This window comes from Parus major, chromosome 1A (genome assembly GCF_001522545.3).
Source record: "Parus major isolate Abel chromosome 1A, Parus_major1.1, whole genome shotgun sequence".
Taxonomy (NCBI): domain Eukaryota; kingdom Metazoa; phylum Chordata; class Aves; order Passeriformes; family Paridae; genus Parus; species Parus major.
In genome coordinates, this window is record NC_031773.1 from 22,766,311 (window position 1) to 22,906,429 (window position 140,119).

The 140,119-nt window shown below is 37.3% G+C and overlaps 2 protein-coding genes across 3 annotated transcripts in view; one reads left to right on the forward strand and one right to left on the reverse strand.

Moving 5' to 3' along the window:
• Positions 1 to 42,879: 42,879 nt before the first annotated feature.
• On the forward strand, positions 42,880 to 121,319 carry CTTNBP2 (cortactin binding protein 2). The gene is given in 24 exon segments (XM_015628450.2): positions 42,880 to 43,037; positions 54,277 to 54,384; positions 71,664 to 71,888; positions 76,651 to 78,301; positions 84,662 to 84,865; positions 90,212 to 90,311; positions 93,315 to 93,465; positions 94,576 to 94,830; positions 98,059 to 98,176; positions 100,511 to 100,777; positions 102,154 to 102,249; positions 102,670 to 102,749; positions 103,839 to 103,925; positions 104,009 to 104,108; positions 105,850 to 106,002; positions 106,279 to 106,466; positions 108,844 to 109,022; positions 112,411 to 112,616; positions 112,843 to 113,028; positions 114,780 to 114,840; positions 115,735 to 115,867; positions 117,946 to 118,047; positions 119,733 to 119,869; positions 119,871 to 121,319. Coding segments are annotated over 24 exon segments (4,959 nt in total). The 5' UTR covers positions 42,880 to 42,968; the 3' UTR covers positions 119,974 to 121,319.
• A 5,403-nt stretch (positions 121,320 to 126,722) lies between these two features.
• The window catches only part of CFTR (CF transmembrane conductance regulator), an 88,185-nt gene continuing 74,788 nt past the window's right edge, over positions 126,723 to 140,119 (reverse strand). For both annotated transcript variants that reach the window (XM_015629191.3, XM_015629190.3), the window contains 5 exons: positions 138,750 to 138,905; positions 132,367 to 132,456; positions 130,024 to 130,196; positions 129,589 to 129,694; positions 126,723 to 128,131 (listed from right to left, as the gene is read on the reverse strand). In XM_015629191.3, coding sequence (XP_015484677.1) covers positions 127,925 to 128,131; positions 129,589 to 129,694; positions 130,024 to 130,196; positions 132,367 to 132,456; positions 138,750 to 138,905 — 732 coding nt within the window. In that variant the 3' untranslated portion in view covers positions 126,723 to 127,924. The remainder of the gene's footprint in view (positions 128,132 to 129,588; positions 129,695 to 130,023; positions 130,197 to 132,366; positions 132,457 to 138,749; positions 138,906 to 140,119) is intronic.

The window sequence follows — 140,119 nt, forward strand, 5'->3', positions numbered from 1 at the left end:
TTATTTGGGTATCTTATATATGAGATATTTATCACTGCTGTGATATAATTTGAAAAAGAAATATTATCGAAAGGAAAGTGTTGTTTTCTGTCTCTGAGCCCTTCTCTTTTTTTTTCTTCTTTTTTTCTTTAATCTTGCAATCATCAATTAATTTAGTTCCTAGCATTTTTTGCATCAAGAGATGAAATGACTGTTCTGTCTTCAAAGAGGACAAAAGCAAATCTTCATGCACTTGGGCAAGTACCAAGATGTTAGTGGAGATCTTGGAACAGGGCTTGTGTGTAGGATATGTGTCGATGGGAGATGCTTAATGCAGTATAGAGGAATTTCTGTATTGCTTTTGGTAGAGGGTATGAATCAAGTTTGTATTAGAAATGGCTAAGACATTTCTGCATAAATGGCAATTTTTCAAATGCAAATGTTTCAAACAGATGTATCAGTGTTAAACAGAGTTTTTTACTGGGGCCAGGGGACATCAGGATAGTGGAGAGAACTGCCAGGAGCAAGCAGTGCCAGCAATGCTCTCACGGGACAGTATAGTTTAATGTATTTATCACTTACATAGATGAAGGGATTGAGTGCACCTTTAGCAAGTTTACAGACCACACCAAGCTAAGTAACACAGTTGACACACCTGAAGGAAGGGATGCTATCCAGAGGGACATGGACAAGCTCAAGAAGTTGTCCCATTGGATTCTCATTAGGTTTAATAACACCAGGTGCAAGTTGCTGCATCTGTATTAACACAAGTTTGGGGAGGAACAGATCCAGAGTGGCCCTACCAAGAAGGACTTGGGGTGCACGAGAGGCTGGATATGAGTAGGCAAAGTGCCCTCCCAGCCCAGAAAGCCAATTGTATCCTGGGCTGCATCAAGAGCAGTGGGGCCATGTGGTCAGGGGAGGGGATTCTGCCCCACTGGTCCATTCTGGTGAGACCCCACCTGGAGTGCTGCATCCAGCTCTGGGGCCCCATCACAGGAAGGACAGGGACCTTGGAGCAAGTCCAGGGGAGGCCACCACAATGATTAGAGGGATGACATGTCTCCGCTACAAGCTAAAACTAAGAGAGTTGGGATTGGTCATCCTGGAGAACAGAAAGCTCTGGGGAGACCATATTGCAGCCTTCTAGTACCAGAAGGGCACCTATAAGAAATATACAGGGACAAATTGTTAGCAGGGCCTGTTGTGATAGGGCGAGGGTAATGGTTTTATACTGAAATGGTATCAATACTAAATGGTTTTATCTTGGATATAAAGAAGTTTTTTTAGAAAGGTAGTGAAGTACTGGACCATGTTGCCCAAAGAGGTGGTGGATATCCCATCCCTGGAAACATTCAAGGTCAGGCTGGACGGGGCCCTGAGCAACTGATCTTGTTGAAGATGTCTCTGTTCATTGCAAGGAGGTTGGTCTTGATGACCTTTAGAGGTCCTTTCCAACCCAAGCTATGCCAAGATTCTATGATGTCCTGGGACAGGTCCAGACCATTTAGACATCTTTTGGATGGAGTTGTCAATATTTTTCACTGAATTATGCTTTAATGAATCTCTCAGAAAGATTTTCATTTAATTCTACTCCGTAGTGGGACTAAGTTACAAACTCCTAGTAGGTGCCACAAAACAGATTCATCTTGTTTGAGTTGGTTTTGTTTAGAGTGGATGTATAGATCATTTTAAAAATCTTTCAAGGTGTCAATCCAAAGATGCACACCTGTAAAAGTAAATTACATCAGCTTACATTGCACTTTAGCGCATATAACAATCATATACTCATATATATTTTAGTTTGTTTGTGGTATTAGCCAACAGCATCTCTTCCTAGAACAAATGTGTTTCTGTGCAAATATATGGAAAAAAAGATATTTAGCAAACTTAATAATCTTGCTGGCAGATTTTTTATACATAAAATCATAAAAAGCTTTCCATGAATTATTATATCATGACATTATAAGCCCAGAAATAACAACTTCAGGCTTTTGAGTACAAGAAAGCTGCAGGTCACCAATGGAACCTATAGCTAGTTGTCTCCCTATGTCTCATGATAATCTGATCAGAAGGCAGAATGTAGGTTATTTTCAGGTATTTTATGGAGTACTCTTACAGACAATATCAATTTATAAGGAGAAGAATATGGAAAGTAGCTCCAGTAGAATTTCTAAAAATCCTGTTAAATATTGTGCTTTCCCCATCCTATAATATATGTGAAATCTCTCAGCAACATATGTGCTCCTGGGGGTGTGAGAAATTTTGCATACAGAAGTTTTCTCTCAATTATTTAACTGATTCATGGTTTGCCGCCTACATGTAGATAACTATCCAAAATCCTGATGATATTACTTTTACATGTCATCAGATAATTTTATATTTAATTACAAAGTCCTTAATAACTTTAAAAAAAAACCAAACACAACTATGATGTATAAATCTATATATGCATGTGTTTCCTCTTGTTTTAGGCTTTAATTTTGGCCCTTGATAGTCACTGCATGAACATCTGTCAGTAAAAGTTCTGCTCCAGATCACGTGGAACACCTGAAAAACTTCCACAATGCAACTGAACAATTTGTATGAGAATTAGTACTCATCTAAATCTTAATCGTAATCTTAATCACATTTTGAACAAAACTATCCATAGGATGAGAGAAAGGGTTAATGACAAACTTCACTAAAAACTGCATGGACAAACATGGTTCATGATATAATTTCATTTTTAAAAGTTAGATTTATGGATTACGACCAACTTAATCAATTATTCCTGTAAATACATAGAAAATTACTTTATTTCCAACTAGAAGCATCTGTTTTTCCAGTACTATTAAAATTTGAATTATTACTAAAAGAAACAAAAAATGAAGGGAGCAAGTGGATTATAGGCATTACTTGTTCCAAATGACATAATTCCACCACAGACTCCACACTAAGTATTTTTGGTAAAATGATACTTCAGCTTTAACTATGATTTCTAAGACCTTAGTCATATTTACTGTAAACTCTTCTCTGTGGAACTCTATAATCACTCTCATGAACAAAATAAAGAGGTAAAACTCAATATGAATAAAAAGCTTTTAGTTTAAAATATGATTAATTAAATCTCAGCTCTGTCCTTCACAAATTCCTTTGATGAGGTCATGGGCAGTAGGGACCACTATAATCAGTTGGTCTGACCTCTGTCTGCAGACATTTGTTCAGGAACTGGATTAAAGCACATTTTATAGGAAGACATGTAATCGTTTCTTGCAGACCTAAATTTGTGATGAATTTACAGCCTCCTGATTTAAGCTGATCCAGTTTTTACCTACCTTCACAGCTAAGAAAAATCACATGTCGTTTTAAGGCTCAGAGTTGTTTTTTCTCCCCTTTATCTTCAGTCACAGCTACTGGATTGTTCCAATGCCCTTGCCTGCAAGACATTATGTGAACAAAAGCTTTGTTTGTGAATCAGATCTTAAAAAAAATCCAGTAGTACTCCTCAGTGTCCACGCTGTAAATTGTGTCTTTTGTGACCTGAATTATTTGTGATCCCCTTTGTACGCTATGCACTTTCCACATCTTGATTAAACAGGACTGTCAAGAGTCAGAAACAGGATTCTAGCAATGGTTTTAGTGCTGCTGTGTTGAGAGACAAAGTGCCTTCCAGCTTATTCTTGCATTTCCCTTGGAGCATATGCAAGCATCTTACTAAGGGCTATGGCCAGAGCATTGAAACAGGTCAGTGAAAGACACTCGGGTTCTTCTAGTGAATGCTTCAACGGGTTGCTCAACTGTGAGAACAGCTGGCCTTCTTTGTATCCAAACACTGCACAGCACTGCCTTGAATTAGAGTACATTTTGCTGGACAGTAGTTTTGTCCCTAATCTCATAATTTACTGCCTCACCCATTTTGGTGGCATTTTTGTTCTACAGTTGAACTACATATTCAATGGGTTCTTGATAAAAACATCCAATAAAATTGGAATAAACTCTCCTAGGAGATTTCAGAACACACTGTGGATGATGGATCTAGGAGTAAGTATGAGGTGAAGCCCATTAATATCATAATTTCATTAAGATCTTAATGTGCATTCCTGAGTGGAGATTAGCTTTTCATCTCTCCATTGGCTTTCATCGTAGCTTGTTTTCATTCCTGTCAGAATTTGTAGAAGTTTTTGAAACAATATAAGAGAAACCCCTTAAAATCAGTGGCAGTTAAACTTCTCCAGAACCTGGAAGAGCCCATTAGTGGCCAAACAATGTGATTAAAATGCAGATGAGTGTACTTTGTCTGTGATACCATGACAAAATGTAAGAATCAGGCAGGGCATTTTCACAAACCATCATACACAATGATGGAGGAAGAGGATGAAACTGTTAGAGAGCTCAAAGTTCAAAGAATGGAGAACTCAGTTTATTGGGATATTTTGTAAAATCTGCATGAAAAAGCAGTGAATGGGGTAAGGACAGTCACTGAATACCAACAGCGATACCAACTGCTGTGAGGATGGGCAGAGCACTGAGACTGCCTATTTAACACAGTAGTTATCCCACAGTACTGTGGGCAAGTCCAAAAGACACAAAGATCATTACAATTTTTTGGAGCACACCACTATTGAGCTTCAGATCCTTGCTATGTCAACACGCATGTTTTGCAAATAGCTGCATAACAATCAGTCAGATTTAGATTAATGTTATTTCCTGTGGATGTTGGTTCTTCATGTTGTAGGTCTTACCAGCAATCAGGCAAAATCTCTCACAAGATGAAGGCTGCAAAATACTGCTGTGAGAAAGGGTACTTCACCAGCCAGAGGAAACAGGTGCATGGTGAATGGTGCAAGAAAAAAAAAAGTGAGCAAAGATCTAACCTAACTTGAATGGAATGGTTGGTGGAATACCTTTTCAATCTGTTTTGTAACATGTGGCTTTAGCAATTCTTGGTATGCACTACACAGGCTAAATCCCTCCTCTCTTTCTAATACTTTGTGCTACATCAATTGACCTAAGGGCAGGATTTAAACATAATGTTATCCTTGAGGCAGGGACTTTGCACCTTTCCAACAGAAACTTACCACCAACTCAGAAGCAGTGACGCAGTTTCCTCCTCTATCTCTAATAAGGTAGATGCCTAAAGTTCTTAGCCTGAAAACCTGAATTTACCTCTGCTTCTTTCTCCGTGTAGGATGAATGATTCATTTTGTTCCATGACGCTGCTTCCAACTGCAAAACTATTACATAAAGACATTCAGGCCTCCTGCTTTTCATTCAGCTTTGGGAATTTCCTGTGCTTCATCACCAAGACCTAGGTAGCGTGAAGTTCAGGATGATTTTGGATCAGGTGCCAGCAATACACACAGAGTATTTTCTTATATTTGTGCTATTTTTCCATTGTAGTATACTTGCTGGTATTTAACATTTATCCCACTTCAAAATTCAGTATTTTTAAGCTAAATACTGCTTTATCTTGTCCATGATCATTTTATGATATGACATTTACCCAGTCCCAGTTCAAGAAGACTGTCCTCTTCAGAAGGGAACTCAGGAATATGTGTATATCATAGAAGAGTATACACAGATTTAACTTTTCCTTTGAATAGGAATGTACTGCACTGGGAATAGTATATTCCCCAAAATAACTCAATTAATTCTATTTAATCTTGTCTATTTTTTAAAACCAAAAATGTATATATCTCTTTTTATTGTGAAGGTGTTTTTAATCCTAGTTTTTCTCCTGGTTCTCAATATTTTTCATATCTGTTTGTAAGTTTTATGCTTTTCTATAGATTCAAAGGTAATTAAATATGCATTATCTGACCAGGCAGGCCCCACACATGGGCAGCATCTGTTCAACACAGTGAGTCTTCAGTGAGATGTGGGCTGACCTATATAGAGATGGGTAATGAAGAGATGAGGACTTCTCCTACTTCCTCACCCAGGTTTCCTTTCTGTATGATAGACTAGGATGCTGCTTTGCTCCTAACATAATGATTAACCATTCATAACAAGGAGATTTTCAGAAGGTGAAACTTTCCAGTTTATTAGCATTATTTTGACTTTGAAAAACTGATAATTAGTATATGCTAAAAAGGTATACCTGAGGCTTTCTACTGTTAGCTCTGAAACAGGAGAGAAAGAGCCAGGAGTAATGGAACACTTTTAAATTTAGTTTGGGTAGTATTATTAATATGCTTTATATAAAACTACTATTTCAGTTCACTGTAAGCTATTATTGAAACATATTAAAGGCAATCATCACAGTATTCTAGACATCATACTATTCTCTGTCAGTATCTTATTAAATAGCATCGTATATATGACAAATGTGTTCTCTAAGCATTTAAATGCTTTGTTTTGTTTGGGGAGGAGGGGAAATGCAGCAAAACAGCACTATTGGGCCGTATTTTTAGCTGCTGCAAATTAACATAGCTCCACTGGGAGTAGTGCCAGGAATTTAAAATTGTTGTTCAACTTTACAGTAGAATCAGCTACTGTGGCACTTCAATTATATGGAGGGCTGGGGTGTAGGAAACATTTGAAAGAAAGCATAATAGATTATCTGTGGATAAGCTCTGCTTCCATGCCAGGTGAGCTGAATAAAATATTTCAAGCTGCAAAATATTGAATGTATGTAACACGTTTCATTACTGGCATTATAAATATTCTGTCAAGGAAAAACTGATGCATACAAACCCCATAACTTTCTAATACAGTAGAACTCTCTGCATGCAGACTCTGAAGTAATAGCTAAAAACCCTGTTTTTATAATCAGCATGGGGATTCATAAATTCTCTAATGAAATCCCTGCTAAATAAGCCATATGGTCATAACACTGGTTTGAAGCAAAAGAGTATTATTCTGAATCAAAAATCAGATAAGAGGCAGAAGATGAAACAATTAACATTTATTTTTTTTTTCAGATGGCAAAATGAGATAGCAAAACTTGTGTTCTAAAGTTAGGTAATATTAGGAAAAAGCCCCCACAGTTAAGAGCCATAATATTTTTTAAATGCTAAGAAGTGAAATGCTATATAAGTGTAAAGAAAGGTACTTAACTATTCTCACAGTGTGGCTCAATGTTTAATTAATTGTATCAGCACTGAAAAAAGCATTTGGCACCATGGAGGACAGGTGAGTGGAGTCACTGTAATCCAATGTGAGATCCTAATACTGGTGGAACAGAGTAACTGAAAGTAATCTATTGTGTAAATCAATCCTTCCTGGAATGCTGTGTTCAGTTCTGCTCAGTTTGTCCTATTAGAGTTATAACAGGAGGCAGAAGGGCTCAAACTGGGTCATTGACACCACAAGCACTAGTGGAACTCATCACTACCAGTCATCATTAAAGTCAAGAAAAAAAAAAAGAAAAAAAAAAAAGTATTAATCTTACAGAAAATGAATGATGAAAACATCAACAGTTAGAACAATCAAAGCATATCACACATAGACAGGAAGACCAAGCAAGGAATTAGCAGGACCAAGGGTTCTTTTTAAAAGTTACAAGTAATTTCACCCAGCTGCTGTTCATTGACTGCCTCACCAGCTGGCTGGACAAGCCCCATCCATGTAAATCAGGAATGGGAATTGGGTCCTTGGTAACAATATCCAGTTCTGTCTGTGAATCTCAAAATGAAGAAAGTTATTAAGGAAAGTGAAACTGAGATGCCAAAGTAGCTCTTTTATTTGTAAAGGGGAGGATTCAGGAAGAAATATGTGAAGGGTGATACCCATCAAATAAGCCTAGAATTAAACTACAGGGACCTTAGCAGTACAAGATTAATGGTTGGACTCAATGACTTTTGAGATCTTTTCCAACCTAAACCATTCTATCATTCTATGAAAATCATAATCCTGAAATAAAAAATAAACCCTACAGCCCGTTACCTGTTTCAACTGCTGCTAGCCTAGTGAACAAAATTCACTTCTTTGAGAAACTCATCTCAGACACTGTTGGAAGTAGAAGTCCAGTAACAAAACACAAATGTTTTATGTTAATTTCCACCCCAAAGTATGGCCTTAAGGTTCTGGTTTTAGCCCTTTGGAGAATAGAAGTGAAATGAAGCATTTCTTCATTTAAGATGTAACATAATGTGCAGCCTCTGCTAGTTTCTCTTAACATGCAATTATTTCTTCCTTGATAAGAGTCAATTAATTGGTGAGATAATGAAATAGCTATTCCCCAAGAGTTGTTATGTAACTTACATTAACTTGTCTTAATACAATTGGAGATACAAATGTTGGAAATATTTAATTTTATTGCTGTTTCCAGCTCTTTTGCACATTCATTTTACACACTAAATGTTCAGTATTGTAAAAAACTTACAACCTCATGCATTTAATGTTTTAGCAGCACATAACTTTGCTGATTTGTTCATGTTTGTGAATGCTTGTTTTGTTCTTATTAATTACAAATGTGTATGTAATGATACACTGGTTTGATGTCGTTATTACACAGGCCATCTAAAGCTTTTGCCTAAGGACTGTAATACAATCTGCTGAACCCTGGGCATATTTACCAAGAGCTCTACATTATCCTGTAGTTCATGCATCACTGAGTGTTTTCCTCTCCTAATTAGAGACCAGCTTATTGCACTATTTATAATTACTTAATATGCTGAGCATTTATGTAAAGAGAGGTTAAATAAAGAGAGATTTAGTAAAAAGCACAGACAACAGATTTAATATTTAATTAGCAAAGCAATAAGCTTCGGGATACTAGGATCTTCAAAACTTGTTTTCTATTAGTTTGTTCTTTTGAGACCACTTTATCCAAGTGGAAAGCACACTGACATAGTCATAAAACCCCCTTTAAGTCTTACATAGAAAACACTGACTTAAAATCTTGATCTGAATAAATGTGTTGATGCAGGTAATGTTATTTCAAGGCACATATTATGTGCCTCTTAAGAAACAGGAGTGATTTTTCCATATCAAAACCTAAATTCTGTTAAAATACAGGACTATTAGGGGGTGTTTTGGTGGCATATATACTTTTCAGATTTCTTTACATCAATTTTTGTGAAGGTAATTCAGTTATTTATTCATACTGAAATTTGAAGGAAAAAAACCTGCAAAAAACACTTTTAGCACTATGAGATCAGATGTGCTTGTGCTGCTTTCCTGTGGAGCAAAACTGCTTCTAACCCAGTCCAGGTTAAGAGCTGAGCACTTCAGCTTTCTCTGCTTTGTATCTTCTTCTTTCGTCCAACAGATTTCATATTGCAGGGACTAGAGCAACTCACATTGTCTCAAAAAGCCCAGTTGCTTGCATGATTTCTTCTCTAGAAAATTTGGACTAAACTGTTACTGTTAGGATTATGCAGGTAGTGCCTTCCTGCAGTCTTATCTGTATGATGCGGGTTAAAAAAAAAAAGTGCTTCAATGTAGTGTATCCCCTAACCCAAGTCATACTGACAACCAGGTTATGGTGCAACTGTCTGTGACTTTATGCCAACAGATTACAGCTGAGAATCTGTGAGTATGTTAGAGAAGGGATCCTCTGAAGTCCTTAAGTCAGCTCAACACATCTTACCACAGTCCTGGCAAAGGAAAAGGCTTCTGTTCTGTTTTCATAATATTTCTAACTTTTCTGGGCTCATCATGTCTGTGAAGTAAATCAGAGGATGAAAACTGTTTTGCATAAAATCTAATCTGGTAGTATCTTGGGAGGGACAGAATAAGATTTACATTCAAAAGTGGAAATACAGTATATAAACAAAGATATTAAATTTAAAATTCTAGCAAAAGTAAGATGAAGGTGTTTTGGAAAAGCCAAGGCAACAGACATAAAGCACTTCAAAACAGATAAGCAATAGAAAGCATATCTCATCATTTGTCAGCACCTTTTTGGAGTGCTTTCAAATACCCCTCTTTAACATTTCCCAACCTATACCATTTACACAAACTTAAATGTATAGAAAGTACAACCATGAAACTAGAGGCTGCTCTGTCCTATGTGTCATGGCTAATCTGTGCTACAGCTTTCCAGAGATGAGAGAGATGGGACTTACAGGAAGTGCCTCTAGGCAAAAGAACATAGGGTTTTTGTAGTCTCTGTGTTGATCCAGTATAGTCCCATTTGCTTCCCAAGAGGATACTATACACTGAGACATAAACTGCTTACATATCAGTTGTGTATCAATGGTGTAAAAGAGCAGCAGAGGAGGAAACCTGTATTCAGCAAAGGCACGAATACTCTAGAAGCAGAAATGCAGCTATAGCAGCATACGCAGTGTATTTACTTTGAAAAATGGATAGATAGGTCTCTAAAGACAAGAGATGAAGCTTTAAGTAGTAGTGGGCATACTGTGACTTCATGTATTTAACTTCAAAGACAAAATTACACTTCCATTTAATCAACATATTTCCTAGTACGATCCAGTCCAATCTCTGTTAAATATATTTAGACTACCAACGCATACCGCTGTGGAAAACATTCTTATACTCTGGCCTAATTCAGTGTACTGGAACAGTGGATTTCTTTCAAACTTTTTAATGTGCATTAAGTTAAACAAGTATACAAAATCTTCAATTACTTGCTACCAACACAGTTCTGTTGCAAAATAAAATTAGGGGACAAAGCCAAAACTGGTTGTATTATGGCAGTTCTGTGGACTGGTGGGGGCTGTTGGAAGGATGTACAGCAGGGAGGACACAAGGGAGTCTCACACTCAGGCTGCAAGTTTCCATATGTCTCAATAGCTGGGCTTTTTAGCAGTATGCATGGCCTGAAAGAAAGTTCCAGCACACACTGGCTGGGACAGACAGCACTTCTGGAATTCTGAAATGGAAGTATGCTTTCAAAATAAAGGTTTTTATTTGTGAGATTAGGAATGATGTTGGAGTGACAAATGATTGAGGGAAGGGACAGAGGCTCTGTAGTGCTTTATGTTACTCTTCTCAATAAGGTGATTTCTTACTGACGCTTTAATTTGTATTTGCCATTCTGTAGTACATGTATTGTACAGATGCTATAAAAGACTGATGAAGGTTGTTGTATAAAGGAAAACTATTGTACAAGATATGCCAATGTCTTTGGGCTAATCACTGCTCCTATTTTTATACCATACAAAACTGTAATGTTTCACAAGGGTAACCTAGATCAATGTACAGTTTCTTTGCTTCATGCTGCAGGAAATACTCATGTTAGAAAACTAATGGTTTATTTCATATATTGTAAATATCACAGTGATCGTAGGAATACTTCCTTTGACACAAAGGATTTTCCTTAATGAAGGATGATGTGTTTAGTGTGTTAGTTTTGTCATCCAAATCAATCTCCTGTGAAACATTATGTACCATCCTGAACATGCTGAGAAATGTTCTGCCAGGCTATTATTTTAAAAACCTGGTGTCCTTCCTGAAAAGCACATTTCTTTCTTAGAAGATAAACAATGGAAGGTTGAAGTTAGCCTAAAGGTAAAATAAGGTCAAAGTTGTTCAGTTTATTCAGTTGTTCAGTTGTTCCAATTTATCCTGGAAAAAGAATACTGACAGGCTGAGGTAATCAAAGAGTTTGGCTGACTGATCATTGGCTGTCATGCTATGGGACTCTATTGACTGTCCAGAACTGATCCCTTCTGCCTCCCCTGCATTACTGTAGCCATCAAAGAACACACATCAGGAGCACTGCTACAGTTCTAACTGGAAACAGGACAAATATTTCTGAAATACTGATTAGTATCTTTAAATCTAAGCCCTTCCTCAAGCTGACAAAAAAAATTCTAAGCCTAGTAAACTGCTTGGAAAAAGGTCTCTTTGGTTTGCCAAAAAACTGCTGGAAAGTCATGTAGTCTTGATGTGCCTGTGAAATAACAACAGTTGTAAAAAATCTTCCTTTTGTGTTTTTGTTTATTTGTTTGTTTGGTTTTTTAATTTTCTTGTTGGGTTGGTTTTTTTTGTTTGTTTTGTTTTCCTGCTAATCCTGCCAGCTGTGCAGTCTTGGTTATATATTTGTACTAAATGGAATAGCATTTGTAACTTAGGCTGTATGTGATGTATACAGCTATATTTTCCCTAAAAGGGAGCATCTATTATCAGAAATTATTGTCATACTGTGTTGCACCCCTGGTGGTTTACAATCAAGAATTTGTCAATCAATCAATGTCAGCTTGTGTTTTGCCTCTACTTCCAAAGACCTTCATTTGATTGCAGCCCCTGACTGGCACAAATCTTTCTCCTGTCCTGCTATATGAAGATCTTACAGCTTTGCTTCTTTTTCTTCACATGATCTGCAATCAGTTCACCTTTTATGTAGTCTCTTCAATTTATTGAAGTAGAAACCAGTCAAGTACTGTGCAAGTCATGAAGTAATTAAAATTTGTATCACTGTAAAAGGTGTAATTGTGGTCAATGGCAGGAGTGGATAAAGAAATAACTAATCATATTCAATTAGATCCAAAAAGAACTCCCTAAAAAGCTCCTGCACTCTTGGAGAAACCAGATGGTTCAGGATTTACATGGTATATAGATGTGTTGCTATCTGAATGTTAGAGAATTTATAGAGCTGCTAGAACAAATCCTGCACTCACCAGAGTATAAATATGCAATAATTGCACATAAATATGCAATAGCCTTTGTGGGTATATGTCACTAACAGGGAAATCAGAATGACTCTTTGTTTTCCAAGCTTTATGTAATGAATAACATGATCATCATAAATACAGATTGTCAGAAAACCCCAAGTGTTCCATCACAGGGATGAGAATAGATTTTCTTTAATGTTGCTGGGCAGAAATTCAGACAAATAGATGCTTCTGATGAACACACACTCTAGTGTCCAGCTCCTGCTCTTAATACAGTGAATGAAACATTTTCTTTCAAACTTGACTTTAATCAGAATAAAAAGAAACCCTGGTCATTTGCTGCCTGCTTTTCTTAGGTTTTCCCTAGGCAGTTTTTAAATGACATCTTAGAAAGTGTGGAGAGAGACAAAGAATTTAGGTTGAGGTTTTTAATTTCCTTTAGCTAGATTTTAGATTTTTGTGGGACTAAACTGTTGCAACCTGAAGATTTATCTTCAGATGTCTTAAGTTTAAACAAAAGCAAAATCATAATAAAAAGTTGAACAGTATACTAACTCTTGTTCATCTTTGTCCCTATTCTGGATAGAAAGTGATTTTTTTTAGGGGGAAAAAAAAATTAATACTTTATATATGTGAACCCTGGATGCCCTGGTAGTAAATACAAATTAGCCTTGTACTAGACAGTGTTTACAGTGGAAAACCATATTTATTCACCTATGGTTTGTTCACTGGAAGGCTGAACTCAGGTATGAAGGTCACAAGGATAGTCTCCAAGCAGGGAGCAGCTTGATATATCCATTCCTGGAAAAGGAGCTGTGAAAGGATTCAGCAAGAGAGGGGGTGGGCAGCATCAGGCCCAAGTTCCTCTCTGTACTACCTAGGCTCATGGGTCTCCAGTTTCTGAACAATCCTGGCCTAGGAGCAAAGCAGGTCATTGGAGACTGAGTGTGCTGAAAACTTCGGTTTCAGTACACTTTGGTTTACAGCCTGAAGCAGGTCACAGACCTATTTGGTACTCAGTCTCACTGGGCTGCTTTTGGAGCTCCAGGACTTGGTTCAGGGGGAAGCAAGGAAGTAAGGAGTAGTTCACCTACTGGCTATTTTTTGTCCTCAATTAAATTAGAACATCACAAAATGTGTAAAAGTTGTTACTACAAAATTATTCTGATCTCTGTCTTTGTGTCTGAATGTGCAGGAGCTGTGAATTGTTAGAAATCAGTTCATAAGCTAATGTAAACTCTTGTTTACCTAACAGGGAGTTATTCCAATTGATCCCTTCTAAGAAATGCCTTTAGGGTTAATGACATATTTCCATAAATAATATTCCTAGCAGCCATTATGAAGCCAGAAACTAGTCATGGTAACAGGCATCCTAAAATACTGTGGATGATATCTACCATCAGCCAGGCATGGATTTACAGGGAAAATACAGATTTATAGTACCCTATTAGCACAGTCTGAAGCACCAATAACTGTTACACGCTGAGGAAGAGGCAGTTCCATGGTTGCTATCCATTTCAGAGAAATCAGGAACTGGGAAGGGGAAGCATTGCAGGCACTGACAGTTTACTGGAAGATGACAGGCAGTGGCAATGGTGTTCTGAAAGGCAGACTTCTGCCATGGCAGAGCTGGGGATGTGAATGTCACAGTACCTAAAGGAGAAAAAATTTCTCCAGATCTCACACTGCACTGATCTTATGAGAAAGGGGGTAGAGGTTCCAGTTGTCTGCCAGGGCAACCTACTGGTTGTTGCCATAGATGACAGGCTCCAATGGAAATCTTCTGTGGTTTCGAATCTAAAGCATATTTATAACTGCACGGCTCATTGCAGTAAATGCCAACCATTTCTTTTGATGTCAAGCAAGGCACTGGAGTCAAAGGTCCAGCTCCCTGATCTAACATGACTTTCTGCACTGTAGCACTAAGAGACAAAGTGACTGTTTTATATCCCCTATCATGGCTGACACAAAACTAAGATAGTGCTATTTGTGGCACACATAATTTTTTCATAATAAGAGATTCATACCTTTATTTTTGAAATACAGAGGAACCTCGTATTTTTACAGTATTCATAAACAGATTAGAATAAAAGCCGTTGAAATCTGGATGGTACAAAATTCATACCTTCTTGAAGTTCAGAATTGCCATGCACTTCTAGCTTTTACTTAACATGGCTGCCTACTTAATGTACTGATTTATGTTTGATATAATCTGCAACTCCAATAACATAACATGAAATTTGTATTTTGAAGTGTAAGATCCTAATTATTTTAATCCTCTTAAAAAGTCTTTTAAAATACAACACCTTTATCCAGTCCCAGGAGTTTGTATGTGCCTTAGCAGCAGAAAATGGACACAATGACAGGTGTGCCAGCCAGAGTCTGCATGGAATTGTTATTAGCAGAAATCTAACTGTTTGAAATAACAGTTACTCCCTTGTCTAGCTGAATTCATTTCCAGACCTGACAAAAATTCAGAATAATATTGTGAAGGAAAAATAGATATGTTTATGAAGCAGAAATGTAACAGATCTTATTTTCAGGCTGAGTCTAGTAGTTATTTTATGTATTCAAAATTGGAGTCTTCTCATGTCAAATATCTATACATACTGAACACATTTTGAGCACTTCTGTTGTACTGAATTTCCAAGAGGGAAACCTTCCTTAAGGTGAAAAAACACAGTACAGAGCTATAAGTGTATGCAGAAGAGGATTAAAAAACAGAGAAGCTGATTTTTGAATAGGACAAGGATCTCACATTTCCCACACTTTTTGTCTCTTGGCAAATCATTGAAGTCTGTTCTATTTGCTAGACAAATCTTGCAAAATTCAGAAAGCACATTTTAGAAGAATTGCCTGGATTAAATGTAAGATTTCAACAAACCTGAACATGCCTTCAAATATTTCTTTCTTATTCTGCTTGAATGCATTATCTGACATACTGCTTTGGAATTATTGTTTAGAGAAATGTTCTTCAGTAACTCTAAGTAATAAGGTGACAGAAATGTGATCAGCTATTGGAGTTGGATTTGCATGCCTTGAAAAACTGTTTCCCATTTTGCATCTCTCTATGAAGAGCCCAGATTCTGCTCTGTTGTGCACTTCTGCAACAAATTGATCTAAGATGAATCGTGATGATGGTGCCGCAAAAAGGATTCAACTCCTATATGAACATCAGTCTGAAATGGCAACCCAGATCAGCAAATCCTTTTCCCTGTACTAAAAGGCATCTGCAGAGTCTTGAACAGCCTAAAACCCCTGTTTCCTGCTATAATAGTCCCCAAATTTTTCTTGGTACAAAAAACTACATCAAATAATTTATAAAAAAAAATCTTTAATGATCTACAGAAAGAAAGCATGATGAATAAAAGACATTGCTAATACTGTATATTCCAGTACAGCAGGATTTTTTAAAAAAAAATAATTTGCATAAGGTACCTAGGACAAAGACTGTGATCTTCAATATAGAGGAACACAACAAAACAAGCAAAAAACCCTCTAACAGTTCCATTACTACTGGGGGAAAAGTTCTTCCTTGTCCTAAACCTGGCTATCAGTTTAACTATAAGCTTAGTTGAAATGGGATCAGGAGCACTTCAGCACTGTGCCTTTGCATCCTGTCTAGACATGTGGCCTATTTCCAGTTGGCTGGTCATTAGAGGAACAGAACAAAAGTCAAACAAAAAACCTCCAATGAGGCAATTTATACATCAAGAGAGAAAAAGAAAAAAATATTCCCCCTTGGCCCAAAGGCAGCCAGTGAATGTCCTGAAGCAGAGAATTAATATATGTCACAAGCAAGCAGTGATCCTATTTCCTTTCAAAACTTCTTGGAGACTTGGACCCAAAGATTAACATCTGTCCAACTTTGTGTTTGGTATTTGAAGGCATAGCCATCAAAACAGGCTTTTTGCAAGTATAACTTCTCACTCTGGAAAAAAAAAAGAGAAGCTTTTATATCAGTAGAATAAATATATAAATACTGATCTAAAGCAACATTTCAAAGCCTGAAGTCAGCAAAATAAGTACCCCATGCCCAGAACCTGCTGGTAGCTGGTCATCTTGGAAATGCAGTTAAAGAGCAGTTGTGCAGGCAAAGCAACTGGGAGCAAAGGTTTCACAACAGCGTAGAGTGCCATGTGAAAGCCTTGAACAAAAGGTCCATGCCATTCTGTTTCCATATCACATATTAAGGTTCATTGCTTGGACATGCTATTACTCAGAAGACCAGAGCACAAGAACCTGTATTAGTAAGACTGGGTACTTGACTAGATTTCTGGGAAGGCTCTTTTCGTGTTCTAGGCACAGCACTTAAATTCTGTCACAAGAGGCCTATTACATCAGTAGAAAGAAATAAAGTTGTGAAGGCAGTGAGGATCATAGGAATATAAATATTTGGGGACATAAGAGTTCTAGTTTATTTCTGTAGCATCCTATGCTCTTTTTATCTCATGTATCTACTTTGTTTTTATTAAATTATCCATTCCTATCTGATTACATAGGCTAATCAAATATAGAATCAATGGAAGATGAACAAACATATCACCCTCATCTATACTATTATATTTATCTATGTGTGTGTCTCTGTGTGTGCATTTCTGAACAGAAAAAAAAGAACTAATTGTTTTTATTTCTTCTAACTTGGGAAGAAAATATCCATTATTTTTATTAGAGGTAAATTTGTTTCAAACAAATTGTGTTGCAGTAGTGCTAAAATTTCAGATGGAGACGTATTCCACATCTATTTGGCATGCTCTGTACACAAGTGTGCCTGATCCCAAAACCTTACCATCTGCACAGTGGATACAATAGGCTGCAGCAGGATGAAGAATAGAGACATAGTTTAATCAGCCATACCAGGCATCAACCTGAAATGAGCCAGACTGTTCGTACAGTGCTTGCTCAAAGCAGAGTGTTCTCTTATTTACAGGCAACTTGGTTTTACACTGCGTAGAAGGAGAACTCTTCAGAAAGGTTATTCCCCTTTCTGGCCATGATTTGTTGCCAGTGATTTCAATGACAAAAGGAAGACTATTACTGATTTAGTATATACATATTACAGAGAAGGGTTTACATTGATCCACATGATCATGATCACTAAAAGGAAATAAAACTGAGCCTTCTTGTACAAATAATATTTTAGATTTCAAAAGATGGTAATGAAAATGGCAATAGAAAACTGAAGGTATTCTAAAAGAAAGAGGATGTACAGTCAGATTTACAAACAAATTAATACAAGTTCACTCCCACTAGATAGGATTAGATAATACAAGAAAATGGTAATTTTCTTTATATACATTTAATACCATCAACTTCAATACTACTCAGATTGTTTATAGCTAAAAGTCCCATTCAGTGCATAAGATGTCTGAGAGACTTTATGCTACATTTTTATTTAATTCCTTTTAATGGCAGATATTGTTGCATCAAATCAATTTCTAGCAGATGATTTTCACACTAGCAAAATCAAAATGACTGAGCAGAAGTCATCCATCAGGTTGCATTTTTAGGCAGTTTGGCAGTTGCCAACCCATAGAAAGCTACATAAATGAATATATCTTGTGATAGAAATTCTTTCTTTATAGGAAAAAATAATTTGTCATAATTTACAAGCTAACACACACTTTTAATTTTGAATATATTGCATTATTGGAAAACTAGAAAGAATAAAATTGTAACTTCTAAAAAAATACATCTTCTTCAATATTGTAAATCAAAAAAATCTTTAAATACATAAAAATGAGATTTTTCCTGTACATTTGATACATAGCTAGTGACTCATGAATTTTAGCTCTTAAGTACCAAATTGGATAGCTGACATCCCACAGAGTGAGAAAATGCCTTCCCTCTCCTCTGAACAACCAGGCTTCCTGATTAAAGAAAAGAAAAAGGTTTCATAAATGGCATTTACCCCACCAGGGACTGGGGGGAGATTTGCATTGAATTCTTGATTTCCTGGTTCCATACACTACAATGAACCTCAGATTTCTCTAGCATTAGTACCACAGGAGCTGAGGGTGGGTACCTGATGCTCCCCTTGTCCTCTTTAGGCTGTCTTGCTGCTCAGCCTGCTTCTTCTGATAGTCCCAACCCATTGAATCCCACCAGGAATGGATGTCATGGAAATACACTTGGATGAAGATATAGCAGAATGAGCATACTGACAAACTGGGTGTATCTTTTACATATTAATTGTAGGAAAATATAGCTACATATTGCAGCTATATAGTAAAATAGTATATCATCCAGACCTCAGCTTATATGGGTATGTAGCAAATTCAGAACATCACGTAACCAGAAATCCAATGATTGGATTGCATAATACCCCGGAGTGATGCAGGGGATAGTCTAGGTCCATATGTGGGTGAGGTTTGTTTGAGGACATACATGTGATTACAGAAAGACAATGCTTTCTGGCTATTTTTTGAAGTTGTAAACAAGATTTACAAAATATATAGTTTTGCATATGTATTTGGGAAAGGAAGACATGTGCCATTCATTCGATAAAAAGATGGACTAATTATCAGGCAGCCAGATGGCAAAATACAAACTATAATTCACAGGCAATCATTCAGCACAGATCAACACCTCCCGTATGGCTCCCACACCCCAATACCAGTTAAAAACACAGAGCTGCAGAAATTAAATGCTGCAAGGATCTCAAGAAACCATCTAATCCATCTTCTTGCATCCAGCAGGGAAATTTTTGGTCAGTGTAATATAGAATTTGTCTCTAGGGACAAAAGGTTTCAGTAGTTAAAAAGTCCTTCATGTGCAAAATAGACAACAAATCCTCCTAAACCCTAAAGCAAAACCTCGAGGAATTCACTGAAACATAAACCACAAAAACCTCAGAAGACAGAATAACCACAACACATCCTGACTGCTGCAGACATGTGTTTCTTTAATGTGGTTACAAGTAGAGCATGCACTAGGAATCTTTTACTACACATGGGATCATTCACATACAAACTGAGCAAACCAAAAAATATGTTTCTAGAACATGTACAAAAAACCCAGCACCTGACAGACTGTAATATGTTTTGCTGTGATGGGCTCACACAAAGCAATATGATGGACAAGTTATAAGAACCTGAATAGAATATGAACAACATTCACCACATCTCAGAGCCAAGAAAGCACTGATGAATCTGTGCAGGCAGGGATGCAGCTGCTGTTGGCTGTGTGTGTAACAATGCAGGTGCTCCTGTTTTGCCACAAAGCACAAACCATGAGCTGTCCTGGGCACTGGCAGCAAGGAAGGGGACCCAAAACATATCAACACTTGTGAATTTATCTTTATAAAAATATATTTTAAGGGACTGTAATTCCTATACTCACTCTGGACTCAGACACACGTAAATCAGGGGTCTTCCTTGTGCAACTCTTGATTTGCACCTGAGAAATGTTGCTGTGGCATCCTATGGTATGGAGACCAGTTTTGGATTTGTCTCTGTGCCATAGTGCTGGGTGTACAGCACACCACCTGCAGACTGCTGAGGACAAACGGCAGAGAATGGCATCTTACTGTGGTTTTTCATTAACTCCAGATTTCTGTGCTAGGTTCTCTAAGAAAAAAGAGATGATAAAAGCCTTCTTAAACATTCACAATTCTCAGCAGAGAATATATTTGGGGTTGGCTTCTCTGTTCTCAGAAGAGAAAATAAGAAGTCAGAATGTATGTACTTAATTAGTGCCATTTCTGCACAAAACTCCTAATTAACATTCATCGTAGTCTGCTTTAAAGAACTGCTGTTTTTTCTATTTCTACATTGGTTGGTTGGGTTGAGTTTTTTCCCTTTCTGAATAAGGGGAAGCAGGACAGGAATGCTGAGTTTCTTCCCCTTGAAGATGTTACTGGTGAACACTGACCAGAGTGACTTCTGCACTGGCGCTGGTGGTGCGCAGCTTTCAAATAGTGCTGGCTTTTTGGTGCTCTCACACATGAACTGTGGGTGACAAAGTCCGCTCTAAAGTTGCCACAGCTCAGCTTTCTGAAACCTCAACAATCATGGGAGATGTGAAGCCAGAAGGAGAGTGGTGAGCACTGGGAGGTATCCTGGACTGCAGACACCATCTGCCTGGTTTTGCAAGCTAGTGAGTTTTGCCTGTCACCTTCAGGACCAAATCCAGTGTAGTTGCCTGGTCAAATGCCAGGATGCCTGGTCAAAAGCTCAGTCAAATACTACATACAAAATATAGAAAAATGCAAATAGATCTTTACCTGGAAAAGTTTATAAGGGAAGGGAAAGCTTTTTATTTTTGAGATTTAATCTTCACATATTTGCACAACTCCTGTGGCTACCAGTGTGTGTGCTAGGGATTTTTCTCCTTTTTGGTGCTTTAAAATTAACTTTCCATATGCACTGCAAATGTAATAGGCATATACCTTTTATTTATATTTACATTTACAAACTGACATGTTTGAAATATTTTGGGATGCAAGAACATAACGGAAAAGTGAAGTACATCAAAGAACCAAACACATAAAATGTAAGAAATGCATTTTGTGTGCATATATAGTGTATAGTATATAGCGTAAACAAATTTAACTATATTTTCTACAAGAACTACTGAATGGCTGGTAGCAGATTTTTTTAACCTGGCTACCTGAAATTTAACATTGTAAAACAATAAGGGTAGAAATGTCATTTATTCAGCTGATATACAGCTATCTTTCATATTCAGATTTTTCTGGAATGCTAATTGGAAATTTGAATGTCAAGCTCTTGTTAATAGACTAGTCCCTGAGGGGTACCAGCATAACAATACATTCCCTCCTCCTGTGTTCCTCCAGTTGGAGATGACCTCTGCCTGAATTCTGCTCTTCCCATAATGCTTTAGATGCTTAGAGAAAGGCTGCTGTAAGTCAAGAACCCTGGGAGAAACAAAAGTGTCTTTGTTGAATGTGAAAACACTCAGGAAGCCTGTGAAGTGGGTGCTGTGTACTTAAGTTTCCCTGGAGTTTCATTTTCACAAGATTACAAAACAGTGCATTTCAAATAACAGACCAGACGGGCTGTGTTTCACTGACTGCACAGATTCCCTGCTCAGATGTTCCCAATAGCTCTACTTTCTAAATGGGAAGGATATAACTGTTCCCACCATGAACCATCACTGCCTACTTCTACACGTGCACAATCTTTCTGGGGATTCACATTTTTTGTTGCAATACACTTGCTTGACATCTGCATGGTAATTTCATAATCTTAAGAAATTTATTCAGACAGCCATACATTTCTAGGCACTCTTCTCCTCAAGAATCCCTGTAGCAGGTCAGAGGGTGTTGTTGGTTTTGATCTTTTTCAGAATAAAGTGTGCCACTCCACATAGCAACTGCATCAGAATCATGTAGTCAAATGACATAAATACTCCAGGATGAAGGCGGTTGCTCCTGGAATTCAGTAACTACCTCAGAAGTCTTTGATTTATATCTGACGCCAACACTATATTTGGAGTAAAAATTAAAAATGGCTGCAGCCTTTGTAAATTACAGTGGTAACTACTGTAACTATGGAAGATATTTTTAAGTATTGAAAAAAAAGGCTTCTCCTTCTTTTGAGCAAGATTCTGTTTTAACTGGAAAAGAAAACCAGAACACAAAGGAAAATATCCCCTCTTGGAGCTGACCACTTTGCTAAGAGTAAAATAGAAAATGTATTCCATAGCAGTCCTCTGTAGGGCCATTAGCAAGAACTGATTTTGCAAAATCTTTTCTATGTATTTACCTCACATTAAATCCGATCTGCAGTGTGACGTTATCATGATAAAAGCAAAGTATCCTAAAAGTTGAAGACAAACATGACTTGAAGACAGAATTTGTCCAGAACTCCCATATTCACATGAATTGTAATCTACAAGCACATCAATCAGAGTCATGGCCACAGTACAGCAAGAGAGGCACCAGATGGTGACAGATGTGAGGGCCACCACCTCAGGGTGCTCCGCAGGTCCAGGGCAGGCTCTGGAAGAAGCATCTGGCAGCTGAGATGAACAAAGAGGGCAGTGAGACTGGGAGCAAAGAACTCCAGAGAAAAGAGCACTGGGGGGAATAAAGCAAACATGTCTGGCCTACCTAAATATCCTGCTCCTTTCTGAATACAATAAACAGCTTTGTGCATGGCCCTGCAAGGCCTATATATAACCAGTGCTTGGTTAATTTATCTTATTAAAATAATTTTATCTGGGGAGAAAGAAAAATCTAGGAACATTTCCTGCATCTGAAATTCACTTGTACGAACAAAACCTCTAGTATTGCTTTTCATACAATTTCACTTACCTCTGTTTCATGCTACCCTAATCCGTTATTTCAGCCAATGTTTTGCAACATGACACCTGAGGTCAGAGTGGGTCCCTTACAAGAAACTTTAAGTATCATGATCTCGGAAGGGATTTTTCATCTTGTGGGATAAAATTTTTTTACTGGGTATATTCAGAGCATAGTTTTTGTACACCTTTTAAATGTGTATAAGGGGCCATAAACAGCCTTTGTGGAAATGAAAGTTTGAAATCACTATGCTGAGAGTTTGAAATATTTGTGAGATTCACTATCTGTAGACTGATTAGATGTACAATTCTACTAGCAAAAAGGATAGTTCTCTGCATATTATGTGTTCCTATTTATGCTTCCCCTGCATTGCGTTTAGCTTTTTGTCTAACATGTAGGACTTCTCTACAGTTTTGGGGTTTCTCTTTCAATTTCTCAGCCAGCAGTATTTGAAATTCAACGAATATAGATTTTGCATATTTGAGTTGGGTGATTTTATTGGAATCTTGACTAAGGGGCTCTAAGATAAAACTCTAACCTCTGTAACACTCATAGACAAACACAGTGTATAGCTTGCATCTCTGTTAGGGAACTTATTTTCTTTAACTTTTTGCATTAACAATATGGCCCCCTGTATAAATAAAGTCTGCCCAGAAAAGGTGAATAGTGTGACTCTACTGGAATCACCCCTCCCTCTATCAGAATTGGGTCCTGCTGCTCTTCATTGCCCATCCTAAGCTCTGTGCCGCAGGGCTGTGGTCATTCTTCTGCTAAACAAATGGCTTCTGTGATGCTCAAATGATGTTAAAATGTGGGGAGCTTGTATAAATCCACCACAGCCAGCTATAAGGAAGCGAAGACCATTACAAACAGCATGCTCCTCCCAGCTGCATATACATTTATAAGACTCCCCCAGGCACTTCCTGACATTGTGAGGATACAGTGACTGAAATAATGAGTAGCAGTAACATGTCATTTTATAGCAGGGAACCTGTGTATGGTAGGCATGGTGCCCCACAAAGATTGATTAGAATCAGATGGTAAAAAATGCATTGCAGTTTGTACCCTGGTGAAATTGCTGGAGTGATCATTAAAATGGTAGTCTGGTCCTCCTGAAGCAAACACACCTTCCCTAAGGCACTTTTCCAAGTTCTAGATATCAGTTCTGGGATGGAAGCAGTTGTATACACTGATGTGTAAATGTAATTTTGTGGTGTAGAGTACAGAGCTCATGTGCCTACCAAACTCCAAGCAGAACAAGTGTTCCCACACTCCCTTTGCTGTTCCAGAATTCAGCAAACCTGCACTCAGTTCCTGTCTCTACTGCACCACTGCAGTATCATCCATATGGGTAAAAGCTTAATCCAGTTGCTGTTACTGGCAAAATTCTCACTGACCTGCACAGAAAGAGATCTTAATTCTTAATCTTCATGTTCCTCATCTGGAAAATTAAAGAGATATTTAATTTCTTCAACTATATCTGTTTATTTAGACTATACAACCCCTTTGGACAAAAACTCTTGTTAATTTGTGCTGTTCTTTAAAATTAATGTCAGTAATAATCTGTGTCATCCCAAATCAAGTAACATCAATGTATGAGAGCCCAAACATCAATATTGTGTTCACCAATAGGTAGAAAAGTACAGCTGACAATTTGCTGGTCAGTGCTACACCAGCTGCCTGCCCACAATGAATAAAGACATTTTCCTGGAGTTCACTGGAAACTTAGAGCATCTCATCTGCCCCTAGCACATTGAACAATTAGACCTTTTCCTATACTCTTACAAAAAGTCTAATTGTGGCAGCATAGCATAAGCTTCATAAAGTAGCCCATTCTCTGTTGAGCTATATTAATATGGTTTAGAATATTAAACTTAGTCTTAGATAATATCTGGCACAATATCTACCTCAGTCTCATCTGAGATCTCTCTGGGCTGCAGTGATATAAATAATACTTTAATAATTTCTGAGGGAATTAACTGATATTTAGTAATTTCAATTTTTTACAGCACTTGCTCTTTGAAAGCCAAAGATGAAGTGATAAGATTCTATAGGAACATTTGACACTTTGAAAACTCAACTGTAGTTAATGATAACAGAAAGATTTATTGAGACAAAAATGTAGTGAAATTTCATAGCAAGTTTACAATAAAAAAATATTTGTAATTATAGAACAAACTGAAAGAATTTGTTTTACTTGTTCTATGTGTTCAGCAAAAGTTTTAAATACATAAATACTGAAAGCATTCTGGTTTTGTCCAAAACTGCTGAAGTTTAAATTTTATTTGTAGCTCTCTTCAGTGAGACAGTCCATTCTACTGGGGAGACCATGTATTTTTGCAGTCTAGTAATTTCTTCTTCCAGTGTGGTAGATTTTGTCTTACACTGCAGTACAGAGTGAATAATTTTCCATTATAAGCAGGACTATTTCCTGACTTTAAAAAAAAAAAAAAAAAGCTTCATTTTCATCCCAACAGCATTTAATTCACTTTGGAATCTATTTTTCATTCTAGTTAGTTGTGTAATTCATGCCCATCTGGTTCTCTGCAAGCCAAGTGTTAGTTTTTATTTTTGAAACATTTTCTTCCCTTTGTATATGGCAATAAATCTTAGAGTAATATTTTCATGACCATTTGAATATTTCCACTTGTTACAGAAGTAATTTTTTAAAAAGAACATTTTAAAATGTTCTTTAAATGCGTTTTTAAAAGAGCTCACTTAACATCCCTGAGGTTCACAGTAAGTGCAGAAATTTTCTTCAGTCACAGTAGAAATGGAAGCAGGAGTGCCAGGTTTATGCTATGCATTCACAGTCAAAGGGATGTTCTAGTTTCTAAATGCAAATCCTTTAATATGGTCTCTCAGCTCTAGAAGAAGATAGAAGAATAAGGAACAGAAAAATCATCCCTTAAATTCACATCAGAGTTCTGCTCAGGTCATGAATAGACAGCAGGAAGTAAAATACACAAAGGAGAAAAAGAAATACTATAGAAAAAGGGACATGCAGTTAGTCAGCAGTAAAAATAGTGAAATTATCCTTGTTAACTTATAATGGAAAATTAGATTCTTTAGTTTCAGGTGAAAATATGAATGTGACTTGAAATGTTGTAGAACATCTTTATTAGCATATATTATACTGTTTTGTCATAACTTGTCCTAGCTCTCACCCACACCACAGGAAAAGACTTCTTCCCAACCTTTAAAGCACTTCTTAGCTGGGGCTCCAGCTGTCTTGCAACAGCAAGGTCTCCTTATTTCATTCCCATGTGTGTAAGACTAGAACAGCTACCAGATTCAGATGTTTATGATATTTTTTCCTGTACTGTATTCAAGGGGAAGAAGAGCACAGTGTGTGAGACCAACCACCTCCAAGGGATGGTCCTGGAAGGAGAAGATTATTCAGTAAAATTTACACTGAGCCACCCCTGAAGACACAACCTAGTCTTTGGCTTTTATGGCTCCTGTGGCATATAATCTTTCTCTTTTCAAGCTTACAGAAAAAAAATCAGTTGCTTTAATGAGACATTTCAAATAATATCACACAGTGGTGAATAGCAGTCTTGACAGCAGGTTCACTTTACTATCCTTCCATAAATATAAAAAAATGTAGAATAGATCTGCTCTCGGCCCTCATTTTCATTTGCAAATAAGCTATTGGCTCCATAATTTTTTGTTCTCTGTTGTAGGGCTCCTGTAGCAAATCCAAAGAATCATTCCTAAACAATTGTGAAGATACAGCAGAGTTAGTTTTGTCATTTTGAGGCATACTCACTTTATTTTCTAGCCTATCTTTCCAAGGATAGAGGATGTGAAGCTTACAAAATTACACCCTTTGTTTCTTCTTTTAGCAGTCTGACAGGCATTTCTCCCCCACCCCATCCCAGTAATTTCTCATTATTTTTGGTACTCCCTGACCATAAAGCAGATGGTTAAATATCTCAAATACAACAAATGTCTACACTGAAATATAGATGCTGATTAAAGAAGAGAAACCTTACTGGTGCTTCCTCTGAGGTAAAGGCAGAGAGAATTCAACATGATCCTTTTAGCAGCATGCAGGCAATCAGCAGGCATGTCCTGACTGGCCAGTTAGCATCCACATTTTACCAGGCTAAATGCAGCTATTTTGTACAGCTAAAAGCAGAAAAAATTGCTTGGACTTATGTGAAGTGGTGATGTGGGAAGGGCTATGTTAGCACCAGTAGGCTGGGGAACTGCTGTGGTGTGAGGAGAGGACGCAGGGCTGAGGGAGGAAGCGGCATGTAGCGCAGGGGAAGAGAGGAGGACAACAGGTAGCCCAGCAGTGAGGCAAAGGGACATAAGGCTGTGCTGTATTGTGGTGAGAGTATTCTATAAATAGAATAAAGGATATTCTTAATTCACATATACTACACAGACCCTTAAGAAAGCCAGCTTCACCAGTTGCACTGGCTGTGGATCATCAGCATTACTGTACTTACCAGAACTTCAGAAGTTAGAAAATAGTCCATGGTTTGGAAATCCTGACAGAACTCAGACAACTGAGCTTGCAGTATGGGCCTTCCTGCTGTTAAGCAGGCAGGACTGAGAAAGCCCAGTAACAAATTCAGGAACAACTCCAACGATGTTGACTCAAAGGGATCCCAGAAATGTCAAATGAAACAATCACTTTTTATTTTCCCTGTTCAGACAAGTTGATCTGGGACTACATTAAAAACCTTTTATGTTGTGTGACTAAATTTTACCTGCCTCATTGCATTTCCATTTTGATGTCATGGGTTGATTCTCTGTTGTCTTAATTTGTGTAACTACATTGCTTCCTAATTTCCATGCATCTGAATCAAGAGTATGTATGGAAGAGCAAAACAGGAAATGATTTTCCAGTCTTGCAGAATTCTCAGCCTTCCCCCACACCTTATCTGACCGAAATTTAATTTTTTCAAAAACATTAGAGGAAACAAGACAAAATACATCTCTTCATGACTGAATAGCCCTTTAATGTGGTCATTCACACAGAATCTGCATCACCACCTGAATATCCAGAGTGAATTTAGAGGGATTCATATCCAAGCCTATAGCAGTTTATGAATGTTTGATCTTTAATATATAGTGTGTTTATATCAACATACAAAATACACAAAGATATATGCCTGGATCGCTTGTCTCTATAATGTGTGATACAGAAAAATCAGCAAAAACTGTCTTCCCAGCCCTGTCATCAAGAGCAAGCTTTTTCAATTTTCAGATTTTTGAGGTATACATGTAGAACCTGAAAGTTTGCATGTAGATGGATAAATACAGATATGTGTTCATACAAGAATTTGATATTAGGCTTGCAAGCATGATTACAGAACAGCTAGGTCAAACTCGGTGCTTCTTCATGCCACTCTCAGTGCAGTGAGGTTAGACACCTGGTCAACTCAGCCATCAGTGAAGCCACAGAACTGGGACAAGTCTAGCCACCTGCAGTTGAGGGGCTTTACTTTTTGGGTACTCTTTTGTTTTGCCAGTGAAAGTAATCTGCAAGGGCAGATGAATTACAGAACGTGATTGTGATTACTTCTCTGAAGAGGTCCAGTGTCCTAGCAGGCTGTAACAGCCCTTGCTTGGATTCATAAGCCAAAAGAGAAAGCAGAACAGAATTAGAACAATTACTCCTGCTGAGTTGTACTGATGGGCAGATAAGCTGCTGCATTATGCACATGTCCTTTAAAAGATTAAATAATTAAGCAATAGGTGGACGTCCCTTCCATAGAGTTTAAGATCATTAAGCAAAATTACTTGGAAGCATTCCTAGACTTCCAATTATTCTTATTAGATTTAATAGTATCACAGGATGATGTAGGCAACATCTTTTCTGATTCAGTTCGAGTGATGAGCTTCATGCTGTGTAATTGGAAGTCAAGTCTTAGTACCACTAGCCATTACTGTTTTGAAATATTTTCCTCAGCACTGTGCATAAATGGCATCTTAGCACTGGGAAGCCCTTGTGCTACCTGCCTTTCAAGAAGCCCTCCCAACAATTAATTTAAAAAGTAAATAGATCAATAAAGTGATAAAGCGGTGGAGTGGACATTGCTCACTTCCTTGGTGATGTCATCAAGGCAACTACACTGTTAGGGCTTTTCTACACAAGGAATAAAAAGACATCTAATTATACAGACTACCTATATAAAAGATTACTCCATCACTTTTTTGAAGACAACTCAGACCATAATGAAATAATCACACTTTATCAGCAAAATGATAATTTTCTATGCAGTGCCCTAGAAATAATACTGTTATTATATCAATTAGATGATACAAAGAGAAGCTTTTTTCCTACCTGTATTCTCTTCACATTTGGCCAGAACTTGGCTGAGATCCACCTTTATTGCAGAGTGAAGGAAGAGCAGTTGTGCCTCCAGTTGTTTGCTCAAACCTCTGTGAACTCCTTCTGGCCACCTGGAAAGCTCAGCCACATGTGAATGATAGAGGCACATCAGCATTCTCTCTCTTTGAAAAGATCTGTCATTAAATTTGGAACCCATACAAGCATAGGAGAGGATGGAAGAGTAAGATGAAAGCATGAACAACATTCTACTTCACATACCAGCCTGTGTACTGACAGGCTGTGTAGCAGCTGATCATGGTCCCTTCACTGTCTCCAGTGCATCTAACTAACAAAGGGACTTTGCTCTTCTTTTTATTTAAATATGTAATTTTACTCATCATTGAAAATTGTTATTATTAGGGGATGGTGAACATGTGTCCCTCAACATATTGAAAAAATTTATTTCAATGGAAATTAAAAATGGTTTTCTAGAATTCTAGCAATTCTTAATTTCATAGTGTTCCATTACTGAAGAAATCAAGGTGCTTACTCTACAAATTTAAGTGGAAAATACCCAGGTTAACTCAGAGCAAGCATGGTCCAGCACTGTGTCTGTTTTTAACTTCCCTGAAACCATTCCTTTGTGTCTGCTAAACCTTCTTCTAAAGACATTTTAGTACACATGCCCTAGGGCTCCAATGCTATTGGTGGCTATCTCTGACTTTCCAGTTGCTCCCCCTTTCTAGGAGTTCATTCTGATTGGAACCCTGTTTTTCAAATAACCTTTACTTGAAACAACTAAATAGTAGCAGATACTTCTGTTCTTCAGTTTTTCCTCAGAGTAAGGACTTCCTAAGCTTAGATACCTCTTCATTTTCTAAAAGGTGGCTTGACCTCTATTCAGTCCATTCACTTTCTTCTACATTGTTCTGACTGAGCTTCCTCTGAAGCAACCTCTTGAACATCTACCTTGTATTTATGGTGATTTTATGATCACCAGATGAAATTACCAAAACTCTTGGGAAAACTATCCATTTTCCTTTTCAGATTTGAAAAATCTGTCTTGATAAGTGACCATTTCTTTCACTCAATTATATCATATTTGAATGGATCACCACAGAAGTTCAGAGCACAGATCTTTTAATTTCCATACAAATTGCAGGACTTTTCCCATTATGTCGTGTGACAGGGAAGCACAGGAGGCTGAGTAGTCCCACATTCGAAGTGGATTTAGGGTTTAACACAGATACGTACAGAGGAACCACACAAACGTCTCCAGAGAATCATATGAGGTTAACAATACTTGCTTTGTGACAATAGAGCTGAAACAAATATAGAAGGGTGAGTGACTGCTGTAATTCCAACATAAAAAGCTTTCTGTTCTTCAGTTCCACCCATGTGTAGTTACAATGTGTAAACTTTGGTATGGTGTTCTAGGTGTTGGGATTCCTTACTGCCTTATTAGCAGGAGCATTGGTAGCTGCTTTCCTTCTCTGTTGCGCTTATGGACTTTGTGCCTCTCTTCAGTTGATTAGCATTTTGAATTTTGCCACAAGATTATTCTGTTTCTATAGTGATTTGGGCACTACTAGTGTAGGTTCATTTCCTATCAGTCATGGTTTACTTACGTCAGTGAGCGCATTATTTTCAACTGCATTACTTTCATTCCTGCACCATGTAGGTCATTATATTTATACGCACCCAATGAGACCAAAAAGTTTCTAAAATGGCCAGAATATTTAGAACAGTCTTACAAACTGTACTGTGTTCCTGCTTATTAATGTGCCATTATGTTGGGAAAACAGAGCATAAGTAAACACTAATTAGGAAAATAGGTGGAAAAGCAAGACAATTTCAGTACAACACTCAGCAACAAAAGTCTAGGAGATACAGAAGTTAAAAAGTCAGAGCTTGCTAGTTTTACAGAAACACAAGTACAGGATCCTAAAAACTAAACCAGAAAAAGAAGGGGGAAAAAATAAGGCTAAGAAGTCTTCAGAAAGTCCATTATTGCTATTTCTCTTTATTTGAGGTCCTAGCTATTATTTACCCTAACACATGTATAGCACAGGGCAGATCTCATGCTCTGATCTACCTTTTAGGTAGGCAGCTGTAAATCAGACAAATGAGTTTTTCTAGTTCTATGTACTGCAAACACTTCACAATTGTCTACACTAATCTGTCTTTTTAGCCTTCAAGTAGGCACTGTAACGATTATTTTGTTCTCTTGGATCTCAGATTATGACTGTATATAATGAAGGAGGTCTCTGTTTCCAAACAAGGAGTGAATTCAAGAAGAATTTGTCACTGAATGGGACAACTAGTAAATTAAAACAAAACTCCCCACAAATTATTTACAGTTCTTACAGAACAAATAATACAAAATGCACAGATGTAGCTTAGCTATGACTGAGTATCAAAACACGGATGTTGTTCAGACAGTATATTTAATTATGTGTGACTTCCTCTGATTTTGAATCATGTTCTCAATAAAGCATTGGAATTCTAGATCACCTTGAGTTAAGCCCTTGCAAAGAAAATTAAAGCAAGTAGAAAATGCTTCCATGTCAGTGGAAGACAGCTAGAAAAATGTAAAGTTTTGTAATGATGGTGGGTAAATATGAATGTGAGTGAATCCTTTAATGGTCACTGTGCTCTATTTTTCAGTAACGTGAATGGGGGGGGGGAGGCTAATGAATTTGCAGGAACAGAAATTGAGGTAGAGCTACTGAAAGTCTTGATTCCATCACTTCAGTTAATTTAAAAATTAACGGAAATATACTTGAAATCTCATAGAAGGTGATTTGATTTTGAACCCAAGCCTGTCTCTACCCCTGCCACCAATGTTTCTGGCTATTTCATTAAAGGTAAATCAATTAGAAACACACTTAAGGACTTCACAAGACCTCATCTCAAAGCAACACTTCTGATGAGAAGAAAAATAATTTTTTCAGGATTTTAAGGGCAGGTAAGAGTTATCATTTGCATTTTCATTCCTCTCAGCTCTTGGAACAAATGATACCTTTCCTGTTATAATATTGCTGCTAAGCTGTGCAATAATGTTTCTTTTTCTTAAATAACAGTTTAACCTCCAGTAAAACGGTAAGAAATAGTGAACTAGAGGGGACAAGTGGTTTAAGCTCTTATTTCCCAGTATCATGGAACACTGAATTGAAATGTTTGACAGTTTTTTTGTCAGGTTGATTTTGTTTTGTTTTGTTTTCTAATAGGTCACTGAAAAATGCTATTCTGGGTTTAAGGAATTGAAGGTCAGGGTCAGCAGGCATGCAGCTGGCATGCATTGGCAGTTCATTCTTTTAGTTGTTTATTTTGTACAACACCCAAGAATCTGGTCTCCACTAAACACAAAATTTTATTACATTAACTCTGACACGTTTGAAGGATACAAAAGAAGGTGATAACTCTCTACACGTACAATAGTATGTGTTCAGGTTCTCTGAAACTTCATATCAACAAAATGGGTCTGAGGCTTCAAATCTTAAAAAGCCCTGCCCATGCTCTCTCTTTCACAAAATAACCAAGTTTTTAAGTGTAAATTCCTAACCTAAGTTGATTTTGCTGCTGGATTTGGGCACCTCCAAAGACAACTTCTAGATTGCTGGGCAATCAGGCAACAAATTTCTTTACAAATCTGGGTCTGAGAGAAAACATCGCTGAAGACAAATGAACTAAGCATAATGCTACCACAGACAGACACTGAAGTGGAAATGAAATGACGATTTTAGTTAGAGTATGTAAAAAAATACAATATCTGACTAATGAAAAGTTCTGATCAAAGAATCATAAAACAAATACAAGCTATTTCTAACAAAAAATAAGGGGAATAAACAAGATATACTACAGGAAATAAATAACCTCAGGCCCATTCCACTGTATCAAATGACTAGAAATGGTGCAAAGTAATTCAATGTAGCACCCCAAAATGTAAGAAAAATAGAGAAAATCAGTACACATAAAGACCATGTTCATTTATCTAATATTTCAAATCAGAAGAGCCAGAGAAAAGACAAACGCACTGATCAAACACATATCAAGAAAGAGGAGGAGGTTTTTATGAAGGTTTATAAGATTGCAACTTGTAGTCAAAAATCAGTATTACAAATAAGGCAGGATGTGAGTCACACTTTTTTGTAGGTTGCTGTATGAATTCTGTCATATAACCAAATTGCATTTGTCGGGCTCCAGTACAGACGCATATCCTGAGCCCACCTGAAATTTGTGGTTGCTATCATGCAGTACATCTTGGCTCCTCAGAACTCGGTAGTGACAGCAAATCCACCTGCTTTGGAAGGGTCATCAAAGGAAAATCTCTGCTGAAAAAAGATATTCCTAAAGCTGTTTGAACAATAGGATGTTAGCAACATATAAATTCACATTCATTATAAAATTACAGTATGTTAGTTTTAATTTTTAGGAATGCTAATTTAATTTCTTCATTTCTCTGCCTTCAGTATGCCTTTGTGGAAGAATCTTTTAATTTTAAAAATAACTGAATTCCCTAGCATAGCACTTCATTAAAAAGTACGCATACTATTAGTAATATGAAATGCATGAAAAACAGGGCTCAGAAAATGTTAGTCAAACTTTCAAAGAAGAACATTTATCACTGTGAATGGCCAAAGTATAGTAATTTTGTCTCAGCTGTGTATCTATCAACATTGTGAATGAAATTACTGCTCCTCATACCTTCCCAGTTGGAAGCTGTGGAAAGAAAAACAGTGGCCTCAACAAGTGGGCAGTAATGTTTTGGAGCTGAGAATGGTTATGGAGGTAGCTGTGAAATTCTTGCCCTCATTTGGTTGAAACTGAATGTCCAGACTTCTTCACTGGAAAAAGACAGGTTCAGTCATTTTCCAATTTTATAATTTTTGTTGCCTACCTAATAAGTTTGCTGGCTAACATGCTCTATGGGTATTTTAAGCAGCACATTACCAGTCTGACTAGTGTTGCAATTTCTGAAGCATCCCATGGCAAATTTTCCAATGTCAATATTCATGGCAGTTTTCTGCCACATATCCGTCTAGAAGAGCACAGCTCAGGAAACAGAGTGGGAGGTTTTATCCTCCAAGGTGCTGCATCTACAGGTCACATAAGCCAGTGTTTCTGTTCCCCTTTGCTACATTTCATGCTCTTTCTGCACAAATATCAGTGTATCCAAGATGAGGGAGAAGGTATCCTTGTCCGTACAAAGATTTTCAATCACACAACCTCTTATTAGTGTCTCTTTGAGCCTCTCCACCCACAGTCTATTTTCTTTCTTTAACTGGAAAATAACTAGCACTCTTTTTACTTGCACTAATTGATAGAAGTTCAGTAATTTTTTTCTCTAATTTTCTTAATACTCAGTTCATGTCCTGAGACAGTAATTTATTTTCTTGGACATTGGTTACAGTTTGTCACTGAGACTTCAGAGGAATTTCCGATATGCTGCTGTTCATGTTTTCACCTTCTGTAATGACTTGCCTTAGTGTGACTTCCATTTTCCTTTGCAGTAACAGGAGTAACTTCTAGGCTACCTTATTGAATTTCATGGGGGATAGCCATTCTCATTATTCATCCCCTTAAAAGTGGAATGTACCATGAATACATCCCATTATGCTTGCAATGACTAGCTAGATAGGCAATGCTAGAGAAGGAAGAGCAGCTCTCCTTTCCCATAAATACAAGCCAGTGTCATCAGTGATATGCAGAAACCTGGTAGACACCATCAGACTAAAACTGTTTGGTTGTTTGTTTCTATTTCTCTGTTGCCACATGCAGCTGCTATTAAATATTTTATTTTACTGCTCTCATGTTCTAAGGCTTTCTTTTTTTGTTCAACTACTGACCTGAAATACTTAAGAGCTAGGCACTTTAATTAGGAAAACAAATGAATTAATATTATATTCTAGTTCAGAACCTTTAAACAGTTTGCTGTAACCATATTGCTGCAATTACAAAACAGCATCACAATGAAAAGCAAATATTAGACTTGGCACAGTCAGTCACCTTTGAACAATTTATCAAATTCTGAATTTTCTGCAGATTAATAATGCTTGTCCATCAGAATGAAAAATTACTTATCCTGTGATGTGTCTAATTGCATATTTTCAGGATCTTCCATGGAAAAGGCCCATGGCAATAATTAATACCTAATGCTATATACACCACAGCTTTGGGTGTTGCCTAGCAACCAGCATCCTGTAGGCTTCCTAAGCCTCAAATAAGACAGAGGAACCATCCTTTCACACTGCCATGAGTGAGAAGCAGCTTTGTTCTAGGCTGCTGCTCTGTTCTGGTTGTTTCTAGAGTCATCTTTGCAAAACAACACTCCCTTAAGAGGTCACATTTCTGAAAAGCCTTTTCAAATGATAAACAAAAGCTAAATGCACATGCTCATTTATTTTTATACTCTGGGATACCTTTTACCTTCAGAAATACTACCAATACCTTCTTGTTATCTGCCATAACAATTTGTTTTCAAAGTAAGTGTTTCTGTGGGTTCATTTCTACTTAGAATAGTTTTCATCTGTGACAGGATGTTGAGCTGATGTTTTTCACAATCAAATGGTTTTTGGACAAATTATCCATTAAATTTAAAAAATAATGTGTGTTTTTTACACAAATACTGTTGTATCTCAAGGGTATCTACATTACAAAGTAGCACAAACTTCACTGAAATAAAGTCTTTCTTTTTTTGACAGTGCAATTTTTTAAAGTACCAGTTCATTTCCAGTTCAATCTCTTTATCTTGGCACAAGGATGTCTAAATCTCATTTAATTAAATGTATATATTTACTCAGATATTCACTTCAATAAGAGAAGGAGGCTGGAAACCAGTATTCCAAGCTTTTCCTTCTCAGCTAGAGTTTCCAAACTCTTCTGTAGTCTTTACCAAGTCACTGGTCTTCCCTTTATATTTGCTTTTGCATTAAAATAACAGCTCAAATATAATCAGACTCAGAAAGATATTCTGGTTATTTGGCAGTCCTTAAGGAAAAAGTCACCAGCATCAGGACATATTTAATTTTTTCATAAATTTTGCAGATTTGGTATAGTTTAATACACATTCAGCATTATTTGAATAGGAAAAAAATGCAACAAAATTCTGATGGTGAAGCGATCATTTTATTTACAGGACTGTGTAAAATGTGTTCTGGAATCTGGAAGATGTTAGACTAACTGATTGGCAATCCAGTCCTAGGTTTCTATGAATCATATTTTGTAGCTGTTTTAAAATAACAAAGATCAAATATTATGTAAACATTGCTCACTCCAAATCCAATGACTTATTTTTTTTTCTGCTTTAGACCTGCAGCAAGATTATTCAGCTTCCCAAGATATTTTGTAAAGTCATATTAATACAGATTTCTGGCTGCAATAGATCTTCTGTAGAGCTTTGGCTTTGAATTCATGCTCAGTCTTGAAATCTCAGAGGAAATTGTCAAGGGACAGAAGGCAAGAGAGTCCCCATCATCTATTGATGAAACTTGGGAGATAATGAAACTAAGGAGTCCAAGAACTCTTCTTATTCTTGCAACAAAGCTGGTTCATAATAATTTTTTAATTTCATTCCTGCTTAATTCCCAGTAAGGTAGGTAAATGACACTCTGGGGATCAATCCCATACCATCTGAGTGACATTTCAATCTTGAGGGACATGCTGAGCAAAATTCTAATGAAAGATAATCTTATGGATATTCAGAATTTAAACATTAGAGCAAAGGCAGAATCCCTAATCCCTGACTTAAAGATTTCAGTGCAGTTGCACATTGAAAGATGCTTGTGCTTGACAGGAAAGACTAGTCAGGGTTATCTCTCACCTGTTCATTGCTTTTCCTCTGTCTGCCTCATTTACATGCAAATAAGTGAATTTTGCACACATTCAGGGAACCACATGAATTTTAATTTTTCCTTTTTACTTACAATTTCACGATCTGTCATACTGAATTTCTTCCCCCCGATTAAAATATTCATCAGATCTTCTGTTACCCATAAGCTTGAACCACAGACTTACATGAGTTGCCTACCTTTTAGTTCAGGCCACTCTGAGTCTTGGCAATATGATCACATTAGTTCAGTTTTTGGAACACACACACACACACACAGACACACACACACACACACAGGTATCTTGTCTTTTCATAAGACTTTTTTTCAATTTGGCAGCATAAGTAAAGTTACATTGCAAAGGTTGAGCTACATCAGTGAGTAAGTGCATCGCTTTCCTACAGACAAGCAAATTTGTTCCTTTATTCTAGCAAATGCTTGTTTTCCAGGTGGGAGTTAACTCCTCAGTACAATAATTTCTGTTCTGTCTCATCAGCTCAGGAGCCAGTTCTCCTGGGCTGTTGTTCTACAGTTTAGTGATGGAGGTAACAACCTATTGAAGCACTTTTGTTTCATTAGCAAGGGAGTTTTTCCCCTAGTGGAGTGCTTCATTAGCAAGGGAATTTTTCCCTGGTGGAGCATTTCAATGCAAAAAACATTTTATTACCAAGCCCCTATATAGATGTTCTAAGTGCTAAGGTAGTTACCACCTTCCTGAGACTCATCCTTCTTGGCAGTGAGTCGATTAACCTCTCTTGGGGTTTTATTTCTACAATTACAGAGTAAAGGTCCTCTTAAAGGTGTTTCATGTGCTGAAATCCCATACACAGTGATGCACTCGCAGTAAGATCTCAGAACAATAGCAGGGTTTGGCAGGAGGACAGCCTCCACTATGTGCACTATCATTCCAATTCCAGGTGAGTTTTTTTGAGGATACAGTGGTCCATTTTGCAGTGGTACAGCTTCATCTCTACAGGGGGGCATTCAGTGATCCAATTATGTTCACTGGATGTCAGCAGAATAATGCAATTTCAAAATTAACTTTTTGTATAATGAAAATGAGCAAAAGCTAAAACAGTAGGCTTAGCAATCAATGGATTATTTAAAAAAAAAGAGAAGGAAAATTAAAAAATGAAAGTGAGAGAATCTGCAGTAAAGTGATTTAATAGTCACTGAAAACAATTAATTTCATGGTGTGGTGATTCGTGGGCAAAGAGTTAAATTCCAAAATGAGGTAGTACACTTCCCAGCACTGCAGATCACTGCATAAATCCTGCCAGTAAAGGAACAGGCTCTTCCATGTCTGGCAGTTGCAGCATGAATTCTCCTGCCTCCTGCCACTAAAGCCAATATGATCACAGCAGCAAGCATTTCTCCAATGTCCAGAAAAAAAAGAGTGAGGTTTTCACTTGGAAGTGCTGATGCCTGTAGAAGTACATTAGTCATCATGCCTGCTTAGGGAAACTGGTTCTGAGAATTCCTGATTCCTGCACCTTTATAGCTTCAGTTAAAAAACTTTTCTGGATCTATTTCACATTCCTTATTGGTACCCACCAGTAAGAGAAGATGAATGAAAGAGAAAAATAGGATACAGATTTTACCTTTTCTGAACATTTTGATACATTTTCAGTTTGATAATTTTAACTGTTCTATACCTTTCTGGTATTTAGAAAGCTGTACACACTCCATTTTGGTCTTGACAGCAAATGAGTTATCATTTTTTTTCTTCCTCATAGGAAAGCTAATGTATTTCAACTCCAAGATCGGTGTGTGATCTTTTTGCATAACACAGACTTCAAGACTTCTCTAAAATAAATGTTTCAAATTCATAAGCTGTACCCATTTTTAGTTTCCAGATTCCATTCTGGGCTCAGATTTCTAAAACTTAGGCACAGCAAACATTCAAATTTTAGATTCCAGTTGGAGCGAGCTTCTCCTCTTCTTGTGTTAAAAGGATTTCTCATTTAGAATCCTCCTGCTCAAGGTTAACTTTTTGAATTGTCACCTGTAATTTTTAGACATTTACAGGATGTTACAGTATTGGCAAAATGATGTCATTCAAAGCAAAGCCTCAGTGATAGCAGTTGTCTCTTCTTTTGTAAAAGATACTTGAGGATGTTGTTCTTTAGTATGATGTGGGGCTTGCAGTAGGCACTAAATCCTTCATTTTATGTTTTAAACACTAAAAAATAGCACATAAACATTCAAATAACCTTTCCTGAGATGTCAGTAATGCTGACACACGGAACATTCTATTTTGATATTTTTTTCCTTTTTTTGTGCATTTGTTCCTTTCTAAGCAGATTATAGACAGTTTTCAACACTCCAGTCATGTGAATCACATCCCTAGCTTATAGTAATATTCAACAGTGTTGAATTTATGCTCACAAATCAACAACTCCAACACTTTCTTTATTAATTGTGTTCCTCCTGCATAGTCAATTAAAGCATCTCTTCTTTGAATGCCTACTGGAGATTCTATTTTGTTCTCAATGCTTTGACTGTGCCTCCTTTTCACCCTTCTTTTTAATGTTACTTTAAGATCCCCAGAAGCAGCCAACATGCCCTCTAGAATATTGTCTCTTTTGCTGTTTCACCTGGACAGTGGTGTGCTCTCTTCCAGAGAAAGCAACCCCTTCTTTACAAAACCCAAGTCAATGGTTCAGAGTTATCAGTGTGCTCTGTACTGAATATAGGTCTTTGAACCCAAAGTTCCCTGAGGAAGTAATTACTGCAGTACTTGAATTATGTTGTTTGGCTTGGCTTGATGGGGGTGATGGAAGAAATGTCTAAAGTTTTCAGTGGGATGACCTTTGGGAAGATTTTGATGATAGAGTGATTCATTACTTTTTGTTGAGATACACAATTTACTTCCCTGTCAATATAAAACCAAGGGAGGCATTTCCTGTCACTGCAGTTGTGTGCTAACAGAGGGAATAAGCACCATTCAGTTCAGAGGCTGCAACCTGAAAGGTGTGGACACATTCCACTGCTTGGTGCCAGCTCTCTACTCATAGGAAAGAAATATGCTTAAGGCCTGCTCCTAGGCTTGGGCTTTTCTTTATGTTACTCAGGCCAAATAAAACTAGAATAGCAGAAAAACAGTTAATTGCATTCAGTTTGCCAGCTACATGCTAATAGTAAAACAGCAAGCACCTTGCTCTGAGAGAAACCATTCCTTTGCCTTGCTGTAGTGACAGCTGTCTGTAAAAGCAAAGGCAATTTCTTCTCCTAGAAGGGCTCTGACTTAGACATGTATTAAAGAGCAGTTTTGCTCTGAATAATGAAGGCATAGAAATGACCATGCACTATGACAGCAGTCATGAAGTCATGCTGTCCCTCACTTTGAAGTAATTCATATGTATAGATGCTGTATTACTGTGACTTTAGAGCCAGTTCTGAGAGAGGATGTCAGTAGCATAAGACAAATAACCAGAGAATAACTAAGACCTTGTCCAGTGATGCAGTAGTAACAATCAAGGAAAAAAACATCTCTTTTGAAGATGATCACCAGTGTGAAGGTGTTCTTCATGCAGCAAAATCTCCAAGACATTTGGACCATACCACCATATCTGATGATGTGGTGGTTGCTGTGCAGCACGAGAATCTACTCCCAGTAGCAACTGGCAATATCTAATATGGATTTTAGTGCTCTCATGCCAACCATAAGCCTTGTTGCTGCTGCTAGGGGAAAGAGTGAAGAAACACAAACATGCAGTATGGTCTCATACAATTACAAACATCAGTAATATTTTAAAAATGTTGTGATGATTAATTTCATGACATAAAGAAGTATAGATCACTCCTTCAAAAGCATATCTGTCATCTTTTTGACCATAACAGCAGATCAAACTAATTCCAGCACTTGAATGATGTGCTGTATATTAGTTGTCTGGAGATAGGCTTTTAACTGAAGTGTTGCTGGTCCATCTATTCTATTAATTTTTGCTGGCTGAGATTGAGCACTCCCATATCTCTCAGAAATCATTCTAAATTTATTTTCAGATGAGGAAAGAGAGATCAGTTCTCAAGTCTAAAATGGCAAGCTATGACTAATATAATATTCATTGTTATTTTGATAAATGTACACTTGGTAATTGATAAAATATCAGCTAAACCAGTTTATGATCTCAGCAGAGCAAGAGATAAATGGTGCAGTCTTTGCTACATCATTACTCTGACATATATGGTGTTAAAAGCAGTAGTTACACAATATGTTGTGTTCATGCTTTGCACCAGCTCAGAGAGACACATAACTAACTGTGAGGGACAGAAGATTATTCTAACACAATAGGGAGGTACTGGCAATAATAATGGTAGATGGGAATCAGTAAGAGAAAAGATATCCTCAAGCAATTTAAAAAACTTCAGTATTTTAATCCCTTTCAGAGAGGAGTATGACAGAGTTCATAGGAAACAAATTATTTTTGTTGCATTTTTTGGAGGCAAAGCACCAAATACTATTCCAAATTTATATAAATAATAATTATGAGTAATGTTATTTGATGTCTTGAGCATGTTACTTTGCTGTCAATAAAGAAGGCAAGCAACAATTTGTCCTAAACAAGTAAAATGGTATTAGAGTGCTGAAAACTGAGAAAAACAAGTTGTTTTATGCTATGTGTCATCAATGTAGTTTCTTAGCTTCAGTGGTAGAAGGGATGTGAGCACACACTATAGTTATAAAAAATGTAAAACCTGAGTAGGAGGAGAGCTCATTTTTAAGGAGAGAGAAAAAACAAACCCTAAACCGCAAAACATCTGTTCAACTGGATTTCATGTGCCCTGTAATAGATCCTATATACTGCCTTCTTCTTGCTCTGTTCAGTGTGTGTTTACCTTACAACTGGAGTTCATTCTACATTTGCATTACCCCTTCTGGTAATGTAAAATGGAAAAAGTTAATTTATGGATTTACTTCCATCCTTAGGTACATCATGCTTAGAAGAACATTTGCTGTCTTTGATCAAGGCATTGGCCCATTTCTGGCCCTGATGTCAAGAGACTTAGTTCAGCAGACTTGGGGCAGCCCTGTGAAACCAGAAGCCTGGCAAGGCTCAAAGGAGCCTGCTGTTGGTGGAAGTTCCATGTGGGTGCAGAGTAAACAGAGTTGCAAATTCAGCTTATAATAGGTAAGTTGGTTCCACTGGGCAGTACATTTAGATTTGTGATGTAGGTGCCCATTGCTGGGGCAAAGCAGTACAGCAAGACCGTGAGGAACATCCGCTGGAGAGGGGCAGTGCGGGGTACTCCTGGGTGAGGAACATTGAGCCTTTGTGGTATTTGGCTCAGCTCAACTGCCAAAACCTTCCTCTGGAAGGAATCCTGAGCAGGATGTGGTTTCAGTAGCCACCTGGAATGGCAAAGGGCAGCCACAGGTCAGGATAGGCTCCAGAACCGGGTCTGAGAGGTGCCAAAATACTGGGCCTGGACCCTCAGACAGTCTCTGAAAACATGTCTTGAAAATATGCCAGTCAAGCAATGGCAAATAGCAGAATGTTTCCCCAAGCTTCTCCACAGGGGAAGGGGAGGGAGAGGTGACTCCTCCAGTCAGCACCCCCAGAAAGGGAGAGGCACAGTTGCCCTCCTCTCAAAAACTTCAGTTGGTTTAAAGGTCTCACGGATCAGGTAAGCCAACCCACTACAACTATTTTTTCGTCCCATCCACAACCTTTCTTTTCCTTCTGCTGCTGCTAAGGCACGGGGGTGGGTAGGGAGGAGAGCGATGCGTGCGTGGGGCCCGAGTAGCGCGGTAGCGGGGACACTCCCCTCCGCCACCATTGCGCGCCGGCCGCCGGCGGCGAGGTCCCGCTCCCCCTCCGCCTGTCTCCGGGCCGCCGTATGGAGGACGGGGAGCGGGTGGGTGGGGAAGCCCGAGGGCCCGGCGGCGGGAGTCGCTCGCCTCTGCCGGCGCAGGGGGCGGCTCAGCTCGGCTCGGCTCGGCAGCCCCGCCTGCGCGGCGCCGCAGGGGTTAAGCGCCCCCGCTGCCGGCGGGCTCGCTGCCGGCGGGGAGCGGGTTAAGCGCCTGGCGGCCGCGGCTCCACCACTCGGCTCCGCACCGCGCTCCGCGCCGGAGCCGATACAGCGGGAAGATGGCGACGGAGGGAGCGAGCGGCGAGCCCGGCTCTGGCGGGCGGGAGGACTCGGCGGCCACGGCAGCGGTAATCGGCCTGGCGGGAGAGGGGGTGCGACCCAGCCGCGGCGAGGAGGGTTCCCCCATGGGGCTGGGACGAAGCGGTGCCTGGAGACCTGCCTCCACCGCTCCGTCCCTCCGCCCTCCTTCTCCCCCGGGGCGGGACGGGGTTCGCTGTGGGACCCGCTGCCGCCGAGCCCCGTCCCGCCCCGGGTAAGGACAGGGAGAGGCGCGGGGTCTCCCTCCCTGCGGCTCTCCCTTCAGCGGGGGCGGTAGGTTTTCTACCCCATTGTTCCTTCCCGCTGCTCCGGAGCGGGGAACGGCGTGCGGCGCCCGTGAGGGGCATGCAGGGGGCTCCGCTCCCCGTCTCGCTTCTCCCGCGCCCACCGCCCCTTTTCCGCTGCTTCGCACAGCCAGGGGGCTGCGCCCCGGCTCTCCGGCAGGGCTGAGGTGCTGACAGCGGCTGGGGCGGCGGGACCTGTCAGACCGGGGCGGAGGAAATGTTGCTCTTTAACCCTTTGCCGGGCCCGCAAGGCGCTTGGCTTTCGCCTGCTTCTCGTGAGGCATTTTCGATGCAGAGGCACCGTCCTTTTCCCCCGCCCCGAGTCCCCGTCCCGAGCGCTGGGTGTGTAGAGACGTCTCGGCTCTCATGGCCCGCGCCCCAGGGGCAGGATCTGGTTTCCCATTTAAAATATCCTCAAAAGCCGAGCAAAACCCGCTCCCTGCCGGCGTGTCCTCTCTGCGGGTGGGTGAGGCGGCTGGGAGGGAGGCGGAGGGATGCGGTGCGGTGCCAGCCGATGGGTAAAGCGGTGTCGGGGGAGGCTGCGATCCCCCGGGCCAGCGCTGGGCTCTCTCTCCTGCAAGGCTGCGAGGCTCGTGTTCTCGGGCAGTCTGCGCCTCTGCTGGGCCGCGGCTCCTCGGCCGTGCTCTGGCAGACCGCTGTCAGCCCGGCAGCTCTCCCGATGCACCCCAGACCTGGCGTGGTCCAGCCTGTCGGGGGACTTCTCGGGGCGAACCAGCCCTAGGAGCTCGCCTGGCCGGCAGCCGCGGGTCCAGAGTCAGGCTGCAGATGCTCAGTCGCAGAACATGCGAAGTTCGGGGCAGTAAAACCGTGGTGGTGCCCGTTCTGATTGGGATCGTTCCTGAAGGCGATGACTCCCGAAGGGAGGGGCACTGTTTTCTCTGAAATTTAGGTTATTGCTAGCATTTTATTTTTTATTATCTTGTTTACTTCCATACTGGCACTAGTTCTTATCTGAAACCTTGTTCCAACTGTGTACGTAATTGTCCTTGTGTGTCTTAAAATCTGCAGTGCTGTGGAAATTCAGTTTTCCTTTAAAAAAGCAACCTTACGCAGTGCATATTTATAACATCACTGTCTTTTAAAACAACGATATAACCATGGCTTAAATGAATATTAAAGCAAGAATTAATAAAAGAAAGCTTAAATGCATTAAAGCCCAAGTTTTGTACAAAGTTATTTATACTAAATTCTTTAGTGTATTCATATTAATACTGCCTTAATTTTCATTTTTTAAATATCAAACAAGTAGCCTGTAATCAAGTTGGACTTCAATATCACACTCTTAGGCAGTGGAGTATAAGCCACACATGCAATTTAGTGTTCTCATTGTGAAAGGTAGGAGGACTAGCTCTCCACTGCACACTTATTTTAAAATATGTTTTTAAAAGGGAAGACATACTAGGATATAAACTGTCTGTTTCTCCCCAACAAAATAGCTATACTTGAGCAGTAACAAAATATTTTAAAATTATTTGTATTAGTAATGGGTTAATGTGCAAATTTTATGCTGTAAGCAGAAGGTGTGTGACACTGGACAGCACAGTAGAGTTTCTTGATACCAAGTACTGTTCTTGTGTCTTGATACACTGTCAAAGACATCACAGAAAAATAAAGACTTTTTCTGGTCTTTTTAGAAGCACTGTAGCAAAGGAAGTGCTTCCCTCCCCTTTTTACATTCACCAGGGAATTTGACTCAAAAAGCCTAGACTGTTCTATAGTTCGTTACATTTAGGAACAAAGCCAATAATCTTGTTATTCTGAGTTTCCTTGGATAAAGCACAGCATTTGGTGAACATATCACTTCTTTCCCACAAAATACTGGTATTTTTATGGTGGTAAGAATGACAGGGAAAAATGGCAGGGGAGTGGTTCTGGTCCTTTTTCATACCTGCTAAGCATGATTTCACTGAAGTCACTGAAATTGTGTTGGTGCAACTTGGACTAGAATTGAGAGAAAACATATGTGTGTGTTTTAAAACATCTCTGAATTATTTCCATCTGCCTAATATCTACCAATAATAATTATATAATAGCAAGAAATAATCCAATTTGATAGTCCTTTTGTTGAAACATTGAACATCAGTGTGCTGTGCAGAGAGGGTTGGCTTGTCACATACTTCAGCTTCAGTGTAGATTTAACAAAGCCTATGAGAAGCCTGTTATATCAAACATGAAATCTGTTGAAATTATTCAGTGAAATTTTTGGGGTTGATTTTGCTTGACCAGTGATCAAAAGCATAGATGTTATTTTCCCCTCAAAGACAGTAGCTTCTACTGTCTGTAAAGCTGTACATATAGTGGATAGTCATAGAGTGAAATCTTTACTCCACTAAAGTGAGTAGGAATGTTGCTACAAAACTGCATTGAGAATGTGTGAACACCCCAGAAGATCACTGTGGGTTGCTGTGGGTCATGTAACAGTACAAAAAGTTACCCTACATGAAAAGTTATCAATACTAAGAAAAAATATATAAACTGAGAGAAATTTCATGAAGTGTCATGGAATTGTGGTGACATTGTGAGGGGTATTTTATTCCTAGCTTGGTGTATTCACTATCTATCAATCTGTAAGAATATTTGTAGTAGGACTGCCATTCTCGTCAGTATAGTGAAATGCTAGATTATGGCTTGATCATATAAATTATATAGGCTGATTTAGATGAGTTGGATTCTTATCTGAAAACTACTGCAAGTAGCAGAAAATGAGATCATAGCCTTGAAAAGCAAAGATTGTATCTCTTACAAGAGATTACATCCTAGAAAATGATCACTTACAAAAGGACCATTAGCAACCCTGTTTTCGTCTGAATAAAAGTTTTCATTATGTAGCATTATCATTCAGAGAAGTTATTTTCTCCTAGTCAGATGTGCCATGCTGTTGTGTTTCAGCATGTAGGTGACATGCAGAGACCGAACAGTTCTATCTGTTCTAGTTCTCCTGTTTCTCTGTGGTGAGAGGTTGGTGTCAATCCATCTTGCAGTGACGCTTCAAACCTCCTTTCTTCCTCTCCTCCCCCTTCTCCAAACTACAGCACTGCCTTTTTCTATTCCTTCTACTTCACAACCTGCAGCACATCCTCTGTTCCTGTGCTGTGAACAACTCTGGGGATGAGAAAAGAAAGCCACTGAATGCAGTCCACTTTGTAAAGGTTCCTTCCTCTTCCAAATGTGGACTGTCACACTGTGTCACTAGAGGTGAAGTGCACAGGTGAAAATCTGAGCCAGATATATGAAAGTGGCATGGGAGGTGTAAAGCTGATGGATGCGGTAAGTTCAGTTGTTTTCCCAACTGCTTTGACTTCATTTGTGTAAGCATTGCCTTGGTCTCAGAGGGGATATACCAAGATAGGAATAGAGATGGAAATTGGGACAGGAAGGAAAGATCTCAGGATGACAGCAGTTTGTGGTCTGGTTGCGCACCTACTCTTATCCAAAAAAAGGAACAATTTATTTAAAACACCTGTATAATCCTTGAACACGTAAACCAGAAGCTGTCAAGTAGGCTTAGGGAAGATGTACTGGTATGTACAAATTACATACGAGTTAAAGCTTTCTTTGGCATTGTGTTTTGGTTCTCCTGTAGCACAGAGTAAGATGTAAAATTCTGGAAAACAGATAGCTTCAACAGTGTGTATCTGTATCTATATCTAATCATATACTATTTGCCTTAGAAGTGACTTATTTGAAAGCAACTTGCTGAACAGAAATTGCCCATTAAATCTAAGAATTTAAACACGATTTTAGAAGATTTGTGGGCCTCAATCTGTACAGAAGCCTAACTTGTTCTGAACTAAAAAATGATAAAGTATCTTTGTGGCTTTTTTGTGCACAAATGTTTTAACAGCTGTGATAATATCTGGGTGTGTATAAAGGTCAGTGTCTTAGTAATTTTGGAGGGGTTTGATGCTGGTTGTTTGGGGTTTTTTTGTCGTTGTTTCCAAAATAAATTCCCCAGCTCTAAGGCATATTTATGGTTAATGTTGAAACTGTTAAAAGTTTTGCTGTTAGCTGAAGCCAAGAAAGCCCACAATAGCTAAGAAGACCTCCCCCACACCATTTAAAGAAAACCTTCTGAAAAACCCAGAAAGCTGGGGAGGTGTGCTTGAGGGGGGCAGAATAAGTGGGTAACTTCTAGTGGTGAACAATCCAATAAAAGTCATTGAGCTAATGGGTGCTATAATTTAATGCATATATAGTATCCTCATGATCCCTTGGGTATGACTATGAAATTTTATGAGTCTTGAATGCTAACATCAGATGATATTCTCTTCAGAAAAAAAAATCCATATTAGTTGGGGAGCAAACCACATTGCTTTTCCTTGAAAGATATTTCTCTGCTTCATACCTGTTTCTGTTACTAGAACATTCCTAAAGGTTATATCTTCTTAAGTTCATCTTGGATGTGGTGGGAAATGGACATGTATTTTTGCATCAGGTAATTTCTGGTGAAGCATCAGATCACAGATTCTTACCCTAGTTTCAGACTAAAGAACATGCCTTCCACAGGCAAAGCAATAAACTGTGGTTTTCCCTGAAGTATTCATGAATACTATGTGGATATTATAACCACTTTTAGCAGTCTCTCTGCAGTTTTCTTTATTAGAAAAGGGCTATGATTCATTTGACCACATACCCACTTCCTTTTATAGCTGGTGGGGTGAAGTAAGTGGCTAGAAGGAATAACCTGTTTTAGAAACAGGTTTATGAACTTCACTGGTTTTGAGTGAAGTGACTTAGGTAGCTGACTCTTGAAGGTGTGGGTAAAGGTATGAGTGGGGTTCAAGACACTTAAATTTAGGTGTCTATGTGTATGCACATTATTTAATATCCTGTTACACTCAGTGGAGCCATGAGGAAGTAGTTCTGGTGGTGGTTAGCCGAATAGCTTTTTTGTTTATTTGGCTGAGCTGATTAGTTCTCCATTGAAAATAAAGGGACATTGGATACCTGACTTGCCTATCTGGTACCATTAAGTACCTCACTTACATACATGCATACAAGACACACACCTTTAGGTTTTCACCTTTAGTGGCCCATATGTGATACTCTGGGGTATCCCAGCTGGACTTCTGCTGCTAGTCCAGTTGACATGGATGATTCTCCTAAGTTCTGTATCAAATCTGCCTGTCCCAGAAAAGCTGTCTCTAATTCCTGGGACATTTCAAACAATACTAAATAATTCTCTATAGGAAACTAAAGAGAATTAGTGAAAATAGATATTTATGCTTGATCAGATGAGTTGTACCTGGGAAACATACTTGGTGTTGTAAAACATACAAATCATGGTTGTGCTTTTCTGGTGCAGTTATTTCATGGGTCTTGAAGATGTGAGGCCATCAGTATATTAGAAGTTTATTTTGTATAGCCTAATAAGTAATAGCACACCTTTTTGATTTTTAGAACCTTATCTGGGAAGTCTGCTTTGTAAATCCTCAAGAGGATTCTGCTATGTATTGATGAGAACTCAAGTTAAAATACGTGATAAATGTACCTTTATGTACTAATATGTACCTTTCTCTTCCTGAAAATACTTTTTTTTTTCTTTTGACGGCTTTTCCCTATGTGTCTTCTTGTGCAATGTTTTTATATTTCCTGCCCTTCCAGCCCTCAATTTTGCTCCACAGGTTTCTTCCTCAAGTCCTGGATTATTACCTGGCTCCGTCTTTTAAAAAGCTTTCTGAAAAAGGAGTTGTTTCTTATGGTCATTTATGATTAATTCATAACATAAACAGCTAACTTGGTTTTTTCCTGTGATACGTTTAGGGAAAGTACAAAGTTGTGGCTTTTAAACTTTACCTGTCTCTTCCAGCTTCTGCTGAAGGCAGCAGAGTTTTTAGCAGTTGTTGCGATGGCACAATGAACAGCACTTTTAGTTCCTGAGGTTGCCAGTACTATCCACACTATTGGCACTACCAATCTCTCAATCTCTTCCTTTTTAAATTTTTTTTATTTTTTTGAGAGTGGTGTGATGTGTTTAAGTGTAAAGACTTTTACCATTTCTACTCTAAATTGCTTGGCATGTGAGAAGGACTCCATTCTGTTCCAATGCCTCATGGTGACCTTCCAATTTCATCTTCTTTCTGTCTTTTCCAAAGGCTATGGAGGCTGGAAAACACCTCTCCAGTTCGATCACTGCTGTTCTGAGTAGTCCTTCTCTTGTTCAGAACTGATGGATTTTTCTTCCTTTTGGCTTGGCAGAACTTACATTTTAGTCTTTAGCACTGCTGGCATAATTTTCCCTGTATGGTTTTTGTGATGCACATGCAGGTAGTTGGATGAGTTTTAGCTAATTAGCAGTTTGTTCTATTGTCAGTGCACTTGCTGCCAGGCAACATACACTCCTTAAAAAACTGATCTGGAAAAATAACATGGAGTTTTAGAGACAGAGAGAACCAAAGTAATGTTTTTCAGGTACTTTATTCTTATAAACAAACATTTTAAAATCTGAAAGAGGTAGAGGAAAAAGTCCTCTTGTGTTTTGGTTGTGTACATGAAATATCTTCTAGGGCAACATATTCCCATATCTCCATTATAAAACCAGTATAATGGCTGGCTTGGTTACAAAGTTGGTACGTTGATAGTTGAATTTTTACAACTTGGCACTCTGCCACAGGTATTCTAGCAAAACCCCAGATGGCACATAAGCTATGAGCTACTAAGGCCATCTTTATTTTCTGGAGGTCTAAGACTTAGTGCTCCACTGGAAGATGTTAGGAGGATCTAACATCTTTTCTAGAACTAAACAGCAGTTTTTTCTATGACTTGGCCAAACAGTGCTCCATCTGGGGCAAGCCTGCCGTGACTGGACATCTTGATCCCCAGAAGATAGCATGGAGTGTTTAAGAGCAAGGATAATTTTATTTCATCATATGCTTTATCTATTCAAGTCTTAAAGAGATTTTTACAATGGTGCTTGAGAATATTTCAGATGTTTAAAATCTGTATTTTGGTCCAGTTAGGGAAAGCTATGTTGCAGTGCCATGAGTGCTGATTCAGAGATTTGCATGGCGAGAAGATGTGGTAGTGTCTTCAGTGACTGCCATGCGCCCTCTTATCCTGTGTGAATGGATTCGATGTTGCTTATTCATAGTGAACAAGTTGAAGATGACATTAAAGTCCTGGAAAAAAGTAGACATTCAAATTTCAGAATTTGTCAAATAAAGTTGGGGGAAAAAAGCCTCAGTGGGTGTAAAATTATTCATAAACAAACCAGAAAAATGATGGCATTCTCTTTCATCCTAAAAAGCATTTTTTCTGTTTGTGTGTCTCTTCTGGTTGATTGTGGACAGTTTCATATTTTAAAATGAGAAGGCATCAGACAAAAGTGCCTGACAGCAAAGGTGGTGGATTCTACAAAATGTGTAATTGTGCTGTGGATGCTAAAATTACATAGAGGTTCAAAAAGAAAGGGGGCAGGTTCACAGCAGATATGTCAGCTGAGGACTGCTACATAGAAAATGACAATATCTGGCTCAGAAGGTGAATAAGCTGAAAATTGATGGAGGTTGGGAGAGTATTTCTGGGAAGTATCATTATGGACTTGCTTTGTTCTAGTCCTGATTTCAAGGCATCCCTTATTGGCTGCTTTTGGAGACAGGATGCTTGGGTAAGTGGGGTTTTTTAGCCTCGTATGCTAGAATTGTTTAGATATGAAGTGGTTTTGCTAGTTACTATTTAATTTTTTTTAAATTAAAAATATAAAGACCAATTTGAATGTCTTGTTAGAATGTCTTCCTGTTGAAGTTTCTTTGTGTTTATTTATTTCTAACCATAAATTACCAGAGAGAACACTTAACTGCTGGTTTTTGCTGTCTTTTCTAGTTCTAGTTCAAGGTGTACCCATGAACAAAATTTATGTAATTGCTTAATCAAATGCTTAGTTAGAAATCTCATCACTGCATCACATATATTGAAGAAAATCTGTGGTTTGTTAAGAATGGAAGAATGTTTTCATTTATGTCTCAGGAAAGATTGCAGATATTAGATGTTACACCTGTGATGGACAGTATTTTGACAAAGATCTGTCCTGTGTTATACCTTCTGACAGACTGAATTGACTGACTTGGGCAAAAGAGTAGGGCTGTGTTTCATGTCCTGTACTTTTGGGATGCCCCCCTTAACTTTGTTCCTGGCTATCAGAAACCTTGAGTGCCTTTTTTTTTTTTTTTTGGCAGAAGAGACAAGCATATTTTAGAATGGGAAGATAATGTAGTGGATAAACCACTGAATGGCAGCTTCAAAGACCGTTATTGAATACTACTTTTTATACTATTTGATTTTTATTTTGGGAAAAAAAAATATATCCCTGCATTAGTTTCTCTATTATCAAAGAAGTTGTATGAAGAAACCAATTCTTATCCTTGAGGTATTAGGTTTTGTGAAGTGCTTCACAGAAGAAGAATGGTGGATAAGTGGGTCCTTGTATCTGACTGAATTAAATTTAGTAATTAGAGGTGCCAAGAGTGAAAACCGCTGCAGCCTTTAAGGTAAAATCTACTCTACTGACACTAGATTGCATGAGGAGCTGTATAATTTTAGTGACTTTTCATTTTATATGTGTCCTTAGATCAGTGAGTATTATATAGAATTGTGAGGAGCACTGTGAGAGGCTGCTGCAGCATATATTGGAAAAAAGCCTTCAAAGGAACTGGCTGTTTCTTCTCAATTCACTGGCATGGAGAGTAAGAGCTGTTGTTTGGGTTAGAGGAATAGCTGACCCAGACAGCAAAAACAGAAGATAACTGATGTTCAGGCTAAAGTTCTGATTAGAATGGATGGCCCCATCTTATGCTTAATAGAAATAGGGTGACTGGAGCATTTCTTATGAGGACAGACTGAGGTAATTTTTCAGCCTTCAGAAGAGATGACTGAGAGGGGACCTCATCCATGTCTGTCAGTATCTGAAGGGAGGGTTCCAAGGGGATGGAGCCCAGGCTGTGCTGAGTGGTGCTGAGCAGTAGTAGAAAAGGCAATGGGCAGAACCTGATGCACAGGAAATTCCACCTGAATATGAGGAAGAACTTCTTTATGTTTGGGTGCCTGAGCACTGGAACAGGTTGCCCAGAGAGGCTGTGGAGTCTCCCTCACTGGAGATAAAGAACCATCTGGACATAGTCCTGTGCCGTGTGCTCTGGGATGGCCCTTGTGTCTCCCTTGTGCAGGGAGGTTGATCCATGTTACCTAAATGAGGAAGCTTGATCCAACATATATTGCATGTAAATAGCTAAAGTTCTGGTACAGAGTTCTTACTAGCCATTTCTGCACTTCTGTGTGTTTCAACTGCAAAGTAAAAGTGTAACACAGTAATACACAGATTCAGCTTTGAGTATTTTAGATCTATCTAGGTCTTCAAGCCTGATGGCTTGAATAGAACACTACTGTTCTGCCATCCTCTAGCCTTGAAAAAGTAGAAATGGTACTTGCCTTAATTATTATTAGATTTTTATCTACTGAAGTAAGTTCCTGAGTGGGTAAATGTTTAGATTATATGTGCTCTGGGGAAAATAGACAGTATATCCATATACATGGCTCACCTAATTTGGCAACAGATTACTTCATAGAAGATAGTTGAGTGTTTGCTTTGCAGTGCTTTCTAGTAAACACATCTACATCATAGCTAGAAGTTTAGTGTTTACCTTACAGGGAATAATAGGATATTGAAAATTAATCTGGGCAGATGAATCTAAAAATTGTTTTCTCTCCCTGAAAGTAATCCCCTTCTAAATTCATTAAGTGCCTACTCATGTTAGCATTGTGGATGGTGAACAACAGATTTGTATTACTCTTATCTACCTACCTTTGTGATTTTGTGAATATTCTAACATTTCCCTTGCCACATCTCCAAAATCGAGACTTCCAGCCTTGTAGTGTTTCCTCATACAGCACTTATTCCTTTTATTTTCATTCTTTTAATTAGCCAGTTTTGCACTTTTTAGGTGAAAACTTCATGCAGTACTTGAGATGTGCTTTTACCAGGGGTAAAATGAGGTTGTTCACCTGTAAGTGAAGAATTATGTGCCAGCTTCCATATGAAATATCTGCCACTTCTCTATCCTTTTTTCAGGTTATTGATGAAGAACTTGAGTCAGGCTGATCCCAGAGGTGCCCCCTGCTTACCTATTTCCATGTTGGAGAGTGGTTGTTACCCATAATGTTTGTTTCCTATCCATGAAGTATCTTTTATTCCTATACATTTGGATAGGACTTCCTGTATAATATTGGATACAGAACCTTGTCCAAAGCTTCTGGAAAGTTTGAATACATTTGTGTCCAGTGGATCCACTTTACCATGTGCCTGTTGATGTTGTTAGAGAGCTGTAGCAGTTTGTGAGGTGAATTTGGTTTTAGAGAAGCCATGCTGACATTCACAGTACACACTGAGTCTGTGCTGAGTGATTTTATTCATCAGTATAAACTCATTCTCCTGCCTTGCTCAGGGTGGTGGTCAGACCTACACTGTTCTTAGTAACTGTGGACTGGAAAGATACTGTTGCTAGGAACTGTCCTTTGTTAGTGCCTCTTAAACCTGTACTGTTTCCCTCCAGCCTAACAAATGAGAGAGACTGCAAATAAAGCATACATATAATTCACAACTTGTCCTTCAGAAGTTCACATTCAGCCTGGTGTGTGGTGGTAACTTGGTAGCTGTTTGCACAGGTGTTTTAGGTGTGCTGTGGTTAATATCCTTTCTCTCTCTCTCACCTTCCTCCATGTAGTGATGCTTCACATCTGTTGAATTGTTTCAGCCTATGTGAAGCTGCACAAGGGAAGTCACAGAGTTAGCCTTTACCATTTCACCTTTATCATTCACAAGACTTTGCAGGACTGTTCCCTTGCAACAATTCGAAACAATATAATATGGGAGGGCTTTAATTTCTTCATTTTAAATAAAAATAATCAGACTGTTTCAAAATTACAGTAGCTATTGCAGTCAGTGTGTTCATCAGTGTTTTGTTTCTTACAGACAAGAGAGTTTGATGTGGATAACCTGAGCAAGGCAGAACTGCGAATGCTTTTGAGTGTAATGGAAGGAGAGCTAGAAGCACGAGACCTTGTGATCGAAGCCTTGCGGGTAAGTTGTTTGTTGTGATTTGCTTTTTTAATTTGAAATTCTCTTTTGCCACTTCCTTTATACTATACATAGAATATTGTTAGTGGAAGAATAAATTGTGATTTTTAAAGTTTTAGGTTGACTAAATCTCAGTAATAACAAAATATGTTCTTGTTTAGTTGTAGCCATTTGGTAATTATACATAATTTTGGTCTAAAATACCAACAAAATTTCAAAGAGGTAAGTGAAAAACCTGTGAAATTCATTCTTCTTTAAATTATTTTATTTTCTAAAGTCTGTTATTTGGGAAAGAAAAGAATAACTTCAAAGGAAAATGCAGTCCATTTGTAATTTGTTCTAATAGGCTATATTCAGTCATACACTCTATTCAGTGATTTCATTTTCAGTGAGATGGAAGTAGGGAAAAAAATCAGGTGGGCATATTCACTTGGGGAAATACTTTTTTAATAAAAGGTGAAATAAGATACATGCTCTTTACAGCACTTACAAGTATTTGGTTAGATTTTTATTGTTAGGCACATGTGAAAGTTAGTTTTCTGCTTCAGGAGACTGTACATTTCCATCAACTAAGTTGCCTTTCAGACTGCAAACAAAACTACTTAATTAAAATATGATTTTTTATGACCGTATTGATTTTAATATTGATCTGAAACAAAAGAAAATTTAACAGAGCTGCCAAACAGATGCAGATTTGGGGGAAAATAGTATTCTGTGGGTTAAAAATATTTATAACTTCTTGGCTGAATAAGGGGAAATTGTGCTCTTTAAGGTATTGAAGGTCTTGTAAAGCAAAACCTTAATGTAATAAAATACATTTCATGCTAATTTTTAGTAGTATGTATAATGATTATCAAGTAGTGTGGGAACATTTTTCACTTGAAATGTCACAGTAACAATGGTAAATGCATTTTTATTAAGTTGTTTTGTGGTTGCTTCAGATCATCTGTTGCAAATGGAGCTTTAAAGTAGCTGTCATTGATGTACATAAATTAATAACTGAAGGCTTTATAGGTATAAATCTCTCCTATAAAATGTAATTTTCATTTTGTAGTGACAATGAGACACTAGGAGCAATATTTTTCTGGAGTATTACTGCACTTTGAACTTACTTTGTGTTTGGCCTTCAGTTACATTCATGAGTTGAAATGTACTGCCTTTTTATCTAGCTGTTTGACAATTCCATGGCTCATTTTCCTGGACTAGGAATTTTATTTTCCTTGTCTGCCAGTTAAAGTTTTGTAAAAGTGAAAATAGTGCGCACAGCACATCCAGAGTCTCTTTTTTTGACTCTTCGAACTTTGAAGGACTGCAAATAGAATTTTCAGTCAATTTTTTTTAGTAAATATTCAGGAACAAGCTACTGCACTACATATAAAAAAATGTATGAATTGAAATTGAGCAAAATGGAAAAAAGAGGGGAAAAAATTAAAATGCAGTAAGTGCTTAATGATAGTAAACATTATATATTCAGTGTAGTGTGGTCCCAGGAGGAAAAAGTCTGTATCAAATTCACATGCATCTGCTGAAATGGGCTTTGATGATTAAATTGAAATATAAAAAGTAGCTCAATTTCACATAAGGTGAGATGTTGAAAGTGGGGGACTGGGATATTTTTGTTTGGTTGTTTTTTGGTGTTTTTTTCCTCCTGCATCTCAATTTCTAGTTTCTCTAAACAAGCTCTGTGTATAGCTCAAATCTTCCCTGGCAGCTTGCCTTTTAGCTGTACTAGTACTAGGTAACTTGGAAGCCATACCTGCTGAAGAACTGTAGGCTGATGTGTTGTAGTATGATACTTCTGGATCTTCTGGCTTCTTAGTTGGGAAGCCACAAGTCAGCAATATTAGCAGCTGGATTCTCCAAGCAGCACACAAAAATAAACTAGTTAGCCAAATATAGAAGCGTAGGTCAAGAGAATGCCAGTGGAATTGTGTCAGATTTGGTACTTTGATTTGCTGCAACAAATAGGCATACATAGTTTGCATATCCTTAAAGCAAGAAGAAAATAGTTTTTGTGTAAGGGAAAAGGCTAACATTATTTCAAAAAGAGATGATGGTCTGTTTCAAAATTAGGAAAAATTAGTGAGTGTGGTTTTGTGCACTGGGGCAGTTGGCTTGTTGTGGAATTTTTGTAATCCTACTAGTAGTTCAGGGCTGTTTCAAAACCCAATTTCTATGATAGGTCAAAGCCTGATAATTTTCAACACTATACTAGAGAATATGTATTTTTCCTTTCCTCTTAAGTAATCTTAAATGAAAGTCCAGCAGTTTGAGATTATGTGAAGAAATGTTGTTAAATTAAATGGTCATCCTGAGGGTTTGGATGGGGAGGGAAGATATGTTTGGTTAATAAAGTGTTGATTTTTATTAAGGTAATGGAATTTGTGCCACATAATAAATTAGAAAGAATCAAACCTCATGTCATGTATAAAAATTAATGCTTTTTTTTGTGCCTTTTTTCATAATGTGCAGTAGAGTTTCCACTGGACTTTTATATAAATTTTAGATACTTTCAAGACTGCTTTTGAAACTAACCAAAACTTCAAGAAGAAATCTGTGAGAAATATGCAGATATTTACTTCTACATTTCCACAACACTTTGTTGTTCCTTTATAATATGCAAAACTGGTTCCTGCTTGAAATAGTTACAGTAATTATCAATCAGTAGTTGGGCAAGTTCAGCCCTCTGAAAACCAACAGACTTGGAAAAGTAGACCTTTGTGATGCTTAGAGTCAAATTTCTGGGTTTATTCTCCAAGTCACAAGTTAATTTACAGTGGAGAAGAGCATCAGGATCCACCTCAGAAGATCTTTGTGTAAATCTTTGTCATTAGTGCTCTGATTTTATATAACTACTACACCAAGTGACTAACATGATTTTTTTTTTAATCTGTAATTTCTGTATTTTAGTAGCTTTGTGATCATGGTTGTGCTAAACTTAAAATTAGGTTCAGATTACCATTTAAATAATGAAAATTATTTCATTAATGAGAAATAACTTGCTGATTAATTGCTATTGAGAGTCCATATAGTTCTAAATGGAGGGAGACTTCACTGTAGCTGCTGCCTGCATCTGTCTCAATTATCCAAATAATCTGTCTGCCTGTAATTAGGGGATAATTTATTCCTAATGTGGAGGTAATGTGGCCATATAGTCAAAGCATAGGTCTGGCCTCCCACAACTGTGATCTCAAATACAGCATTCATTTCTTATTTTTTTCTCCAGACAAAAAGTGTTTGGTGTGGCTGTTTATTTTCTAGAGGATTTTTTTTTTAAATGCATTCACCCTCGTATGAGGAATTGATGTGGTAGTAATAGCTATCAAGAATAGAACTGTAGATACTAAGTACTGCTTCTTGTTGTAATTGACTCATAAAGTTAAATCCTTTGTAGGTTATTTTTCATCTAAATTTTAGAGCCCCATTCAGTTGGAATTTCTGTTTATTGTAAAAAAATACATTTATTTGCTTATGTAGATTTCATTAGGTGGTAAACAGTAAATTCAAAATGTATGATTGCTTCTATGGTATACATTATTTAATGTGAACAAAAAAATGCAAATTTTTACCATACTAGATTTTTTCATATACCACATTGCATGGATTTAGAACAACTTTATTTGATTGTTGAAAAAAATCACTAAGGAATTAAAAAAAAAAAGTCTAGAAGAGCTACCAGTACCAGCAGTGGATATATTTTTGGTTAATTAAAATTGACTGCAATACCAATGAGCTTTCTCTGAGCTTTAGCAAGCTCCAAATCAGGAGATTCTGTATATGTGCTGGCTGAGTCAGGAAGACAATACATGAATGGCAACATGAACTTGGTTTCAAGTGTTTCTTCAGGGTTGGAAAGCCCTACTGTATTTAGTATTTACTGTAACTTAACAATAAGACATGAAAGCTTATTTTCTTTGTATGTGTTTGTACCAACATCTGTTTAAACTTCCACCCAGTTTCTGCAGAATCTGACAAAATGGTAAGCATTTCAAAAATAGGTAGTGCCGTAAAACCAGGCTGCTGAGTAAGAAAATTCGTGCTGTTGTTAGGGCTTTAGTTGAAGGGAAGGCAGAGATTTGTGCTGTCCTTCATTGAGCACTGTACAGGAACTGTAGAGTACAGAGTTAGGGAAATCAAACTTTGCTAACTTAACTGCTCAGAGGATTTGAATTAGACTATCTAAATTTATATAAAAGATAAGAAAAACAATCTCTGCTATAGAAGCTAGCTCTGCCTGAAATTTATCTCCCTGAATATAAGCATTTTAACAGGCTTGCAGCTTAATCAATGGAGCTACAAAGTAATCATAGTTTCTGTATTATATCCAAGTAGAAATTCTTGTAAGATAATTAATTACTTGCCTTAGCAAAAGTATATGAGTTCTTAAAGCATTTTGTAATGAAGGTACAAATCTTAATGTAATAAAATAGGTAGGTCAAAAGACAGAAATGAATGCATCCTGTAAGAATACCTCATACTCACATTCAAGTTTAGTAACCCATTCTATTGGCTTTATTTTAAAATCTTGCAGTTTAAAAATGCAAGATTTAAAAACAAGGATAAACAGCTTTTAAGAGAGCATAGTGATTACTGTGTAGATTTGCACAATGTTTCTTTGACATAGCTAATGCATAGTGTCTTGAATGCCAGTTTTCAGGTTCCAGCTCTCCTGTTAGCATTACTGGGATATCAATTGCCTGAGAAATTCAGTATTTTAACTCAAGTCTTCCCAAAGGGAGGATCACAGGAGGCTTACTTGTTTTAGGATGATGAGATTGTTTCAGAAATCATATGTAGTTTATAAGATACTGGAGTTCATAATGATAAAGGCCATTTTTTACATATCTAAGTGTGTGTGAATGAACTGCTTGAGTGAACCTGCCTTAGCATTCTGATCAAGAACATGCTTTTGAAGAAACTGTCCCTATTGTCTCCACCTAACTTTGCTTTGATTTGCCTCACAGACTACTCTTGGACTGTGTCAGCTGAACTGACAGCAGCTAGTCGTAAGACCTCCTTCCAAAAAGTAGGACCTTAGGCACATGGAGTCTTTTCCTTCCCAGAAGGTGGATTGCATTTTTGCTTAAGCTAGTTTGCTTTCAAGTCCTGAGCTGCGCATTGTGCAAGGTTTTTATTAGTAAACTTGTCATTCAATTTTGACCCACAATGATCAAACACTGAACAGTATAGTTTTATTTTAATCTCATTGAAAACATGAACTGTTTTGATGACAACTGGTAAAAGTAGGTGCATTTCTATACCACTTTTGCAATTCAGTAAGCATATGTGTAGATGGAACAATATTTCCAAGACACCCTGAGTCAATTATAGTTTATCACAATAGTATACTGTATAATTATGTTAGATTTTTGGTGGGTAATTGGGAATGATACTGGAATTTCTTTGCAAAATGTGTGGCCTTTCATGCTCAGCTCTGCATTTTCAGTAATAAATAGCCTGTTCCTTGGAAAAAAAATAGTTGCAAGGAGAGTCGTAGATACTTGCAAGCTATACTTTTCTACTTTGACCTGTCTGCTTACCAGTGAGTCCTGTCTAGCTAAAGGGCTTCCTTCAGTTTCCCAAGACAGACTTTTGCCTACTGTAGGCTGAGATTTTGGGTTAAAAAAATTGGATTTATCAGTTAGAATTTCCACATCCTTTTAATATTATTTGTTGTCTTTTGCATCTTGTCATGGGATGATACTTGGTTTTGCCTGTACTCTGAAAGTTACACATTAAAATAAAGTTATTACCAACTCAGTGTAACTGTCCGTTGTGTATAAATAATTTTTTTTTTATCCTCAACTACTGCACAAAGTCAGTAAGAATTGTACTATAAGACTTAGGACTTCTAGAATTAATTTTGGGGTTAGAAGGGAAGAAATCTGGGACTTAACCAGGGAAAAGGGAATGCATCCTTGTAATTTAGTTGTTCTCAAATTGATTGATAGGAAGAAAAACTGCACATAAAGTGTAATCTGTCAAAGGGAGCTACACATACTATAAATTACAGACCCTTACCTTCAGTAATTGTTCTAAGTTGGGAATCTAAAATGTGAAATTTCTCCTATATGTATGAATCCCATGAATCCAGAATGGAGTAAGAGCATGCAGAAGGTGGCTTTGGAGGTTACTTGCAGGCAGTAAGGCAGCCTGTTTTGTAGCCAGGTGTCTTGGAAAAATTAAAACTCTGTCGAAGGAGAAGAAGAAGACATTAAACTGTGTGTAACAGAAGGTTATTGTTGTAGACAGTATGATGGCAGTTGTTGGTCTTGGTGGCAGAAGTGAACCATGAAATAGAAGTCAGATAATGCCTTATTTGCATTTTCATTTTTGCATATTGCAATTTCTTTCCATAAAAATTAATTTGTGCTAAATATTTGGGAGCTAATAATCTGCAGATTGTCCTTGCTTTTCTCTGCAAATTATGTCTTTGTTCATCTGATCATTACTTTTGATTTACTGAATTTAATGATGGTTGTGTATGCATTTTCTCTTCTCTTAAATATAGGTTGTCTTTACCTGTCCAATGTGTCTGGTTATGCTTAGAACTTTCACTGTCCTAGTAAGAGTTTAATGTACTTTTCTGGATGGGTTGGTCAAAAACTAGTATTTCATTGTTGCAAACTATTTAAAATTTATTTCAAGGAAATTATGAAGTATGGGTAAACCTCAGACAAGTCAGTAGATTAATTTTTTTCTATAGTATTTAGTTTGAAACAGTTTCTGTTCAGGTTTTAGAGTAATGAGGCATGCTCTTTGAACCTAATTGAAAAGGCATTGTTTTTTAGAGTCTTAATGTTCAGATTTTGGTTTGCCCTTATTTGATCATGGTTTATATATTCTGTTACTTTATATTGTATTGTATTTACTTTTTTTATACTCTTTTTTCTGTGTAGCAGTAATTATGTAAGTGTACACTTTGTTATGAATAGAACAAGGTCTCACTTTTTCCAAAAGATGTTGGGCTTGTGGCAGCAGCAATCCCCAGACTAATTAACTTTGATGATCTGAGTGATCCTGCTATTTTGACACATAGAAAGTCCACTTCTAGAATTTGTTGATAAAATAAGTTTCAGTCACATTACATCACTCCTTGTGGTAGTTACTTGCTGTTTGCTAAAGGGCAACATTAAGCACTGAACAATGCAGAACTTTTCCTAAACCATATTAAATCAGTCTTATCTCTGTGTTGCTTCACTAAGCTTAAGCTTCTTGGTTGAATACCTTTATTCCAGGCTCTCCTAAAACTGGAGAACACGTGTATGAAACTGTGAGGTTTGTTTTCTAGCATGAAAACTCTATGGCCTTGCATTGCAAACAACTTTTTCACTCTTCATGCCAGCAGTGACTGTTAAACTGATCATAGTGTCCTTTTGTTTTTCACAAAAGATCTGAATGTCTTTATTGTTGGCAGGCATGATACTATCAATTTCCCTGAAAGTGTTCCGCTGATTTTTTTTATTTGGATAATTGCTTTCCCTTTCCCACTTGATTTCTCCTACCCTTGTTTGATCTTTTTGCATAATCCAGCATCAGCTAGTGGGTAGAGATAGATGCACACATTCTTTGTAATAATAATAATAATAATAATAATAATAATAATTACAGCATCATGTTAATGTAACTGTTTCTCCATTTCTGTGATCTTTGTGAATTATAAAGGTGTGACTTACCTGAAATGTGTTATCTGTTTGTCATCATTACCCACATTGCTGAAAAAGAGAAATGTAACTGGGTCATCTGTTATCTGTGTTATGTTACCTGAAACTTTCCATTTTTTAGTTCAGGGAACATATTTCCCCTATGCCAATAAATGGTATAGATAATTTCGCTGATAACAATGCTCAAGTGCAACTGAATATATAACTCCTTTTCTTGGTTTGTGTGTCTCTTCATGTTAATGTTGCTGAAGAAGAAATATATAAGGTTTGTTCTTGGTTCTTCAAAAAAGAATATGGTAATAATCTGTAAAAAGTAGCTGTGAATAAGCAAGAGATTTGATTTGGGGTCCTTTTCAGCAACTTCAAAAATACACAGCTTTGATTACTTTTGTTGTGCTCGGATGTATATGTTCCCAGGCATTTCTCCCTTGCACACTGTTTTGATGTTGTTCTGACTGGTGGACAAGTCTTTCCACCTGCTGCTCTCACACAGAGAGGCATCAGTCTTACAAGCTCTGGCTTCTAAGTGAAAATACTTAGCACAAGGTCTAAAGCTGGAGTTCCATTTTTATTAATGAATGAAAAATTTGAGAAAATAGAGCAACAGTGATTATAGCGAATTAGCACTGAAATAGCGAAGTCAAATTTTAGTTACATATTATGGAGATATAAACTGTTACATGAAAATTTTTTAATTGCTAATGCTAATGGTATCTGTAAAAGGAGTTATAGATGGAAAATTGCTTTAAAGTTTTAATATACAGCATAAAACCCAAAATGTAAAATCCAGTATTTTTTACTTTAAATTGTTTCTTTCTATCAATCAAAATAATTTAGTAATGTATTTTTTCATTCATCTTATTCACTAATGGTTGTATCAATAATTAAATTCTCCTTAGAGGTAATACATATTGCTCTCACAATTTACCTTCCAGTGAATATTCCAGTGAAAAAATTTTAAAACATCTCTTAATCTGTCTCAAATAAATGTATAAGGGGAATAGAAGACACTATTTTAGTTGAAAGGGATATGAACAATGATCCTCTGGTCCAGCTACCTGACCTACTTCAATGCAGACCAAAAGATAAAGTGTGTTTTCCAAGGGCATTATCTAAATGCCTCTCAGACACTGACAGGCTTGGGGCATCAATCACCTCTCTAGGAAGCCTGTTCCAGTGTTTGACCACCATCTTAGTAAAGAAATGCTTCCTAATGTCCAGTCTGATCCTCCCCCAGTGCAGCTTTGAACCATTCCTGTGTATCCTCTAACTGGATCCCAGGGAGAGAGAGTAGCCGCTTCATCTCCCCTTCCTGGGACGCTGTACAGAGCATTGAGGTCACCCTTCAGTCTCCTTTCTCCAAACTGGATAAGCCCAGAGTCCTTGCCCTCCTCTGGATGCATTCACTCACCTTCACATCCTTCTTAAACTGCAGAGCCCAGAAGTGCACACAGAACTCGCGGTGAGGCTGCTCCAAAGCTGAATAGAGTGGGATAATCACCCCTTTGCCCAGCTGCTGCTGCTGCTGCTGTGTTTGATCAGCCCAGGCTGGGGTTTGCCCTCTTGGCTGCCCGGGCACAGGCAGCCGACTCGCACTGATCCTGCTGTCAGGCAGCCCCCTCAGATCCCTCTCTGCAGGGCTGCTCTGCAGCCACTCCTCTCCCACTTTATCCTTGTGCCTGGCATTACTCCATCCCAGCTGCACAATCTGACATTTGGACTTGTTAAACTGCAATGTTGCCCAGTGTTCCAAACTATCTAGGGTTCTCTGCAAGGCCTCATGTCCTCAAGAGAATCCACAGCATTTCCCAGTGTGGTATCATCAGGAGCCTTGCCAATGGTGCATTTGACTCCTGCATGCAGATCATTGATGAATATGTGGAAGAGAACTGTCCTTAGGACTGAGCCCTGAGCAATACCACAAATGACCGTCACCAGCCCCATGCACTACAAGCCTTCAGCCAGCTTATTGTTCAATGTACTCTGAACCTGCCCATTCGAGAGTTCTGGAGAACTTGTCCAGAAGGATGCTGTGAGGAACAGTATCAAAAACCTTACTGAAATCCGGGAAAACTACATCCTCTGCCTTCCCTTCATCCATGAGGTGGCTGAGTTTCTACAGAAGGATATTTAACTCCTTGGAGGAGTTCTTTATACAGAAGGATATTTAAACTATTGGAACTATTTAAACAGCCCTTTCCCTTCGTGAAACCATGATGACTCTGCCTGATGATGGCATTGTAAAAACAGGATTTGCATAGTTTTTCATTAAAATACGTGAAGCTTTGTGATAATTTAATTGTCATGCAGTAATGTGGGATAGTATCTTAACTGAGACTTTGATAGCTTGGACATCTAAATACTCAAATAGAAACACAGATGGATTTAGTAAAAGTTTTACTGTATGTTTTGTTATTGAGCTAAAGAATCTTTTTTTAACGGCTAAGCATGAAGGTTAAATTGCTCTATTTTGGTTAGAGATGAAGTCAGATTTCCTTCAGCACTTCAGAAGAATGGCTGACAGATTTCCATGCAAGAATTATGAATTGATTTGCATGAATTTAACTATAAATTTGAACATGCAAAAAAAGTCTAGATGACAAATGGTATTTAAAGTAACCAGAGAGCTCAAGTCTCTTCTATCAGCTGACACTCATTATCAGTATGAAAATCTGTATTATTTTCAGAAATAAATGTCTGGGCGGCTAGATAATCACAGCATCAAACAGTGATATTTCCTGACAAAATATTGGCCTATAATTTTCAAATGTCTAGGCACCAGACAACAAAGCTGTCATAAAATAGGTCTAATGTAATCTTTATATGGAACATCTATGTGGCTCTTCTCAATCAAAAGCACATGTTGTTTCATGACTTGAACTTTTTCTTCTTCCTCTTTTAGAAACTTAGTGCAAGCCTAGAATTTCACCTTTTACATTGTGTGAAGTGAAGGATATTTTATATGCACTTCACTGTTTTTTTCTTGTTGGGACTGATCTTAGCCTTGTAGTAACAGAATTTTTCTTTAAAATTATTAAAATCTACAACCTCAGAATAGTGAGTTTTCATTACTCAGGGGGAGAAAATTAATAATGAAGAATTGCAACCATATATCTGTTTGTCCTGTCTCTGTACCTCTTCCTTTCATGGAGGTTTTTGTCAAGTAACAGTGAAAAAAGAAGGAGGTTGTGCTACTTATCAGTATTGTGATAATAGTAATCTGGTGCCATTGCATGATACTCTCCTTTTATAGAGTTGGACCCCTAAGAAAATTCAGGCTTGATCATTACCTTGGTTTTATAATTCTGCTTCAGTACTTGTCAAGATTGTTTAAGTGTTCCTTAAATGTTTGTCCTTCTATACACAGAGATTTGAATTAATTGTTTGGCATTTTGAGCTTTTATCAGATATCCTTCTTAGTGCTGAGAAAAGAAAATTATACAGCTTTTTTCAAAGCACTGTAATATTTAGGTACTTGCTTGAAACAGAAAATCTCTTAAGGATACTGTGATTAGCCTTGTGAAACAACATGCAGTCTTTTATTCAGAGCTGTCTTTTTACCTTGAAAAATGCTTTTTAAAAGCTTGGATTTAAAGCTGTGTGATTCTGAGAGACAGGGATACTTTGCAAATTACAGATTTTTAAAAAAGTTTTGTGGGTTGTTGTGAATGAAAGAATAATGCAGCTTGCGGGTAATAGTTTCATGCTTGGGATAACTTTCCTAGGAAAACTTTACATCTCGTGCAGTTTACTGTACTGTAACAAATTGAATTGATATATTTGCATGTGTTATGACTGTGAAGTGATGGTTTTCCAAGATAGGTTTGAGTGCTTGTTATAGGTATGTGTTTCAAATTAAAAATCACTGAGTAAGTTTTCTTTTTTTATTAGTACCTGTATCAAATGACTTTTTCACAGGCTTGCTTAGTCATCTCTAAAGAGCATGTCTTTATAATACAGAACAATTATGTAGGTCTGTCAGAGCATAATCAACCTATATGCTGGTTTTGTTTAACTTGCTGATTGTATCCACCAGTTTCTCAATTCTACTGTTTTCACTCTTCTTGAACTAGTGGCCTGTTACAATTGTCAATCTTTTCCCTGCAATTTCCATTTTTCTGTCATTAAAATGGACACACAAGTTTTTGTCTTATCATATTTGACATTTAACATAGAAACAGACACTTTGAATGTATTGGTAAAATATTTTTCATATAGTTTGGAGTTCATTAACATTTAACTTCCTTGTAGATTTTGCATGGGCATGTACTGTCACTGTGCTGAAGAAAGAAATTTAGATTGCAGTTAAAATTGTAAGGAGAAATTGAGCATCACATGTTCACTGACAGAAATCATGCTGCAAGATACTATTTCCTCAGTCATTGATGTTTGCATTTCCATTTTTAGTTTTGCTATACAACTTTATATTTAAGTTGCATTTACAATACTTTGAAAACATTAATTTACATCTGCATTAAAAAAAAAAGGGCAACTAAAAAAAAATAATAAAGCTCTCAAACTCAACTGTGTATGAAAATTGATAGCATTCTTTAAAGAATCATCCTTAACTTATTATAGTAAGGCATGATATCCTCCAGTCTGGTATTTTGCAGGTGTATCTGAAAGTACTGCTTTTATTATGAGTATATACCCATTGATAATTCTCTTTTGCTTGATTGAATAGCTACAACAAATCACTTTGAGAAACTATGTAATTTCACTGAAGAAGATTTATAAATGTGTTCTTTTTTAGACATCTTCCTCTTTTAAAAAGATTAATTACCCTTTTAGTTTTATTTAGAATGAAGGGCTCACCCTCATCTTTAACATAATACATAAAATAAGCTTTTACTGCCTCCTGTTCTGTAATGGGTAGTTTTAGAAAACTCCTTACCACTCCCTAATTCATACGTCAGGAGAAAATACTAATATGAACCTGTCAACATCTGTTGAAACAATTATCATAAATGTAGAAAAGGAAATTAATCAGAGCAACAAATGCTCTTGAAAGGAAGGAAATTTTGTTTAAGAGTTCTGGGGCAGCTTTAATTCAGTTCCATTGTTCCCCAGCAGTGTAGGACACGCAGTCCTATTTTTGATGTTTATCATCGGTTTCTGCATGGAAGATTTAGACCTGCCGAACTCTCTTAACTTGGCAGATAAAGGAAGAGGAAACTCTGAGATACATTGGGGGAAAAATACAATATTAAGCTTAAAAGCTCTGTTGCTTATGTGTACTGTGTTGCTAATTATGAAAACTTATTTCAACAAATGTATGCCACTAGTATCAACATAAATAAACTAATAATAAAAACTAATAATATAGCTTATATGATTATTTTTTTTGTTTTCATTATTTGGTTTATTTCTTACATACATTAATGGGTCATATTTCTTTTTCCTAGCTTTATGCTTTTAGCTGTAAATCCACAGTAAGAGGTATAATATTTGAAGACCTCCTTGCCCCCTTACATTCTTGTCTCAATAACAGAGGGAAAAGTCTAATTAGACTTCCTAATTCTCAGTTTGGTTGCTGAAAATGAATTTTTGTTTTCTTCTGAAGTGGAATACAAGAAACAAATAGGTCCAGACCAGTTCTTATACTGGATTTGCAGCTTTACCCACAGGCCACTTTCCAGATATCCTCATTCCTTTTGTTCCTTTCCCTGCATACCCCACTGTCCATCTTCATCTGCCAGTTGATAAATGGGGTCAGTGACTATAAAACGCTCAGCTTAAGAAGTGAAAATTTCCATGAGGTAGCTTGCAGATAACTTGAAGTAACTTGAAAAAGGTTGGCGTAGGATGAATGAGATGTCTTGCTGTATTGTGGTAGGAGAACAGGCTCCCTGAGAGAGTCATAAAAGAAGCAGTTTATCTTAACAGCCTGATCCTTCAGATTCTTGTTAGCTACAGACTTAGTAGAGAAAACTTGAGAATAAACTTTCCCCCTGTATTGTATAGCTGCATAATCCCTAGGGGTTGTTTAGTAATGATTTTTTATTTTTGAAAATATCCCAGACTAAAAGTTCTGTTCCCCTGGTCATAGAAAGTATTGCTATTATCCAAAATGAGACATAAGACTTGTTCTACCAATATTTGATTTTTTTTCCTTCCTCTGAGAACTCATTTATGTCATTTGTTACTTGACAAGGTTACCAGCATCTATAAGCTAAAAAACCAAAAAAAAAAAAAAAACCCAAACAAAAAAATAACAAAACACAAGACAATCCTAGAATAAATCTCTAATTATGCAGTAATGTAGTGTAAAGGCACCTTGAGAGATTGTTCAGTCCAATCTTCTCATAGCAGGACTAAAGTCAAACATAGATTGAGTTGCAGTTAGCTTTATCCAGTCTATCTTGGGAAATCATCCAATGATAGAAGTTGCCTGTTTTCCCTGGGCAGCATGTTCTGGTATTTATCTGCTCTCAATGAAAAGAATTTGGTCCAACTCAGATTTCCCTCATTAGATAGTGGGACAAGCGCTACTTGTACTGTCAGCCTGCAGACCTCAAGCACCTCTCTCCCTGATTGTCTGTTTCACACTGAAAAGTCCTACTTCTACTTAGCTCTTCCTTGAAGAGAACCTGTGTTGTATCTTTTAGTAATTTTTTAAATTATCAAAATGAAAACATTGAAGATAGTTTTCAGATCTATTTTTTTGGTAGTCCATCCTTGATCTAACATAATGTTACAGATCAGCCATAAAAAAACTTTGAAGTTTAGTTTTTTAAGTAGTAGCTTTATTTTAGTCTCCTTTGTTTTGGGTTTTGTGTAAGCATTTAAAAGTGCTGTATAAATGTGATGTACTTACTGACTGAATTAAAAAGCTGTTGTAAGTAAGTTAAGACTTTTGCTCTATTGCCATAGGGACTTTCATGCTGTTTAGAGGGTTTTTGTCTTTGGTTTTATGTATTTTGTCTTGATTTGTGTGTGCCTACTGTCACTTTTCATTAGCAGTTACCTGTTGGAGGGTTTCACTCAAATCTTAGGTCATGATTTTGTACACTATTGACATAGGCTGAGAAAGGTATAATTTCCCATGGACATATTTTCATACTTATAAATACTTCTAATCTCAGTCCTTCCATTAAAAGGAATTGCTGAGCAAATGAGTATGTGCAGAAGACTAAAGCTGATGGTTTATAAATTCATATAGCACCTTTCACAATACAGTAGTCCTCATGACCTCCTACTATATTGTATATATATATGTGCATATTCTGTTTTTGAAAATGTTGTGTTTGAAAATTAATTCAGTTAATTATAAATAAGTAGTTTAAATGTTATTTTCTGTATATATTGCTTTGCAATTGAAGTTATATATGAGACACTGCTAATGGTGCTTTAACACAACCACACAAATTACACAAGACACCCTTTTAAAGGATAATGACTTTAGACTGTATGTTCCACAGATAATGACTGCCATAAAATGTCATTACTACTAACTCTTTTGACTTGAAATTCAATAAAGAAAGACAATATAAGAGAAAAAATTACAGTTTCTAACATTTCTATTTCTCCCATCTGATGTACTTTAGTCAATTGTAAAGGGACAGAAGTATTTAGAGGCTGGAGGAATCCTGTAAAAAACCTCAATCCTCGTTTGTCTTTCTGTCACTTTGTGCCTAAGTTTTGGGAAAATACTCATCATCTCCCTTCTATCAAGTTTCTGCTTTGTCTTTTATTCTGGTACCTTTTTAAATAATGTGTTTTCATCCCCTGAAATCATCCAATGATTGTATTTTATATTTATAGTCCTTGTATAAGGACACTAAAGCATTTGTTTTATTATTTTAAATTTAGTTCCCCTTTGAGTTGGAAGCATCTTTAGATGACTTTGCTGTCAGTTTGAGACTTGCCAGTCTGTTTTCCCCTCTGCTTGAGGTTTTGCAGTTATGGCTTCAGCCAGTCATCCCAAACCATGTGCTGTTTCACACCTGTTGGTTTTTCCACAGTGTTTACCTTCTACATTTTCCTATAGCCACTTTAATTCTGGTTTTGATTTTCATTCAGATGGAGTTCATCCCTACTTTATAGTATCATCCTTTTCATGGTTAATGAATCTGAGCCCCTGGTCGTCCTGCTATTTTGGCAGGTGCACACTTTCTGTCTTTTTGTCCTGCTCTATTAATTGCTGTGCATGTTAGAAAATATTTCAAAGAATATAGTCAAATTACATGCATTTAGTATGTACCAAGAGGACAGCTGGTTGTGGGTCATAGAAAAAAATGGAAAATGCACATTATTTCACTGGTTGATAGTCTGTTTCCATAAAGGCACAGGTGATTCCCTTTGCCTCTAAGGTCGGTTAATCATCTTGGCTTTTTCTTTGGATTTAACAATGAGGGCTCTTGGTGATGGTCTTTTTATACTTATAGCAGACCTGCCACATCTGTTTTTTCCTTTACTTTGATGTCTCATTATGTATAAACTAAGTGGCTTTTAAGTTGTTGACAGTTTATATATGGATTGTGCATCCCTCTCTATTTAAATTCTTAACCTGCTTGGATTTATGATCTTGCTCGGCTGATTAGCAATTTAATCCATTTATGGTAAGGCTTTTGGTTTTGATGGTTTCCTTTCCATGAAGGTTGAATTCCTAAGCTACATTCTGTCCTGTAACTTCCTTTTAGAGAAACAAAAATTATAAATACAGTGCCTCCTCCCAGTCTTGTAATATTATCTTTGGAAGTAGCTGTTTTATTTTATAAGTTATAAATCAGGGAATTAAAATATTAGACTAATTAGGTATCACTTGTAATGCACTTAGTAAAAAATAACTAGTTCTGTCTATTATTTTTATCTCTTCAACTAGTCAACCTGATTTTCAACCTGATTTTGTAAGCCAAACTAGACTTTAGATCTGAGTAACTCAGCTTTTTCTGAAGTTATGTTCTAAAGACCTGGTATTTTTAATTAAGATTTTAAATTTCTATATGTACTATGACATTGAAAAACAAACTAGAAGTATTTCAAGCATCAGAATACATAGGCACACTTGTTTCTTTTTTTCCAGACAAATTCTCATTTACGACATTTCAAGTTTGTCTACAATGTATAGAAAAAAGTTGGGCATTAACTAGTGTGTAATTTGTAATTAGTCTTTGAGAATTTTCTTCTGGCATAGTTCTTATGTTCTTCTTTGTTTTCTCGTGCCCTGAAATATATGTTACCATTCATGAACTTTTCGTATGTTAAATTTTTAGCTTCAAGCTTTCCAAATGATGTGCTAACCCACTGGGTAAAAGTTTGGTCTCTTTCTCCTCTTTTGTATCTCAGAACTGGTTTCTTCTTCCCTTTTTATTTTTTGCTTTTTCTTCAAAATAGAATTTGGACCAAGTTGCAGAGAAATGATTTTCTCTATTTTTGGATGATTTCTCTTTCTTGACAGTGTTTCTCTGCACTGTGGGTGTTTCTCTGATTTTTTGAAGCATATTTTTCTTTTAGAGGTTGTTGTAAATGAATACCTAAAGAAAATATTTTTAAACCTTAAATGACGCATATTGCTTCCTTGTAGTCTGTTTCTTCTATGTGTGAATGTACTTCAAAGAATGCATTTAGTTTTATTTCTCTGCTTTTAATTTGTTTTGTTTTGTTTTTTTCTGTTAGGCTCGGCGCAAAGAAGTTTTTATCCAGGAGCGATATGGAAGATTTAATCTGAGTGACCCATTTCTGGCTCTTCAGAGAGACTTTGAGGCAGGTGCTGGTGATAAAGAAAAGAAGCCAATATGCATGAACCCTCTGTCCATTTTAGAAGCTGTTATGGCTCACTGCAGGAAAATGCAAGAAAGAATGTCAGCTCAGTTGGCTGCTGCTGAAAACAGACAAAAGAAGGTATCCTGCTATTGACTTTTTCCTTTTCCCTCTCCTGATTTGTTCTTTCATGTAATTTTTAAAATTTGCATTTTTGTCTTGATTAACATTATGAGTGTTAAAATGTTGACACTTAATTTTCATATAGGGTGAGGTGCTGGTTTTCTGGTGACATTTTGAATGTACACTTCATTTGTTCTGCGATTTTAGTTCTATTTATGGAAAAAAATCTATCTAACTGGTACAAGTTGATACAGTGGATATATAAGTAGACAGCTCAGTGTGAACTTAGATAGCATCATCACAATACATTTTTAAACCAATCCCGTTGGAGCCTTGAGGAGCTATTGTTTTTTTTATTCTAACCTGAATAAAATAAATAATTTATTTCCATTTTATATTAGGTGGCTCTACTTCATAAATCAGTAAAAGTGTTTTATAACTCTAAAAGTACTTTTTTTTAATATTTAGAACATTTACTGTAAAAAGAAAATCATTTAGGGACAATAACGTTGAAAAAAAAATGCCAGATTGAAGATAAAACAATGTAATTTTGAAATTGAATGATTGGTTGGTGGCATGTATTTCATTAATATGTAAGGCATACATTTCTAAAACATAGCTAAATAGGAGTATGTTGGGGAGGGGTCTCTGAGAGGAAAGAGGGGAAACAGTCATATAGAGGACTAATCTAGACAAGGTATTTTTGAATAAATAGAAAAAAAAATGCTCTATGTGTTTAATTATCTTCACTGGGTATAAGATGGATAGAATGTCTTCTACAGCTGGGATACAGCTTTATGGTGACAGTTTTACATTGACGTGAAAACCCCCAAACAACAAACAGGCTGAGACAATTGATATAACAATGATTTTGGTAATGATTGCTCTTTGGGAAAAAACGTGCATGTGAAAGTGCTGGAAGTTGCTGGAAATATGGTTAGATTTAAAAAAAAAAAAAAAAAGGATATTACTAGACTTCATGTATGATATGTAAGTCTTCAAGCAGTTCAATGTGGAGTGAACTATTACTGGTACATACCTCACACTTCTTTCTGAGAACTCTTAAGAATTAATTTTCTTTCTCATAAGCTTTTTCAGTAAAGAGAAAAATAGGAAAGGGCAAGCAAGCTTACTTTTTGTGACTGAAAAAGGATATTGGGAGAAAGCCTGACAAATCTGCCAGGACAGTTGAATTAGTTTCTTGTTTCAGTGCAAGGCCACAAGTCTCTTCTTGTACCTAAATTCTTCATCTGTTTCTGTTTCTCATTATATGGATGGATAAATGCACCCAAGATGGGCTCACAAGTTAAGTATATGTCAGTATATTAATATGTAAATTCAAATTTTGCCTTTTTTTTTGTCTTTTTTTACCGAAGTCTGTATCTGTAAGTCTGTTTGTACAGAACAGGATGCTTTTGTCTTTTCCTTCCTAGGACACATGAGCCTTTTTTTCTTTAAATCTTAATTTTAAGGATTTGAAAACAGACTGCATGTTTTTGAGCAGCTGTGTGCATGACTCTCTACTGAATTACATCTTCCCCTTTTAAGCTCCATTAGAAATGCTATTTGTACAAGACACTCTTAAACTCCTTGGGTTTGGCAAGAGATGTATCTCTCAACCATCTCCATTCATTCACAAACCATTCATTCAGTGTTTTACCTTCCCCTTCATTCCACATTTTTCTGTCTGTTCTTCATCTCTCAAATCCTTCTGTTGAAGAGGGTCGTAGAGATGTTTTGAGGGACTTTGAAAAATGATCAACAAGGTAGGGTGGCACGGTGTAAAAAAAAAAAAAATCAGCCGTGACAAATGCAACCTAAATACAAGCCAGCTGCACCCCCTCCCTCCAAGAGTGGTTCCTCCTTCTCTAAATGTGTGATGCCTCTATCTTGGTGTTTGAAATTGCTTCACTGTCCCACTATAAATAATGGAGTCTCTATACAGCTGTGTTTATTTTCTCTGGATATTACTGAACTTTAAACAGACCCAGAGTGAACTCTTATTCCAAGGGGAATATAATATCTGTGAACATAATCATCTCAAAAGTATTTTATTAATAAAATTTTGATTTGATCACAAAAGACAAATATACTAGCATGTAGAAAAATCAAGGAGGTGCACAAAGACTGTAAGTCATTCGCTTACCATACAGAAACATTTAATTCTCAGATGTCATCTGCTTTTTGTTAATTATCCATCCTCTTCCATCTCTTTGAATGCTTTTCTTGGAGCTGCTGTGAAAATTAATTTTGAGTTTTCCTGGGAACACAAAACAGATCATCAAAATGACAGTTCTTGATTTGTTGAGAGCTTGCAGAGGAGTCAGTTTTGGGATGCACGCTCAAAGAAAAGCAGGCGTGGGTTGGAAAGGGCCTGTTGGTGTAATTTATTTTAACCTTTTGCTTAAAGCAGATTATCATCATCAGTACATCTGGTCATCTGTGAATTTGTCTTGCTTAGTCATGAAAACCCCCAAGAATGGAAATACTCTATCTTTTCTGCACTGGTAAAGTGCACCACTTTTACCTTGCAAAGAATTTACTCACCTTTTAAAGAACTTTTTTCTGAGACTGAGCCTCTCAAAGGGCAAGTTTTCTTTTCCGTAAACTTTTATTATGGAGCCTCACCTGCCATTACCAAGATGAATTTGACTCCTGTCATTACTGTAAGGGCCCTTCAAAAGAATGTTGCTCTTAGATTATTCCTCTGTCTATTTTTCACTAAACTATGCAAGCCAAGCTTCCTCAACATTTTCTTACAAGGCATGCTCTCACCTTTGAAGGGCCTTTGCTGGTCAGTTGTTTATGGGACACTATATTTTTTTCTCAGTATCCTTTTTTATCCCTTTTAAAATTCTTGTTGGACTCATTTCCAGATGTTTATATTACTGATGTGATACAGTGTACGCATATAGTACATTTTGCAAAAATCAGGTTCTAGTTAGTTTGTAAACTCATAAATAATTGCAGTTAGTTCCAAATCTGTCATCTAAAGGAAAAAATACCATGTAAATATTCAGAGGTTTTTCCTATTCAAGATGATGCAGCCAAAAGAACAAGAGGGAGAGAGACATACATAGGAGACAATGTAAAATTATAAAATAATGCTGCTTTTGTATATTCAAATCAAATAAAGGATTTACATTTATATTAGGGAGCCTTCATTTAGATGCAATGCTTACAAATAAGGTATTATAATAGTATGGTAAGCTGTTAAATACTTAACATAAATACTGTTAAATATGCCAGTTAAATACTAAAATCTGTTTGTAATTATTTGGAAGCAATATCATTTCACAACATTTGATTTATAAAACAAGAACCTCATCTGAAAAAAAAAAAAGCAGAATAATAAAGTATAGAAAGTTTTGACAAAAATTATTTTCAGTATAATCTTTATACATCTCCTAGCTTTAGAAATTGTATACATTTCTCCTGACTTTTGTACCTGTTTTAACAAAGAAAGGAAACTGTTGGGTGCTCCACTTGTTTTGAAATTCTAGTGAAGCATGCAAATGCTGTTGAATCCTTTGAAAAAGCAGTGAAATCATTGAGAACAAAATAAGTGTTTTTTTCACTTGTAAGCTATGATTGTGACCATTCCTAGATACAGTGTCATTATAATATTTTGTTAATATAATTTGAAGCTGTACTTCCATTAACAGAACTGAAGAGATGTTGCTGCTGATACAGTTTGCTTAGCAATGACTGATAATGCCATACCTTATTTTTCATATGTCTAGTACTGGTTCTGGGGCTCTGAGCAGCCTGATCTAATGGAACGTGTGCCTGCCCATAGAGAAGGGTTGGAACTTCAAAGTCCTCTTCCAACCTAAACCATTCTATGAGTCTATGATATTGTTTTTAAGAAAGGGTGGGTATGTTTTTGTGAAAGGCATTGTGCAGAGTGTCAACCCCCAGGCTGACAAGCTCTAAAACCCCAGTGCAGCCCGTATACTGTTAAACAGGTTTTGAAGTATTTGAATCGGAGATGATATTTAAAATGTAGGTATTATTTTCCACAATGATTTCTTCCTCATAAATGTTTTATAAAATGGTGCATTACCATATTTTTGTATTGCTTTTCTAGAAGAGGGTCTGTGAATAAAAGCGTAAACAGTAGGCAAAATGAAGAGGCAATGGCTATATGAATAAGGGGGAAAATTATTCTTTTCCATTATCTGCATTTTAGTAATAGTTCTTTGATTCCAGCTTATACATCACTGATGTCAATGAGACTTCTCACTATTAGTAAGTACAGGAAAATATTTGTACCTCTGCCAAAAAATTGTCTAATTCATAAACGTTAAAACAAGATACAGGATACCAGTTATGTTCATGATGGACTTAATCTCCTTCAGTTGGAGGAAGAGATAAAACCTAACCCCTTCATTTCTGTCCTCAAAGATTTTTTGCAAAGCTCATCTCTTAGTTGTGTTTGGTTCCTTTACTAAGATGACTTTATGTTATGTCTTATGTCAAATTTTTGGAGAACAGATAGCTCCATCACTCTGGAATCACAAGCACTTAACAACCACTTTGGGGAATCTCTCTGTTGTCAATGGAGGAAATGAAGAGAGTTTGCTTCGTTTCTAAATTGCTCTACTGAGATGGCTCTGTCTTTCTTTTGCTTGTATAAGGTTATATGCCCTTGTGTTAGATATCACAAATCACCTTCCTGGGTTCATTTTAGTCATGCGCTCAAAGATTAAAATATCAGTGTCAGGTTATTGTGAAATGAGAATTGTTAATGAGAATTATTTTTTATGTTTTCTTATAGTTGGAAATGGAAAAATCTCAGTTACAGAGTCTTGAACTGGAGCACAAAAAGCTATCTGCTCGCCTCGAAGAAGAACGTGGAAAGAATAAGCATGTAGTATTGATGCTAGTGAAAGAGTGTAAGCAGTTGTCTGGTAGAATTGTAGAAGAAGCCCAGAAACTGGAAGAAGTAATGTCAAAATTTGAAGAGGAAAAGAAAAAGGCCACTGAATTGGAGGAGTCTCTTGCAGCTGAGAAACAAAGGAGTACACAAATGGAAGCTCAAATGGAAAAGCAGCTGTCTGAGTTGGACACAGAGAGAGAGCAGTTGCGTGCCAAACTTCACAAAGAGGAAACACACACCAGTGACCTCAGAGAAGAAAGAGATAAAATGATCAAAATGATTGAGCAATTAAAAAAGGAGAACGAAAGTAAAGCCAATCTTTCTCAGAAGAAAAGCGATAGGAGTTTTGTTTCTGTTTCAGTTGAAACAGAAGAGTCAAGTTCAAGAGCTGTTGCTTGTCAAACAGAGTCTGTAATGATGGACAGTAGCCTAGAAAATGCTAAGAAGTTGCCTTTGACTGTCTCTATAAAGCCTTCCACAGTGAGCCCGCTAGTGTCTGGCAATTCAAAAATGAATGTGTGTGCCAATGCAGCATTTGTGAAGCCTGTCTTTGATAGGCAGTCTTCATCTAGTGAACTTGTCCCTCCTATGACACCTGTTCTTGCACAGAATCAAAACAGAATTGAAGAAAATGGACCAAGTACAGGCTCATCCCCTGATTTATCAAGTAGCACTTCCCCTTTTTCAAATAGTAATACCCTTTGCACCCCCACCACACCAACTGCCACAGCTCAGAATTCCTCGCTCTCTTCATCTATACACAGTTTGCCTTCACCATCTGCCAACACTACTGGCCATCCAGGCCTAAATCCACGAGTCCAAGCAGCTAGATTTAGATTTCAGGCAAATACAAATGATCAAGACCAAAATGGAAACACAACCCAAAGCCCTCCCTCAAGGGATGTATCCCCTACTAGTCGTGACAACCTTGCTGCCAAACAGGCGGCTCGGAATACTGTTACCCAAGTCCTTTCAAGATTCACAGGCCCTCAGAGTAGCGCTCCTACGCGGCCAGGGACATCTCATTCAGGGGAAGCTGGCACTTGCCCCCCAGTTGGTAGAATGACTTTAAAGACTCCAAGTGTATCAAGAATTGACAGAGGAAACCCTCCACCTATTCCTCCTAAAAAACCAGGGCTTTCACAAGCTCCTTCTCCACCACACCCACAGCTTAAAGTTTTAATGGATAGTAATCGGTCCCCAAATACAAGTGCAAAAACTGACAACAAAACCATGACCTCACCTCTTTCAAGTTCACCACAAGGAATCAGGGTAATAAATGAGGAAATTATTTCTAAGTCCTCACCTCAGCTGCCACCAAAACCTGCTATAGATTTATCTGTGGCACCTGCAGGCTGTGCCATACCAGCCATAGCCTCATCTCAGGTGGGTGCCTGGCCTTCCCACTTTCCTGGACTGAACCAACCTGCATGTTCAGAAAATTCCTTTGTCATTCCCACCACCATTGCCTGTAGCTCCTCCATAAACCCTGTTAGTGCTTCATCCTGTAGACCATGTGATTCAGACAGCCTCCTGGTAACAGCATCAGGTAAAGGGATTGATATGCTACAAACTGTCTCCCTCAAAAATAATGTTTTGATTTTCTTATATGTCTTGCTTGCTTTATTTATCTAGTAACATTCTCTTTCTTACTTTCTAAAAGCTAATATTTTTGTTTATATTTTTCCCACATTCCAGGGGTATGGGAATTCTTTTGCTGATTTAGAAATGTTATAAATAAGTTTGCTTCTTCAAGAAGTCACCATATTGATAGGTTTTTTTAAAGATAAAGAGGACTAATGTTTAAAGTAAGTGAGCTGCAGATTAGAGTATATAAAAAAAAATCCTTTCTTTTTAATTTATTTTTGGTTAATGATAGTATTTTGGACTTCAGAATGCTTTCTCAGTCTGAAATGATGTTTTGAATATTACCTTTTCAGGAGATCTTCTATGGGATATGTATTTCAATGCTGTGTGAATCTTTTAAAGAATAGGGCATAGCTGGGATTATGGTATTCTGCTGTACAGTAGGTAATTGCACATTAAAACATGTAATTGCCTGTATAACAGTGCAGTTTCCTATATGCCCATAGAATATCTTTCATTTTTATTTCAGTTTTTCTATAGTTTTTTTTTTGTTTGTAGGCTTTGTTAATACTCATGTACAGCATCTCACAGCTTTACTTCAACAGATAGAGGCACAGATTTACTGTTGGAGAGTTAAAATCTAACTGTTGATAATTTTAAGTCTGGAGTGAATGTGTGTATCTGCTACTCATTTTGTGTTTTGGTGGGAACTTACTGGTGTGTCTAATGCGCCACCAGCTTCTGGGAATCTCCTTGATGGCATTAAAGTGAACAAAGACAATACTGGTCTACGTTTCAATAAATTTTAGATCTCCTGTAAAACTTTTTATCAACATTTCCCTGCTGGGATCAGTAGCACTAGAACATTAGGTAGAAGCTCCTTTTAAGCTGAACTTGGAGTGAAAATAAAAAGGAACAATTATATCCATAACACACAGTTATGGAGAACTTTAGACCTTCATCAGCATTGATGAATGTTTGAATTGTTTCAAACTTTGAACAGTTAATTCGGTTATATTCAGTATACTGCAGTCCCTCAGAACTCTAGTCCCTGCATCATCTGTAGGGCACAAAAGCCATGCACAGCCAATCTGCTTCCAACACATAACCAGCCACTTCCTCTTGGTAGCTGCACGACTAGCTAGTAACTGAGTTGAACTCAAGTACCAGGCCTGGGGAAGCCATTCCAAAAACTGTGTGTGGTGAAATTGAGTGTGTATATATAGAAGATTCCAGGTTTCCTATTATTAAGCAATTTTTATTCTCATTCCAATTCACTGAAGACTTTCTACCTGTATCAGTAGTCATGCCTTTAACATATGGCTGTTTCACCACACTGTCAGGATCCTCTCTCCTTTCTGAACTGTGCCATAAAAGGATGAGCTCATAAATATTATCCTTCTGTTTGTCTACTGCTCCTCAGAGCCAACAGAATTGGGATTTGATGACTGCCTATTAGTTGGCTGTTTTTCATATGGATGTCCTGAATTTTCATCTTAAATTCGTATTCCAAGATGAGTCTGATTGCCATGTCAGATAGATCATTAGTCTCCCAGTATTTCAAATATTTTTCAAACTTAATTTGCCTTCAAGTGCTATTAGGCTCCATAACAAAATTTAAAAATACTTTAAAAAAAAAATCTCAAATTTTATGAGCAAAAAACAAATTACTGGAAAAGTCACCTTCAAAGTGAATAGTTTTTGTAAGCAAGAGATTATCTTCCACAAACCCTACCAGCATTACTTTGGTGTATGTAACAGTATTGATACATACATTTATGTATGATACTGATATTTGGTAATAATTTAAGATAGTTATTGATTATTCTTTAGAAGAATAAATCTCATGCCTTAAAAATTAAATTACCAGTGCTTTTCTTTATAACTCCATGTATTATTTTTAATTTAGTTGGTGCTTTGAGGTATTAAATTTTTCCTTAGGAGAACAATAATTCTTTTAATTTCATTTCAGCCAAATATTTAGTAAGAGTTTCTTATGAAATGTGTGACCATTCTCAGAAAAAGTTCTCAAAGAGAGGACTTTTTGTCAAAAATTACTAGGTTTTTTTTATTTTTGAGGTTGCTTTCTTTCTCTAGCTCCCTTAACTTTTTTTTGAAGAGGCATGGAAATATTTGTTGATTTAAGTCCATTGTAATCCTCGCTCTGAACACTTGATCTTAGTACTTTGTAAGTGACACGGTTTTTTGGGAATATTTGCAACTTCAGATGGGAAATATATCCCATGACCTAAAGTTTGCTGAGAAAGATTGCTTAAACTCTACTTAGCTGTATGCTATTTTGTTTTATTGATATAGAGATGTTATTTTAGTATCTCCTTTACTGTCTACATACAGGCTCAGAGAACCTTAATAACTTCATCTGTAATATTCACATAAATATTCAGGAGGTTCTTTGTGTTTTACCCAAAATAATGCTTATATTTTATTGCACTTATTCCTCAATCTCTTTATGTTTTTAAGGGAATTTAATCTATTTTGGCCAAGTGTTCTACCAAACTGCAGAACTAAATTTAGAGCAACAAATATTATACAAGTATGGAAAACTTTTCCTTCAAAACTTTCAAAATATTTTTCAAAAGAAAAAAACACAGATTTTATAAATATATATGGAAATAGAAGGATAAACCACATTTAATAACACTGGCTTTGTTAAGATAATGTCAGTAATACCTGAATTCATGCCACTTTATTCCCTTTTTTCAGCTTCTTTTTTAAGTATGACTTTTTTTGAGGTGGGAAATATCTAACAAACTACAAATACTGCTGAGACCTCCTTCCCATATCTGCATTTTCGTGTCCTCTAGGCATGGAATCAGTTAGTTTTATTAATGGTCTGGTTGGTTTTTATATGTTTTATTTACTTTTTTTTCAGAAAATGTTTAGAATTTCAATTTTACATTCAATTAAAGCAGAGTATGGTTAAATCTTTTTCATATTTTATTATATAGTAAGTAGTGAGCTTCAGTCAGAATTTTTTTATCTTTTTAACAACAGTGGCAAACAATTTTAACATATTAAAGGACATTAACAGAATCTTTCATTTTTAGATTTTTTTTGTTTGTCAATAAATTCATGCTTCTTTCTTATGGTGGAGTCAAAAGAATCGATAATAACCTAATCACTAAAGTATTATATTTATTAATTTTAAAAGAGTTTCCTAGTTAGATCAGCTTTCTTTAGGAACATATCAAGAGTCTGATTTTCAGTGAGGTGGCATCTTGGTTCTAAGAAGAGGAACTATTAAGAGCAAACGTAAAATGGGAGCTCTGATCCTGTCATTTATGCATTCTGCTAAAGTAATGTGATCGTATCTTCTTTTAGAGACGGGCTATTGTGTACCACATATTGTTCTTTTCATCCCTGGTAGGAAAAGACATGGGCCTTCATCATTAATGTTAAGCAGACTGCACATGGAGACATTACAATGAACATTTATGGCCTGATTCAAAATCTGTGGCAGTGTTTTCATTAACTTCAGCAGCCTTTGAATCGGTGCCAAAATGCTTCTGCTCTGTTTGGATTTCTACAGTTCAATGACTGTAAGATTTCAAAATGGAAACAAATGTAGGCGTTTGGATTATCATACCCCTGGGATTTCTGCTTTCACTTTCTTCTTACTTTTGTGCTTTCTATGTCACTCTTCAATTAAATATTTTTTTTTATTTTGCTCATTCCTCTAATGATTGATTTATTCTGTCTTTACAATTGGCTTTGAAGATAAAAGTGTATGTGGCAGGGGGTGAAGGACTGACCTAGGCTCTGAAATTAACCATCTCACATTCTGAAGCTGATGCCAGAAGCTGTTTTTGTCTGTCCCTCTGCCCTCCATCATTGCATGCCCTACAAGCTTTCACAGATGCTTCACATTTCCCAACTTTTTGCATCTGTAATGGTCTTCCCTTATTTATTGGTATCTTCCAATGTTGGTGCATTTTGTTGATGACTAATTGAATTTTATTATACTGCTTCACATTGATAATAGAATGTAAAGTTGTATTTGTGTCATTGCTTATTTTTGTATCTTTATCAGTAGAAGGTTTTCATTTAATGGTAACCTACTATAATGAATTTCATCACTGAATTGCAACAACATATTTTTCTTTCCAGGGAGCTGAAATGAAAATTAAGATGTGACATTAAAAATTTTCTTTCATTTTGGCCTTTCTCTTAAGGATGCCCCAAGAACAAGCAAACAAACAAGCAAATAAACTACATCAAAAATTGCACTTTTTTTAAAAGGGAAGGAAACCCAAATACTATTAATATTACTCAAATTCCAGTGTTACTTGGATGTTACATTGTAGTAACTGCAGTGCCATCTTGGCAATATTCACTGTCAGTTAACTACCACAAGAACAGTAAAAACTACACAAGTACTATTTAAAAAACATGAATAGATGTACAGCAACAGCTGCAGCACAGTTAGTTTTAAAGAATAACAAAAGGCTGGAAAAATAAAACCATTTTCACAATGGAAAGGAATGCCATAAGTTTTTCTTTGGACCTTAGTGAATTTTGTAAGAGTGAACTGTTCTCAAATGCTAGAAGTTGAAGACAATATATTTTCTTGCCACTTAAAGGATACAGTTTAATTTGTATGTTGCTTATTGGTTTTTTTTATAAACTTCAGAAACCCTCAAAATCCTCTGATTAAAATTATTGGAGAAATAAGTATTACTAAAAGTATTAATAGTAAGAAGGTAGCTTCAGAATTGAAGTTATAAGAAGATGTATGGAGTTCATTTTACAATTTTTCTTTGGTTTAAATTTGGATTTAAAAGGTAACTTCATAGCTACAGTGTTCACTTCTTACAGTGAATATGTATTTAATAATAAGCTAATGATATTGGGAAAATACTGAAAATACGTTTCCTTTAGATACTTAAAAAGTAAACTTAATTTAAATTGACAGATTTAGCTTATTTTAGAAACAAATTTGAAAATACTCCAATCCTTTTTTGTTGGTTTTTTGTTGTTTTTTTTTTTAGTGGAATCAAACAATGTATTCTTCATTAGTGTTGCTCAGATGATAAATTCTTGTGTAAGTCTTGATTAATTAAAAAGTATCAAGATACTACAAGGTGCCCAGTCTGTTGTTTCTGTAGGTTTCTGTTGGTAATATCCATATTTGATTTTGTTTTCCAAAATGTGGAGCAGATCATCCCAGTATGGTACTGCTACTACCACATACTTTTTCTAGTTCAAGATAGAACTTACTAGCTTGAATGGAACTGAAACTAATGCCCTGTAGCTTTTCTTCAGTCTCAGGCATTTCAAAACCACATTAAAAGCTGCATTAACTTGCTTTATATCAGATTTCAGCCTCAAATAGTAGCCTGTTTATGGCCACAGAAGGCAAAGTTAGTTATTCAAGAAATAAGTGTAATGTGTATTTTCTAAAGGAAATAGTGAAAATATGAAAAAAAAAAAAAAGTCTTTCTCCTATTTTCTCTTGCAGTCTTTGATCAAGAAAGAATGCACAAAATATTCCATGCCTTAAGCAGCAAACTTCATATTCTTAACAAAGTCCCTACTAAAGCCGATAAGTAGTCAACAGAACACTTAACCACAACTTCTAAGCTTTCAGAGTTTTGGACTGAATAGTCTTTGTTAATGGAGTGACTTGAAAGCTTTCATCTATGAATTTTATATAACCTGTTATTCATTCCCATTGGAGAATTTTATGATATATTGTTTAAGTATCATTGAGTAAAAGGAATGCTACCTTAATGGAGGGTTTCATAATAAATGTATTTTTCTGTATTATTTGTGTAAATGATTTCTACGTGTGTTTTCAAACTTTCTGAAAGACATCTGAAATCATTAAAGGCTCTCTGTGCAATTTATTTTTATAACTACATGTGAGTTATATAAATACTAAAGTTTGCCATAAGGAGGATAAAGTTACACATAAAAGTATGTACTTTGTTTTGAAAACTTTTCTATAAATACTTTAAAAAAATCTTCCCAGCATATTGCAAATAAATTAAAACTTGTCTAAAACTTTTGTAAATTTTGATAATATACCTTTTTTTGAGACATCCAGATGCTACTACAGTTCACAAGTTTCACATTGACATTTTGTAGTGAAGTCCTGTGCATTTGTATTAATAAGTGTCACCCGAGAATGCAGCTTTCATTCTTTAGGATACCTTCTAATGTGTAGACAAAGCACTATCACAAAACTTTTGCTAAATTAATGAATGCAGTCGTTTTGAAAATATTTTTTAACACTTAAAAGAACACAGAAAATGCAGGGCTTTATTTATGTGTCTCTAACTTCTGTTGCTTTAACTCACAGGCTGGTCTTCCTCCCTAACCCCTTTGTTAACAAGTGGTGGTCCTGTCCCCCTGGGTGGCAGGCCCACCCTTCTTCACCAAGCTGCTGCCCAGGGAAATGTCACTTTATTATCAATGCTGCTTAATGAAGAAGGACTGGACATTAATTACTCTTGTGAAGATGGCTATTCTGCCTTGTATTCTGCTGCTACGAATGGACATACAGGTAAATGATACTAAGATCTAGTATGGCATCCGTGTAAACAAGTGAAAGCTTACTTCATAAGTTTTTAATATTCAATTAGGTCAAATGCATTCTTCTTAAAAATGTGAAATTGAAAGCGAGATGTATGTGTTATATTACGAAAGTCATGGTATAGCATATATATAAGCAATGGTTCTTGAAGCAGAATTTTGGAACTAAAAAAGCATTTGAAACACAAAAGAATGGTAGCATTCTGCAGGAACATCCATTCTAATTCTCCACTTATATAAAAAGGTATATATACAGGTATATATATTGATATACATATATATAGATATATAGATATATATAGATATACATATATACACAGATATAGATATACAGGTACTATCACCCAGTATTCTGTGAAAAAAATAAAGATCTTTTGTAGCAATAGGAGCTTGAAAAGAAGAACTTTACAGGGAGTAAGCAGCAAATAGATGGTCATCAGGGTTTTGATCTTCTGCAGCAGCAGTGAAAATGATGGAAGATAGGGTCAGAATAGTGTGTTACTTGGGAAATAAATGAACTGTCTTTATTTTTGAACTAAATGAAATGGCCCTCATTTAGTACTTAGGCTTTCCTGAAAAAATTAAGAGGGTTTTTTGTTTTCTCCCATGACCCCAACCCTCCTCCATATTGAGGAAGTAGCATTTCTGAGCCTTTCAACAGTCAGTCTTCATATTTTATGAACATACTTATGAAATGCAGCAGGTATCTTACTAAGAGAGAATTAATTTCATTGATTCAAACTCCTAGCAATAATTTTCAGACTTTTCACACAAGGCTCTCAAATAGCTGTGGTTTTTTTAAATGTCCAGTGCACGTTACTATAGCTTTTCTACCTACATGAAAACCTTCAGATTCTTATATTGCAAGTGGTATCATTATGCTGTTTTAAACACTAAAGATGAAATCCAGCAATACCAATGGAAAATATTCCATTAAATTTTAGTAAATTCAAAATTTTATTTCAGAGTAGAAGGTGGAACATAGTCTCATTAAAGCCACTGCTTTCAAGAGTACTTTGTGGTTTTATTTAATAAAATATTTATGAGTGACACAATTACAAACCCTTGATCCAGTGTTCCAGATAGTCCATAGAGACACTATTTCATAATTCTTTTCAAGTATTTAAACAATAACACAAAAGTTAGGATACAAAATCTGCAGATAGGCAGATGGTGTACATTTTTCTCACAGGTTCAGGGTTAATTTTGCTACCTGGCATAGCAAAGAAGGAATTTTCATTTTGCTCAAATTGGTATATTTTGTCTTTGCTTCCTAGGGCTATGGGTTTTTTTTGTAGAAATGTCTGGGTCTTTTCACCTGAGTTTCTTTCCTTTGCCAAGACCTTTAAAATAGTGAAAAAATACTTTTTTTTCCCTTTGGTGAATTTTTCGTTTTTTCAATTTGTTATCTGCAGTGTTATGAATCCAAGTTAATTATATTGTGTGGATTTATTATTCTCCCCTCACTGAATGGATGTTTGGTGTATTCTTCTAGGCTTACATCCAGTTATCATTGCTGAGATTTTGGGAGACCACAATTGACCCAATTCTTCTTTATTCATTGTATTCTAAAATTGCTTCAAAGCGAATGATTTTCAGTTACAATTACTGAGCAGCTTCTACTAACAGCAAAGGCAATTTGGTTCCTCATTTTATTGTCAAAATTTCAAATAAGAAAGACACTTAGATAGAATAGAATTGTGAAAACACAATAACAAAAAGCAAACATATGCATATGCACCCTGTAATTGTTTAGTATGTTTTATTTTTTGAGATAAAAACAGAGGTTATAGTGTTGTTCTAATATTTATAGTTGACAAGATGTGAAAAATATTTTGTTGTTCAAATCATCACATTTCAGCAACTAAATGGATTATATGAACTCTGAATGAGAGAATTACACAGCCAGCAGTGTTGATGTCTCCTTAATAAATTATATGAAAATTGAAAGTTTCAGATTTATAAAATTTTTGGAGAAATATTTTTGTTCTTAACTTTATTATATAATCATTTTTCATTACTTTTAGTTTGTTTTCAAGTGAATGGATATATGTAGCAATTCAAAGTGGAGATTTTTAAAAACAAGTTTCTATTTAAATTATATAGGCTTAAGAAAGGATGTATAGAAATAAATGTTTTTAAAAGTCCTTTATAAAACCTCTTTTTAACTAGCTAGGTTGAAAGAAATTACACTGGTATCATTTTAAGGATAAAATAATTTATTGTTCAAATTTTTCAGTGTGTTGAGTTGTGTTGCCTATGCTGGTGGGTGCTCACACCATGATTTAATTTATTAACAGTATTTTCAAAGTTGACCCAGTGACTTTGAGATTTCTAAGTCAACTAAGCAGATTTTCCTATTTCTCCTGGAAAAAAAATTGCCAGAAGAAAAGAATAACTTTAGAATTTATAAAAGCCAGCATAATGAACCCTTAGAAATACCATGGTTCAGAGATTCTGGGAAGAGTGTAAAGTGAATGATCCCCAAACATTTTCAGTGGAGAAATACAGTATTTGAGATGTGTAGATAACTAGAGTGGTAGAGCACATTGTAACCAGCATGGTGGCAGAAGCTGTTACATGCTGTCAGCCCATACTGTAGAAAAATTTGAGTTACATGAGAAAAGAGTATTGAAATATTCTGTCCTAATCAATCCTAATTGCAAAATGTGTGGTTTTCCTGTTTGGCAACAGTTGCCTTTTGAAAGCTGCAGCAGAGGGTTTGTCCAGCACATGAGGTTAATAGCAGATGCTTTGTTTCCAACACACACTGTCCCTAATTCTGTAGGTCTGAATTTCATCCTAAAAATATAGACTTCCATTGTATTTGGACGGACATGAGGAAATGGTTAATTTCATGGTTCAACCACTAGATTGGGATAGCTGAACAGGTTGTCTTGTCAGACTGTCTTGGTTTTACCATTAGCAAAGAAGGAACCACTTCAGGTCTTTTGTGTGCTTAATAACAGTAGTTCTCTTAGCTAGCAGATCTACATAGGTGTATGATGTTGCAAATCATGGCCATTCTCTGCCACAAAGAGGTGGAGGACACAATGAAACTAAGAGTTTCTGAATCTGAGAGATTTTGAGAAGATAATATCCTTTGGACTCAGCTGTGTGCTAATCATATGCATTTATGGTGTAATAGATTCTCTTCTATCCTGAGTATTTGGAGGCTGTGGCACTCTGATAGGAAAAAACTGGAAGGATGTGGGAAGTAGAAAGGAGTGAGGTGCAGAAACATACAGCTACATGGAGTCTGCTTTGTCAAGCCACCGGATGTATCTGCATGATGTTTGCCAACACTCTGGAAGAACTAACTACCCAGCTGTGGTGGAGAGCACTAAAATCTCCAGGTGTTTGTCTTAATTTGCTTCCATGTTTTGCTTTTGCTATGACCAAAAATTTTAACTTAGTGGCACCAATGTCTGTCTAGAGCCTGCCCTTCCACCCAGTACTCCTCACTGCTGCTTACTTTAGCAGACCAGAGTGAACTGGAGTGAATGAGCCTGGATTGACCCAAATTACCCTTCTCCAAATCCCAGTAAAAACTCCATCCAGAAGACCCAGGCTTCTTGGAGATAATTGCTATTTTACTTGATGTGCCACAAGAACGGGTCATGTGGAGCTTACTAGCTCACATGTTCTGCCTTATGCAAGTAGCTGTATTTCCTCATGGTCACACTTATCCCTAAGAATAAAAAGCTGTTTTCAGAAGCAGTATTTTCATAGAGATAAGCTCCATCAGAAGCAGTATTTATACAGACATAACCTACCACTGGAATGATCTGCTGGTCAATAAGTGTGAATTAACCTTGCCTTTCTAGACAGGTGGTCTTGTTCTGTGTGTTCATGGCTTTTGCATGGCTAACATATGCTTTATGAAGAGACAGCAAAGTATTCTGGCCAAATACTTGAAACTTCTAGATGGAAATGTTTTCAACATCCCTCATAAACTTTAAGAGTATTTTAGGATGTCAAACAGGAATCTGTATTTTCAAGTTAATAATTTAATATAGGACCGGGATGAACAATGGAAAGAAGGAAAACAGATAAGTCATTCTTAGCAGAGTATTTTTGTGTTAAAAAGTGAATGAAAATATAACTTTATTTTAAGTAGTACTATCTTACAATTGGGGGGACTTGGTAAGTTAGTTAACAGAAAGCTTTTTTATGACTTAAAAAAAATTACAGGTCAAGTCCTGGTAACTAACCATGTTACAGACAACCAACTTTACAACAACAAAAAATAATTTCACATCAGATTGCTTGCTTCAAAATTAAAGAATGCTAATTTGCAACATAACTTAGAGTGTTTTAAAATCTTGTTGCTTAATGTTAAATTACTCAATCAATTCCACAACATCTGTGTTAGTATTCAAAAAAATTGTAACAGGAGTAAATAAATTGAAGAATGGTTTAGACTAGTCAGATTTCTAAGTAGTTCTTAATATATGTTTGGTTCTGATACCTAAAATTCACTAACAAAACTTGGCTTCAGGATTTTACTGAGTGCTGGAACAGTATGCATTAAGCTTGCTCAGAAATCAGGTCAGGAGTTTGTAATTGGTATTGTAGCTGAGCTTATTTTCCAAGTAGTAGTTTCAGTTACAAAAGACTTGTTTTATTTTGGTCTGGAGCCAGTTTCAAGAATGAGGAACATATCAACTGTTTTCTTCAAAGTTAATTGCATCAAATGATTTACCAATTTGTGGATGAAAAGCAGTCTAATTACTATGTAATTAATTATCTGAAATTAGCTGTAGGGATGATGGAATCAGGCTTGTACTATTTTTAGCATGTGGTTTTGGAAATATATGAATGGCAATGGTTTGGGGAGATTAGAGTTTGTCAGCTAATTTTATTTGTCATTGCAGTCACAAGTCGAAGTGTCTTAAAATAAGACTGACCAGTGTGTTGCTTGAGGTCTGTGTGGCTTGTGAACATCTCCCCTGTGGCTGTCATATTTGTCACGACTGCCAGTAGGCAGTGATGCCTTCAGGGCCTCCTGGATAAGTCAGATTCCCCACTTGGGAGGTAAAATAGCTAGTACTGTGGGAGTTGCCTGCAGTGGCATGTGTTTGAATCCCAGCAGAACCCAACCCAATCCCTTTTTACAAAAGGGTGCTGATGCCCCTGGGAGGCAGTTCTCATCTCTCTCCTGCAAACTTCTTCCTGAGCTTTCATTTCAGTCCCCTAAGGTGTGATGTGTAGTCCAAAAGACTGGCTGATTGCTGCCCTTGAGCAGACTTTAGCCTCTGGTAGTTTTAACCACTAGCTCTTGTTGACTCATTCTATGGTTTTGCTCCATTTATAGATTGTGTGAGATTGCTGCTGGCTGCAGAAGCACAAGTTGACGCTGCTGACAAAAATGGCTTTACACCCTTGTGTTCAGCAGTTGCTCAGGGACATGTCAAGTAAGTGAAGCCTTTAAAAATTTGTCTGTCAGCTGTTACTCAATTTTATATTCTCTTCACATTATGTATGTTTTATTACATTGCTGTTGCATTTTTATGTATAAATTTATTTATTATACATTATAATAATTTATTGTATAATTATGATGCTATTATGTAATGTAATGTTAAATATTATATATAATTATATGTATTCTATTATATTAATATAATATACATTATTATAACTCATATTAATATATATAACTCATATTCTCTCATATTATATAACTATATATATAACTCCTAAATTCATATTCTTATGCCATTCTGATTTTAATATTTGCTATTTGTTTGTTTCCAATTTCATCTCTTAAAGTTGCTGAGCATGTATTCTTAGAGATTACAGTGTGGTACTGGTCTACATGGGCATTTATATCTGAATTTCTTAATTTTCTTGGAGTTATCAGCCATAGTATAGCATTAACAGAAAAAGGAAGAAGGAAATTATTTTTGCACTGATTTTTTTCAAGCCTAGAAAGCTACAAATACCATATTCAGAGGCAAAAGAACGTCTGAATTTTTTCCTGAGTGATGCATAGTCAAATACCTTACAGAACAGAATAAGGTTTTTTGAAGATTTAAGTTTTTTTATATCAGTAACTTTGAAAAACAGAAAATTATGTACAAGCCAAATAATATTACAAAAAACATTCTTCAAAATGTCATTAGAATAACTTATGTCATATAATCACAGGAAATAGAACTGCAAGTTTGAAAGAACTATTAGATAACCATATCCAGAGCATCCTTTTCCAGAGAAAATTCTTTTACAAATTGAAAAGGCTTTAAACAGAGTTACTAAGAATTCCTAGTACACAATTTAACTTTAGTATCTTTGCTCTTTTTTTATTTTCCTGATTATTTTTGTGCTTATAGTTTGTTATTTTTAAGGATTTTACTCTGATACAGTAGCACATAGGATCAGTCTTTGAGTGTTATACTGTGATAGGCCCTGACCCAACAATGAGGAAGAGTGGGATCTCTCTTCTTCTCACAGTCATCCTTAAGTGTACACGAATCTTCAGAGATCCTTGCCACTTCTTATAGATTTCAAGCTCATCAACTACTCATCATTTTTTACTGGAGGTATTACTCCAAAGGTAGCAGATGCCCACTAGGTGTTTTGAGCACAGAAATAAGTGTCTAGTTAAGTATTTCAGTGTTTTGTATAAAATCTGTAAAAAATACGTGTGACTTGACAAGACAAACCCAATATACACCCTTTATATTCTCTCACTAAAATAAATATCTCAATACTTCATTTAAATAGAAAGCTATTTATTTCCCTGACTTAGCACCACAATACTTTGCTATGTGTCATTTGCTGTGTTGTAATATTGCAGGCTTTATATTCTTTTTGCCTTTGAGTTACTTATATAATATGATATACCTAAACACATTTTTTTGCTTCTACTTTTTTTGACAGTGAATATGAACTGAATTGTAAAATTGAGCATGGAATGACAGGGCTAGCCAAAAATGTCAGAGAGACTACAGATGGTTCAGGCTGTTTGATTTGTTGGTCGCTTCAAAGTTCAGGCTTAGAAAAAAAATAGGTAAAATTTGGGGCAACAGTATTGTCTGTCTTCTGATGTAGAATTAATGACAGCACTAAACTGCTCTCAGTTGCACTGTAGGTGTCTGTCACAGACTTGCTAACCAGTCCCCTGTGACATCTTCATTAACCTTTTTCCTGAGCCAAGACAATACTGTTGTTCTAACCCTAGTTATGTAGTTAGAAAAAAAAAAAAATCTACTGTTTGAGGCTGGTCCAGTTGTATCACCAGATCAGAAAGTGGTTTTAGGAGAAAATTCCAGAATCATTTCCCACATGGTGCGGGCCAGGATGACTTTCCCTGAACTTGAGGTGAAAAGACGATGAAGCTTTTCAAGATTCACCAAATACAATGGAAAGTGTCAAACCATGTATTTCTAACCTATCAGACTTAAAGCTCAGTCTTGAGTTGCTATATGGAATGCTTGTGATTTTTTTAGTATGTAGTTTCTTATATACTTAAATTCTTATATATACCTTGCATTGGTTGAAATACTTTGTCACAGTATATTTTGTTACAATATGGTCTCCTAATCAGTAATTTGGCATTGCACTAACTGCTTTGAGGATTTATTGTTGATATGCTTTCTATTTCTATGGATTGATAATTATTCAGCTGGAGAGCTGGAACTTACCTTTGTTAACAGTGATTGTTTAAACTGCGGAGTGGACTGACTGGCATTAAGATTTTTGCAAGGTCATAAGTGTTGTTGAAAAGCTAGGTTGGGGAAGGGAAAGGTAGCCAACCCTGGCACAACAACTGGGGGAAAAAATGGACCTACTGCTACAGTCTTGTGAGGAAGTACAGGAGCTTGGATATGAATGCCAGCCCCAAGTGAATTGCTCTTCAGCACTCCATCTAATCTTTCATCCTCCATGACCCAGTATTTGCTAGCAGTACACCCAAGCCATCCTCTGCAATGGCCTCCATTCAGGGACCTGCATAGCAGGTACTGCCATAGCTGTTTTGCTGCCCCCCATCAGATTACTTCCCTAGATAAGTGTCCCTTTTGCTGGTAAAGCTAGTCCTAGTCCTTAATTTTATTTCTTCCCTTTTCTTTTTAATTCTATTTCAAGTATCAGTAGTCAGAAATGTTTCTTTTTTTAGTCAGCTGAATGTTTTTCTTAAGCAGCTGTCATCAAGTTTTTATCAATCTTGTAAAATTTGGTGTTTTACATTCAGAATTTTTAAATGCAGCTACAATAGTCTAAGATTTACATGTTTAAAGTAGCCTGTCTTTATACCTATGTACAAAATAATACTTTGTACTTGTATATGGGCTGATCAAGGTAGATCTGTATCTGTAAAATCAGTAATTTATTCAAAATATTTAAATGTTGTAAGCTACGTAGAGGTGTTGGATTTCTAACATAAGACAATTTTATTGCTTTATTGTTTGCCGTAGATGTGCAGAATTATTAATTATGTATCAGGCTGATATTAACCATGCTGCTGAAAGAGGACAAACACCTTTGTACCTGGCCTGTAAAAACGGAAATAACGATTGTATTAAACTATTGTTGGAAGGTGGAGCAGATCGAACAGTAAAAACCAGTGTAAGTTAAAATAGTTTGTAAAGTTACAGTACCTTACAGTACAGTATAGTACCCAATATTGACATTAAAATATTTAAACTTTTCTTTAAAGCTGGAACAAACTATATAATTTGAAATTAGTATTTCGTTATTTTCATCATACTTTCTGGGGTTTTTTTAAACTGTATATTGTCTAAAATCTCCTAAATGATGTGACTTTCATGCCATTTTACGTATTTCAGATTCCATTGGCAATTTGCTGCAACTTTGGTCCACTACTGGATTTGTAAAACTAAACTTATCTGGTTTGTCTTATTTTTAAGGTGGAGAAGTGGAGATAATGATTTTTCTTCCACTTTGTATGTTAGGGTGCTTTATTGTTGTCCTTGAAAGGACAACACCCCAAAAGTATCTTGCCAGTATTGTAAAGTCTCATATATCACAAATGGTGGAATATGGGCCAAAAAAAGTTGTACCTAGAGAAGAAGGGGAGGAGGACTGTCTCAAAATTAGTGCCTACATATTGCTTTTTTCAGATGCTCTTCCAAAGTTTTTTTATGACTCTGATGTCAGTAGATTCTTATGACAATAAATGTGGCTTATAGGCCGTTCCAAAATACAGAACAGAGAATAGCAGCTTCACAGAATATTCTACTCCCCCTCTAATTGTTGCACAAAATTTTTTGTCATTCATTTATTTTGCAATTGGAAAGTAAAAATATTTGACTTGGAATGAAAGTTGTGATGTCAAAACTGTGAAACTGACTAATAAATGGATTAATGCAACATGAAATAATTAATGATAGTTAGAATTTTTTTTTTTTTTTTAATGCACAGGAAGGAAGCAATTTAGTTGTAAATTTAGCAATTTACAGGGCATGTAAGCCTTTTATCATTTAGACTCTTCTAAACATTTTGAAGACTATATCTGTTGGGCTGGCCTTGGAGAAAGCTGTAAAATTTTTTCTGTTACATTTTCTTCACTCTCTTCAGCCCAAAACACATACAAGCAACTTTATTTTCCCAAAGGATTATTATGCCTTCCATTCATATTCTTTGCTGATGTAAGTCTGCAAACATTTTTCTATGTGTTTGGTGGCAGTGTGCTTTTTGATTTTGGTTTTCTTTTAGGATGGCTGGTCACCAATTCACGCAGCAGTGGATTCCGGTAATGTTGAAAGTCTCAAGCTCCTCATGTACTATGGAGAGACGAACAATGGGAACAGTTTGATGGATGCAGAGCCTAATTTAGACTACTTTGATTTGGAGAAGAGAGAAGATTACTATAGCAGTAGAATAAAGCCTGTTGTTTCTGCAGATCTCATCAACCATGCTGACAAAGAGGGCTGGACTGCTGCCCATGTAGCAGCATCAAAAGGCTTTAAGGTTAGTCCGTGTGAACAAGTTACAGTAACCTGACAGAATTTGGGCAAAATAAATCCTTTTCTTTTATCTTTTAAGAATTACAACTTAGATGTCAAGTCTTTGTTATCTAGTTTATAGGCAAACTTGATTTAACAGAGACAGAGATAGACCTCCAGCAGACCATTTCTCCCAGAATCCAGTCTCAAATGGAGTGAGTTGCCATAATTAAATGTCTATCTCGTATTGGAAATTAATAAAAAGAGAAAACATTATTACTTGATATTTTCAAAGTTAAGGTATATGAATCCCACCCTGAATGCCAGTTCATTGGATGTCATGTGCTTATTGATATTAGATGGACATAATTTCCAGTTACAGGTAGGAATGATTTCACAATGAACAATTTTTCGTCTGTGAAGGAGGGGAGAGACAGAAATTTGAGAATCAGATTTGTGCAGACATACATTATTAAATTTATTATTTTGGGCAGCCTTTTTAGGAGGCAGTGATACATTTTTGTGAGGTTGCAATAACTGATGACATGGAGGATGACCTGATAGTTCCTACTGATGACAAATAGGAAGATTTCTGGAAATTTAATATTACTTCTTGACATCAGGAGCTATACACTTCTAACACTGACCATTTAAAGGACTTCTTTCTGTATGGTAGCTGTCCATCAGATCTCACTGTAAAATTTTTACCCAGGAAGAAAATAGATGGTGCTAAACACAGAAGAGTGAAATTTAAGAAAATGCAGTCCCAAGACTTCAAAAATCAGCTTGTGTTTACATTCCTACTTCAGTATCTGTCATTATGTTTGCTTTTTTCCTGATAAATTTATGTTCAAAATAGGTATGTTCAACATAGACACAGATTCAGGGTTCAGTTTAAGTTATGGTGTTTTTTTAGGGAGAGCCACTGCCTTCTCAGCATTTTGCCTTACAAAGAGTCAATGTTCCATTACCGATGTCTGCTAGGCAGGTTCAGACTCTCATTCCAGTTTCCACTCATACGAATTTAGATGGAGTTTAAGGTATTTGCTATAGTCTGTAAATACCTAAATAATGTGAGCTATGTTGGCTCTTTCTGCAATACTGTAATCCTCAGGAACTTTGAATTTAGGTTTCATTTGCTGTCTAAAACTGCTTTGACTAGGTGATCTCTCTGAAAGTTCTGACACTGGAAGTGTTCATGTATGTGTTTCATGAATTACTCAAGGGTTTGAGTTTTTAAGCACATTCCAAGTCAGTTGTTTAATAAGATCTCCATTTGGGCTTGAGGGAAGTCTCTTTGGTGATGAACGTGATACACAGCTGGCAATCAGATTCCTGGTTTTGATGTTGCAGAGACTATAAAATTGTATTTGATTTAATGCATTTATCGATTTGAGATATGTTTGGGATATTTAAAAGCTAAAAAAACTTAATAGCCATCTCCAAGTGCTGTTAACACTTAGACTTCATTCTCTAATCCATTATTTACACTGCATGTCATTCATTCCAGTGCATGATGGCTGCATATAAGCAGTGCTGACTCTTGCATCCTCTTGTTTTGAGATAGGTAATCTGTAATTGTTTACAGATTAATTATGCTAGGACATTTTAGCTGTTATTTTATAGGCAGTAGAGACAATAAAAATCCTCATTTTACTAAGGAAATAAGCTTGATTTCTTTGTTCTTCCCCACTTCTTTCTGCTTTACTTACTGTTTTCAGCCTCACAGTTCAGTCCCCAGCCTTCTGCTGTTCTGCTATTCATTGCTCCTATTTGAAAGCTATTGTTAACAGACTAACCTGGCAAGAAAATATGTGCTTTTTTCTGCTTGATATCCTTCTGGCAAGCTTCATGAGATAATTTTATTTTTTAAAGTACTTATAGGTGCTGTAACTATAGCCTGATAAAATTTCATCTCACGGGCAGATACACCTTGAATGACTGCTGTATTAATGAAAGGGTGTCAGATACACTGACAAAAGTTTCTGTAGAGCAGCTACAAAATAGGTAAGACTAGGTTAACCTGCAAGTAGCCACTCTTCTGCATCAAAATACTCAATAGCTGCTTCTCTTTCTTTTTAAGGTTTGATTTCTCTGCTATGGTTAACCCCAAACATTATCAATACAATATTAAATAGTATAATTTCTGTTGGTTTCTTTTTTTTTTACAATATGGATATGTCTTTAAAAGCATATCTGAGATAGCAAGGCTTTCATGAAGGCTGCCTGTGTTGTTGCAGAGAGATGTTCATTAGAAACAAGGACTTGATCCTTTTTCTGATTGCTGATCAATCAATCTGAATGTAGTTTTATGAGAACTCTTTTATCCCACACTAATTTGTGAGGATCTATATAGTGAATATTTTTCCATTTTACAGTATGATTCTACCAATCCAAATTAATATGCTAATAGCTTGTTTCTAATTTCAATGATTTTTGCTTTTGTTGAACATACGATATTTTTTAGAGGGCATCATGTTGTTGGCATCCACAAGATGTTTGTGCTCTGACGTAATAAAAATACATTTTTATATGACTGCATTCTTACGATGCTTGCAGAATTTCAAGTTTCTGCTTGTAGAAATTCTGCCAAATAAGAGGCTTGCAAGGTGATTTTAAAATCATTCTTTTTTTGTGTTCCACTCAGGTGTCAGACATGATGGAAACTCCTACTTGGTGAATTACAAAGCGAAAACTGGTTTTATGGATTGTTACCTAAATAGATTCATTTATTAGTCTATTCATTTATTATTTACTAAGCTTTAGAATTGCTTATTTAGTGTTACTTGAACACTGAGGCCAAGATGTTCAAACCAGGTTAATAGCTGGGTTTCTGTCTCATCAAACCTAAGCTAGTGGCCTGAAGAGGCACAATTGCCAAGAAGATTTTGACACTGTCCACACACAGAAGCACCACTTCTCCTGTAGAGATGTTTACCTCTGTTATTGTCAGATGTAAGAATTCAGCTTAATTCAGCTAATCAGCACTTGATTCTTAGAGACTGTAGAGCCCTGGCTCTGTGTGTTCTGCTTTTTTATAGTCATTATTTGAGACTTTCATGTCTGCTATAAAATATTTTTACTCCTGGTTTTCAAGTCTGTGAGAAACATCATTCTATCTATAAAAACTCTCTAGCTGATTGTTTTTGGAAATGCATGTGTAAGAATTTTTTTTAGGAATCTAACTGCATACTGGTAGAACGCTTTAGTGCAGCAAATGGACAAATAAATAATACAGTTCCTACCTTTGCAGAACTGTCTAGAAATCCTTTGTAGCCATGGTGGACTAGAGGCTGAGAGAAAAGATAAGTGTAATCGAACATTGCATGATGTTGCTACTGATGATTGCAAACATCTCCTAGAAAACTTAAGTAAGTAAATGCTATCAGCACATAAAAAATGTTTTTAGTAAAGAACTTCTGGGGCAAAAATGAGAAATATGAAAAGGGTAGTTGTCATTTTTTTGGCACCACAATATTAAATTACCTTGATCTAGCAAGTTCATATTCTCCAAATTTTGCAAAAATGTATGATAAAATTTTGTTGGAGATTATTAAATTCCTCATGTCTTTGTTCCTAAACCATTCAAAAAATGGTACATACTGTACATTTGCAAATATCCATACTCTCTTAAAATATCTGAATTTAATATTAGTAATTACTTTTTCAAAAGCTATTGCCCTCCTCTTATCTTTTCTTCAGATTCTTGCAGAAATAGTCAGTGGTGGGTAGCTGTCAAATTTCCTCAGGCTAAGATGATGATCTAGTCATATCTGAATCTCTTTTTAGAGTATAGTTTATTTTGTCACTTGTTTATCGGTGAGGAGATTGTTTGTTTGATTCTTCCAATATGTCTTAGAGACAACATCAAAGAACTTCTTTTTTCCAGAATCAGTAACTTCTGTAAGAAGATTGCTCTTCTGTTGAAACCTGTCATCTTCTTCTTTCTCTGTAAGTTTTCTCAAAATTCAGCAGAGCAGGCTCGTCTGTATTTCTTGAGACAGAACTTAATTCATTCTCTCACTAGTTTAGTGTATTTTATATCACTGTATAAATCTCGATGTAGCTATAGGTATATATACAGAGAAAGATATCTATATTTCCCTGTATGATTAGAATTATGGCATTTTTAGATTTTTATGCTCTATTTTTTCACCCTTCTTTTTGTGTTTGTCTTGTGGGATATAGGGATGTGGGTAGTTAAATTCACTGATTATCAACAAATTAAGGAAGTTTTCTGTCTGCTGCTTCTGATTTTCATCTTCAGCTATTTTAAGTCCCAGTTCTTACCATTTTACTGCAGGTTCAGAGGGGAACACAGCTCGCTTTTTAATAGACACTCCTCCATGGTCATCTTCTTTATTAGACTGAAGCAAATTTCTGGTGGCTGAATCTGTAGCCTGTTAAATTAATGCTTATATTATTTCAATCAGTGTTAGTACCCTGTGTCTCTGGTCATGCTTGTCATGAATCCAACGGCTTTTATCAGATCAGAACCTTTGGCTCCCCCTTCTCTTCTTCTGTGCACCTTGAGCCAAGACTGCATTTTTGGTTAAGGTGTCTGTATACCACCCTCTACCTTCTTCACACTCCAGTAAGGTTTTCACTGTAGGACACGTGCTCCGACAGATCTGAAAGACTGGTGCCCAGGATTGCCAGCTATGCCTTAGAGGTCACGTGCATTCAAGTTTAGGCATATAATGTTCCTCTGTCCTAGGGCCCTGATTCCTTGTGGAGAGCCCTCTGTACTCCTTGCAGCATGTGCTCATTTCCCTGAGGTCCAGCCATCAGAAGGGCAAGCCTTTGATGCATTTCTCACAATTCCACATCTGATGGATGTCTCTGAGTAATCTTTTCCCTATGGTAGCCTAGTGGGTTTAAATCAGAGCTTTTTCTGACATCGGGAAAACTTCATTGGTTTGTGTCTGCTGAAGATCTGGCTTCTGGACATAAAAGGGTAACAAAGATCATGTTGCAAGACTTCATAATAAGCTGATATGCGTTGTTTTTTATGGTGTACTTCTTTGAGGTATAATTTCTGAAAGGTATTGTTTGGCATGAAAATTAGAAGATAGTTTCTTTTTCATTTTTAGTCATCTATGTGATCTCCAGAGACTGCCGCTTCTGTTGAGTTGTATTCCAAAGAGCAAGATTTAAAATACTTCATAGTTTCTAGAATGTGCATGTAAATTTCCTTTTTTAACCTTTTGTCAATTACTCTATAGCAAATCAAATATATCCTTTCAAGTGCATTTTCTGTCTTAGCTCCTAGCTTTTGATTTAAACATGTTTGGCTCAGCTGTGTTTTCCACTTGTGCACTAGTGCCAGAAAATTACTTTCTACATTGATAATAAAAAATGTGCACAAACACAATGAACTGAAAAATTAAGACATTGCCTACCATCTGTCCTAATTGATAAGTAATTAGTCTATAAAGAGGAAATAGAAGATTAGGTAAATTTTGTCTGGTTTCCTGTTATTTAAGCATAATCATACTGAACTTTTTCTGTAAAAAATTACAAATACCTTGGCATTTTCAGCAGTGTTCTGATTTTGTGGTGATGATCTGTTTACCATTTCCTTCTTTGTAGCAGGAGTTATTTTGTAGCATTCGTTTGTAATATAAGATGTTAATGTTTTTAATAATGGGACTATCTTAAATTGAGTTTACAATTTTTCTCATAGTTGTTTTATCTTTCAACAGATGCTCTTAATGTGCCTGTAAGGATTTCAGTCAGTGGCATTGAACCAGTCCATTGTGGTATAGAGGAATTTGATACAATATGTGCTTTAAATATCCGCAAGCAGACGTCATGGGATGATTTTTCAAAAGCAGTGAGTCAGGCAGTGACAAACCATTTCCAAGCAATCGCTTCTGATGGATGGAGGAGCCTAGAAGATCTGTCATTTAATAGTGCTGCAGAATCCAACATTGGCCTCGGTGCAAGCAGTATATTTTCTGTCAAACTAGGTATCAATATTAGTGTTAATGAAAAAAAGCTTGGGGATGTTCTTGAATTTGTGAGATCTTCTAAGACAACAATATCTTTGAATTACTGCATCTTTTAAAGCTTAGACTGAGAAGGACCAAAACTAAATATGAAACATTGAACCATGCTGGCATGAAAGCATTCCTTAATTTTAGCTGTGTGTATAGCACAATTAATTATGCACTTCAATATAATTTTGGAGATCGTGAGGCCCAATGTTAATTAGTCTTTTAGTACTTTTAGTACTCCAGAGGAGAAATCACTATCTCAGGTGAAACTAAAATTCTCACCCTGAGTGCTGTGTGCAGTTTCAGATGCCACAATGTAAGAAAAAGCAAATTGTGGGTATCCAAAGGAGAGACATGAGCATGGTGAAGGGCCATGAGGGGAAGCCATAGGAGGAGTGGCTGAGGGCACTTGGTCTGTTCAGCCTGGAGAAGAGGAGACTGAGGGGAGAACTCATTGCAGTTACAACTTCATCATGAGGGGAAGTGGAGGAGCAGGCACTGATTTCTTCCCTAATGACCAGTCACAGGACTTGAAGTTCCGTCAGGAAGGTTTAGGTTGGATGTTAGAAAAAGGTTCTTCGCCCAGAGGGTGGCTGGGCACTGGAGGGGGCTCCCCAGAGAAGTGGTCACAGCACCAGCCTGACAGAGTTCAAGAAGAATTTGGACAATGCTCTCCAGCACATGGTGTGACTCTTGGGATGTCCTGTGCAGAGCCAGGAGTTTTATGATCCTTATGAGTCCCTTCCAATTCAGGATATTATGTGGTTCTACAAAAACAATTCAAAACCTGCATTGCTTCTTTACAGTACATCCGGAATATACAGTAAATACAGACTGTAAATCACTGGCATAGGTAAACAGAGCTGCTGTTTTACATAACTTCATTTAGCAAGGTACAAAAGAGAAATCTTTAAAATTATTAGAAATTGGCCAGAATGTGGTGGTCTTAGTAACAGCTGTATAGTAGCAGGTTTCTGAAAATCTATGTACTTCATCTCAAATTTCCTTCCTTTACCTTCCCATCAGCAAAACTGAACCCTCGTCATATTAGACTGGGCACATTGTTCTGTTTTACACTGCTCTATGTGTAAATATAAAAAGACAGGGTAGCTGTTTAACTTGTGTCTCAACTGGCTGAAAACACTAGTAATAGTGTTTAAAAACTAGTGATAGACACTTCATTTGTCTATCAAATAACAGCATGATTTAGTACATCTCATACATGGGACTGGTTTATCAAATTTATAAGTGTATGCGCATAATTTTTGTAAGTCAGCAAATATGCTTGAGTGTAGGAAACTTTATATACATACAAGGAATATCTCTCTCTTATTTTTTCTTTTTAACAGGAAACATTTCGTGGTCAACAGGTCAGATTTTTTCCCAGCCACCATGGGACTTTTTGAAGAACAATAGAGCTGAGCATATCACAGTGTTTTTGTTTGGTAATTTTCAAGTCATAATTTTTCAGTTTTGAATGTTAAGACACTCCCTATGAAATACATAATTTGAGAGTCGTTTGCTACTGGTTTTGTTCTTCAGTGTTGCTTGATTCTCAGAGACATCATATCCATTTAATTGTTTAACTAGATTTTAAAGTGTCTACAACATCTAGTAAATATGCTGGCACATAAAAGTCTTACTGCCTTTTTCAGCCATATAGCAGTATTTATATTACTTATGTCATAGACACCCATGAATCTAGGGTGCTAGGTAAAAGCCTTTCATTTATTCAGCATTTTAATTTGCATAATTAAATTTTAAAAATTTTAATAGGTCATTGTAGAATACTGCATGAAAATCATATGTATCAGTCATACATGCATGAGAGATTTACAGAAGTTATTTGTATGTCTCATTTTAAGGACCTCAAGAAGGCTGTCTAAACAGTGTGACGTATGCATCCATGATCCATCTTCAGACACTTCAGAATTATCTCCGCCTGGTCAGTAATAAGCTAGCTTCTCTTTGCATGCTAATTGTTTGTCAAAGTACTTCTGTAATAGTGTTGACTAAAATCAGGGCTTTTTGCTGTATGAAAGAACATTAAGACTTCTAAAAAAATGAAATGGGATGAAAGCTGTTTTAAAATAAAGTTCCCCCTAAATTTGCCTTTAACTTTAGTGTTGTGAGGGCATTAACTTTCTTTAAATAGCTGCTATCTGATTAGCTGATCTGCTTAAAAACATTAAAAGCTCTCTGATATTTTATTGCTTTACAAAGTTATTTTATTCCACTTTTTGAAAAGAAAGTAAATTAAAATAGTATTCATGTAAGCAGTTATTTGAGACTTAAATTTTATTACTATCTTACATAGAAATCCCATGTAACACAGTTTATTTAATATCTCAAAGTGTAAGGATAATTGAATAATATGACATAACTTTGATAGATAATTTCTTTTAACATTGCCTCAAATCAGTATTAGTTTAGAAGCTGCTTAATTTCTGCTGTGTCCGTGGATGGTATTTTATTTTGTTTAGGAGAGCATGCCACAGGTTTCTGCTGTATTCAGCCATATTGCAGAGAGATATGAATCTATTCCCTTACTGACATTTTAGAGGTAAAATAGAATTAATACAAAAAAAAAAAAAAACCACCCAAAAAATTGTTCTACCATACTGATAACATAATCCCATTTCTACTGCAAATAAAGTCCACAGCTGTAATTTAGCAGTGACTTAAACTGATGATTTTGGCATCATTCTGATACATATATTTTAGATCAAGAAAATATTTGTGATTACTAAACTTATTCTTCCCAGATAAATGTTTTAAAGTCTGTTGTAAAAAATACCTTGCTACGTACTTTTACAAGTTAGGATATAAATTTCTCAATATATTTTCAAGAAGTTGTATGCAAATATTGTCTACTTTGAAACTCATACAGTAAGGATTATCTACTCCAGTACTGCAAATCAAAGAATTTTGTCTTTTAGGTGATGATTGTGTCATCTAGGTTAAAAAAAAAAAAATCTAAATCTGAACTTCCAAGAATAATTTATTTATTAAATAAATGTTTTTCTGCCTGTAGGTTGAACAATACCGTAATGTCATTTTCCATGGTCCAGAAGGAAGTTTGCAAGATTATATAGCATATCAGATAGCATCCTGCATGAAGGTATTTGCACAAACATATCAAGTAAATTAGTCCGTAAACCAGAGTTTTCACTATTTCACCAAATATATAAATTTTCAACACAGCAAAAACAAGTGGCTGCAGGATCTACATGTGAGATTGTTAAAGTTGAAGTGGATGCTGGTTTCTCCAAGGAGCAACTTGCAGAACTATTCATCAGTAATGGTAAGGTTATTTCAACAAGACTAATTTTGGTGATTTGTACAAAAAGTTTTAATGGTGCAAAGTAAAAAAATACATAAAACCATTTTGCATAGTGGATGGCATGGAACCATTAAAATGGAACCCATAGTTTTTCAGGTGCTTGGGGACAAATGTATGAGTCTAAACTGAGGGAGAGCTGAGCGTGACAGCCTCCCTATAAAGAACTCTGTCAAAAGTTCATGCCATTTAAGTAGAATTAGGAGTTTTAAAAATTTATTTCTGTCGCATTTTTTTTCCCCCTTTTTTGTGATCGTTTAAAAGTTGATTGCTCTGGTTCAGATCAGAATTGTAGGTCTACTGTGTGTGCTCATGAACAAAAGCAGAGCCATCCTATCAGGTTCTACAGTGCCATGCAGTGCTCTGTTCTGTTTGTTCTTGTACTGCCTGTTGTAACTTCAGTCTGTGGCAGTTTTTTCTCTGAGGAAACCCCAGGCACAGTTCTCAGGATCGCTTGTGGCAGCGATGATTATTCCCACACGTCACTTCCAGTGCCATCACATTGGTGAGAGAGAAGAGATCATTTAGTCAGAAGTCAGCCAGGCTTTGGTGCTTGGCCTGGAGGCAAGAGTGTCTCTCTTGTAACCCATGTAGTTGGTTTGTTTACTGGCCACTGTCTCTTAGGGAAGCTGCTTCTTTTGGATGCTTTACTTTGTGTCAGCAACACACTCTTTTTAATAATCTGGTTTTGCATTTCAGCATGGTGCTGCTAGTTGAGTCACTAATTTTATTGCCGGCTTCTTTCCCACATTTCTCCTGTAAATTAATCCATCAGACACAGAGGGGGTCCTCCCGCCTCTCAAGCTGTTGTAGCCTCTTAGTAAAACAGGGAAGTAATAGTCAGGAAACTGCAACTAAATAGCAATGATCAGATACAGGCAGTTGCTCTAAGTTTTGCCTTATTATGAGTAAGTTTCCTTAATGACCATTGTTAGCTTTGAAAGGTTATGAAACAATGCAGGGCACAATACAGTCAAGATAAATGTTTTGTTTTATGTATGCATTGCAGAGGCATTCACCTGGGATTTAGTGTTGCAAGAAAACTTGCAAATCTGTGTCTTTTTTAAGCAATAAGATCAAAAATCAGGAAAATTAAAGGAAAATATTTAAAATGTTAAAAAATATATGCATGTCATTTTAATGCCTATTAATGCTACTGGGTTTGCCTCATACTATCTCTTATTGAGTGATTTTTAAAGATACTGAAGAAAATTTTGAAGAGAAGATTTCCTACTTCTCATAGAAGTTTGCTACTATCTCATAGAATGATAAAGTTTCTTACAAACATTGAGCTATTCTTGAACCTTTTATCACTACATGGTATAAAGAGTACATGTTAAAAGTTTAAGATACAGTACAGCAAAGGAAAGAAATGTTTGAAGAGGTCTTTGCTATCTTTTCTTTTGTATTTATATTCAGTGTACTAAAATTTTCCCTATCTATGATGATCCTGTTACAGACATTCCAGAAATTTATTTTAATCATAGCTTTCATTTTTTTTTCTTAATATACAGTATGATACTCTTTCTATTGTTTGATTTTATGCTTTCAATTTTAAGCTTATTATCCAGTCTGTCTGCTCCTGTTAACAAGTTAAAAAGGAAAATAAAAAAAAATTCAAAAATCCTTTGTTGCAGTAAATTCTGTATACATAAATATAAGTAAATTTTCCTAAGTATACATTAATGGGATTTTTCTATTTCAGCTTGTCTGATCCCAGTGAAACAGCCTCCTGTAAACAAGACAACAATTGTGATTTTAGAAAATCTGGAGAGAGCTTCTTTATCTGAATTACTCGGAGATTTTCTAGCACCTCTTGAGAATCGGAGTTCAGAAAATCCCTGCACTATTCAAAGAGGTATTTAAGGCACTTGGGTTGCAGAAATGTTTTTACTACAGTACAGTTTTATTGTAGTATATGACAAACAGGAAACAGGAGAAAAATGTAATTTGTTCAGTTTTTATATTTTGTTGTAAACAGTTGTCCTTAACAAAACTAGCATATTTTTTAGCTAATTTATGGTGTTTTGTGGGTTGTTTTTCCTTTCTAATTATGTCACTCCTCCTTGCTTTACATGAAATCCATGTCAAGGCTTTGAGTATTTCAGTTAAGTGTTTTATGTTTCCTTTTTAGCAAATGGAGTTTCTGGTGCTTTTTACTTTCATGAGAACTGCTTTTTACTGGGGACCATTGCCAAGTGCCATCTTCATGGCTCTGACCTGCTGGTTCAGCAGCATTTCCGTTGGGTTCAACTTAGGTGGGATGGGGAGCCAATGCGAGGCTTGCTGCAGAGGATTTTAAGGAGAAAAGTAATAAACAAGGTAAGAACTCGAGTCAGCTTCAGCAGTTACGTTCATCACCAGGTCTGTGAATTATGTATGATGGTAATCCCAAAAGCGGAGCAGATAACTTCAGTTGTTTCAGGAGAAAAAACATTAATTTCTGGGAAGATACAGGTATCTGGAAATGTGCTTGGCCTCATAGAAAGGTGTGTGGCCATGGCTAATGGGCATAAACCATTGGTTGGTTGCAAATAATGATATTGTGGCTACTTGCCTGTCCACTTCATGAAACTTCTTTCAGTAATTTTTTTCAACAACTTCTTTCATTCTTCTGAGAATGATAGTAAAAATCAGTTCAACAACCATACCATCTCTTTTTCAAAGAATTTATTCTCAATGTCTAAAATAAGATAGTCATATATGTGTTTTGTCTAAGTTTTAAGCAGAAAAGTATTTTCTATGATTTTCAGATCAAAAGAGGGGCACATTATATATAATCATTAAAGTTATTTTGAGTTAATAGGTTTGTTGAAGCTGGAACAAAAGTCCAAAAGATAATAAAGATGGGAAGTCTGTTTTAATAAATAAAGATGGGAAAGATGTAGGCAAAAGAAGAATTGTGGACTTTCAAAAGTTATTTGGAATACCATTTGAGTGTGATAGCAGCTATTACCAACAGTCAGGCACTGTTAGACATTGGCAGAGGGAGTTTAATCAAAACAGCTGCAAAGGAAAATAATCTTGGCAGCAGTTTTGAAAAGGCTTAAAAAGGGAGATTGTTCTAGGAGTAGAAAAAACTGCCAGTAATAAAGAGTCCTGTTGTGGGACAACAGACCTACTGTCAGTTTTGAGTGTTCAGCTGGATGTGTCTTGGTTATCCTTGCAGATGTCATCTCCTGTACCCTTTGCCACAGTTCTCATCTATAAAGGCTTACTGATTCAAAGAGATCCTGAAGAGGAAATGCGTAGTAATTGGACATTTCAGCCAGGATAATGAGGAAATTTAAAAACATTCCTAAGTATTTTATAATTGCAAGAGCCAGAATACAGAATAGAAAAAAAGAATCATGGGAAATCTATGAAACTCTTAATAGACTACTTTTCTTGGATTATTTTTATAAGTTATGATTTGTTCATAGTCAAAGGCTGCATCAGACTTACTCTGCCAAACTGGTTTGGCTACAAGAACTTGCAGCATCACATAACAGATGTCATTTTCAGGTTATTTATTTTGAGCTTGCAAAAATCCTTAGGCTAATAGGTTAGAATTTGACAATGTAATAGGCTTCTACCTCTGACTGAAGTTGAATAAAATTTGGGTAGTAATCTCATTAAGTTGAATTTCTCTTGAGCATATATGCAGATGGTGGCTATTTAGAGAAAAAAGCCATGTGTCTTCCTGTATCTTCTCTAATTAAAATATGTTATATTGAAATGCCCTGTGTGTTGGCACGTTTTTTGAAATACATACATGTACCATATGTAAGCTCAAACGCCAGTTGGTATGGGACTTAAAATAGTGGCTTGCAGGGTCAAAAATAGAAGAAAAGTTAATCTGTTGTAAAACTCTAAAGCAAAGTAGAAGCACATTTATTGTTAGAACCATAGATTATTTCAAAGATCATTGCTCTGTATTATGATACCTTGTTTGTGCCATAATATTCATGTGTTCTGGTGAAAAACTCTTTTTCTGTTAGTTTGAACCATTAGGTTATATGGGAACAGATTAATGTTTTTCTACTTTAAGTTCACTTACAGACTCTATCAAGAGGCTCTGGCTACAGTGCTGTCATTTACTATCCCTGGTGCATCTTTTAATGCTTCCTTTAATTTAAACTGTTACAGAAGATAATCCAAGAATTAGGATGATGAAGACTGTAATTTGAAGTCAGAGGAAACAAGAGGTTTTTCTGGCACTAAATAATTTGCCCTTAACAAGGCATACTAAAAACAAGTCCTAGAGGAAGACATCTTTTCTTCCCTGCTACATGATCTAAAATCACTTGTTGTGTCTGGATCAGATATTCCTGTTCAGTGCAGTTGGGCATTTTTTCATATGCCTTATTTGTATCATATACATTGCATTGTATATGGTAGTTATCTCTTGTGATCCTAAGCTTGAACACTGTAGAAAAGCACTGCTAGGAAAATTTCTGCCTCAGTTTCCCACAAGACAGTAACGGCATGTCAGTTTATTGATAAGGATATATATTTTGAAGTGTAGTTGGGAAAATAAGTTTTAATATGGCAAGATGTCAATATATTCTATAAAAAGGTTTAACCTGGTTTTGACTGTTCCTGATCTTTTAATAGCTATACATACAATAAAAAAAAAACCCCAAGCCTTCCTGGGGCTTCAAGGGAAGTGTTTGCAGCTCTGGTCTTACACCATGTCAAACATCTTTTCCCCCTGCAGTTCAGAGGCAAAGTACCTCCTCCATGTGATCCCGTGTGCAAGATCATAGACTGGATTCTTGCTGTTTGGCACCAGCTGAACTCTTGCTTATCACGTCTAGGAGCACCCGAAGCACTTATGGGGCCAGAACATTTCTTCTCTTGTCCAGTGGTTCCGGGGCACAGCCAAGCAACAGTCAAGTAAGATTTCTGTTTCCTGTTTGATGCTGCTCAGTGCCAACTAGATACTTACTGCAAATGTAGTAGTTGTGTTTCTTCCAAAACCCTGCTGACTCAGCAACCTTAAAAAAATCATTTTAATTGAGATTGTTGAAAGTTTTAAACTTCTGTTGGCTATTTAATTACTAGAAGGGCAATTCTGAAGGACACAAATGGGAAACAAGTGTCTCATACTCCACCAAGTCAGTCTTCTTGAGATCTTTCATTTATTTTCTGATGCAGAGGTTAAAAGTTCCAAGAAAAGTCAGAAAACTCTCCTTGTAAAGTTATATATAAAGGAAGTTCGGAGAATGATTTTTCACTCTTTTAAATATATGGTATAATTTTAAAACATACATGCATTTTAGAGATATATTATCTCAGTAAGTAGGGCAGGTACATATGTTTAGTTACACATATGGCTAGCTGGCCACTAACATAAAAAAATACAAAAAAATTATGGAAATTTTTGCTTTTCTCACCTACAATTGCATTAACATCTGATCACATTCCAACTCCAAATGCTAGCAAATGATAAAAGAAATATAGAAATTTGAGTTATATTAATTTCACACTAAGATGCTGTTTGGCTGTATCAGAACAGTAATGAGCCTCTAATTAATTCAAACTTATTCAGAATTCAAAGTACAACATTGATTTCTGGAGATGTGACATAACTTTTCTCACCAGTCAGGTCACAACTTCTGTTCCTTCTCTGACCTGTTTCTCTTGTACTAGTTTCTGCTGACCCTTCTTCCAGTAGCCTTTGCTTAACACATGAGGGACCTTTACTTATGTGCAGAGGCTGTCTGATTTCATGTTCTGTCTGCAGATCTTGATATGTTTTGCTTATTTATTTTCCTTTTTATTCTCTAAAAGTACAGATTAGATACTAATATTCAGAGTACCTATCAAAGTCTAAATGTGGACATAACATTGACTTGAAATTTTATTGTTGATGGGAAATAAAAAAAGAATAAAGCATACCCTGCATCTGTCTCCCATCTTCCTCTTGAATCATGTCCTCTGAAAGGTTTTAATAATTTATTTATTGCATTGGCATTAATAGAGGACATAAAAACTATTCTTTAGATATCTTAGTTATACATTTCTGAGTCTGGATTTTTCCTCAGTGTAACTCTGACTGGTTTCACAACACTGTATTTTGAGTACAGCCCAAAATATCCTTTATTGTAGCTATATGCCAGCTGACTTCTCATTTTAATGTAGTTTTTGTAGTAATTGTTAATAAATAATTAAAAAGCACAGATCCAGTGAGCTCTTACTCTTTAACACTTTTAGCAGCATGATGGCTAACAGTGTAGTCATATAATAAATAGCTTTTAATTAGCAGCTCACTGGTTGGTGTTATTTCAATCTAATTAACCACTCCTTTCCTCTTGCCTCTCCTCTCCACTGCGCTATTCTGCTGCTTTTTACATTTAGTAAAGCGTCTCTGAGTCAGTCCAATTCATTAGGACAGCAGACAGCTCTATAGAAATTGGCTTCACTCTGGGCTCAGTGTTAGCATGAGACAAGAGGAAGAAGCAGCACCAGGGGAGGCAGAGAGAACATGTTACAGGAAATTGTTTCTTGCTGTGTGTTTCATGTAGCCTCACCTGCTTTGGTGAGTAGAGTGAATAAATGAAGAAAATTTTAACTACACTTTTTCTTGGTTTAGGTTTAGGGAGCTGAAGATAATGTTCCAACAGGAACAACTTTCACTTTGCAGCCCTTTTGAGGGGCAGGGGTGTGTTACACCTTTTCTAAGTATCAGCTATATCAAAGAATGGGGGACTTGATCAAGATGAGCACAAACTTAAAACTGAATTTAAATACCAGGTTGGAATTTTATTTAGAGAGCATGCCCATCTGTTGTTAACTGTTGGATTAGACTGGCCTCAATTAATTTTATTTTTGCAGTGTTCATTTCTGACTATTTATACTGGCAGTATTGCAATGTTGAAAGCTAACATAGAAATTGAAAAGAGAGAGTTTTTTATGACTAAAATACAAGCAATTGTTTATTTTGGTAGCTTAGGTAGCAGAAGCAGACTGTAACTGTATGGAATAGTATCTGCAACATTATGCTAAGCAAGCTTCAAGGTCCTTCAAGGACCATCTGCAGTACATATTTTACATTGTATTTTAACAGCTGTACTAATTATTTTTCTAAGTAGTGTAACTAATGTATTATATCAATCTTATAAAAGTCCTTTGAGCATTTATATGTCATAAAAACTCAATCTTCACAACTGACCAAAAATGTATCTTTCAAATAATTCACACATTCTAACTTTAAAAAAAACAGGAAAAAAAACCCCCAAAAAGTCATCATATTATTTTAGGTAATAGGATAGCTTCAGTATGTCAGTGTATTCAGCAAAACTGTCCATTTAAGTCAAACAGACATTTTAGCCTTCATGTTTTCTGAACAGGTTTCTGCAAAGCTGAATACAGTATGATAGCCTGTAATTTCTTACAAACCTTTAATATAAACCCAATCTTACCAAGTCTGACCCAACCTTACTCTCTTCCTCCTGTTAGAGGGTATAAGAATAAACAAAAAGAGTTGGAGTTGATCTAAAAAAGATTGTCTCGGTGTCTGTTGTAGATGTGAGCTGAGCCCTAAGTCTGAAATAAGCCTTTATCCCCAGAGATCTCCTAAGTTATAAGAAATAGCACTTATTTTTCCCTAATGCAAATTTTTCACTTCTTTGCTAATATGACATAATGCTTCTCTCTTAGAAGAGCAAAAGTCCCAAAAGACCCATGTCCCTTTTAATCAAATTTTTGAATCAAAATCAGATGCAGTCTCTAAACCAGATAATCTGGAATATCCACAGCATCCTGGAAACAGTTCACCACAGATCAAATAAACAAAAGAGGAGTAAGAGCAAGGCATCTCTATGAATAGAAATATCTTTTAAACTAGACAAGTTTGGAAATGGAAGAATACTGGAAGAGCTACAACCATAAATTAATATCTCCTTTTTTCCATGCTGGCAGCAAATAGGCTAGGAATTAACACCTGCCAGCATGGAAATTTCTCCACGTACTTTAAAAAAAAAAAAATCTGTATGTACATTAACACACATCTTTCTGGGACATTTTTTAGCCTTAAAATGACAAGGATTATCTGAAGGAGGAAAAGCATCAGGTGGTAAGTTTGTCAAGGCAAGGGAACGAAAATTTTTAGATCAAATAGCTTAATACAAATAAATAAACAAGTAAACCCTTCTTTAAATAAAATCAGTCACTCTGAAATTGAGTGCTTCTTTAAAATACAAAATCTGATGAGTTACCAAAGTATGAAGTGGAAAGCTTTCATAATTGTTTTTGAAGTTAAAGGATTTGTTTTGAACCACAGGTGGATGTCCAAGCTATGGAATGCTGTGATTGCTCCCAGAGTACAAGAAGCCATACTCTCCAGAGCCTCTGTGAAAAGATCATCTGTACCAGGACAAGCAATAGCCAAAAAAAATCCCAGCCAAGGGCAACAGGCTGTTGTGAAAGCTGCTCTCAGTATCTTGCTAAATAAAGCTGTTTTGCATGGCTGTCCTCTACCCAGACCAGGTAACAGTGAACTGTCTGAAAGCCAAGTAATTGTACATTGCTGAACTGGAGCTTTTAACTGCTTCCTTCCATTTTTAAAACTTCCACAAAACATAACTGTAGTTCTGAAGGGAGGTGGTGGGGTTAAAAGCATTTACAGTGAGTAAACCAAGTAGCTGTATAAGGTTCTCTAAGAAGAGCCATTTGCAACAATCAGTTCTTCTTAACACTTTTACTTTTGTTTCAGAACTAGATAATTATGTAGCAGATTTTAAGGGAGGAAATTTTCCTTTATCTGTGGCTTCGAGCTACAAAAATTGTAGTAAGAAAAGAGGTGAGAATGCTTCTTGGAGAAAAGTGAGCACAAGTCCTCGAAAAAAGTCAGGCCATTTGTCCTCCCAGTCATGGAATAAGCAGGAGACAAATACTGAAGGTAAATAAAGCTTTTTATTTTCAGTTCTGAAAGTTGCAGGGGTTAAACTGTGTAGATGCAAATCAAACATTTCTCATCTAAAAATGAATTAATTTTTTAATTAAATTACACTTATGTTTATGTTCACCAGTAAAACACTGTTTACTTTTTTTCTCCCCAAAATTGCTTCTTTGTGACTGCGAGGTGTCCTAACGAAGTTTGGTTGTTCTAATGCCAGTTCTGTTGTCTGATAATGGGGCAGGTCTTGGCTCAGGTGGTAGAATTATACGCAGTGGTTCCACCTCTGACTGTATGGAATGACACTGTATCAGTCTCTTCTCCAATACCACATGAGAGAAAGCTTCATTACTTTAGTGGTACTCTTTAGATTTTCTCCAAATTTACAGTATACATACTTTTTTGAGTTTCCTTACTCTTACTTTATAACTTCACTACAATAATTACTACCGAGTGAATTCAGGTAAAAATAAATTAATACATTCCCCCCCAGGTCATGTGTCAGTCTTACTAGAAAAATTGAGTAGAACAGTCTGGAAGTCCTGCAGTGGAAGAATGAGATCATTTGATTTAAATTGAAGGTTTTGATTTGATTTTCACTTTAATAGAAGAAAATAAATACAAAGCATTTGGTGTGGTCACAGATTTTCAATCATTTCAGTACGTTGCTTGATAAAGTGGGCTTTATATGACTAGGTCTGTGCATGTGTATAAATGTGGAAGTTATATTAGTGGCTGACACTTTTGAAAATTATTTTCACCTCAAGATTGTAAGTCATATAACAAGTAATTTATTACACAGAGATAATGTATGGATATATTCAGAAACAGCATAATTCTTCTAAAGGACACATATTTCTAGAAGGAAAACTTAGTATTGTTGTAACTAAAAACAACATCAAGCAGAAAAACTTCCATGGAAAAAAAATCAAAGTACTTGCTTTCTGAAAGTGAATGTAACTGCTTTGGGGGAAGATTTGGGAAGAGAGAGAAGGCGCACACACACATGCGTGCATACACACAGTTTAGGAACAGTAAGATTCTAGCCTCAATTACATCATATACAAAAGAACAAAATACTTGATGCTTTCTACTTTGCAGCACTAAAATGAGTTATTCATTTTTTTCAGCCCTTGTTCAGAAAGAAGTCTTTTTTCTCTGACTGCAACTTTAATGTCCTGAATGCCAGTTTTCGGCTTGAATCGTGAATTCACCTAATCCCACTAAGAGGATTTAAGAAATAATGAACATAACATGAAGTGGGATGGCTGATGTATTTTGTACCTGAGAATGTTCTTGGAATGCAGTTAATATCTGTGAATATAAGTTAAAAGTTGAATGGTCAATTAATTTTAGTAGTCTTCTGTTTTAGACTATCAGAATCAAATGCTGTTGCTGTTTCCAGTAAAGATAAATGGTTTGATTTGATCTCCATGGAGCAAATTTAAACATTTTCTTATTGACAAGAAATTTTTCTTGAGGAGAACCTGTAACAGTGATTCAAATGCCTAACACAGAAACCTCATGTCCTCTCTTAAACAAAAGCTTAGGCAACTCGTCCTCTATTTGCCATTTTAGGAGTTCCCTGTGCTCCCCTGAACACTTTGAAGGGATGTATTCTGATCTTTGACAGACCCTGTTGACATAATTAGTTAGTAAATAGGAACACATTTCCCCTGTTTATCATAGATTTTAGAATAAAGAAATCAACACACATGGTAATAAACTAACAAGTCAATCTCTCTTTTGTGCAGGTATAAAATCTAAGACTGTGTTGCAACCAAACTGTCAGAAAAGAGCTTCTCTCACTGCAAAGTAAGTTTTAGTTTCTGGTATTTGTGACACCTTGCAAAAGATAAAGGTGGTAGCATTCTGTTGTAAAGCAGCACAATGTAACAAATAGATCAGTAGGGGTTTTTTGGTAATGTTTTGGTCCCATATCTGAAGAAAGGAAGTATTTTTAATTTGCATTTCTGAGAGGAAATAAAATTTATATACTTCAATATAATTTTAGAATCCATTTCTTTATTTCAAGCCTTGCAGCACTACATGTCTTTTTATGTAACAAAATGGTCTATGACTTAAGAATATTATGTAACACTTACTCTGCCTTGAAAAGTTGACCGTATGCTTTTATCAACTGGCATTATATTTTATAAACTCCTCAGGCTATTTCGACTTTCTGAATGGCAATTCAAGATGGTACAGTACTATGCACTTTAGTCTCACTGATACAGCGTTTCCCTGAGAAAGTGTATGAATTAGCTAGAGGGAACTGCATTTGAGACTTCACTTCAGTCTGAAACCTTGGTTCTACCCTATTCACAGGCACAGAGAAAATAGAATATTATGCTGCCAGTATGCCAGAGGTTTTTTTAAGTGTTTGGAATTATTTCCAAAAAGCAGAGTAGAATGAAATTTATTGCTGCATCTTAAAAACAGGGGAGTATTTGAACATATTAGACAGAGGAATCCTTTTGTTAGCTTTTCAGAATAGAGAGAATAATTTATATAGAAAAATCTATTATGAGATAATTATTGACAACTACTGCTGTAATTCATCAGATGTTATTTTGTTTTTGTTTTTAGTAGTAAAGGTCATTTGGGGAAAAAAAATACTATTTTTGAGGAGTCTATAATATTTATTTTTAAATTCTGTATAATAGTTTCATTTAAATGTTCTTTCTGTTTGTTTGGGTTTTTAACCAGATCTTCAGAGAAGGATCATTTGAGAACATTAAATCTGGAGCAAAGGCTGTCTGTTGGTTCTGATGATGAAGTAGATCTTGTGCAGGAACTTCAAAGTATGTGTTCCAGCAAATCTGAGCCTGATATAAGCAAGGTAAACACAAGGCTTTTAAATAATTTACTACATTACCGTATTCAGTTGTTTGTTATGTGTTTAAATTTTTCATTTACAAGCCCTGCTTGAACTAAAGAAAATTATTCATTTTTTATTTTTTTTTAAGTCAACAAGTATATGATACATTTGAGGGTAAGTATTCTGGTTTAGCATACACTATTTTAAATTACACCTTCACCAATTTTTTGTGTTGAGATTTTTCCAGTGGAGGATAAAATTTTTATAGAATCATAGAATAGCCTGAGTTGGACAGGACACACAAGGATTGTTGAATCCAATGCCTGGCTCTGCACAGAATAACACCAGGAGTCACAGCACATGCCCAAGAGCATTGTCCAAACACTTCTTGAACTCTGTCAGGCTTGGTGTTGTGACCACTTACCTGAGAACAGCCATCCCTGCATCACTGTTCTCATTATCTTTCATGCTCTCATTGCTCCCAGTGGGAAACTGTTCTGTAGTCTTAAAGACACAAAGTTTTCCCTAATATGCACTGAACATTTGGTTTGTTTAATACAATCTCATCAGCCTTCACAGAACTGGCTCAGAGCTCCTCTGCTCTGTAGGCAAAATGCAGTTTTCTGCCCCAAGCAAGAGAGGATGGATTGGCCTAGTTCTTTAACAGTGGCAAAAGAGGGTGAAGGATGTTTTCAGGGCTCATAGTTTTGCATTAAATTCTATGCTGGAATGGGCTGTGGGTGGTTGTGGGGGGCTTGTTGAGGCAGAGTGTGGAGCTGTGGGTCTCTCTCATTTTTCCTTTTATACCAATACCATGCAGCTTTCCTGTGGCTGAAGCTATTTATTCTTTTTCATCTTTCCTCCTAGCACAGCTGAAGTGGATGGCTGTGACAGCAGGCTGTGTTCACACTGGAGCAGCTGTTCCATATCTTTTGAAATGTGGATAGAGTCAGTTTTAGGCTATTGTCCAGTTAGGCAGTGCATGACATCCTTTAGGATTTCCCTGAACAGTGGTTCCATTAGTTTTGCTTTATTAAGTATTCTGTTTATTCTTAGAAGACAAGCAAGTTTTTATTAAAAAAAAGAATTATTGTGTTTGGGAAGATTTTTCAACCTATTTATTGAAACCCTTTATTATAGTGTTTTGTTTTGGGTTGTTTTTCTTGAAGTATTTACAGTACATGGATGACTCACATGCACCAAGCTGGCAAGCTAATCACTAGTCAGTTAGCAGGGATTTACTGTAGCTATCCTTAAAAGAATGAGATGTGCTTAAAGAAATGGTAACCAACTCAAAATTGTGTTTAATAACATGCAAAGTGTAATTGCTTGTTGATGACAATTCAAGGAAATGCGGGTTAGATAAGGAAGGAGATAGATGTCAAGTCTTTTGTTCAGTTTCCTTGCCATGGGTGGAACCATCCTTGGCTGGAATTTCTGTTGTTAATTCCCCAGCTGCCTAGTAGATCCTTGCAGAAGTAGGGGTGCTGTTGCATGCTTTCTTTGTGTGATGTAATTTCAGGCTGCCAACAGAATAAATACTTCTGCTCTTTAATTTGCCCTTTCACTCAAATATGTTACTGCTGCCTTCACTGGATTGGGATTGAATATTTTTGAATTGAGTTGCAGAATTTAATTGGATCAGCTTGCCCCAGGATGAAATACCTAGTTTTCAGTGAGGACAGCATCTTGAGCAGGCTCTGTCTGTTTTTTTCTGATCAGGAAAAATAGGAAAAAGGGAAGGAAAAATAATAGGGAAGAAATATGGTAGGAGAAAGAGAAAACAATCATTCCTTTCTCTGATTTTCCTGGGGGCTGGATAAATATTGATGGGAAACTACCCTTAAGCTCCACTGGCAAGTATTACTCTGGAAATGCATGTTTAATCTTCCTTTGATTAGAGTCGATATGAAATCTCCGTCTCACATCTTCTAAAAATGCACTCGAGAGTAAAGAAGAGATATTTTAATTGTTCTTTGTATATTTATGCGTTGCACTGTATAGAAACCATGAAAATAAAATGAAGCCGCCAAAAACTGGCAAATTGAAACAATCTCTGTGAACAACTAAAAAATCACAATTTCTTTATCTTTCTTTAGATTGCAGATTCTAAGGATGAGTTACTGATGTTCAATAACTCCCAGAACATTCCTGTATTTTCAGCAAGTGGTACTAACCCAAATAAAACAACAGCACAAAAGGTAGGTGAAATAAGTTTTACACTAGGATAAGAAAGGTGTCTTGAGTTTGTCCAAATCTGAATTTCTGATTGTATTCTAAGGATTAGTGCCCTGTCTATTACAAGAAAAAACTCTCATAATTCTTGGGAAACTTGCTAGACTACCATGCCAAGTTTCTTTCATGTGTCTTAATAGAAGCTAAAGATTTATTAAAACAAAGGATGTATTTGATTTCAGTTTTGACTTTCTAAATAAAGCCATCTCCCCAGGCCAAGTATTTTTGACATTACATTGACATTACAAGTTATTTCCATCAGTTCTGAAGAGAAATAAAAACTGAGTTTGTTGCTTCCTCTCAATTAATGTGATTCAGTAAGTTCACAAAAGTACCCCTTTTAAAATTCTTGATGTAAAATTGCTGCTTGCTCTGATGTCAAAGCTCTCAAGCAAAATATTGAAAAGACATGATATTACCAAAATCTGTGAAGAGTAGCATTTTTTTAGGGGTATTCAGTTCCTGGTTTTGACCTAACTATTTGTTGAAATATACAGCCATCTTGCTATGTTATATATGTAAATAAACTTCAGTAACTTCAGAGTAGTTTCAGAGTGGGAAGATAAGCTGAATATTATTGGAAGATATAGTAAGTCTACTTCTGTAATCATCTTCTGTTCAGAAATTTGTGTTATTGTTTGTGGGTGCTACCATCCCTACTAAATACAAAGATGAGATTACATCCTGCTTAGTTTTCATTCTTTGGAAAATTATGTTTTCTCTGTTGTTACATTTTGTTCCCTTTTCTTTTTTGCTCTTTGTGTTTTTGAACATCAAGAGAGCTTCTGAGCTCGATTACTCTTAGCCAGGGCATAATCTGTGGGCTTTGTTCCCTTACCAGGCCTTCTGTGTTCCTTTGATATGGGTCTTTTGGAGGGCAATCCTGATGTTCTGCTGACTGCAATAAATTGTTTTCTAGAGACACCGTTTTCTGCAGATGCAATGAAATAGCCCTGAAACTGGATTAACTTTCACACCTTAGCATTAAAAGAGCTGATGTTCACACACCACCAAATATTCTGAATTGGAAGGGACCCACAAGGATCTTCAACTTTTAAGTGAATGACCCATATGAGGACTGAACCCACAACCTTGGTGTTACCAGCACCACGCTCTGACCAGCTGAGCCAGTCTCAGGGTCAGATGAGTTACTAGCCTTGCAATCGTATTTCTTCATATCCAAATATTCAGAAAGTTAGAATACTTTTTGTAATTTTACTTAAAATCCATAGAACAGTCTCCACTAAAGGAAATAATTTTAAACTTGCAGATCCACAAGTAGGTGTACTCCTTCTGAATATTTCTCTAAACAAATTTCTAGGCATCCCAAATCAGAGATTCCCATAGTAGTGATGCCTGGATAATTGGGTAAGTCAGGTGACCTACCAGTTCCTACTCTATATTTTTCCTAGTGATTTTTTTTCTTCAAAAATTTCTGCTAACAACAGAAGGCATTACTATGTTGATTTGCAAGTAGACAAGCTTAGCTGCTTGGTAGGTTTGTGGAAAACTTGGTCAAGAGATTTCATACAGAATTTTAAAAAATATATTTTTCTGGAGAAATGTTGGCTGAAATGAAGGAAACACAACCCAACAATGTCAAACAGTGATACTTATTTATACACAAAATGCTTTTTTTCTTTATTTCTAGGATGGAATGCGTCCTGTCAGCAGCAGTCGAACTGTGGAAAGCAGCAACAGTAAATCAGAGTTGGGTGTTTCAAGAGTTAAATCTTTTCTTCCTGTTCCTAGAAGCAAAGTCACCCAGCCTTCTCAGAATACTAAAAAAAAGCAGCAGCAGTAATACAAGGCAAATAGAGGCAGATAATAACACAAAAAGAGAGATTTGGAATTTGCACAAAAAAGAACAAATAGAAAAATCCAATAAATAAACCTGCCTATCTTACAATTTTTTTGTGTTCATATAATCTCTATTGCAAAGATCCAAGTACTTAAAAATGTAAATATTTTTTAAAAACAAACTGTTACCCTGTAATGTAAAGTTTGTACAGGACCACAGTTTTATTTCTATGTACATCAGCTAGAAATTATATTGATTTAAAGTTTAGAAACGGGCATTTTGCCTCCTCCATAGATGGTTGGGTTTTTTCTTCTTTTATTATGAAAATTACTTATTTAAATGATAATATTCAGGGGTACCTACCACAGGATTCTGTTTGTGTATATAATGTACATAAATATATTCTATTAAGTTCACATGTTAACCTGCATTCAGATGAGTTGCACAATATATACAACAATGGCTTAAAGCTATTGTTCATGCATTTTAAAGATGTTTTATCTTCACTTAATGAAAAATTAGTGAATGTGGCAATAACTGAGATGTTTGGAATTGCAGATTGATTACTTTCAGCTACAAGCCATATTAAATACTTTGATTTCATCATCATCATCTGCCTGCTGAATTGTGATTTTGTTTTTTTCATGCTTCTCTTCATCTAAAATGTAATGAATTTCCTTTATATCTTTCATCTCTTAAAAAAAGGAAAGAGATTGAGAAATTAAAATGCAACAAAAAACAAAAGTTATTTTTCTCAGACTCTTAACTCTTTGATAGAATTGAGGAAAATGTGGTCATTTATTAACTTAGTTTTTCTTGTATACTGTAAAAACTTTTATATGCTTCATTAGTGTTTTAAAAGCATCCAAGAAATAACGGTGTTTTACAGAAGCAGATTTTACTGAAAGGAAATTTGAGCAAAAGCTTAACTACAGTATTATCCAAGATAATGTAGTAGCAATGAGTTACTATGTAATTATCAATTTCTGTTGTGGATTTAAGATGTAATTGCTGTAAAATGATACTTGATTTGCAGTTAAAATGAACTCTTTGTCATTTTTCTCTCCACCACTGAGGTAGATCACGTTCCCATGAGGGACAGTTTCTATGCAGGGCATATTTCCCCAGCCTCTTTCTACAGTAGTTGCAGATACATCCTTTTGAATTGTAGCAATGTGGAGATGTGCGCTGTTGAGATAGCTCACCTCTTAGGCAGGGGAAAGTGCAGCTTTTTCTTGAGATCAGATTTAGATGCCTTCTGCTGGGTTACTGGGAGATGGTTTGGAGAACTTGGACAGTGATACGTCTCCAATATCTAAAAGATCATTTTTCTCAAAATAAGCCCGGAGGAGGAAAGGATTAACTGTTTCCTCATGCTTTGCCTTTGTATGTAAAACAATCATCCCAGACTCATGAAAATAAAATCTTTGTACACCATATTGTCTTTCTTTCTCTTAGTTTGTGTGTGTGTGTTTGCTCTATAGATATTGAATATTAGAAGCTTTTTTCTGAAATTATTTCCTGCACAATATATTTAGAAAGTACCCTGATTTTAGGCAATTGCTGTTTCACTAAGACTTCAATTTACTGTGTGACAATAATGTGTAACAAAATACAGATAATTCCTCTAGAGATTGATTTTTACTTTTATTTTTCTTACTCCTTTTTGTGCTGAAAAATGGATCCTGCTTTTGCTGGTGGTTCTTAGCAGAATGAGTCAGCTGTGAAGCACTGCAGTTCAGAGCAGTGAGTCTCAGCAAGTAGGATCCCTGATGTGCTGAAGCAGTGAGCAGCAGTGCAGTAGCTTGTGTGAGAAGCTCAGGTATGGATTTCATGGCCAAAGAGGAATAAAAGTAGAAGACACTGTTTGTAAGGATAACATAAATTTCAACATCAGAATTTGAAATAACTTTTTTTTTTTTTTTTTTAAGGAGAGGAAAGGTAAGGAGAGGAAAAATCCTGACAGGTTTCTAAGCTAGGTTTGTTCTGCATTTAAAATATGCCTTGGAAATGTCAGACCTCATTTAGATCAAGAGTTAACAGTGTGCTTCTGTGTGGGAAGATACTGGGCAGTGTCCTAAATTACATTTTGAGGCATGTTCTAAAACTGCATATTGTCTGTGAGAGTGAAAGCTTACCAGTGCTGTACTGGGCATGAAAATCTGCAGAGGACAGAGTAATTTTGATCATGGTGTGAAAGTTGGGTCTCTTGCTAAATTTAGCATTGCCTTTCAATGCCCTCATTATCCTTCCTTTTCAGGCTGCTGTCCTAAACTCTCCATCTGCATCTTTAACTTCTGTCTGCTGTCATTTTGTTTGTCTGCCAGTCCAACACAGTCTGTGATCTCCATGCAGCTTTAATCTCACAGTATCTTGCAGATCTCCTTATTGGTTCTTCTCGTCTGCAGTAAGTGCTAATGTCTCTTGTTAGGCCACAGCAGTTCCTGCCCTCAAAGAATGACCACCACAGAACCATAACACAGTTTGCTTGGACATGCTGACTTCTCTGCTGGCTTATCACTTGGTTGGTGCTGAAACAAGGCCAGGCTCTGTTCATGAGCTCAGATTTTCACTGTGTCTTCAAGTACAGCACTCCTCATGAGGGATTTGTCATACCAGCTACTCTCACTTTGGGTTTGTACTAGGTAAAATCCTTTCTCTTCTTTGCTTTCTGTGTCTCAAGCAGAGAGGAATGGAGTGTGCTGTGGTGGGCCATACCCATCCATGCTGCATCTGCTCACAGCTATTACCCCATAACTTTAAATGAGGTAAGAGAGACATGCCATTGGGGCAGTGAAAGACTTTTAATTTAGCCCTACACTACATTCTTTATACACATTTCCATGTGTTCAACCAGAGAAACATGAAAGATACTTCTGTCGTAGTTTAGGGCAAATTTGGGAGAGATCCTCTAAATGGTGTTCCCCTAGGAAAGCAAAATCCAAACGATCCCTCCCCCCAGCTGGTTTGGGAAAAAAGAGATTTCTTTGGAGAGAAGTGGAAAAAAACTTTATTTAACAGAAATTGAATAATATTAAACAATAAAACCTCTCACTGTTTGACAAATCTAGGAAGAAAAGTCCTTTTCATGTGGTGTAGCTTGGCCCCCTCAGGTTCTTACAGTCCCTCTGGCGCTGGAAAGTGCCGAGGCCCAGGCCCCGGTGGGCCACAGGCGTGAGCTCCCGGGGTTTGCCTGGGTGTTTTTCAGTCCAGAGCAGGTTTGCACAGATCCAGGAAAAAAGGGGGGAAAACGGTTCAGGGAACTCCTCTGCCTCAGCTAGCTAAAACTAAAAGCCAGAGAGTTCTGTCCCACTGTCTGTCCGTGCTGCAGACACCACAGTCTAGGAGCCGGGGTGTGGGGGAGTGATGTTTTTCTTTTAGCACAAACTGCGCGCTTCTTCTTCCCCCCATTCGCTCTCAGAGCCAGTCTTAAAGGTGCAGAGCTTAATATATAACATAAACCAGATGATTGGGGATACCAATATCATAAAGTCAACCCAGGACAACCTCTCATCCATCAGCTTTGGTAAGTACTAAACATTCCAGCTCTCCACTTCAAGCCAGTCCTGAAAATAAAAGCTTTCAGCATCTCTCCTTGACAAGAACATGGACTATGTTCCTTAAGTGAATGTCTGAATCAATCAGATAATATTTGCCTTTGGTTTTGAGTTGCTGAGCATGAACTCCAAAATTAAAAGCATGAAGAAACCTACTCCATCATTCAACAAAGGCAACGTTCATCAGCAACAGCAAAACCAGCAGGCCTGAGGCACATCTTTTCTGTAATGCAGCTCAAGTGATTTACAAAATACATCAAAAACCCTCCAGCTTTCCAGTAAAACTGGAGAAGCAAAACAGCCTCTGGTGGTGGAAAATTCTTGAAGAAAGGATGAAGGATCACTTTCTTGGTCATAACTGGCTAAAGTGATGTTTGTGATGGTCAAATCATAGTTAAGAGACTTGAGAATTATTAAGTGGGCTGTTCCTCAAGAAGCTTGAAGTCAGAGTCACTTTAAGGGAGCACAAGGTATGGTGGTAGCATCACACAGAAACATCTGTCTGCATTTTACAAGGGTTGTATTTTGAGGCTGAAGTGAGCCCTGGGGAATGAACTTAGTATAAATATTGTTTATCCTAGGAACAGGAAATTGGTTTTAGAGAACATGGAGGTTTGTAAAGGAAATGTATTACTGTATTGCATTGCATTGCTTAATTTGCAAGATGTTTTTAGCCAGCAACTAATGGTCCATTAATGAACAATCGTACATCAGTTCTAAAGCGGTGTGGGTTTTTTCCAAATGTTAAATCACAGCCAAGTAATTACAGACCTAAAATACCATATCTACAATAGAAAAATGAGGAGAAAAAAAATCACCAGAACACTCTTTAGGTAAACAAAATTAAGCAAATTGTGTAGTTCTGAAATTATCTCCAGCAATTGACACCAATATAGAATTAATATAGGGAAATTCTTTTAAAGACCTAACGTTAATAAGAATTTAAGCCTGTTGCTTAAACAGGGTAGATGGAATTCAAGTGTAGAGGCCATCAGGAGTTTAGCAGCTCTGAGGTAACAGCCTGAGAAATCTGAGGCTTGTGGAGCTGGAGGAGGTGGATTTTAAGAAAGACTTTGGGAATAGCTATTTAATGAATAAAGCACAGCTGGTAAGACACAGTTAAGCAACTGTGAAAGCAAGTTGTTTGTTGGAATAGCAAGCTTGTTTTACTCCATTGAGATACTGAGCAGTTCCTGCTAATGATGCTTATCAAGCTATTTTGTGTAGTTACTTTGTGTATAAGATTTATGAGAATGGGTAAGTGTGCATAGTTTAAGTTTGTGTAGGCTACCCCTGCTTAGCCTTTGCTCTCCCAAGAGCTTCTTAGTGCTGTACTAGCAGTGTGGACACCCTTCTCCTCTGTAGTTAAGGACAGCTGAAGAATCTCTTTTCAACTTTGTCTTTTTGGTTTCTTCTTAGCAGGCTGCAAAATTAAATCTCCACATGTAGTAGTATTAAAGTCAGCATGCTCTTCTCTTAGGCTGTATGTGTATACACACATTTCTGCATAGCTGGTTTTAATGACAAAGTGCTCTGGTAGAAGTATTTTTTATATCTGTTCTATCAAATGCATGCAAAGCACATGAGAAGAAAAATTCCCTTAAGTAATGCTCAGCCTGTGTTTATGAAGGTCGTTGTTTGTTCTTCCACTGTTTATGGCCTCATTTGTTTCTTTTTTATTTTCTCCCTTTCCTCTTGAACTCCATTTTCCATCACGAACAGCATGTCCAACTTCCCAGATTAGGTTCAGGCAAACATCCCTGGGAGCTGTCACCCCCTGACAGCAAGTACAAAAACACTTTTACTTACTTAGTACTTACTACTTAGGAGATAACCTGCTCTTCTCAACATTTGTCGGGAAAGAGAGGCTGTGTCATCCTCCTCATGGAGGCTGGTGCTAACTTACCTCCTGTTCCAGCCTGAACTCCAAAGGTGCTGAAGCAGTGGCTTGGGACTGAAAGGAATAGCACACTCTCCTCTCAGTTGCCCTGATAGGGCAGCATCTTGCCTGGGCTCTTTGGGACCAGCAGTGTGATGGTGGTAGCTGGGCACTGATGGCAGAAGCTGTTTCAGTGAGTATTGTGGCCCAGGGAGGGGGCAATCAGTCAACTGATTTACTTCAAAGTCCTCCTGCTGAGTGTTTGTATCAGCAGCTTCCATATGTCCCATCTACTACATGTTCCTTCTGTATTTATCTTTTTCTTTCCTGAAATGGGCCCTTGTCTGCTGAATCCAGCTTAGCTATCACCTTCTAACTCTGACGACGACACAAAACATGAACAGTCAGTTGTGCAAGCTCTGAAGCATGCACTGGTTCTAATGACACAGTGGTTCTTTTCTGCTGATCTTTCTGATCATCCTGTTTGTTTATATAATAAACTCCCCCACTTGGTGTGTCTGCTGTAACTCTGAGTAACATCCTGAAAAAGAGCGACCCTTGGCACGCCTCCTCGGACTTGGCCACACTGCAGCAGCCCTGGCCTTGCAGCCAGGCTTGGCCACATGCTCTGTAAAGACTTGTACAGAGACCTGACTATGTGAGAAAAGGGACAAACACCATGAGGTGAACAGTTTGAGTGGAGATGGGATTCAAGTGATGCTATTTCAGTACACAGTTGGTTTTCCATTGTTATAAATCAAGCAGAGCTTAGTGGCAAAGAAACAGTGACATGGGAAAATTGAGACCCAAGGGTATCCAGAATGCTCTGTAAGCAAGAGGCATTGCTTTGTGGAGAAAATCAGGCGCCACAAGGAGGTGTATGCCACAGGCAGAAAGGACAGAGACCCAAGTAAGTGCTAGAAGATAGACAAGCACAGAAGTACAGAACGAAGGACAGGGCAGGAAAAAAAGCCGCAGAGGAAATGTGTAATGAAGGGCAGAAAGTATGCGATGTGGGGCTGAGGTAGAGGAAAGCAGCGTGCTGCAGGGTGAGCAGCAGCAGGCGCTGCTGCAGGAGTCGCGCAGGAGCTGAGTGCACGCCTGGCGTGCGCTGCTGTTGGAGCCGCAGGGCTCCCGGGGCTGAGCAGCGCCGCGCTGCACGGCTGCAGCCCGCAGCACCACCTAGTGCCGCCCCGGGCAGCCTCCGCCCCGAGGAAATCAAATTACTACAGTGATGCCCCTGGTTTTGGTATAGCAGCAACGCTTGAAGGGGAAGTAGCAGAATAGGTCCACTGTGCCTGCCCCGCTGGGGGGTGTAGGGGGGTGAAATGTGTCATACAAGCAGTTTTTCTCTTTTTAAAAATTTATTTCAAGGGAAAAAAAAAATAATCTAAAACGCCTGTGTATCACTAGAATACTTTAGTGCACAAAGACAGCATTGGACAGTACCTGGCCAAACTCTGGGGCTGCCCTCGTTTTCAACAGCTCTAGCATAATGAGACAGCAAAGTCTAGTAGCAAAATATCCCTGCAACAATCCAAATATAAAACTTTTTGTACAAATATATTTTCCTTTATAGTACATGATCACTCTTAAAATACAGAATTTCCTTAGCAAAAGTTTGCAACAATATTAAAATAAATAAAATATCCTAGAGAACATTCAGTTCCATAATAAAACTGCAAACCAGAAGAGTATAAAAATTAATTTCATTATTAAAGACTACTTCTGAGAGGTTTCTTCCCTTTTTTTTTTCCTTTTTTTTCCTTTTGTTGTTGTTGTTGTTGTTGTTGTTGTTAGGCCAAAGTAAAAGGTATATAAAAATGCCAGACCTATGCAGACTAGGTCCACTATAGACTAGTCACCATATTACAGGTCCACTGTCAAGAGTCCTACCTTTTGCTAGATACTGATGTCAGCCTGCACTCATCCAATTGTGTGTGCAGGATCAGGTTAACAGTCCCTTAGGTTTTAACAGGAAATACCAATTCTCCCTTAACTGTGGAGACATGACAGATGTTGATTGGCTTCCAAGACAATATCCTCTCTTCCTTCATTTTCACCTATGCACGTGGCATTTGGCCTTTCCTGCTAAGCTGAAATTACAGTTGCTGCATGGAAAACAAAGAGGAGGAAGTATTCTGTGTGCCTTGCTGATATTGTCCCTTAATTCATATGCAGGAAGTGAATCCACAGAAGTTTTTTACATACTGATTTTTCTATTTTCCACCCAGATTTGATTATTTTTTTCACATTCTTCCTGCTGTCTAGTCCTCTCACCCCAGCAAGAACATTTCTAAAAGTTTTCTGGAACAATTATGTCAGACTAGGCAGGTTACTTCTGCTTACCATCTTGTTTGTATCCAATCAGAGCAGCTTTCCAAACAAAATCTGGTTTCTCCACTATAAGTGGCAAAACCTCAAAGAATGTACTAACTTGCACATGATTAACCACAGAAGGGAAGCAATTCCCACATGCTCATGCTGCAGTAAACACCTCCTGAAAGGCTGAATTCGTGCATGGCTGAGGCAGGTTCAGAAGTGCTGGTACTGTCATCATGGGGTACTGCTGACCATTCCCTCCACAAAGAAGGTCTCTCAGCATCTCACAGTCTTGTTTCCTGCACTTCTTCCTCTGTCTCCTCCTGCAAGGCAGTGATTTGGGGTCGGGGTTTACGTTTGCTGGAGTTTCTGTGGTGTGCTGGGAGTAGCTTAAGGCGTTCAGCATGACTGATGGCCTGCCTGAAGGAGCTCTTCTCGTTCAGCAGCTTCTGAATGGATTCGTACTGCCTCAATTTATTGTCCTCGATTACCTGGAGAAACATGTTAGATGTGCAGTGGTGATGCTGACAGAATTCAGCTAATGCAACTAGTGGAGCAGGGAAGAGACATGAAGACATGGCAAACATCTAACAGAAAAAGCCCAATTTACAATTTCTAATTTCTAGTACGCAGTTTCTAATTACAACCACAAAAACATACATTAAAATTTGAACATGTGGAAAAGGTGCCTAATGCCCAAATTACAAAGTGCCATTGGACTGCCTGGTTTCCCCTTGTGACTTGGTTTTACCTCTGAGTCCCTCTGCTGAAGTTTCCCAGTACCTTGGCATTTCCCTGCCACTGCTAGACTGCCAGGTTAAGAAAGCGTTAATTTCTCTATCGCAAGCAGAGGGAGAAGGCTGCCAGCAAGGTGCCAGGTTTTCTTTGCTTTCTCCTCACCAAACAAGGAAGCTCTGCTCACCTCTGTTTGAAGGAGACAAGAAGTTTGCCCTGTAAGGTTGTTCCAGTCTCCCCTGTCAGGCAGGAGCAAGGAAAAATCAGGCTCCTTCACTGGCACTGCAGTGTCTGCACATCTTTGATACGGGCACAGGACTGACAGGAGAGAGAACTTTTAGCACCTCTTGTTGCTAAAATGTGGTCTGGAGGATGGGAAGCCTTTTCAGAGTGGAGGCTGCCTGCCTGCTAGGGCTCTGCTGCCACAGCAGCTGGGGACAAGGCTGAGTCCAGCACACACAGAGGAGCAGCACATCCAAAAGGGGATGTACAACCTGCCTACTGACTAGCCTGCTTTAACTCCAGGCAGTGTTCCACTGCTGTGCTAATGCACCAAATCAAATAGACATCAAAAACCATGTTTCACTCTGCTAATAAAATTTAGATGCCCTCTCATAGAAGAGTGAAAAAAATACAGAGAGAGGAACATGATTTTTAAGAAAAATTTGGATAACTTGGCTTTTCTTTACTAACCATTTTTATGTAACAAAGGAAATACCCCAGGACTACAGTAATTCATTCCCTTGATTACATGTGATTGGAATATTTACATGGCTTGTTGAAAGAGGTCAGCAATTCTGACCATCACATACTAGGAAACTCCTCTTCCCCAGGCAGCCTCCTATTGCTCAAGTGCAGCTGATTCTGCATTTGCAATTGTAAAACTCTGTGAGATGCTGAGATTTTTCTGAATCTCCTGAGCCAAAATCAAAAGCACCCAGATCAGCAGCTGGATAACCAAAGCAACTTTCCTTCTGGTTGAAACTTTTCTTCTTGCTCCTCCAGAACATGACCCAGCTCATCTGAACACAGGTGTCTGTGACAGATCAGGTGAAAGAGCAAACAGGAACCTGCCACTGTTCTGCCAGTGGATAGGTTGCTCAACTGCCCTGAATGACCCCCATCAATCCAGAAAATCATCATTTTTACTTGGTGTGTTTTGCATGTTCATCAAATGCAGTGAGACATCAGTGAGCCTATGAGAAATGCTCACCAGAAATCTCTGGCACTCCAGCATCGCCTCCAGCCTGTGCTCAGAGAGTATCACCGTGCAGTTGGCAAACGCGTGTTTCAGGGTCTTCCTGATCACTTGGGAAGTTCTGAAAGGCAAACAAACACTGGCATTCAGACTGCAATGTGCATGCCCATAACTGCATTGACATGTGTTGACAACAGCCTGGTTGTGGATTGTAGAGCTTCCATGCAGGGACACAGCTCTGAAGTGCCTCTGCTCATCTCTGCTGTCAAAGTTCCTATCAGCCATAGAGTAAAGGTTGTAACCCCGATCCCCTGCACAGAATTACCAACATACATTACTGAAATCAGGCTTAGGAACAGGCCAGACAAGTCACAAAAGACCTCTTTAGATGGTGCTGCCTCATGGGTTTTCTTATTCCGTATTAGAAAACAACAAACGAACAAAACATACACAGGGTCCAGGTGAGCACTTGGTTCATCGAGCAGCAAGATTTTAGCTTTGCTGAGAACTGACCGGGCGAGGCACATCAGCTGTTTGTGGCCATGACTGAGGACACAGCCTCCATCCACAAGAACAAAATCAAGCTTGCCTGGAAATTGCTCTATTACAGACTTCAGCCCAACCTGCCAGAGGAGAAAAAGAACACAAAAAAACCAGCAAGATATAATTACTGCTTACTGTGGAAATCATGTACACCATTGCAAATGCTATGGAAAGTGATTTTTGAAAGAAAACAGGCCTCTGGTTACTAGGAGTTTAAAAAGAAATTATCAAAATTTACATGCTCCATTATAGCAACAGAGAAAATATCCCCAGTCACCATGGTCCCTGTCTCTACGGTTCTGACAGTGTTTCCAGGTGCTCCTTTTGCTGCCCCAAAGGTTCTGTGCACTTTGGTTATACTAATGGCACGAGGGGCTTCCCTCTGGCACTGGTGACAAAGCATTCAGAGGGGTGCCCATGCCAAGTGAAGCTGCTGCCTTTGCATCAGAAACCAGAGTCCAGCCCAGATGTTTTCTGATTTTCCTCCAGTTTACTATCCTTAGGAGATTTACACTTCAGAGCAAAGCTTTCCATCTTCCACAGATCCAAACCAACTGTGGTCCCTGGCCTTATCAGCAGAGTTTAGAGACATTTTACAAAATATGAAAACTAGGAAACATATGAGTTTCATGGCTCTATAAAACAGTATAAAAATGTAATGAAACCCCAGGAATTTATGAAGGCCACCTCCCCTGGATTTTTTTAAATATTACTGATCTGAAATTAATTTGCATTCCAGGGAGAACAAAAATTTGGAATTCCTACAAAGTGTTTTCACTTTGCATGGAAACCATACTAAACTGTGCTCTATGGGTATATGTGCTGTGTTTCTGAAGAGTTCATGCTTTAATTTTTAAGCAAATTAAGACCAGTGATTTGTTCTTCCTTCTCTTTTGAACACACATTGTGTCCTCTATGAAATTTTGCATCCAATGGATGGAAAAAAGTGCTTTCTTCTTAAAACTGCACAAGGTCTCTCCATGTTCCCATAGGGTTCAGACAGCTGACTGCAGGAGCAAGACTTAAGCTCACAAGCTGACACAAGTCTGACAGATTCAGGAGCTGAAATATGGGGGCAATAAAAAACAAAACATCAGACAAGGCCTGGTCCTCTGCAGTTGATTGCAAGGAGCGTAAGAAGTCGATGCTGATCTCTAGAGGATCCTCTAAATCTCCAGCAGTCAATGTGGGTCTGGAATAAGCTGACAGTTCATTTCTGTGTCATGCTCCCAAAGTTGCACTGACTCACTGCCCCTACCAAGCCAGACTTCAAGAGCATGAACTTTGTAAACAATCCAATCACTCCTAGTAAAAAGCATTACAGCTCTTTCTCTTTTCTATTTGCTTTGCATTCTTGCCTGTGCAATGAAAACCTCAGTATCACATACAGATTTGCCAAACTCCTTAATTATAAACATTTTAAAATAAATTTTTTTTCAGGCCATTGTAAAAGAGGTTTAACTCTTTAAAATCCCAGGCTCAATTCAAACACACACTGGAAACAACTCCCCAAAGCAGGAGAGCTTATCTTCCTAAAGAAAGGGGATATTGAGCCACACTTGATTAAGTCCCACACCTGTAAACATTTTTTGATACATGAGACTTGCAATGAACAGGGAAAATTGCACCAATTTATGGTTAGGTCCATGTTAATTAGGTCATCTGTACCTTGGAACAAGGCATCCACTTTCTAGGCTGTGGCTCTTTCCCTCCTGTAATGCTCACCTGACTTTTCCTAGGCATTACTGACACCTCTGCAACCCACAGAGCACTGTCAGAGCCAAGAAGTGGTGCCTGACAACTGCAAGGTGTGTGACCAGTGCAACATGGGAAAAGAATCTGGCCCCTAAGCTTGAGAATTTGGGGGAAAAAAAATAAATAAAAAAAAAATTAAAAAAAAGCTGTTGAAACCTCAACAAAATATTGGAAAATAACCTTTAGGTTTGAAATTCTAACATCCCATGATTCTTATTTCCCATGGCAAAGGAAGCTCCATGACACAAATAGCACAAAAGCCTGAATGCCTTGTTAGAGGGAGATCCTCTCATCTGGCTTCACATTGGCCTGGGAATTAAAATAACTATTTCTATAAAACATAATAGATACAGTTTGTAACACAGCATGACCTTCCCCCTGCACTTGTTTCCTAAGATTCTACATAAATTGAAAATATTACAATCATTTGACCTGCACTGCACCCTGCTGTAACCACATCACCAGAGGGAGACAAATAACACTGTACAGCTTTACCTCCTCTGCAACTTTCCATATTTCTTCATCATTCCACTGCCCATAAGGGTCCAAATTCATCCGAAAAGTTCCAGAAAATATGAACACTTTCTGCAAGAAAAAAGACATACCAACACAGGTAGATAGATAACCTGAAACACTGTATAAAGCATTGGAAATTGTGAAGCATACAGACAAAAGAATAACCATCTGCAATTACCAGATAGAGCTAAGTGCAGGTTATAAAATTTTTTTTAAAATATTGTTCCAAAAAAAAAGTGATTTTGAAAACATTTACATATTTAGATTTTGGCAATTATCTTAATAAAATTTTAGCCAAACTTTTCTGGAAACCAGCAAACCCCAGATTTCAGCACTTTTCAGAATAAAACATTTCCTGTATTGTCATTTTGAAAGAAACATTTTAAAAGTATTTGTGATTCTGTACTACATGAAACATATTCAAACATACCAAAAAATTTGTCAAACTAAAGTGTGTGTTTCCACAACAATTTTATTTAGAGAGGAAAAAAAACTACTGCTTATTTGTCAAAATTCAGGGACATTGTTCTAAGTTGTTTTTCACCAATGAATTTCTTTATCTAATACACTGTAGCCAAATCCACATCTCAGCACCATTCTGTCCCCTGGCATTTCACCATGTCCCAGTCCTACCTCTAAAGATGTTCTTTCCCCCTCTCACTGTCACATGGCTGAACATGACGGACGTGACAGAGCACGGCTGCAGCAGCAAGAACCCTCTCTGTCAGAGTTTGCCTGCTGGACACTGCGGGCTGTGCACAGGACACGAGGAGGATGCACATTTCCTGGCACTGAGAACACACCCTTCTCCAACTGAAGTTTCCTACTCCAGTCTGCTTTCCCCATCAGTTCAGGCAAGCAGATTTAGATGACCATACCTTAGATACACGTTTTGTAGCTCAAGAAGCAGTGACTCAGACAAAATTAAATATTTGTTTAATATCTTTTTACGTGGGGTGGATTCTGATGGAAATTAAATTCTTCAAGGGACACTGAGGCTGTCCAATATTTCTTAAGACGCTGTTTTTTGTCTCTGCTCTAAGGTACACCTGCTGTTTTTAGCAGGGAGAACTTGCTCCCAAAGAATTTAAGTGCCTTGTTGAGAAGTATTACCACTTGCTTGCTCTTTCCTTGTACATGCACAATACCAAGAGGAAAAATTTGAGTCAATTATTTTCTTCCACCTTTCTAAACAAAGTATTTATTTAGAGAAAATGTGTTGAAATGCCAGTGATTCACAGCCACGTAAGTTCCTGGAGTTTTAGTAGTCAAACACTACCAAAAGCTGTGAAGGACTAGCTGTACCAGCAGAAACTAACTGAGAGAATACACTTACAGTGCTCTCCCATAGTTTGGCCTGTCTAGCACAATTTCCATGTGACCCAACCTGAGAACTTGGCATTCTTTCATCAGATTTCAAAGTGATTTATACACATATTTACATGAATCATTAAATTATGATTAATTAAAAGTGCAAACATTGCAGAGGAAAATAAATTACATTAATTAATTTGCTAGATTAAGATATGCATGCCACTGCCAACTTATTTGGTGTAAAAGAGAAGGAAATAACTAATTGAAGAAACCAGAGGAGAAGAGCAGCTGCACTGTGGTGCTGTGCACTCAGTGGGGTAGATTTAAGTGCAGTGATACCTTCAATACATGGCAAACAACACATGACAAAGCTGCAGAACCACACTCAGCTAAAAATTAATCACTGAAGTACTTTTTGTAGAGACAATGGGGAAAGAGTAGACTCTTTCCCTTATAATTGTTATTGTTAACAACAGTGAAAGCTTCAGTGAAGTACAGCACAGTCCTTTTCCCATGCCCTGCACTGGTTAGGTGCAGTGGGGTGACATATTTGCAGCAGGATTAGGTTCTTCCAAGTAGTGGGTGTGGTGGAAACAACAATGCTGTGGAAACAGTGTCAGACGTGGGTTTGTTCACACTGTGAGCCCCATGCATTTAACTAATGGAATACGTCTTTTCATTTCTCAGTGGTTAAGAATAGTTAACTGAACAAACCAGTTTTAAAGAAGATAGGGCTGAATAACATTCCTGCTGAAGTGCACCAGGCACGGCAAGAAAGGGTACAACTTTCTTCTGAAGCTGCTGCTATTTCTAATAACTGTGCTTTCAAGAAATGGGGCACCAAAAGCAAGCTATTCCCAAAAGTAGTGTTGGTTTTTCATCCCCACAAAATAAATATGGCATTGTCCTGAATTCTGGTACCTCTGTCTCAATTTCAACAGCTCCTTCCTCCCAACTCATTAGAAACCATATAGGGCTCACTTAAATGTGTCACCTGGGCAGTTTGGAGTCTACTTGAAGAGTGGCAGAAACAAATTTCTCCACATTCTTAAAAACTAGAAGTTTAAGGCAAAACAAAAATGCCCAGAAGTGAATATGAAGGTCATATCCATACGTTGTTCATACGTTGTGGAATACATTGTTCATAAACATGGAAGAAGTAGAAATAAGGAGAGCATTGGAAGAGTGGATGGCTGGGTAGACTGGCAGCACATATGGAATAATTTCCTTCTTGGTCACTTGTTCACATTCCCACAGGATGATAGTGGGTGTGATTGTACAACAAATAGTTTTTTAGACCTGACATCCACCCACAAGCAAAACATTCAGAAACATAAATATGGTCGTGTTTATGTTCTGACCACCCCAAATATTGCAAACCAACCCTTCTGAAGGGCATTAATCCCCATTAGTGGCTACAGCCTCTGTGTATTGGTGTGTGTGGCAATCAGCTTCCTAAGCAATTTATGTGTTATGTGAAAAATCAAGACCCCAGATACCTAAGGAAATGCTTACAGAAGAGTTAAGGATCAGCTGACAAGAGGCTGCTAAGGAGTGAGAGTACCCTGGCTGTGTGTAGCTGCTGCTGCAGCTTATGTGCAGGTCCTCAGCAGGACCCATGGACCCTTCTTCCCATGTGCCCCAGGGCTGGAGAACAAATCTAACATCAGCTGGAACCAGGCAGCAGCTGCATGCACAGAGAAGTTACGAGTAACAATAGCATGACCTCCATGTAGCCTCCTCTGCTTTGTCTGTGTTATAGCACCAATATCAACATGAAAAAAATTCAAGTTACTATGTGAATGCTTTAGCACTAGGTGTAAAGTTAAAGGATTTGTTTTAATAAACACAATTTGTTTTCATAATCCTTTAGGGACTTTCCATTGACATAAGAACAAGAGCACAGAAACAATAAAAACCTGAAAGGTTTCTGGGACCAGTTCTGTAACATTCTCCCTTGAAGATGCCAAAACATCTGCCTCCCATAGAGCTTACTTGTAAATACCATTGCTGTGCTCCTGGCAACACTGAACCCATGACGCAGAAAACAACCTAGATACTACCTGAAATGAGCATGTGGGACTGTTAGTTAATGTCCCCAGTTGCTCTGTGCACGGGTCTGACGCAGCAGATGCTCCCTGCTATGGTGATACTGACTCATCCCAATGCCCTGCAGGAATCCAGGCTCTGCAGGACCCTCTGTGGGAACACCTTGGGAAGTGGCTCTGCTTGGCAGCTGCACCAGGCAGGAGTGTGCTGGCACACCACAAAACACCCATGACCTCCAAAAGTAAGTGTTGGAGACAGACAGACAGAGACAGACAGATACAATGAACAGAATGTGATAGCTGCTGAAAAACTGGAACTACAAAGATAAATGTTGCAAAATTTCACTTCTTCTGTAAAATAAAGGAGCAAAACATATTTGATTTTTTTTTTTTGTCAGCTGGCAGTCCTGCAAAGTGTAGAAAACTTGTTCTCCGTGTTAAGCTTGATTTTAACTCTATATGGAGTATTTACATGTAGAAAACAGTGTGAGATCCAGTAGGATGCATGGAATAACACTCAAGAAAACATCAGAAGTCATGCCCTTCCTTGGAGCTAGCAACATCTCATGGGTCTCAGGTTTCTCATAATTTGTTCTAACTGGAAATCAACTGCAGGTCTCCTGCCCTCCATTCAAAGACAAAATTCTGAAGGCATGTTCTCAATCTGACTCCACTAAATATTTCAGGATACAATCTGCATGAGGACCCATGCAAGAAAGCCTTGAGTGTGTTGAAACCACATGCAGCTGGAAATCCTCACTCTGGAAATGCTGTGGGCAAATACCTGCAGAAGAACCATCAGAAAGGCCTGTCCAGGAAGAAGGGACAATGGGTGCAAAGGTACAGCCTGGTGCCAGTGGAGCAATTGCTTTGTGGCAGGATGACAAACAGCCTGTAGGAGCAGTGTCGGGCAGGCTGTGCTTCAGCAGCACAGCCTGTGAGGAGCTACAGCGAGGAACTTCCTTGTGGGTGCTTCAGGAAATTTGTTTTATGTGATTTAACCCTTCACACCACTACAAGGCACTGACAGCCAGATTTGAGAATCTAAAAGAAACAAGGGGTTTAGCTTTGCTTCCACTCAGTGTGATCCCTGACCACCCTGTGGGTCATTCCAGCACAGCCTGCATGGAAGGACAGCAGTGTCTTAGGACTCTGTGTGTGTTATGTGGCTGTGCATTAGTGAGGTTCTCACACTGGAAAAGCACCTCTTTTCTACTAAATTGGGAAACTTAGTGTTAAAGAAGAGGAAAGGGCTGGAAAGTTTTGAGGAGGAAGCATGCCTCAGGTAGAGCTCCATTCTCCTTTTGTTGGCGAAGGCTCTCCTGGGGACAGTGAAAATCCAGGTGTTGCTGTAGGAGCACCTCCCAGGAAAGGAAAGGCAACTTTTTTTCCATTCTGAAGCTGTAGGTGAATGGTAAAGAACAAAAGGCTCCCTTTGTTCTTCTGGGAAACGCAGGGTGGTATATGTAATTTCTCTTTCCTGCTGGGAAAGTGCTGCTGAAAACTTCATTTTGTTCTGAATGTGGGAACTTTTGAGGCATAATGTGCAGTCCTTTGCCAAGGCTTTGGGACAAGTGCTGCGAGCTGAAGCATGCAAATGGACTGGCAACTCTCATGACCTTCCAGAGAATGGAGGGCTGGGATTATTTGGCATTGATCCATGTATCAGGGACTTCCAAATGTGAACTAAATGTATAATTTTAACAATGAACTAACTGCACCTCACTAGCAGAATATTTTGTTAAATTGTCTGTCTGTCCCAGAGTCTCTTGAACTATTTTAAAGTGCCCTGTGTAGTCACTGCAACAGCTTCATACTACACATACGCTCACCAGCTTTCTAAGACAGTAACCACTTTTCCCAGATGGGAGACTATCAGGAAAAAAACCACAAATCTTTATAGAAACAAGATGGAAACAGCTTTACTGTGGGGATAGGATGGGGGGAATAGCACAATTAGGGTTTGACAGCCAACAGTTAAAAGGGGTTGCTTGGCCACTTTGGTCAGCCCACTCCTTTGTGGGTGTGTCAAGGAGGAGGTCACCCAGGGTGACAGGATCAAACCATATTTTTCAGTCTCTGGGGCTAGTAGCCACCGTCAAGGATGGATAAAGGCAGGACAGGCTGCATGGTCCCTCACAGTGTGGCAGGCTGATCTGCAATTGGTCTCCCAGATACTACGAGCAACTCATTGGTAAGATTGCCATCAAGTGTTACTTGAATTAGTCTGCCACAGTCACAGAATTCCAAAGGAATGTTATGGAGGAGATTGTGTATATTTTGAAACTGAAGAACTGTCTAATGTATAATTGTCAAAGAAGAGATGGTCAATATGTGCCACTCACCTTTCAGTGTTGTTGATAAGGACAGACAACAAAAGTACAAAAGAGTTAAAATTCTGCAGTTCATTCCTCCAGTTTTCATTCCTACCCTTACAGTGAGCAATCACCTTTTAGTGTTACTGTATGCAGACAATAATGTTCATTTTTCAGACAGATAATCCACATCTGTAACTGATGTAAGATACTGTCCAGCTGTGGGAACACTGGCAAGAGACTCAGAGGCCCTAGATTTACATGTTTGCTATCAGTCTGCCAGGGAAAGCATGCAATGTGCAGTATCCACGTGTTAACCATGATATGTGATGTAGCTGAGAACACTGATTGGTATTTCTTTCTTCAGGTGGCACTATCTTATCCTGAATCAAAATTCAATCTGAGTCAGAGGAGCAGGGATAAGCAGGCTAGAAACACTTCTGTTTGGGTGTGCTGTATCTTACTATTTCTACAGGAGTACCTGTGGGAGTGGCAGAGAAACCCTAAAAATGCAAAGTTTGCTGTGAATCACTGCATCCTTCCACCCATCCATGCCACTCCCCTTTTCACAAAATCTGTGTTTGTCTCTCAGCATACAATAACAAACATCTTAAAAGCGGCTATATACATATGGGTACAGAGCCAATGAAAATAAAGGCACAAAAATTTTGAAAAATTTCATTACCTGAGGAATCACTCCAAATGCTTTTCTCCATTGCTGCACGCTGACCGTGTTCCAGGAGACTCCATCAATCTGGATATCCCCTTCCGTATTCAGCAGTCTTAAAAATGCAAAAAGTAAAGTGCTTTTTCCTGAACCTGTTCTTCCTAAAAGGCCCACCTGCAATACAGATCATGCAAGGAAACATTTAATACTCTTCACATAACAATAATCACAGACTAAGGTAAAAACCTTAGAGGTCTCAGAAGTGAAGAACAGTCCAGGTGGATCTCAGTGGGATAGCAAATATCATTCATGGGGGAATGATAAAAGCCTACAGCAAGAGCTGAATCAAACAATGGGCAGACTATGTTTTGTTAGAATTAACCAGATAAAAACTCTGATAGCTTACCCTTAGCTGAAGGACAGAAATTTGCTTGTCTATTATCTTGCACTGATCAGCTCAGCTCTTTGTGCCTTTTCCCTTCACTTTGCTATGAAGCACTCATCAGCAAAATCACATCCAGAAACCAAAAACTAAGTAGGGAGCGCATTTGGATCACCCTAGTAAGTTACTCCATTTTCATATGATTGAAAATAAAGGGCCTAACTCTAATTAGTTAGCTTGAGGCAGAGGCAGTGGTTCCAGCAGACATCATGCCATTGGACACCCCTAAGCACCGATGCAAATCTTCGACCTGCCCAGTTGGTGCTGATTTTCCTTAACTCTAAGGTGTGAAGAAACATAATAATGTAGGTTTGGGGGTTTTTTTAAAGTTGCATTTCCCTTGCAGGGGAACAGACCTATTGCAAGAACAAACAAATATCTGCAGTAAGCACCAACAAACTCTAAGATGCTGCCTTTTCCAATATCTGAGTGTACATGGCTAACAATGTCCTGTCTGAGTGTGGGCTGCTTTTGTAGCATGACCATACTGGAGAACTGGCTGAAGGCTTGTAGTGCATGGGGCTGGTGACTGTCATTAGTGGTATTGCTCAGGGCTCAGTCCTAAGGACAGTTCTCTTCCACATATTCATCAATGATCTGCATGCAGGAGTCAAATGCACCATTGGCAAGGCTCCTGATGATACCACACTGGGAAATGCTGTGGATTCTCTTGAGGACATGAGGCCTTGCAGAGAACTCTAGATTGTTTGGAACACTGGGCAATATTGCAGTTTAACAAGTCCAAATGTCAGATTGTGCAGCTGGGATGGAGTAATGCCAGGCACAAGGATAAAGTGGGAGAGGAGTGGCTGCAGAGCAGCCCTGCAGAGAGGGATCTGAGGGGGCTGCCTGACAGCAGGATCAGTGCGAGTCGGCTGCCTGTGCCCGGGCAGCCAAGAGGGCAAACCCCAGCCTGGGCTGATCAAACACAGCAGCAGCAGCAGCA